A 144179-nucleotide genomic window follows, 5' to 3' on the forward strand; every position below is an offset into this window, starting at 1 on the left:
TGGATACTTTGATTATCAGTGATACTTCAGTTGCCAATAGAGAGCTCTTGTGTTCATATTTTTCTATGGATGTTTGCTCATGGAGATTTGATGCTTTTATGCATATTTGATGATTTTATGGATTATCTTTTGTGATTTTGAGATTTATGAGTCCATGAGCATTAGGGTAGGATATATGCGTGTAGTGACAGGAAGTGGCTTCCAATGGGGGTCGGGGCCCTAAGAGGCTACCAGGGTAACTCATTATAAGTTGGATTAATAAGTGATAAAATTCTAAAATGTCCCCTTTTCTGATTTGATATGGTATTTCACACCTCTAATCAAATTTTCAAAATCAAACAACTGATATCACAAAGATCCACCAATTTCTCAAGGAAACCCTAAATCGGGTATGCTGAAAATAGTGCTAAAAGCTTCACAACTTCACAAATTATTAATAAATCTGAAAATGGAAATTTTTACAGAACTTTCAGCAGCATAAAAGCCTACAAATTGACATTTCCAGATCCTTATAGCCTTTACACAACAGCTCAAAAATGTAGGACAAAAACTATGCTCATCGAGCTCCCGAAATTAACACAAAAATGCCCGAAAACACCACAAAAACACTAATAAACTATCTCAGAAGTTTAATCATGTCCCCATAAATATATTCAGCTCTATTTTAATAGCTTAAAGTCTGAAATAAAGTAGCAACCAAAACTGATATGAAATGCTCAACTGAAAACACCAAACTCATGCAAAAAACACACCCAAAAACCCCCAAATCTACACTGTTCAGCGCAAAGGCAAACTCTGTATGAGCATGCACATGGAATGGCTTCAAACTCCTGTCCTTAGCCTTCCTGAAAACCTGCAAACTCTCATTCTTGGGTCTCCCTAGAAACCTGCAAACTCCCGTTCTTGGGTCTCCTTCTCCACAGGTTTGGATGCCTTTGAAGAATAACAAAGAATGAGCGAAAATCAAGTTCTGGAATGTGCCCAAAATGCCTCCAAACCCCCTTAAAAGAGGGCATAAATGTAACTCACTTCCAAGAGAGGTTAATGAAATATATTTTAATAATAATTTTCATTTATTAGTCCAACGGTTTCCAAAGATTAACTCCCTTTTTCCGAAACTTCACTTTCTTGGGCCTAGCCTGCCTTAGCAAAGATTATTTTTTTTTTAATTATTTGAAAAGGGGACATGACAAGTCCTCCCCTCCCAAACATTTCTTGTCCTCAAACAATGGCTGAATAATAAACCAATCAATCCACCTAGATCCCAAATGTAGTCATGAACTATACTACTACCAATCAACACAAGCTCCTGCAATATCCTCTGCAACATGACCAAGAGGAATCCATAATCAAACTGACAATTATAGCTCAACCAAACTCCAAAATCACAACTTCCACAGTTAGAAACCCACGAGACACAAACTCTTAGAACATCAAAACCCAAGTAAAGTGTACTACCAATATAGTAAATACCATCAACACATTCCACTGGCCTATACGGAATGTACAATCCAACTCTGCAACAATGGTGAATGCTCTCAAATGAAACTATACCAAGTATGGAGAATCCACACACTGTACAACTCCTATAGTCAACACAACTCTGTAGATCATCAGCCACTATCTCATAACCATAACTCCCATGCACCCCTGATGGTGAAAAGCCATCACAAGATAAACAACAAGAAATGGAACCTAAACCAAATTTTCCCACCATCAACTCCTCAACACAAGGATCAATTGCTAACTGATGTACATACCCTGCAATATAATGTTGATTAAAAAAACCAACCTCATTCAACAGCTCACCATGAACAAGTGATATAACCCACTGTGACTGATCACTAGCTAAGTTAGGAGATGTCATAGCCAAAGGAGTAGAATCAATAACAACACCTGCTGAAGCATCACTCCAAAACTCCTGCTCTAAGTCATGTATTATCAAGCTATCAACTGCAGGACCTATCGCCATGTCATGAAAATCACAACTCTCATCCCGAGGCATCAAACTATTCCATGACTGATGATAAGCACTAGGAACCAAAGTACATCTCTGTATCATAATCTCATCAACATGGTCATCAAAGGTAAATTGATGAGCGTACCTCATGGTGTAATGCCGATAGAATGCACCAATCTCAGTCAGTGGCTCAGACTATAATCTAGATGAAACTAACTGCAATTGATCATTAACCATGTTGGAACTGACTACTACCTCCAAAGATATCACCAAGGGAGTAGTATTACTAGCAGGAACCATGCCAACTGTCGACTCACCAACATCACACATGATCTTTGATACATCTCTAGTCTCTGTGCCATCAGTACTAGAGGCCACCACCATGTCAGGCATACAACAATCTGCTACAACACCCAACTCAACTGAACCTGACTCTAGTGGGAATGAACCTGATATGCCAATGTTAGTATCAAGGATGGATGCATCCCCATCTCCACTATCTCTGACAATCTCGGCCATGGACATCCTTGGATCACCAAACACCACAGCTTGTGACTGTATAGAATTAGGTAAAGACTGTAGCCGCTCTAACTCCATAGTCACCTTAGCTAAATGAAACTGTGACTCCTTGAAAGCCAACTGTGTACTCTCAAAAATCTCAGAAGTCACCTCAAGCTGCTCAGTAAGCTCACTCACCTCATCTTCCTTGGCCAATAATGCATCATATGCTATACTGCCCCACTCCATAAGATAATCTCTGTCAGCTACCAACTGCATATAATTCTGTCTCAAAATCCGAATAGCCTCCCATAAAGAGTGGATCTCTATCAAGGAAAGATAACTACCTTCCTGCTCATCACTGGTAGGAGAAGCCCATCCATAAACTGCTAACAACTGACGAGCAACATCAAAATGTTGGCAAGTGATAGCAATGTCTTGGTCACTGACTCTTAACTGATTAGACACATGATGGCACTGGCTTGACTGTCTCCTACAAACCTCCTCTGATGCACTGTCTAAAGGAGTATCCTCAAAGTCACTAGTCTCTAGAGTATTACCATCCATATCCTGTGAATCAAATCTAAAACTCATATCAACATACAGAGTATCAAAAACATTAGCATTGCTGTCCAACTCCTCTATACCCAAGGAAACTAAGTCTTCAAAACTGCCCACTGCATCCTCCTAGATGTCATCAATCCCAATATGATCCTGGGACTCATCTATACACACTGCCAAATATGAAATATCATCAACACATTTCAGCAAGTATGGTCGACTAGATATATGAACAAAGCCCAACATCGGTGTATAAAAACTAATACCAACATCAGACAAGATACTGGCACAAGAAAAGACAACACCACATAATCTGCTAATCAAATCCATGATAGCACCCAAACAAACACTGCTACAAAAAAGTGTTAAAGATCTCCAGTCAACTGAATCTCAAATTCCAATATAACAATCTTGAGTCCATATCCGTAAACTAAAATCAACTGGTAACTCAAGAAAACTCCTCACCTGAGTAATATGACCAATACCAACTAACTCCACATACCTGTCATGATGAGATAATGAAGTCACAATACTATCTTTGTTCACCTTCAGCTGGCTGGACAAATCATGTGAAGTACTACCAGCCTCAACCTCATGTGATGAAGCATCTAACTGTGCCTGGTACTCTTTCTTAGCAAAGTCATGAATTCTCAATGTCTACTCATCTCTACCATATGTCTCACCATCCTACACAACAACATCCTCATAATCCTCATCTGAACCCACTACACTGTAGTCACTACCTTTTGTAACTATACCATCCTGAATACCTGTGGCATCACCCTTTGACGACCTGTAAACAATTGTCTCAATTTGAGTATCAAGTTGACCATTACTATCAATCTGTGTAATATCCTTTCCCACCACCTCTTGTGGTAGAGTAGAATCTGAGACCTCTACCTGGCTATCAGCTAGTTTCTCAAACTCCTCATGCAAGTTCTTGGGAATTGTGTCATTTGTCCTGTGAGAAAATCTGCGAAATAGAAATCCAGTCAACTTATCCACCTTAGCTGGGTTAGATAACATGTCCTTCATTATACGGTGGTGCTCAACCAACTGTTTAGACATGTCATGGCTTATTTTCATAAGTTTATCTCGAATGTCTAAATAACCATCCTTTCTACTGTTTTGACTCTGGCTATCAATTGTCCAAGATCATTTCCTCTGAGACTTTGTACTATACCTGTCCATTCTGGATAAAGTAGAGTGTAACACCAATAGGATATAACTTCTTCAAACACCAAGAACTAACATGCAAATGATTAGAAGTAGCATGCAACCATAGATTTGGACATGCAACTGATTAGAAGCAACATGCAACCACCAAATTATGACATGCAAGATCTGGGTAGTTGTCAAAACTGACATGCAAGATCTGGGTAGTTGTCAAAACTGACATGCAAACTTCTACAACCACCAAATTCACCAAGAACTAACATGCAAATGATTAGAAGTAGCATGAAACAATATATTTTGACATAAAACTAATTAGAAGCAACATGCAACCACCAAATTATGACATGCAAGATCTGGGTAGTTGTCAAAACTGACATGCAAGATCTGGGTACTTGTCAAAACTGAAATGCAAACTTCTACAACCACCAAATTCACCAAGAACTAACATGAAAATGATTAGAAGTAGCATGCAACCATAAATTTTGACATGCAGCTGATTAGAAGCAACATGCAATTATAAATTATGACATGCAAGATTTGGGTAGTTCTCAAAACTGAAATGCAAGATCTGGGTAGTTGTCAAAACTGACCTGCAAACTTCTACAAACCCTCAGGCTGGCAAGATCATGGCTTTGATACCACTGAAATGTCCCCTTTTCTTATTTGATATGGTATTTCACACCTCTAATCAAATTTTCAAAATCAAACAAGTGATATCACAAAGATCTACCAATTTCTCAAGGAAACCCCAAATAGGGTATGCTGAAAATAGTGCTAAAAGCTTCACAACTTCACAAATTATTAATAAATCTGAAAATGGAAATTTTTACAGAACTTTCAGAAGCATAGCAGCCTACAAATTGATATTTCCAGATCCGTATAGCCTTTACACAACAGCTCAAAAATGTAAGACAAAAACTATGCTCATCGAGCTCCCGAAATTAACACAAAAATGCCCGAAAACACCACAAAAACACTAATAAACTATCTCAGAAGTTTAATCACGTCCCCATACATATATTCAACTCTATTTTAACAGCTTAAAGTATGAAATACAGCAGCAACCAAAACTGATATGAAATGCTCAACTGAAAACACCAAACTCATGCAAAAAACACACCCAAAAACCCCCAAATCTACACTATTCAGCACAAAGGAAAACTCTGTATGAGCATGCACATGGAATGGCTTCAAACTCCCATCCTTAGCCTTCCTAGAAACCTACAAACTCCCATTCTTGGGTCTCCTTCTCCATAGGTTTGGCAGCCCCTGAAGAATAACAAAGAATGAGCGAAAATCAAGTTCTGGAATGTGCCCAAAATGCCTCCAAACCCCCTTAAAAGAGGGCATAAATGTAAATCACATCCAAGAGAGGTTAATGAAACATATTTTAATAATAATTTTCATTTATTAGTCAAATGGTTTCCAAAGATTAACTCCCTTTTTCCGAAACTTCACTTTCTTGGGCCTAGCCTGCCTTAGCAAAGATTATTTTTTTTTTTATTATTTGAAAAGGGGACATGAAAAGAGTTTAATCACATCCCAATACATATATTCAGCTCTATTTTAACAGCTTAAAGTCTGAAATACAGCAGCAACCAAAACTGATATGAAATGCTCAACTGAAAACACCAAACTCATGCAAAAAACACACCCAAAAACCCCCAAATCTACACTGTTCAGCACAAAGGCAAACTCTGTATGAGCATGCACATGGAATGGCTTCAAACTCCCATCCTTAGCCTTCTTGGAAACTTGCAAACTCCCATTCTTGGGTCTCCTTGGAAACCTGCAAACTCCCGTTCTTGGGTCTCCTTCTCCACAGGTTTGGCAGCCTCTGAAGAATAACAAAGAATGAGCGAAAATCAAGTTCTAGAATGTGCCCAAAATGCCTCCAAACCCCCTTAAAAGAGGGCATAAATGTAACTCATGTCCAAGAGAGGTTAATGAAACATATTTTAATAATAATTTTCATTTATTAGTCCAACGGTTTCCAAAGATTAACTCCCTTTTTCCGAAACTTCACTTTCTTGGGCCTAGCTTGCCTTAGCAAAGATTTTTTTTTTTTTATTATTTGAAAAGGGGACATGACACATTCACACCTAATACTAACAAAATGAACCTAAAAAGATAACTATTTTGTTCTTGCCCATTCCTTGAGTGCTTGTACAGGCTAGGATGGGAGTAGTGAGACACATGGTTACGACCTTGCATTCCATAGTATGCCTCGTCAGTATGAGAGGATACTAGTGTCAACATGAAATCAGTATGGACCCGTGGAGTTTAGCTAACTGCCAGGGTAACTTTTACGTGATAATTGCGATGACACTTTCCCGCTTGCATAGTAGGTTCCTACATGTCATTGTGTGCCTCTGGGAAGTAGATGTCAGTTTCGTGATTGGAACCTTTGAGTTAGTATGCTTTTAGGATTCCTGGACTATAGAGATTTTTGCTATGTGTTATGGATAGCTTGTTTGGGACTTGAGATTATCTCCTCAGCACAGAGGGAGTGGACCACTTAGGTACTGCGCAGTTAGGTGGTAGTGTATTTTCCACTTTTATCATTTGAGATTCATCGAGACATCGTGGCTGATCCATCCTTTGTGATGGTGGATATGTATCCTTTCATTGATGATAAGCATATGTTAGATGATGTTATCTTATGCTTATATTTACATGTTAGATTACTTTCTACATATGATATTGTATATGTTAGGAGTGACATTCCTACTATGTTAATACCGATGATCCCTTTGATGATTTGGGATGTTACGCACGGAGGGATGGCTAGGGCCCACGATGGTCTAATGATGCTATTAACAGTTGGGAGGAACTGTGCACTTAGTTTATTTTGTTTTATCTTTATGATGGATTTATATGTCTTCTATGATGATGTATCATGGATTAGAATAGGATGATGTACCTTATTTCACATATGTATATTCTTTTAAGCCTTCATACCCTGTGACATGTACAGTGGATGATTGAGCATTTGAAATGTAATATTTAAACATTGGACTTATCATTATTATTTAATGTGGTTGTTGTTCTGGATGGATTCATGTATGTAATTCAACGTTAAGGGATCTTAAAGAATGTAATATGTTATGTATGTTATGTTTACTTTTCAGATGGACATTGCTATTGCTTCCGTTATTGTGAATAAGTTATATATGGTATTTACTTTCATGTAAAAAAAAAATGTTAAAAAACTTAGTGAAATTCTAGGTTAATTCTTTGGATCCCTTGGCGGGGCATTACATTTGGTATCAGAGCCCGAGTTTCTACATTGGGAGCTCTGGATATTTTGGAACAACTAGAACTATGAACTATTAAGTGTATCTCTTCAACTTGAAACTAGGTGAACTGAAATAGAACCTGAACTGTTACTTGAATATTTTTCATACTTCAACACTTAGTTTTCAAAACTGGAGATTTTACTTAAACCTAAATATAGAATTGAACTTAGTCTATTGCAAATATGTGTCTTTTGATTGTAATAGTACCTTTTTCTGTTGTAAGATGGTGTTTGGGACCTGGTCTTCTATTAGAGGTTGTGGTAGAGGCCGAGGAAGAGGTCGTGGTTGTGGCAGAGCTGTCAGTGCCCACGAGTTTTCCCATGAGGCATCGGCTCATGTAGAGAGCAGTGAAGAGCACTCTCATAGGCAGCAGGAAGAGAGCCGTAAAGAGGAAAAAGATGAGTTTGAAGAGGTTGGTTTGAGACAGATGATGTAAACTATTTTAGAACGTCTACCTCCTGTTCAAGAATAGCCTAAAGTGCATCAGACAAAACAAGAGCATAGACCCAGATCTAGATGTCCTCGAAAGGATCGTCAAAGGTCCATTTTGTCCACTCAGATGAAGGATCTTCCAAGATCCAAGGTCAAGCCTTTCAATGGGCAAGGTTTTGGTTATGTTGCTGATTTCCCTCGACAAGATTTTTGTCATGCAGGATTTTGACAGCAATGTTAAAGCAAGATTTGCGATCACTAACTTTGAGAATTTTAGGGCCACTTGGTGGACAATTGAGGAGAAGAATCTAGGAATCGATATGAATAGTGTCACGTGGAAACTATTCTTAGAGAGTTTCCATGAACAATTCCTACCAGAGGAATGGAAAATACAAGGGTAGATGAGTTTCATAATCTCAAGCAGTACACTTTGTCAGTGACCGAGTATGAGCGTAAGTTTTATGAGTGCATGCCTTTTTCAGGGTTCAGTGAAAATTCAGCTCAGTTGACACAACACTTTATTAGGAGTTTGAATAATCGTATAATTGGGGGTGTCAAGGTATTTGAGCCAAAAACTCTCAAAGATGCGGTACATTGAGCAATCGTTGTTGAGAAAAGTTTCAACCTTGGTCAAGGTGGTTTTGTAGGAGCACCAATAGCATCAGGATCTAAAAGCAACTTCAATTTAGTTGGTAACAAGAAGCCTTTCTTTTCTAAGGAAAAACAGTATCAGCAGCAGTCTCAGCAGACGCAGCAGCAGAAGGGATCAAATTCTTAGGCTCAAGGTGGTGGCAAAGGTTCTAACTTTAAGAACAATTGCAATGCTCAATGCAATAAATAGAATCAGTCCAATCAGCCAACTCAGAGTAGCCAGTCTTTTGTAAGCAGGAATAGTCGCCAGGAATCTAATGTACCACCTATGGGAAGAGGATCTGGCAGGAATACATAATGTTTTTCATGTGGTTAGATTGGACATTATACACCTCAATGTCCACAGCGAGCACCTTAGTTTTCAGGACCTAGGCCTATAGCTTTAGAACCCACAGTTGGTGATGTAGGGAGAGCTCATAGAGTTTTTGCAGCAGTTGACCAGCGTTAGGCAGATCTTCAGGGAATAGTGGTTGAGACAACAGGTGCTATTTGAGGTATATCTCTTTCAGTATTGTTTGATTCAGGAGCTACAAATTCATTTATTTCACCATCTATAGTTTCTAAGTGTAAGTTGGATGTGGTGAAGCAAGATCATGGTTAGCAAGTGGAACTAGCCTCAGGGATTAAGGCCTCCATGGATTCTATAGTTCATAAGTGTGGGCTTAGCTTAGGGAGCTTTGATACAACAGTGGATCTTCGAGTCATACCCCTTGGTTCCTATGATGTGATTCTAGGCATGGACTAGCTTGGATCTCATAAAGCCAGTATAGATTGTAGGAAGAAGATTATTTTGTGCCAAGATGACCAAGGGAATGATGTGAAGATAGTTGGGATACCGAGGTCTATATCTTTGCAGATGATTTCTACTATGAAATTGAAGTGAAGTTTCCATAAGGGATGTTAGATATTTGCTATTATGGTAAATGATCTTGATGAGGAAGATCCTATGAGGAAGACTTTAGATCACCCAATTTTACAAGAGTACATAGATGTCTTTCCAAGTGAGATTCTAGGCATACCTCCAAAGAGGGACATTGATTTTAGCATTGATCTAATTCCTGGAGTGAAGCCTATCTCTAAAGCTCCTTATCATATGACTACTCAAGAACTGGGTGAACTACATCTTCAGCTAGAGGAACTTCAGGCCAAAGGGAGCATTTGACCTAGTGTATCACCATGGGGAGCTCCAGTGCTCTTTGTGAAGAAGAAAGATGGTTCTTTATGCCTTTGTATTGACTATAGACAGTTGAACAAGGTGACTATTAAGAATAGGTATCCTTTTCCTAGGATTGATGACTTATTTGATCAGATCAAGGGAGCTATAGTATTCTCCAAGATTGACCTTAAGTCAGGATACCACCAGCTTCATATTAAGGAAGTAGATATTCACAAAACCACTTTTCGAATGCGCTATGGGCATTATGAGTTCACAGTGGTACCTTTTGGGTTGACTAATGCTCCATCAGTGTTCATGAGTTTGATGAATGGTGTTTTTCGATCATATCTTGACAGGTTTGTTCTTGTGTTTCTTGATGACATATTGATATTTTCTAAGACTCAGAAGGAGCATGAGGAACACCTACGGTTGGTATTGCAGTGTTGCTAAGTTTGAATTCTTCAAATTGGAGATTCAATATTTAGGGCATGTTATCTCAGGTGATGGTATTTTAGTGGATCCTACAAATATTCAGGCGATAATAGATTGGCCTACCCTAGCTAATGTGTCAAAGATTCGTAGTTTAATGGGTTTAGCTAGTTATTATTGCAGATTTGTCTAGAACTTCTCTAGGATAGCACATCCTATCACTTTTCTTCAAAGGAAAGGTAAGAAGTTTGTGTGGACAGAGAAATGTGAGGAAAAATTTTAGAGGCTCAAGGAGCTTTTGATTAGTGCACCGATTTTAGCTGTACTTGATCCAAAAGGTGATTTCATGGTGTGTACAGATGCTTCTCCTAAAGGAATTGGACCAGTGTTGATGCAGAATGGATGGGTGATTGCGTATGAATCATGCAAGCTCAAGGATCATGAGTTAAATTACCCTACACATGATCTTGAGTTAGCAATAGTAGTTCATGCTTTGACAAGGTGGAGACATTTCTTGTTCAGGCATAGATTTGAGCTACATAGTGATCATCATAGTCTTCAGTACATTTTTACTCAACCTAATTTGAATGCTCGCTAGAGACGATGGATGGACTTTTTATGCGAGTATGATTTTGAGGTTAAGTACATTTAGGGTAAGGAGAATGTGGTGGCAGATGCTTTGAGTCGCAGGAGACACGTGGTAACATCGATGAATCTTAGTGTGGATTTGAGGAGTCAGATTCTTCAGGCACTTCCTATGGATTCCTGGTATTAGGAAGTGTCCAAAGAGATAGATTCAGGAAGATCTTTGGAAGGTAAGTTTGTAGGTTACGTTTGAGAATTAGATGGTCTTTTGAGACATTTGGCGAGAATTTATGTGCCATTATTGGATGAGCTTCATACCTTGATTCTGGCAGAAGCCCATTGTACATCTTACTTAGCACATCTAGGTGTCAAGAAGATGCATGCTGATTTGAGACATTTGTTCTTTTGGTCTGGGATGAAGCGAGATATTTCTGATTTTGTGGCTAGGTTTCTTGAGTGTCAAAGAGTCAAGGCAGAACACCAGCACCCGGCAGGACTATTGCAGCCTAATCTCATTCCTTCTTGGAAATGGGATATCATCTCCATGGATTTTATAGTAGGATTACCTATGACAGTTCGACGTCATGATGCTATCATGGTTACCATTGATTGGTTGACTAAGGTGGTGCATTTTTCACCGATCAGGTCTTCCTACATAGCAGCTTCTGTAGCAAATGTCTTCATGCGTGACATTGTGAGATTGCATGGTATTCCTAGAAAGATCATTTCTGACAAAGATCCTATATTCACATCTTCATTTTGGACATCTCTACAGCATGAGCTTGGAGCGCAGCTAAACTTTAGTTTGGCATATCATCTAGAGACTGATGGTCAGACAGAGAGGGTGAACTAGGTTTTGGAGGATATGTTATAGATGTATGTGATGGATAGGCAGACACATTGGGAGGACTATCTCTACCTAGTGGAGTTTGCTTACAACAATGGGTATCATAGTTCTATTGGCATGGCACCTTGTCAGGCATTATATGGACGTCCTTGTTGTACACCATTGAGTTGGGACAGCCTCAAGGATCGCATTCTATTGGGTCCTGAGATACTTTGTGATATGGAGCAATAGGTAGTGCATATCTGTGAGCATTTGATTATGGCACAAGATAGGTAGAAGAAGTATGTCGATGCTCATAGGATTGATAAGCAGTTTGTTGTGGGTGATAAGGTTTTCTTGAGAGTGCGATTGTGAAAGAGTCTAATTCGGTACGGAAAGGGTTCTAACCTAGCACCTCTCTTTGTGGGACCATTCGAGATTTTGGAGAGGATTGGACCGGTTGCTTACCATCTTGCTCTACCGCCTAGCCTAGCTCGCATTTATGATGTTTTTCATGTTTCAATGCTTAGGCAATATATTCCTGATATTTTCCATGTTTTTTATTGGAATGCGTTGCAGGTAGAGGATGGACAGCTAGCTTTGGAGCCGGTTCATATTTTGGAGCAGCGGGAGTTGACCCTCAGGGGTTGAACCATCGAGCAGGTAAGGGTCCAATGAGACCCTACTGATGATTCTTCAGCTACTTGGGAGGATGCAGCTAGATTGAGGGAGTTATATCCCTATTTGTTTGTAGGCTTCTAGGAGTAAGCCTAATTCAAGGGGGGGTGGATGTAGTGCCTACCCTCATTCACATCTTTTCTAGGCTTATTGTTGCTATTATTATCAGACTATGTAGACTAGTTTTATGTTGATGGTTTAGTGGTGTTGTTTTGACACTATCAAATATTATGATATGGATTTAGTTGATATATGATGAGATCATTTAGACTTTACATTTCATGTATGTATGATGATCATTACATCATTTACAGTTATTAATGATGATTAGTTAGATGGTTTATTATCTCATGTGTTTTATTATGATTACTTACTCCATACTTGCATGTATATGGTGTGCATGTTTTCTTATTGTATGGCATTTTTGATGTGGTTAAGGAAGGGAGTCGTAGTCACCTACTTAGTCAGGATCTACATGATGCACCACTTCCCGCCATTGTCTATTTAGCTTAGCATTATATATTGTATGTACATGCATGGTTTTTTTGCAAGTTGAAGGTACTGAGTATCGACTTCCCTAAATTGCTAAGATGAGCATACCTTATTATACTATCTCAATGATAAGAGAAGGGAGATAAATTCTCAAGTTCAAATCCCAAACCTAAAAACCATTTGTCCTAGTGAGTTAGGACAAGTATCAAAGTTGAATACCCACAGAATGTGTCAAATGACATATTTCGTGATTTTTAACCCTTTAGATTTATTTTGTATGATTTCTTTTATGATGGGTTTTCATATTTTATCTTGGAGGTCTATGGTGAATTTTCCATTAATTAAGTCTTAACAAATAGATTTAATTAATAAATTATTTATTTGAGAAAATTAATAAAATATCATGATCTTAGATATTTTGATTGTAATGTGAATTATTGAAGAAAAAGAATTAAATAAAAGAAAATTAAAAATTAAAAATAATAATAATTATAAAATAATAATAAAGTAATAAATAAAATAATAATAATAAAATTTATAAAAGATTAAAATGAAAGTTATAAAATTTAAATAGAAATTATTGAACTTATAATCTTGCATGGGAATTAACATGTGTCAACAACACGGGGGTTAGTGCATCAATTAGGCACAAGGTGTCTACAATTCTATGACTCATCAAAAAGAATTGGAAAAGACTCATGCTTAGTTGGTGACACCTTTCAGCGGTTTCAAAAAGCATTCCAAAGGTTTCTTGAGATCTCTTTGTATTCAAGCATTCATAGAAGCTTAGGGAGAGGGTGGAGAGCAATTGAAGCATTGGAGGACTCAAGAACTTTGAAAAAGGGAGCTTGCTTTGTGGGTTTTCTGAGGAAGAGTGAATTAGCATCAGAATCTGGATAGATTCTTGTGATTCTACTTATGCTATTTCCGCATCATGTATTCCTATCTTCATCGTGTCTGTTTTATGTGTCTGAAACTTCTCTATGATTGAATCTGTAATTTGAAACTGGAATCTAGATATGCTATTTGGTTGAGAAGAAAATAATAGAAAAACCCTAGATCCAATTAAGGAGAAATAATTAGATATGAATTAGATTTGGGTTTGAATTTATATTAAATTAGAAAGACAAGATTTGGAATTAAAATAGAAATTTTATGGTGAAAATTCGAATGATTAGATGTAATCTTTCTATCAATTATATTTTTGGATGCATATGAATAAACCCTTCTATGGTTAAATTTAGAAAACAATTATTTTTAAGAGAAATTTTTTAATTCATCACAAACTGCCCTATCGTTGCCCCTTGGATAGACTCGAACTCAATTATTCATAATTTTTTATTGCAATCAAATTTATTCGATCGCTCTGGTCAGAATTGGCACGACTTGGCCCTCTCCAACATATTTCAATTTCAGCCCAATCCAATGGTTCGTTAGAGAGATATGGCCATCATACTGAGACTGTTTTATTCAAAGACATATATTTCTCCATTTACCATAACCAAGAGTTCTTTATGCTAAAACTTCACAAGAAAAAAATAATATACCAAAGCATGGAATGGATTAAAGATATTATTGCAATCTTCCCTTATTAGAATCTTATTAATATGCATTAGTTTTATATGGTTTATTTTCTAATCTAATTAAATCAAATTTAATTAAGATTAGTTAATAGTAGAAGAAGTGTAATTAATTATTAGTCAATCTAAGTAAATGGATTTTTAAATGAGAGAAAATTAAAATAAAAGAGATTTTAATGTAGTGGAATTTTTATAATGTATAATGAATACTATTTAATATATATTAAAAAAATTTAGAGTTGTTTAATGAAGATGATAATGTTAAGAATTTGGAGATTATTCATGTTAAAATCTACAATGAGTCTTATTGGTTTGTGATAGGGGTCTTTTTCAAACGACATTTATATAGACAAAATATTATTATTATAATTAGCAAATGGAGTCTAATAGTTTTGAGGAGAAACTTTTATCTATCAAACAAATACATGGGTTAGAAAAAACGTAAAATTTCTCCACTTAATATAATTTGGAAATACGTAAACTGAGACTTCTAAATTCAAATTTGGAAACTTAGCAAAAACCAAAACATGTGTTTGCATCGTGTATTCTATATGCTTCTTGTTTTGGGTTTTGGGTTTTGGGTTAACTAGTGTTGACCAGTCCTAGGTTGTTACCAGAGGCTCGGGGGTTATGAGATGTTTTGGCATGTTGATCTTATTTGATCTCGATCTGTATAAGCCCAACCATGGTAATGTGATTGTATGCTCTATAAAAGGTTTGTATTTACTGTTTGTATTTGTTCATCAGTCTTCACGTGTGAAGCTGAGATGTATGTGTATGAGACACTTGAGCTAATCATGTTTGAGTTATCGATCAGTCATCCTTGATTATTTTCTAGTCACCATGATGGGACTGAGATATGGATTTACTCTTGTTGATGTCATGTTGTGACATGTTTGACTCAACCATTTCTGGAGTCTTTGATCAGTATGATTGAGATATATATTTTGGTTATTGAGAACCATTGGATACTTTGATTATCAGTGATACTTTAGTTGCCAATAGAGAGTTGTTGTGTTCATGTTTTTTTTTTGTCATAGAGATTTGATGCTTTTATGGATTATCTTTTGTGATTTTGAGATTTATGAGTCCATGAGCATTAAGGTAGGATATCTGCATGTAGTGACAGGAAGTGGCTTGCAATGGGGGCTGGGGCCCTAAGAGGCTGCCAGGGTAACTCTTTGTAAGTTGGATTAATAAGTGATAACATTCACACCTAATACTAACAAAATGAACCTAAAAAGATAAGTTTTTTGTTCTCACCCATGCCTTGAGTGCTTGTACAGGCTAGGATGGGAGTAGTGAGATGCATGGTTGCAACCTTACATTCCATAGTATGCTTCATCAGTATTAGAGGATACTAGTGGCCGCATGAAATTAGTATGGACTTGTGGAGTTTAGCTAACTGGCAGGGTAACTTGTACGTGATAATTGTGATGAAACTTTCCTGCTTGCATATTAGGTTCCTACAGGTCATTGTGTGCCTCTAGGAAGTAGATGTCTGTTTCGTGATTGGAACCTTTGAGTTAGTATACTTTTAGGATTCTTGGACTATAGATATTTGTGCTATGTGTTATGGATAGCCTATTTGGGACTTGAGATTATCTCCTCAGCATGGTGGGAGTGGACCACTTAGGTACCACACGGTCGGGTGGTAGTGTATTTTCCACTCTTATCATTTGAGATTCATCGAGACATCGTGGCTGATGCATCTTTCGTGATGGTGGATATGTATCCTTTAATTGATGATAAGCATATGTTAGATGATGTTATTTTATGCTTATATTTGCATGTTAGATCACTTTCTACATATGATGTTGTATATGTTAGGAGTGACATTCCTACTATGTTAATACCGATGATCCCTTCGGTGATTTGGGATGTTACGCATGGAGGGATGGATAGGGCCCACGATGGTCTAATGATGCTATTAACGGTTGGGAGGAACTGTGGACTTAGTTTATTTTTTTTGATCTTTATGATGGATGTATATGTCTTCTATGATGATGTATCATGTGATTGTTTTTGATGTATCATGGATTAGAATAGGATGATGTACCTTATTTCACATATGTATATTCTTTTAAGCCTTCATACCCTATGACATGTACAGTGGATTATTGAGCATTTGAAATGTAATATTTAAAAATTGGAATTATCATTATTATTTCATGTGGTTGTTTTACTAGATGGATTCATGTATGTAATTCAATGTTAAGGGATCTTAAAGAATGTAATCTGTTATGTATGTTATGTTTACTTTTCAGATGGACATTGCTATTGCTTCTGTTATTGTGAATAAGTTATGTATGGTATTTACTTTGATGTAAAAAATAAAAATGTTACCAAACTTAGTGAAATTCTAGGTTAATTCTTTGGATCCCTTGGCGGGGCATTACAATATATATATACATATGTACATATATACATATATATGTGTGTGTGTGTGTGTGTGTGTGTGTGTGTGTGTGTGTGTGTGTGTGTGTGTGTGTGTGTAATATACATATACACATATATACATACATATATACATATATATTACATACATACATGCATACATACATACATACATACATACATATATATATGTTTGTGTGTGTGTGTGTGTGTGTGGATATAATATATCTTCATAGTATTTTATTCAAATCAACATGTTAGATATCAACTTCATGAGGATGGGCCAATGTATTTTATTAGAGCATGAATATAGATATAATCTTACATGAATTGGGATCTTGTGGACAATTGGGATTAAAAAACTAATTCTTCTCATGACACAAATCTTTTCATTCCCAAGTAGTTAATGGCTTCACTCTTGAATTAATTTTACTATTAAAAGTACAAAGAATCATCCATTTATAATCATTAAGTAGGGTGACCTATTGACTACCATAATGAGTCTTTAAATCCAATATTTTTGGTAGGTCTTACATCTTTGATCCAAATAAATTAGATAATGCATATTAAAAAATTACAAATATAAACATTCAAGTTATAGTCATCAAATTAAATTATAGCCATCAAATTCAAAAAATAAGTGTCTCATTTAAAATGTGGTTATATAATTGTTTCTCAATGTTTGAAAACTATATGTATACATAGTGTGTGGGTGTGCATTAATGTTTGAAGAAATAATATTATAGTTCATTATATTAAATAATTTTATTTTATTATATAGTATAAATATCTATCAAATAACTTTTATTCTCATGTTATCATAAGATTTGGTCTCTGGTTTGAATGTAAAAGTGTATTTCTTTATTATTATATCTAGTTTGATGGTTAGTCTAGTTTAAATATCTTAATTTTTAATTGTGAGAACGTGTAAGTTCATTTAGATTTTCATTGTCATGTTTTGAAAATATAATATAAATATAAATATTATTTTTTATTAATTAAAATTTATTAAATTAAAACTAAAGGAATGTACTAAGACACTACTATGTGGCACTTGTTCAATTATGAAAAGGAACTGAATTAATTTTCATGTGTATGACCATTTTGAATTAAGTTCAAATTTAGGTATGATAATGTTTGGGGCTAGATTTCATATTTGTTTAATATCAGACCCAACTCTTAATGGATTTAGTCTAGCACTAATGGTAAGGCTAATAGTTTATTTTGATAGTTAGCCTTTAAAAGTTTATGTATACAATTAAACATTATTTTGTGTTGCAATTTAATTTTTTGGGGTTCTATTAGTATTTATGTTCAATGAAATTTAATATTTGATTATGTTTGATTTTTGGTTAAGTTTAGAGAAATATTCCATTTTAATAATTAAAAGGAATTGAATTTTTGCATAAGACTAAGTTGGGTTGAATTTATTTATTTACCTAATGGACTTTAGCTTTGGGTTATGTTCAATTTTTAGTTAGGTCAAGAGCAAAAATCTATTTTACTACTTGTTGGTAAACAAATTTGTCACTGTAGAAATGGTGCAATGGAGTGTATGTGGTAAATTATTTACAAAAGTTGGATAGGCCCTTGATACCCGACATTCCTCTATGTTTAGAGGGGCAACTCACCCATAAGATTTTTTTTTTTTTTTCAATAAAGGTGATTTAAAATTATAAAATAAAAAGGAAACTATTGATAGAAAATGCACTAAACAACTTCATTTTTTTTATAAAATCAATGTAAACAATTAATGAAAACAATGAAGAACTACACTTGAGAGCTATCATTCACAATATTGATACAATCATTCATGAATATTTTCATAGTACCACAAAAGCATCCATTACAAAGAAAGAATCAATATTCAACATTTCAGATATGTAGAAACAAAGAATGCAAAATTTACTTTCTTTATTTCTTAGCACCAGGAACATAAGAAATATCTGACTACAACAACAACAATTATACACAATTTCCAAAAATTTCCTTTTTATCAAAACATAAGTGTTCCCTATCTCCAAGTCCAAAATGTCCCTTATTATATTGGCTTTTAGTAATTTATAGCTATTCTAGAATAACTAATCTTTTGAGTTCATAACTACTCAAGAAGTTAGAGTTTGTAATACCCCAAAGATAGTTCTTAACCAACTCTAACTTTCAATGCTTTACTATAGTTAGAAAAAGTTAAGACATTGAACAAAACCAAAGTTAATTCTAAAGATGACCTTTTAGAAAAAATACATAAATAAAAACCTGAGAAAACTTTAGACATATGTACTTCTAACTCTTAACTATGATCACTAATATTTCCTAACCTTGCTCTTTGATTTTTGGGTGCTATGAGTAGTTGAGTCAAGTTTTCCTTCTACGCTCCAAATAATTTGATGATCTAAGCCAAAGTCTTGTTTTTAATGACTTTTAAGCTTTACATTTTCAACTTGTATAGATCATGTCTCTTTTTGACTTCAACCAACTTTATGACATAACTTGGTAAGTTTTGAATACAGGAGTCCAAAGCTACTGAGAGACTGCTCAATCTCATCATAATTCTAGCAATTGAATTTTGTTTACTACTAAGTTTGGTGTTTCTTTTTTCCTCAATACATTCCAAAACTAATTATGCACATTGAACTACAAGTCGGTGTCCTCTTGCATGGGTTAGACCACTTTCCAATGTTTTTTGTGCTAGGGGTGACTCATCTTCTCTTCTCATCATCTTCCAAATGTCTACAACTTCCATATGTCCCATCTTTGTATTTGATATTTTGGGAAGTGTGCTTGTTAATATCACAAAAGGCTCTTTTCCTTAGAATTTATACCTCATATTATTGTTTACCAAATTCTTTGATAAATGTTCCTTCAACTTCTTATTTTGAAATTATTGACTTCGAGGCATATAGATTCACTTAAAGTATCATACCAATCAACTCACTTTCCTTTCCCTCTCTAGCTCAAGTTCACTACTTGATTCGAAAAACCATTTCAGCTGAATTTTTCTTCTTTTCAAAGATCTTAGGTATAAGTAGGCCTTTTACCAATAAATATTTTGTGTTTCCTTATAAAGAATTCACATTATAATAGAAAAAATCTAGTGATGGCTTGTTGTTGAGGCATTTTATCAAATAAGTTAGTGGCTTTGTTAGATGAATGTGGGTACATCCATATTCAAAATTCTATCAAACAATTGATGTGCTTGGTTTATGTTTGACACTGTGTGCTTCATTAAGCTATACACATGGCTTGACACATTCAATTGAACAAAACACATGTCTTTAGACTTAACTCATTAAGATTTTACCATATCTAACATCATAGTTTTTTGGAGGTAGGGATGAATCCAACTTGAGCTGAAATGTAGATGTGCCCTTCAAAATTCTATGATAATGCTCCAAATTTTATTGAATGTTGCTTTTGTATAGAATGAAGTCATATTATTCGTAAAAACTTATTCAAATTCTCCATAACATTAGATTGTCTCCTTTACACTACATATTCATATATATAATAGAAGATTTGGTCTTTTATATGCCTTGTAAAGGTTGCATTAGATGTCATGACTTTCTCTCCAATACTTCGAGAAAATTAAGCATGAAACAATCTCTTTCCAAGACATTTAGTCAAATAGTTCACATCTACACTAAGCATCAGAGTTCCCTTCTTACTACGTGCATGATGGATGAAGACATTTTCTCAAACATTTGGAAACTTCCTATACTCCTAACATTCCTTGCCTCTGATTTTGTTGACTTGAAAATAATTCATTTAATAGCTCACATGCCTTGTCCATCATATCATGAAATCATGCAAGTTGTAATTACTCCTTTGAATATGCATACTTGGTGCAATGCCAACTAGCTATCATTGCTTGCTTATGGTATGTCAAACCTATGGATATATGAGGAGGGCCTTTAATAAAACATTTCACTTGCCTTGCTTTTTTTAGTCAACACCATATTCATACCAACATACTAAGAAAATTTCATGGTATTATGTTCTTCTATTAGCATGCCACATTAGGAGAGGTAAGTTATAGTTCCCAAACAAATTATATGCAATATTGTCTATGCTCCACACTTCATTTTCACATCCGAATATTTTGTCAAATGGTTCTCTTTAAATTGTTGCATATATTGATGAAGATGTCGCAACTCCAACCAAAATAAGCTAGAGAATCAATATGAGGGGCGACAGGTAAAACATGTGAATTAAAATGATCAAGAAGGTAGTCATGAGATGAAGCCAGGCTGTAGTGTAGCAAATAAGTCCTTAGTGTTTCCATAGATCCCTCTATCATTCATTTTCCAACTAGAATAAGAAAATAATAGAATTGATATTTGAATCCATTGCATGAGCATGCAGGATATTGGTTCTTAGATTGAAAGAGTGTGAGGCCTCACCTAGACCATCATGGCATAGATGACACCTTTGTATTGTGATACTCCTAGTTCAACATTTTGGTAGACTTTTGAGACTATAAGGTTTTATCATTCTAATATATGCATTTCGATGACCAACACATTAGGACCTAATTGATTAGATTAATGATTTCCATTTCATTTGAATTTTGAAGAAATGGTAAGACTACTTGCTTTGTAGATATTTGGGATTTGGATATTCACGACTTAGAAGGAAAATGTCTTATTTCAGTAGTGTTCGTAATTATAAAATGTACTAAGGACCTAATTCTATGTGTATGTAATGATCAAACATATTTTAAAAACTATATTCTCCACTTAGGTTTATGTGTGCCTTATGAAAATTTATCCTAATTGATTTACTTTGAATAAATGTTTTGGGAAATGGCAATTGAACCCATACTATGATGATGAGATGCCATAATTTAAATTAGATTTTAGGTACTCTATAGTCATTTATGGATACATATGAGTTCATGAGGGAGTTTTCTTAGAAAGTTGTTTATTTATACCATTATGGAAGCTATGGATTAATAATATAAAGATGGAAACCAAATGCTAAAATTTTCCTAGATAATGTTTACTTGGGCGAAAAAAAAAAAACATTACAAATTTTATATGGAAATTTCATTAGATGAAGAAGTGTTTGCAAGGTAAGAATATTGAATGGTAATAAAATTCTAGTGTTTATTATTCAAAGTATATTGGAAACGTAGGATGTAGTGCTATCACTTGATGATTGAATTTGAACATATGTTGACATCATTATGTTACATCCTAGCTAGTCAAGTGCTTCTATGAGTTATACTCCTAACTCTATTATGCTTACCTCTCTATGATGATTGACTATTTTAAGCAATTTTGTGAGGGATAATTGATCTAAAAGGATAAAATGTGGCACAAGGCCCCACTTTTATCCCATAATAGCACTTGACACACTTTTATATCAGGCTTGATTTGTTGACAAATCATATTGATGACTAATGAATTTGACTACTATGATAGGAATGGATATTGTAGGATGTAATATTTATACATGTTGATTTATGATTTAAATATAGATAAATGATAATTTTTTAATTGTGACTTAATGTAATATGAAGATAAATGTAAATCTGATCATGATGATTTAATGTGATATGTAGACAGATGTTGATTTGATTTTGATGATTTGTAATATGCAGATCCTGATATTCTTACATTTTCAATAATTTATTTGAATTTAATATTACATAACATTTGGAACTATATGCAATTATGATATTTATTTATGTAACCTTCTTGGACTACTAATGCTCGAGTTGAATGTTCAGGAAGTGGAACCATGGAAATTCTTAGCAGAAACTAGTTCCAAACCTGTGTGAACATAATTTAACCCAGGAGAATCTTTTGAAGATTCAAAAGCCTCGTTATGAAAGTATTTTTCTTTTTAAATGTGAATTTTCTTTCATGTGGGAATGTTTAACCGTAAAGATGCATTAGGGGGCATGTCATGGTGATGTAGAATGTATTTTTATGTGTCACTTGACACTTGTGAATTTTGTGTGCAAAAACATGTCATCTAGGGTTTTGATTATGATGAAGCTTTACCCTAAAATTAATTACCTTGTTAATGAATTAGCAAACCCACTTGACAAGGGGTAGGATGGATCACCATCATAAGAAACTCGAATTTGGACTTGACTAGGGTTTTGAGGGGTCGTTAGGTGGTCCCAAGGTGTCCTATATGTTAAAATAAGTTAGCCATATGATAGTATATCAAATCACAAACCTAATTTTAATCATGTGAGTGCCTAGATAGCCTAGGGAGCCCGTGTACCCATGCATTCTTCCATCAATTCGAATTTTGTGTTGTCATATTTGTCTTTCCCCATGTTTCCACTAAGTCAAAAATAGAAAAATTAGAGGAGACAAGTTTGTAAGAGGAATTGACTTAGTTTTTTTGCTAAAATAAGTTAGTGGGAAGGGCTTATTAGAGGGTATGGGTCAAACTAGTGGGGGTGTTCACCCACCCTCTAATTTTAGAGACAGCTAAGATTTGGAGGGAGATCAAGGGAGCTCTACACCAACTATCCTTACCCTAGCTTGGACCAAGGTTGGTGACTCAAACATGTTCTTTATTTCTTTTCTTTAGTATGGATAAGAAAATTGACAAGTGTGAAGTGTCATCTATGGAGTATGCATTGCATTGTGAATCTTGTGTTGTGAGCCTTGTCATTATGTTGTGGAGTAGTGAGTGAGTCTTGTGCTCTTGGAGGTTTTTCTTTGGTTTTGCTTGCTTGCTCTTCATTTGTTTTGTTGTTGATTCTTGTTGATTGTAAGTGATGATTGTGATTTTGGGTGTGAAGACTTCACTCACCCTTGGGAGGGAAGAGAAGCCTTGGTTGAAGGGCATAAGTTGGGCTTGACATTGCAGTTGAGAAATTACCTCATGAAGAGGTTTTGATAATATCATGGAGTATGGGCTCCATTATGGCCATGAATCTCATTATTTTGGGAGGTACAAGGAGGTTTTGGTGAATGAGGAGGAGATGATATGTTTTGAAGGCCTTGTGAGGAAAATGCAATGGAAATATGTTGTTATGTTATGATGGCCTTGAGAGGAAAAATGCATTGGCAATATGTTATATCTCCTCTTTGAAGAGCCCACCTTCACCCAATTTTTTATGATTCCAATGGTGAATCATTGTGCAAGCCATGGGAGGTAGTTGTTTTGTGTTTTGTGTAATGTCCATGCATTGGCAAGTAATTTATGTGTGTAACCCATTTGGTTCTAGTTTCCCCTGCTCGGTGGGTGGCTTCATAGAAGCCTAGGTTTGGAGGTGAGCCTCCATGGTTCCTATTTTGTGTGTTATGTGCAGGTTATGTGAAGATGCATGCCATGAAGTGTTAGAGTTTCACTTTTGTTTGAGTGGAGAAGATCCAAGTGTGTAAAGTAAACTCAATGTTCATATTTTCTCAAGTGGTTATGATTTTGAAAGTCTCTAGTATTGTCCAAATGTGATGTATGGAGATTGTTCCATTGTTACCATCTAAAAATGTAAAAGGAAGAATTTGAGAAGATGTACACATATGTTTATTTGTAAAGAAATGATCATTTTAAAGGTTATATGTGTTATGAAAGGAAATTTGAATGATTTTTATTCTCCTAGGATTACTTGTAAAATATTGGTAGACACATGTAAATTTCACCAATGATATGAGGAAGAACATTATGAGTAGAGATGGTTATTTTCATATAAAGATTTATATGTTGTATTGAAAAGGTGTAAACTATGCATTCATAAGTTGAAAGTAAATCACCATATTTGATAATCCATTACATAGGTATCATCATTAGTCATTCAAATTTCAAGTCCCATCTATTTGTATTTTGCTAGGAGACATTACTACTCTGTCAACAAATGTGTTCACTTGCAAATTCATGAATGGAATAAACAATCACAACAAACATTAGTGTGATAAATATAAACATTCAGAATCAGACTAAGAAAAAGCTTGCTATAGATGTACATTTCCTCTTTGGAAAATGTATGGGAAGGCAAATAAAACATCCCCTAGAATACAGAGTAATTGTTTTAATCAAATATAATATTCCAAGGATCTTGAAGTTGGAGGATAAATAAAATAACACATGTCCTATTAAGCATCTACTACCAAAAATTTCAAAAAATTAATTATATATATATATATATATATAAGGAGGGAACTCACATAAGACTTGTCACCCCTTGTAAACAAAAAACATACATGACAAGACATAGGGCAAGCACCAAGTACCGAGCGGCCTTTTCATGCAATGATAATCATAAAAGTGAATAATACCCAAGAAAAAAAAGATTCAATAATAACCAACTTAAAACAAGTCTAAAATCCCATAAAAGGAGGTGCCACATGTTAGAAAAGCTTAAGTATTTAAATACTTTGTAGAATGTCATAAAAAGGATAAAGTAAATACATCGCCTACCTTCCCAAGAAAAGTCAAGCTAGAAAAATTTTATACATTAAATGGCTATTAGACATGCCATCATGTGTTCCACCCATGTCATGTGAAAGAGACATCCTTGGGCTGGCCAATGTCAGACATGTAAGTCAGAACACTTCTAAATGGCACCCATCCCTTAGGGGAGAAGTAGAGTATTTAATAAATAAAATAATAAAACATTAAATATATCCTATGTTTTTATTTTTATTCATCGCCATCCTTGTCTTGGGATGAGTTAGGCGCTTGGATTTTGTTTTAAAAATAAGAAAGATAGCCCAACTTGGTGTAGGTGCCTTGATGTTGGAAGATGTGAATTAAGATAGGCATAGGGGAGGGTTAAAACATTAAATCCAAACAAGTAACCAAAACCCAAACTTAGGAGGTGGCCCCACCCTAGGTGCTCTTCACCTTGTTCCACACATGAGAGGGATGTGGATTGTTCGTAGGGTTGACTTTAGCCAATACTCCCTCCTAGGTGTTGCCCACAAATGGGGTAAATCTACACACCTTCCTAGGATGACTAGGTGCTTAGGGAGGAAAAGAATGTAGATTTAAATTGTCAGGGATAAATTTGAATGCTAGGAAGTTTAGTGCTAATGTTGGAAATAGTATAGTATTAGGGTGGAATTAGATATCATTGTTGCTAGGATTAAAGATATGTAGATATTAGTATAGTTATTATAATACATAAATGTATATGCTTTATTTTGGATGATATGCAAAGAAAAAAAAAAAAAGACATATATAAATATTAATTGTTATTTCCTACATAAAATAAGTAAATGTAAATATATAATAATAAATAAAAAAATAAAAAAATAATATTAATTAATTAAATAATTGAAAATAGATATATTAAGTAAAAATGTATATATATGTATATAATGATAAATTTAGTTAAATGACCCATCTCAGAGTATAAGGACATATGTAGGTGCAATTTAGAAAATGAAAGGTAAATCAGGTAAAATCTCCTAGGCAGAAAAGTAGCTCATAATTATATTGTTTAATAGAAATTCAAAATATAATTGTTAGTGACCACGCTAGTAAGTATGAAAAGTTTAGAAAAGGGTGAGTATTTAAAATTTGAAGTTGTTACGAACTAAGGATTCGTATAAGTTTTATCTTAAATATATGAAGTAAGAGTTGTGAACTAGTAAGGGTTGATAAGGATCCGATTTTTCTTAATAGATAATTAACTTATCATTACCTAGCTGAAGTTGGTGAAATTAGTAGAATGATTATCTAAGTATGAACTTGTCCTCTCTACGAATAGAATCAAAGAAAGAATTCAAGACTTACCCCATTGTCATGATTATATCATTCAGTGATGTATTGAAAAGTTCCTTGCACCTAGGGTGATACATATGATGATTGTGATTCTTGGAAGGCGGTCAATCAATGGCTAGTGAGTCTTTGAAAATTGTTATCTACATGTTTAGTTGTAATAATCAGACTTCTAAGTAAACCTTAGCCTAATGCCAGTATGAACTCCTTAACTGGTTATCATTATTATTGGTAAAATCTCTGATGTATAATTTAACATTTTCAAAAAAAAATTTATTGTGTTTTTGCCTTGTTATATTTAGGGCATGACATTTTGGTATCAGAGACAAGTTTTGCAAACAATGGGTGTTAATGGGTCCATGAACGAATGTGAAATGTGAATGTTACCCTAAGTAAAGTGAAACCTTTATGAACTCATCTTTCAAGACATTGGACTAAATGAGTAAGTTGATTTGGAACCCTAACAAATCAAGGCTAAGTGATCCTAAATAATGACCCAAAGATGTAATACTCTGGTATAGAAAGATAATATTTCATTGCAAGAAGTATGTTCTCCTAGGAATATTTAGTCATAATAAGGATATTTTCTTGTAGAGAAGAATAATTTGTAGAACTTAATAGGTTATGTTGTTCAGTCATACTAGTAATATTTTTTAAAAAACTTCAGAGGGTTAAGATATGATAAAAGTGGAGCAAGAGAGGACTTAGTGTCAGGTATGTCAAACTAGAATCCTTACATAACATGATGATTAGGGAATATGCATGATATACCCATAGCTATAAGATCTACATGAAAACTACGATCATGTCACGCATAAAGGAATTATCAAAAACATACCTAGATTAGAAAGGATCAAATGAATGTATGGTGTATGTTAATGATAGTATGTCCTTAAATAAAATTGGGAAATCTCCATGGAACTAGTTTTATTCCTAGATGGACAAAATAATCTTAATCCAATCAATAAGAATATACAAGAGAATTTTTCTTCACACATCATTGGATTCCAGTATAGCTATAAAACAACTTGCCTCTTCTTCCATTAGGAAACCTTGGTATGGCTGCATCACCCTTAAAATTTAAGTTGATGTGAATAATTTCATTGTTATTATTATTATTTTATTTTATTTTATTATGGTCTCAATCGCATCAGGGACATCCTTGTTTCATTTTGAAGATTTACCATTGTGGTGACACTTGTGTTTGTTATTTGATCTTGGATTTAAGTTATTTATGAGGCATTTTCTTGTCAATATTGTTGATAAGTGTGTTATATAGTGATTTGTGAAGTGGCCATACCAAGAGGTATTTCTGATAATCTATGTTGAACATTGGGACACCATAAGGTCATCTTGTTATATGATATGAAGCTCTTAGAAAGGGCCCCTGGAACACCCATTTCTTCTTATATCATAAATAAAATACTCTTCCAAACCTTAGATAACATAGGAGTAGATGATATGTTGACTTGTTATGGATGAATAGGCACCAAGTTAAGGACCTTAAGTGAGGGTGTTAAAAATCATAAAAAAAAGTGCATTAGAATAGTTAGGCCCAGACAAGATTGTGCAATCATTACAATAATAGAAAGACAAAATGATCAAAATAAGACTAAGGAACTAGGGTCAGAAACTATGTGATGCCCATATTGACCAAGCATAGGTGAAACTCATGTTCATCATTTTTTTATCTTGAAATAATACAAGAAAGTGCATTCTAAGTCTGAATGATCATATAAGGGGATTTCATTATGTGTAGGAATCAATAGGAAGGTTCATCTAAAAGATTCATTCTACCTAATAAAGGATTTATCTAATTGCTTCATAGTTTATCATGTACAAAGATAATGCAAAGATCCAATTATTGCCTTGCAAATGGTAATAGGAAGTCTCAAATGGATTCTAATAGTTTCAATAGCATATTCAATTGGAGGCATCAATTAGAATATTGATATTAACACTAAACACTATAATTGATTTCCATGTCACAAACCTTCAATGAGAAATAAATAAAGTACCAACCAAGTGTCTGCATTTTATTGGACATAAGGAAATCTTGATACAAGATAATAAAATTGAATTCTTATACTTTTGATGAAAGATAAATAACCCCCATCAAGGAAAGATATCCATTATCGATAAGTTGAATATTGAACTACTATCATAAAATTTAGATAGTGCCAAGTAGAGAAAATAACTTAGGCTAGTAAAGGAATAAAGTTAGCCGATGTTAACTAATGGAGAATATATATTTACCTTGGAAATGAAAAATTATCAAACTTAAGGCAGTGTATATAGAAAACATAATCCTCAAGAAAATGGACTTCAAACATAAGTGTAACTAAGCAGAAGAAATAATTCTGAGTAAATGGTACCATATGAAAAATATGTAGGTTGATAGTACTATTTATTGGTAAATGGAAATGACCTCAAGTAAACAAGAATTAGGAAGTTAGAAATAAGAATTCACAAACATGAATGATTTGACTAGACAAACTATGACTGCATTGTGTTAGATTGAGCTTCAAATACATCATTGTATTCTTAAATCCCAAGAAATTGTGCAAACATTTGCAAGCATTAATAACTCTAAGAAATTCTTGTCCCAAGTAAAGGATTATTTAAGGGATACTTACAAGAGACAGTTGAGGATTATGGTAGGTACACCAATGGTTGGATGATAACTAATCAACGAAATTGTGAAATAATCCACCTTATAAGGATTTATCCATACCGTGAGTTGTGGTCCAAAGTTTATAATTTTTAAATTAAAATTACGAATACACAGAAAAAAAAAAAAAAAACTTGTTATGAAACATTATGGAAAAGACCTCTAAAAATTTGACTATTTATGCTAGGGCTAGGTAAGCCCTATAAATGAAGACTATGTTCCTAATTTTGGGTGACAAAGCAGGGGGGGAGGATGTGAGGCCTCACCCGAACTGTCATGGCATAGATGACACCTTTGTATTGTGATACTTCTAGTTCATCATTTTGGTACACTTTTGAGACTATAAGGTTTTATCATTCTAATATATACATTTTGATGACTTGCACATTAGGACCTAATTGATTAGATTAATGATTCCATTTCATTTGAATTTTGAAGAAAGTGTAAGACTACTTGCTTTGTAGATATTTAGGGTTTGGATATTCACGACTTAGAAGGAAAATTTCTTATTTCAGTAGTGTTTATAATTATAAAATGTACTAAGGACCTAATTCTATGTGTATGTAATGATCAAACATATTTTAAAAACTATATTCTCCACTTAGGTTTATGTGTATCTTATGAACATTTATCCTAATTGATTTATCTCTGAATAAATGTTTTGGGAAATGGTAATTGAACCCATACTATGATGATGAGTTGCCATAATTTAAATTAGATTTTAGGTACTCTATAGTCATTTTTGGATACATATGAGTTCACGAGGGAGTTTCCTTAGAAAGGTGTTGATTTATACCATTATGGAAGCTATGAATTAATAATATAAAGATGGTAACCAAATGCTAAAATTTTCCTAGATAATGTTTACTTGTATGAATATGCATATGGTTACTTGGGCTCAAAGAATCATTTGGCACTTTCCTATAGATAAAACCAATCTTCAAGATTATATCTGTGAATTTGATTTCCAGTTGGTGGTTGTTTTAAGGGTGTTTAAGTTGGAAATTTTGAGTTGGGATTAGGTTAAAAAGTTAGGGTATGTAGTGAGAGAGAATTTTAGTACATGGAGAAGAAAATCTTGAGCAAGAAAAGGCAACCCAAACCTATACTTCTCTCTATAAGTTTGAGTGCATAGAGAGAGGTAGTACGAGGAGAGAGAGAATGTTGAAGGAGAGAAAGAAACCCAAACATCTCTCTAGAAGTTAAGATGCACAGAGAGAAAAAATATTGAAATAGTGAAAAAGTAATTTCTCTATTTTCCCTTCCATTAGTTAACTTAATTAATTCTCTCTCATAACATTATCTGGGCAACAACTAGCTCTATTTGAGGACAATAACTATGCAAACACTAAATGAACCTAGAGTTAAGAAAGAGTAGTGCTTTATTACAAGGGATATAGAGTCACCCAAAAAGGAGATAAATCCAGGAAGAATGGACTAAGCACAACAAAATTGGGAACATGACTAAACAGAAAAGGAAAGAAGGCACAAAAAAATATCTCTTAACTAGACTATATACAAGATAGATCTCCCTATCTATAGTGACTGAAGGTATAATCATTCAAATCCATTCACTAGCTAGGGAAAATAAATACCATGGCATGCTAACATGTAGGATCTTTCAAGTTCCTATGAACTCAAGTATAAGTTCACTCTTTGAATTCCATTTCTAAGATTCCTAACATGCTTTGCATCATTTGATAAATGAATGTATCCAAATGACCATGTCTCATCAAAAAATTTTGACTTTGGAATGAGCTCTACTTCACATTGTATGTTACTGATGAAATTCATTTTCAAAGAGTTGAAGTATAAGGCTCTAAATTTTTTGAATCATTTATGATATTTTTCTTGAGTTGACAAGCCCTCTACTTGAAATTCTAGTGATTGGTCATCATGAATTCCTAAACTCATTTCTGACATCAAACACTCTTTTTTCCATGGGGATGATTGAGTTTGTATTCTCTATGAAATTATTCCAATATGAATGCACATCCTTGTCACATTGGATATTCCCATGATGTATTTCTTCCTCTTCTCCCATCCAATAGCTTGAAGAAGAAACAATCATCTTTTCCATTTTGGTGCATACATCCTCTAATGAGTCTATCTAATTAAGAGAATTAATCATCAATTGATATTGATGTAAGGGAAAATCTTATACGCCTTAATCTTCACATTTTTCAATCAGTAGATCACAACACATTTCTTCAAGGCCAAGTGCTTCTCTAGTGCAAGATACCATCACAATGTTTTCTTCAATGTAGTCTCCCCTTCTCAATTTGAATGCTTCAATTTCAGGTTTCATGCATGAGGAAGAGGGAGAGTTTGATGTGTCATCATCATCTATGCCTTCATCTTCACATTTTTCAATCACTAGATCACAACATCATTTCTTCAAAGCCAAGTACTTATCTGGTGCGAGATACCATCACAATGTTTTCTTCAATGTAGTCTCCCCTTGTCAACTTGAATGCTTCAATTTTAGGTTTCATGCATGAGGAAGAGTGAGAGTTTAATGTGTCATATTCTCTTACTTGGAGCCTATCCTTAATTCCCATTTCCATCATACTTATTATTAAATTTTCATCAATGTTTTTAGAAACTTAGTTCATTGATTCTTCTTGATGACCATCTTCAGAAAATAGGAAAGCTTCATATTCCACTTGCATGTAACCTTGAAAGAGATTTCTTGACAACTCATCATCTTTCTCTTGAAAATAATCTTCTACTCTTGTGATGATCATACCACTTTCTGAAAACTCCTCAACATATTCAAAAGTAAAGACTTCAATCTCAAGAATTAAGAGAGATGTTTGAAACATTTTACTTGATATTATTTCTTCATCAGTGGTAATGGTAGAACAGTGTGCAAAATATTCTAAAGAATTGATTTTATCAATAGAATCCTTGTCAGTAATGATTGTGGATGAATGAATAGGAAGGTCTTCTCCATAGAGAAATTCATCATCTGAAGCATCAAGGCACCAAGTAGGAATAAAAGTAGTATGAAATTTAGCTTGATCCACATCTCTCTCATCTTTAATCATATCTTCTATAGTTCCTTGAGAAACATTTGATATTTTTTTTCTTTCTCATTAGGATTGAGATGATTGAATATGTTCTCCTAGGTTTTGAAATTTTCACAATGATGCCTTTATACATTACTAGACCCTTCTTCTTCTATAGACATCATCTCTTGACTATCTCCTTGATCAGACATAGAATCCCCATCTTCTTTTATGCATGAATATTTAGATGATTCCTTTCCAACATTTGGATCAAAAAATTATTTTTTACCAAGAAAATAATTCTTACATGTGTCTTCTTTCTCAAGCTCTCGTATTGTTTGAAGTAAAGATGGATGTACCTTGACAAGATCTAGGTGTGTATTTCCATAGAAGCTTTTTAAGAATTCAACCTAATTGGGATCAATGAAAGCATGAATTTTATGAGCAATAAGTGTAGGAATTGAGCTATTTTTATTACCACCATTATCCATCCTTGCTTCACATGAATCATTTTTATGATCAAGGTATTACTTATGATATCATGTGGAACTTCTTTCTGGAAATGATTTGGGATTGTGACAGAACAACTAATTATGTTTACCATCTTCTTCGTCTATCTTTTGCAAAGTCTAGAGCAAAGATGGATGGATCTTTTCTTGATCCAACTTTTTTCCACCATAGAAACTCTTCAACAAGCTACATTGCTTTGGATTGATGAAATCTAATTTTCCTAAGAGATAGGTGAATGAGAGACATTTCCATTATTCTTCATTGCTGATTTAGATGAAACACATTTTTTAGCAAGGCCTTCTTTATCTTTATATGCTGAATCTTTTTCCAAGAAGAATTCTTGATCATGAAAAAGAAAACCATAATCCTTTCCATCTTCTTTTGTGATCTTTTTAAATCTTGAAGTAGGTGGGGATGAACCATTTTAGGATCTAGCCTCCTTCTACCATAGAAATTCTTCAAGAATTCAACTTGCACAGGCTCATTAGGAATCTTTTTCTTGGGATATGAATACTATTCTTCATCACTATCACTATCAGTGTCACTTTCAACTTTTCCCTTATACAAAACTATGATTCTAAATTGACACATTCGAATAGAGTTTCCAATAATAAATCTTTAAAATAGAGTCACCAACAATTGTTATAGTGAAGGTACCTTTTATCAACCATGTTACTGAATATTGTTCACTTGGTCTTTGATGCGACCAAAATTTCAACATCGGATACTTTTGAAGATGAAGATGGTGGTATATCATTCTTTTGGCATCAAAGTGTGGGACACACTTTTCTATCTACCAAGGGAGTCTGATGCAGAAGCATCTTACATGGGAAAATTAAATTATTAGAAAAAAAAAAGAAAAAAAAGAAAGAAAAAAAAATTGTGGAGGAGAGAGAAAGTGACGAAAATAGAAAAAAAATAATAAAAATGGAAAAATAGGAAAAAAGGAGAAAGGAGGAAATTTTATTTTCAAGGTGCAAAGGTGGCATAAATAGAAAATTAGGAAAAATAGTTGTCATTCCATTAATCGAGGTGTGTAGGTGGCAACTTAGAAGTTTGTGGAAAGTTCCTTAAATCATGCATTTAATATTTGTTGTGATCCATAAAGCAAATTTAATTTTGTAATTGGGCCACATGGTGGTGCTTAGTTGTATTTAGGTGGAAATTCTAGAAGGTTGTGGATATTGTAGAAGGTTGTAGAAATTCTAGAATGTTGTGGATAAATCATGCCTTGGGTGGTAAGTGCCTATTTAAGAAAGGCCTATTATCATTTGTAATCAAGTTCAAGGAATGGAAGCTCTTCTAAAGGGAGTTCGAGAAATGGAAGCTCTTCTAATGGAAGTTGGAGAAATAGAAGTTCTTGAATTGTAAGCTCTTCAAATGTAATCTCTTCTAATGAATTTAAAGTATTAATGGATGCTTTATGAAGCAATTTTGTCATCTCTCTAACTCCATATTATTGCATTTTTGGTTGTGAGTTGGTACGGGTGGTGTGGCCCGTCATCAGTGGTATCAGAGTGGGAGTTCCTGAGTGTGCAGACAGATCGCCGAATGTGAGGCAGTTTGCACCAGGACCTTGAGTTGGGTGAAGTTTGTGAATAAGTTCTTGATTGTGTAGATAGAGCATCGACTATGAGGCAATTTGCACGAGGTTTTTGTGTTACACCAGATTTGTGTTCTAAAGACTTGATCATGGAGAAGAGAAAGAAGAAGATAACTTTTATGATTGGATGGATTCTAAGGATTCCTCAACTTGAGAAATTTAGAGCAAGAAATCAACAATCATTGCTAGTTGATTTGCAGAAGCAAGTGAATGAATTAGAAGCTGAGTTGCGAAAACGAAGAGCATGTCACCAGAAAAGAGATGTTGATAATTCCTTGGATGCGGAAAAGAAAGAGGATCCAGTGGAGTATGAGACATGTGGTACAAAAGAAGAGCAAGAGGATGTAGAGGATATAATTTGCGAACCTAAAGTTGAAGAAGATGAATGAGAAGAGGAAGAGCATAAATATGACAAGACTTACAAACTTGAAGTAGATCAAGATGATTTGAAGATTGCAGCAATGGAGGAGAAGTATAGTGCCTTAGTTGGAGATCAAGCAAGTGGAGTAGTTACGTGCATTGTTGATGACATAAAAGAGGCAAGAAAAGATGAAGATGTCAAACAGGTAAATTCTTACGAATCATGGGATGTTGTCTTTGATATGAGTTTAAAAGATATTGATGATGATTTGCATGAGGATCTTGTTAGTGATGTGTGGATGCAAAGAAAGATTGGTATGGTGTTTCTGGGTTTATTACAGGTGTGATTAATTCAACAAGATTGGATAAGGATGAGATTTATACTTGGATAGAGTTCATTGCGAAGAAGTATTTTCAGCAGTAAACACTTGTTCTAGCTAGGTGTTGGAAAAGAAGAAAGAAGGAAATATATCAGCACCGGATACTTGTTCCAGCTATGTGTTGGAGGAAGAGAAAAAAAAAAAATGTCAACAGTGGCTACTTCATTTTGTGAATCCATACTCACAAAATTTTTCCTACCATGGGAGTCGGATGCAGGAGCATCATGCATCAGTAAAAAAAAATGTGGAAGATTTGCATGTTGGTTTTTCTTGTCCCTATTGAGGTCGTAGCTTGTGGTGAAGATGAAGATGGTGGTATATCATTCTTTTGGCATCAAAGTGTGGGACACACTTTTCTATCTACCAAGGGAGTCTGATGCAGGAGCATCTTACATGGGAAAATTAAATTATTAGAAAAAAAAAAGAAAAAAAAAGAAAGTAAAAAAAAAAAAACAAAATTTGTGGAGGAGAGAGAAAGTGACGAAAATAGAAAGAAAATAATAAAATTGGAGAAATAGGAAAAAAGGAGAAAGAAGGAATTTTTATTTTCAAGGTGCAAAGGTGGCATAAATAGAAAATTAGGAAAAATAGTTGTCATTCCATTAATCGAGGTGTGTAGGTGGCAACTTAGAAGTTTGTGGAAAGTTCCTTAAATCATGCATTTAATATTTGTTGTGATCCATAAAGCAAATTTAATTTTGTAATTGGGCCACATGGTGGTGCTTAGTTGTATTTAGGTGGAAATTCTAGAAGGTTGTGGATATTGTAGAAGGTTGTGGAAATTCTAGAATGTTGTGGATAAATCATGCCTTGGGTGGTAAGTGCCTATTTAAGAAAGGCCTATTATCATTTGTAATCAAGTTCAAGGAATGGAAGCTCTTCTAAAGGGAGTTCGAGAAATGGAAGCTCTTCTAATGGAAGTTGGAGAAATAGAAGTTCTTGAATTGTAAGCTCTTCAAATGTAATCTCTTCTAATGAATTTCAAGTATTAATGGATGCTTTATGAAGCAATTTTTTCATCTCTCTAACTCCATATTGTTGCATTTTTGGTTGTGAGTTGGTACGGGTGGTGTGGCCCTTCATCATATTGATAAGCAGTTCATCTACACCTCTAGGCTAGAGTGTTCAAATCTAAAATAATATCTTCTTGTATGTCCTAAAAGCCAAGATTTAGATGTACAACTAGAAACACATTCTCATGTGACAATACCATCTTATTACATTGTAGGTAACTAATTAGCCTTTCTCATTTGATCTCCCTAGTAGAGTCACCAAAAATCTATTAGTAAATGTATTTCTCACTATAGAAATGGCCCAACAGAGTGTATGTGGAAAATTGTTCACAACACCTAGACAGGCCCTTGATATCTGGCCTTCCTCTACATTTGGAGGGCCAACTCCCTCATAAGATATTTTTTTTTATTTTTAAATAAAGGTGATTAGAAATTAGAAAATAAAAAGGAAACCATTGATAGAGAGTGCATCAAACAACTTCAATTTTTCCATAAAATCAATATAAATAGTTAACAAAAATAATCAAGAAATATGCTTGAAAGCTATCACTCACAATATTGATTCGATCATTCATGAAAATTTTCATAGTACCATAAAAACATCCATTGCAAAGAAAAAATCAATATTTAAATTTTTCAAATATGTAGAAATAGAGAATGAAAAATGTACTTGCTTTATTTCTTAGCACCAAGAAAATAAGAAATATCTTACTACAAGAACAACAATTGTACACACTTTTTGAAAATTGTCTTCTTATCAAAACATAAGTGTTCCCTATCTCTAAGTCCAAAAAGTCCCTTATTACATTGATTTTCAAGAATTTATAGCTATTCTAGAATACCTAACCTTTTAGGTTAATAACTACTCAAAAAGTTAGAGTTTTGACTACTTTGAAGATAGTTTGTAACCAACTCTACCTTTTGATGCTTAACTACAGGTAGAAAAAGTTAATACATTGACCAAAAACCAAACTTTATTCTTAAATTGACCTTTTTACAAAATACATAAATAAAAAGCCAAGAATACTTTAGACATATGCACTTCTAACTTTTAACTATGATCACTAATATTTCTTGAGCTTGATCTTTGATCTATAGGTTTTTTAAGTAGCTAAGTCAGGTTTTCCTTGTATGCTCTAAATGATTTGATGACCTGAGTAATTGTCTTGCTTTTAATGATGATTAAGCTTTGCATTTTCAGCTTGGATAGATCATGTCTCTTTCTAACTTCATCTAACTCTATGACATTCCTTGGTAAGTTTTGAATATAGGAGTCCAAAGCCATTGAGAGACTAGTAAATCTAGTCATAATGCTAGCATTTGAACTTTTTTTACTACCAAGTTTGGTGTTGATTTTGGCCTCTATGCATTCCAAATGTAATTTCACACATTGAACTACAAGTGGGTGTCGTCCTACATGCATTAGACCACTTTCTAATGTTCATTGTGCTAGGAGTGATTTATCTTCTCTACTCATCATCTTCCAAAAGTCTTCAACATCCATATGTCCCATCTTTGTATATGATATCTTAGGAAGTGTGCTTGTTAGTATCATAGGAGGCTCTTTGCCTTGGAATTTATACCTCATAGTATTGTTTACCAGATTCTTTGATAATGTTACTTAAACTTCATATCTTGAAATTATTGACTTTGAGGCATAGAGATTCACTTAAACCATCATGCCAATCAACTCACCTACCTTTCCCTCTTCGGCTCATGTTCACTACTTTATTCAGAAAACCATTTCAACTGATGTTTTGTTCTTTTCAAAGTTTTTAGGTATATATGCAAGCCTTTGACCAATTAATCTTCCTTATTTTCTTATTAAGCATTCACATTATAACAAAACAAATCTAGTGATGACATGTTGTTGAAGTGTTTTATCAAACAGGTTAGCAGCTCTACTAGATGAATGTGGGTATATTTAGATTTTCCATTCTATCAAACAATTAATGTGTTTGGTTTATGTTTGACACTTTGTGCTTCATTAAGCTGTATCCATGGCTTGAGGCATCTCGTTGAACAAATCACATGTCTTCAAACTTAACTTGTAGATGCAAGAACAGATTCAACTTGGACTATAATGTAGATTTCCCCTTCAAAATGTTGTGATAATGCTCTACATTTTATTGAATATTCCTTGTGTACAAAATGAAGTCACATTGTCTCTAAAAACTTATTCAAATTCACCATAACATTAATATCAAAGACATTGTCTCCTTTACTTTACATATTCATATATATACTAGCTGACTTGGAGTTTTATATGCCTGGTATAGGTTGTATAAGATGTTGTGGCTTGCTCTCTAATACTCCCAGAAAATCATGCATGAAACAATCTCTTTCCAAGACATTTAGTCAAATAGTTCACATCCATACTAAGCATTAGAGTTCCCTCCTTACTGCATGTAGGATGAATGAAGACATTTTTTCAAGCATTTGGAACTTTTGCTAATCCTAACTTTCCTTTCCTGTAACTTTGTTGACATGAAAACAATTTATTTAATAGCTCACATGCCTTGTCTATCATATCGTGAAATGATGTTAGTTGCAATTACTCTTTTGAATCTACACACTTGGTGCAACACCAAACAACTACCATGGCTTGCATATGGTATGTCAAACTTGTGGATATATGAGGATGGCCTTTAATAAAACATTTCACTTGTCTTGCTTTTTGTAGCCAACACCATATTAATGTCAACACAATAAGAAAAGTTCATGCTACTTCATGCTATCATTAGCATGTAATAACAAGAGAGGTAAGTTATAGTCCCCAAACAAATTATATGCCTTGTTTATGCCCTGCACTTCATTTTCACATCTAGATATTTTGTCAAATGGTTCTCCTCAAACTATATGCATATATTCATGAAGATGTTGTAACTAAAACCAAAATAAGATGGAGAATCAATATGAGAGGCTACAGGTAAAACATGTGAATTAAAATGACCAAGAAGGCAGCCATGAGATGAAGTTAGGATGTAGTGTAGCAAAACAATTTTTAGTGTTTCACTAGATCCCTTTGTTATTCATTTTCCCACAAGAATAAGAAAATAATTGAATAGATATTTGAATCCATTGACGAGTATGTATGATATTGGCACTTAGATTGAAGAGGTCAACTTTAAAATCTCCTTATTCACCATTGCTCAAAGAATCATTTTACACTTCCCTAAAAATAAAACCAGGCTTCAAGATTATATCTACAAATTTGATTTCCAGCCTGTGGTTGTTTTGAAGTTGGAGTTTGGGTTGGAAAGTTTGGGTTAGGATTAGGCTGAAAAGTTGCAGTACATAATGAGAGAGAATTTTATTATGTGGAGAGAGAATATCTTGAGTGAGAGAAGGCTAACTAAACCCACACTTCTGTCTAAAAGTTTGAGTACATAGAGAGAGGTAGTATGGGGAGAGAGAAAATATTGAAGGAGAGAAAGAATCCCAAACTTCTCTCTAGAAGTTAAAGTACAGGGAGAGAAAAAATATTGAAATAGTGAAAATCTCTCTCTCTCTCTCTCTCTCTATATATATATATATATATGTATATAAATTAACACAATTAATTCTCTCTCATAACATTATCCAGGCAACACTACTTAAGAGGAATTAGGTTTGTGCATAAAAGGGATGGGAACATTTTTATTTAATGATATGGCCAAGAATAATCCTTTGTTAGCCTACATATGTTTCCTATAAAGATTTGCATTATGTAAGAATTGAATGCATGAATTGAATAACCCCACCATTTTAGCTATCATAGTACCTCATAATATGTTTCCCTTTAATTAAGTTTTATGTTGGTACATTGTACTAGTTAAATTTAGAAATTTATAACCAAATAGAATTTATGAAATATATTTGAATATATTTTTTTGAAATCACATTAATTTATAGTAAAAATTATAAACATAATTTTTTAAAAAATAATTAAATAATAATATTTTTTTATTAAATATTGAAAAATAACTTCTATTATATAATAATATTTTATCTATTGCTCAATGATAAGCAATATTGGACTATTTAAAAAAAAAATTTAATTCAACATTTCAAATTAAATTTTTATGTCTACTTTTATTTAACAATATTTTATTTCAATGATTTATATATAAAAATAAAATTTCATCAATTTATATATGAAAATAATGTTTTTCTGACATATATATATATATATATATATATAACATTTAATTATAAATATGATTAAATATATATTATTATATTAATGTTAAAAGTAGTAGATTTTTGTTAAACATAATAAGATTGAAATAGTTCATAAATATATAAATAAAACTTAATTATAGATATGATTACGTTACCAAACAATCATATTTGCTTCAAAAAAGCAATTATAACTAGTAAAACACATGTTTTAAAGAAAAATATTAAAATTTTTAATTCAAAGAATAAGGGAAAACATATGTAATGCTATATTATGTGTTATGATATTAAAGGCTATAATACTTTATATAATTTAATAAAATTTCCATGCATCAATAACATCACATATTGTATTTATAATAGCTAATTTGACTAATGTAACGACCTTATAAAATAATCACTAATGAGATTAGTATTACATTTTTATTTTCTTCATGATCAACTTTGACCTCTCTCAAAACAACTAGAAAACATTTCTCATTCTCAAAATTTTATTATCCTCAATAAAATCAATTCCTGCTACTATGTTTTCAAAAATTAGAACCAATTTTAACAACACTCCAATGAAAATTTTTCAAATTTATTAATAGCTATTTTAGGTGATCCATGAAAGCTCATTGAAACAATTGGACTTGGCATAATGATTTCAGACTCATTATCAGAGTGATTCATAATTTTAATATTCTCTTCTACAAAAAAGATTAATATTTGAAATTTTAAAATTATTATATATAATTTACCATATATGGTGGCTTGGAAAAATATAGAGCATTTAAAAGGTAGAAAAAATTATTTACAACAAAAGAAAATGTCAAACCTATATTGAGGAACAAATATACCTATTTTGAAAAATCATACATGGAAATCATTATATTCATTTTTAATATGAATAAAAATATAATATTTTGCATTTGAAAATGTTTTATTTCACATTGAAATCATGAGCCAAATAATTTTAAATATTATATTTAAGTAAATTGATTGTAATACTAAAAAAATTAAATATTTAAATCTGAATCACTATATTTATTACACTAAATCATGTTTCATTGAAGTAGGTCATTAGCATCAGGATTCAATATATCAAACCAATATAGTTGCTCAAAGGTTTTTCCTCTTATATGAGAAGTACCACTATTTGAATGTATCAATATATAAAATTCACATATTAATTGCATCCATGTAGGTATATGTTTTGTTATAATTTTTATTATTCTTTCTTGAAATGAAAGATTCAAAAATAGCCCTTGAGGCCCCCATCTTTCAACTATGTGCTGATTCCAAGACACACCTACTAATCAAGAAAATTATGTATAAAAAAAATGATTTTGATATTGAAAATTCTCTAGACACTGAGTACTAACTTGTGGAGCTCGAAGTATGTATTCAACCATTGCAAACCATTTTTATATAAATCTTTGGGGTAAGAAGATTGTTCTAAATAGATCTCTGTAGGAACAAAGTATAATTTTGTGGGATCACATTCCTTACAATAAATAATTTCATCAAAAATAAGATCTCTATACAAATGGCTAAAATTTTGAAGATCTTGAGGATGAAACCTAAGTAAACCTTCTTGGAGAAGATTTATTTTTTTAGATAAATAGTTTTCTCTTTCTTTAGTATGAATTATTCTTTCTTCAATATGATCTTTTTTTTCTTTCTATAGATATCATTCATGCTCTCTCTATTGGTCCTATATCAATTGTTTCCTTTTAAAATGTTAAACCCTAGGATTTTTGTATTGTCAAAGTCCAATCCAATCACAATGGTACTTGACCTTTACAACCTCTTTGTGCAAGATAAATCAAAACTATTTTAGGATTGTCTTCATTGAATGAGTGTCCAAAGTAGGTGCTAAATTTTTGTTAGAGAAAAAGGGTTAATTTAATTAATTAATTAAATTAACTTTTCTCCCTTCTTAAGATTTCAATTTATGCACCTTTTTTATTCTCATTTAATAATTAACTAGCAATTATAAAATAGCATTTACCTTTTAGGTTACCCTTTTTGGGTTTCCATCTCCTTTTGTAAGAATACATCATTTCTAATTGTCTTATCTTCTTTTTTTGTTTATGAGAATGCAATTTGCATATTTTGATAGAAAACCCTTGTCCATTCTTGTCATTTTCTTCTCTGTGACAAGTTTTTACATGCAAGTATTTGTTAGGCTTTATGATTTTTTATTGTGTATTGCTCAAATCCTTCATGGTATTAGAGCTAGGTCAATTGTAGCTTGTTCAGTATTTGGACAAAAAGGAGATCAAGTGTTTGATAGAACATATCTAGAATTCATCAAGTATTTTTTTGTGAAAATAGGTGATTGTTTGATTTTAGGAGCACTTTGAACTAAACTAACCCCACAGATAGATTCAAAAGGTGTCAAAACCCAACTTTCATATAGAGTTTGTTTGTTTTGGACAACGTTGATCTAGGAGGACAATTTTTTTTGCATAGTAGGGACTTAAGACCTCCTATATGCATCTTGAGGAAATTTTTATAACTAAAATAAAATTATAGAAACCTTTTGTAGTGCCATTTTCTATCATTGTCACTATTCTTAATTGCTAAAAGTATTTTATGACACAACTCTAGGCATTGTGTAAAGTTTTTAGCACCATTCAAATTTTGCTAGTCCCTAAGAAGGCTTTTTCAGCACTATTTCTTTCACTCTAGCCACGTTGCTAGAAACTTGCCCTCACCATTTCTGACAGCTACTCCATCAGCCACTCTAGTCCTACACTAACATGACTCCACCACTAGTAGTGACACCACCCTCCATCTAATGGGCCACCACTAGTACTCTACTCAAGAAGTGATGATTTTTTATTCTAAAAAGGAAAAGTTAAAATTTTTTTAGATGCTCATTCAAGGGACCTATAATTTTTTGATATTTTGAGCATACAAAGGTATTTTTTCAATCCAAAACAAATTCTAGAAATTTGGTTTCAAGATAGAGATGATGTACTAAGTATTTTGGGATTTTTTTCAGTTTGGTACCTATTATTGCACTCGGAGTTTGTTGACAAATCGTATCTTTTCGAGTGCATAAATTCTTCATTATAGCTTCATTTTTCAATCCAAAAAAGGCATCAAAAATATCTTCTTGAGCACTTTCCAGATTCTTGGTCATTTTACCAATATTTTGTACTAGGTATTTGTGATTCATTTCTAAATATTTTTGACTCTTCTCTCCTTTATGCATTCCTTCTAGTAGCTAGGGTTCAATTTTTTGCATTGTTGGGGGTGTTTTGTCATATTGTTTCTATTATTTTCTTATGTAAACCATAACTACATTTTAAAAAAAAATCACCACCTTCTAAAATAATGGTTGAGACCTCTTCTTGTCTATAAATTTTGACACTTCATTACAATTACACATGGAAGACCTTAATAACACCACTTATCTAGTTAAAAGTGTTGTAGTCTTGTTTAGATATAGTGTAACCAGCTGTACAAAGGCTTTTTTAGGTCATGCAACACAAAAACAAGATGGATGAGGAAATATGATTGATTTCCTTATAGGTTGCTGATTGTTTATAGTTTCACCTTGATGGCTGCAATACTCCTCTAGTACATGGATCAAGCTTAAAGGCTTATTTTGCAAAGTAAATGACTTTAAGAGACTTTAGATTAAGGAAAATCTTACCTATCTTGTATCTAATTCTTTTCCTTCTATTGAGGACTTATTGATGAATTTTAATCAATAGAGATCCTTATTGCAAGGTTTTGGAAAGACAAGACTAACACTAAATGTATCTACCTGATTCTTTCTAGGCTTTGTTGAAAATTTTATAATTTTTCTTATACCTTCTATTCTAACAAATGTGATTTGGATAATAGATTTACCATGCTATACTTTAGAGAAAGTTATGTCTTTTGTGATGGTTTCACTTGAGAGAAAGTTATGCTCTCTTAGTTAGATTTCATCGCAAGCTCATAGACTCATGCATTGGTAGCTTGGACATCTCTAGGGACAAAGGAGAAGACTCAAAAATATAATTCTATAGAGTCTTAGATTGATTCTAGCACTCATAATTCATTAGGACCACCACCTCCTAAATGGTGTAAATAAAAGCCATAAAGACCAAAGTATACTTATTGTAATAAGCCTAATCATAATGAGTCACACTTCTATGATAAGAAGTTAGATGGCTATGCCAAATAGGTTTCATATTTGACAACTCTCCTTCAAAAGAGAAGCGTTGATATTCCTTCTTCTTTTCACATACCTTCTTCATCATCATCATTTTAGTTAGATTATAAAGATATAGGAAAGGTTCATGTACTATGTGCATCTACTATTCCTTATTCTTCTAGATGGGTACTGGATTCAATTGCATCACATCAAATGGCATATTCTCATGGTTTTCTCTCTTCTTTTGAGGCTTCTCCTACTCCACATATTTGGATGGGGAACAATAGTATTATAGCTATATGTGGGAAAGTTTCTATTGACATTGATGATGGTACATTTCATGATTTAATTTGTGTTTAATCTGTGTACTCTAACCTTCTCTCTATTTATAAAATTACACATAGTGGGATAGGGAAGACAATTGAGCTTGCACAAGATTAAGCACACTTCAAAGATAGTGAGACAGTCAATATTATTTCCGCATAGACTAATATTAATTCTCATATTTTGGTCAACCATCTCCATTATCAGGGACTCATTCCTTTTTTCCATGAGTGTCTACTGATGTGAAGTCCAGTTTCCTGAACTTATGTCGTGTTCCTAAGACTAGTATTGTGACTTCTATATAGGAACCTCTTTTTCAGATTCCATATCTTATATAAGATAACACTTCAACATTAACTATCATTGTAGCTCTAGTCATTGAACCTCCTACTATTGTTTTTGATGAAATATTAGAGGATACACATCTTCTCTCCAATAAAAAATTCAACACACATATTATTCCATCTCCATTGGAGACTCTATTTTAGGATTCTCATGCTTTTTCCTTTGAGCATCAATTAGGAATTCAAACTCCACCTTACATACATGGGTTTTATTATCCTTGTCCACTTCCTTTGTTTTCTTTGGATTGGAGTCACATTGGTATATTCATCAAAATAGGAGTTCTTACATTTTGGGGGGCTATGGAGTGTCAAGCTTTTATGGAAGCTTTTATTATACTAATGGTCTTGATATATTTTCTTGAGATGTTTCTTTTGTTCATCCTTTTTCGATCTCTTTTTGGAGAAAAAATTTTCCCATTGGGTTTTTCTCCATTTCTCTATTTCATAGATATCTGGTTCTGATTGGGTACCTCATCAGGCCTTGTTACGGGGACCCTAGTTTTCTTTCAACATTATAATTTACTTTCATTATTTGTAGCTACATCGTTCTTCATCTTAGGGGGATATTGGAGAAAAAGTTTAATTTAATTTAATTTATTAAATATATTTTTTTCCTTCTCAAGATTTCACTTTATGCATCTTTTTCATTCTCATTTAAAAATTAATTAATAATTATAAAATAGAATTTATCTTTTAGGTTATCCTTTTATGTTCTATGTTACATTTTATTTGGATTTTGATCTCCTCCTATAAGATAGATCATTTGTAATTATCTTATCATATTTTTTCATTTCTAAGAACACAATTTGTATATTTTCAAAGAAAACCTTGTCTCTTCCTACATTTTTCTTCTTTGTGACAAGTTTCACATGCAGGTATTTGTTAGGCTTTATGGATTTGTATTGGGTATTTCTCAAATCCTACAATTTCACTATTACATACAAGGGTAATTCTAGTGGCATGGTTCCTAGCTTGTACACAATGTCATGAACCAAACTTATAAAACCATTTATATGTTCTACTTCTATTGATAAATTTGATTCAACATTATGCTTGCATGCTTTAAGATAAAAAATTATATATCTAGTACATTAGTACAATTGTCATCCACTCCAAAAACATTAAAAGCTTTGGTTTCATTAATGCATGACACACATTGTCTAATATAATGTAACATAATTATATTAAGAGCTTGAACATTATCATTTATTTATGGGATAAGATTACTCCTTTTTCTCAATATAATTGAATTCCAATCCACAATTTCTCAATTTTCATCTTTAATATTACTAATTAGCTAGAAAAGTTCTTGGTGTTCTAGGCCTTCTCGATCTTTCCTAAAATTATTTTCTAATGTGACCAGCTTTTTGAATTCATCCAATAATAGATTTTCTCATCTAAAAATTGCATATTGGAATTTTTCTTTTATTAGAGGTAGTTGTCTAAGCTCTCCAACTAAAATAATTAAAATTGGACTAATGAGGAAATATCTGACAAAGCATTGAATCTGTATTCTCTAGTAGCTTCTCCCCAATAAAGCTCATTTCATCTACAATATGTATTTAATATCAAATTTACTCCTTATGCTTGCATAAAATCCTTAACTAGAATTTTGAAATTTGAATGTATTATTGATCCACCAATGTTAAATGATCCCACTCTTGTCTGCATGAGGAGAAAAAGAGAAGAATAATTTGGCATTGCAATTTGTTTTAAATGTTTACTGATTGCACCTATCAAATATGACTTTTATGTACCTATTTTTCCTTGGATAATTATTTGTAATGGCTCCAAACTTTTACCTTCTTGATAGTGTATCATAGTGATGTTAAATTCCTTTTGGTGTCTCTCACTAAAATTTTCTATATTGATATGTTGCTTTGTGATGGTATCTAAAACAAATCCATTTTATCTCATTCCACTAGTAAAAATTATTTCTTTATTATATTCTTCATTTGACCTATATATATTTCACCAATTATACTATCTATCTATATCCCTTCATCCCAACATAAAAAATTTAGAGGCTTGTATTACTTGTCCTTAATGCAATCATTAAATTATTTCACATTCATGTTCGATATTTATTGACCTAACCAATAACATTGTCTTTAGTTTATGAATCACTAACATTCTCACCATCTTTTGATTCCATTACTCATTTCACATGCCATGGAACATAATTAAATTGCTCAATATTTGAAATTATGGTGTTACTAAATTCATGAATATCAATTACAATTTCTCTAAATGGTTTCCACAAAAGAAACTTTGAGAAGTAAAATTCAATAAAAAATTTAGACTCACGTGTAGGAATAGTTACAAATCTTGGATACATCCTTACAATTGCATTTTTTAAATTTTTTTTGTCATTGTTACTATTAACCTCAAATAGAAATAATAGTTACATGCAAATATAACCAATATCAAAAATTAATAGATTGCATATAAGAGAACACAAGACACCAAGATTTAATGTGGTTCACCCAATCCTTGGGCTCAATCCAACAACAACAAGTCTAGTATTATTATGATCTAGTGACTACAACTTGATTACAATTTGTAATCCCTTATCATTCAATACTCCCACAAGAACCAATTTTTTCATCACACATTATGAAAATCCTTAACCCTAATCCTTTTTATACAAGTTTTTTGCTACTTGCAAAATTAGGGCCAGAACAATAATAAAAATTGTAGCCAATGCCTTTTACAATATAACATGATTTTTGGCTTTGAGGGTGTTTCCCTTGAAAACCTTAGTGGATTCATTTCCCCTCAACCCCACCCTATATTGTGACAAGGAGTGCACCTGGGGCACTACCCTAGGACCCCGCAAGGGCACTACCCCTATAGAAATAATCTACAAGAAAACTGCACTATATAAACCTCTAAATCTAATTAGGCTCCACACAAGAATAATCTCCCACTTGATGACTAATCAAACTCCAAAAAAATAATGTCCCACTTGGAGACTAAGCATAGCATTGTTAAGCTTGTACCTCCCACTGGAATATCAAACCACTCTGGACTTTTTTGTCCATATTTAACTTTTCATCATCCAAAATTGACTAAATGGAATGATAACACAACTGTATATTTTTTGTCTTTGAATATAAAGAAGAATTCTTCGTAAGATGAATGGCACTCTAACTATCTATCAAAAAATAATTATCCCTTTGAGGTTGTCCCAATTCTTCCAAAAAGAACTAAATCCATATCATCTCCTTAGTTGCCTCTGTACCAACAACATACTCTTCCTATATGAATAAAGCATTAACCTCTTGTAACCTAGAAACCCAGATCAATGTTGCCCCACTAATAGGAAATACATAACCTATAGTACTCCACTTGGTATCAATATCTCCTTCCAAATCCATGTTGACATATCCCTACAAATCAATAGTAGAAACCCAATGTTTAAACACATATTGAATGTTCCTCTCAAATATCTAAGAATCCATTCAATTGCATTTCAATGTCCAATTCCTAGATGACTCATATACCTATTAATGACTCCCACTGCATGTGCAATATCTAGCCTTGAATATACCATAGCATACGTCAAGCTTCCTAGAACTGAAGCATAAGGTACCTTATACATCTTATCCTTCTCTTCTTGCATCTTGGGACACATATCCTTAGTCAACTTCCAATGACCAGGTAAAGGTGTGCTGATAGCTTTAGCATTCTTCAAAGAGAAATGTTGCAACACCTTTCCAATATAATGAACCTAAGGTAAGGTCAATTTCCTATTCTTCCTATCTCTAGAAATATTCATACCAAGGATTTTTTTTTTTTTGTTCGCTTCATAGAAAATGCATGTGCTAACTAGCATTTCATCCCCTTAATGTGATTGATGTTAGACCTAGCTATAAGAATACCATCAACATATAAACATAAGATAATGTAGCTATCATAATTCAACCTCTAAAAATAAACACAATGATCTAAATGACACCTATTGTATCCATGCTTATGCATAAAGCTTCCAAATTTTAGATACCATATATGAGATGCTTGCTTTAAGCCATATAAACTTTTCTTCTAATTGTACACTAAGTTCTCATTCTCTTTGACCTCAAATCTTTTTATTACTAATGTAGCTTTAAATATTTTCTTACTTCCATCCCCTTCTTTTAACCTATGAACTCATTTATTCTGTAAAGCCTTTTTACCTGTAGGTAACTTGCATAAATCCCATATCTTATTTTTTAGCAAAGAGTCCATTTCTTCTTTCATTGTAGACTCCCACTAAATCTTAGTATCCACTTGCATAACTTCATCATAATATTTAGGTTCACTAGCATCAGTAAGTAAAATAGAATAGAAAGAGGGAGAAAATCTTTTTGGAGGTCTACTTAGCCTTTTTTTATTGTCTAACATTCATTGGGGTGTGTGATATTTGTTGTTGCAATTTTTGCAGATCATAAGGAACTACTAGAACATCATCTTTTGGAGTATCATCTAGTACTACATAATCATATTCTTTCTTCTCATATTTCTACAACAAATCTTTCTACAACACTTTCTCATTGAATATGACATACCTCCTTCTTCCAATTTTATGATTATCAAAATCCCAAAGCATATAACCAAATTGATTAATGTCATATCCAACAAATATACATTTCTTAGACTTAGCTTCTAGCTTGGTTCTATTTTTTGAATCTATATGAACAAATGCTTCACAAATGAAGGTTTTGAGAAAAGAATAACTCACCTTCTTACTAGTCCATGCTTCATCTATAATATGACAGCCCAAAAGAGTAGAGGGACCTCTATTATTCAAATATACATCAATATCGATACCCTCCACTCACATGTTTAAGGGGAAACCTGCATGCAACCTCATGCTTCTTGCACGCTCCATTATAATCTTGTTCATGTGCTTAGCCACTTGATTTTTCTATGGAGCCCTTGGAAAAATTTTCTATCTACAAATAGCATTACTAGAACAATAATTTTCAAATTCATGACTACAATGCTCACAACAATTATTAGATATAAGAAATTTTAATTTCTTTCTAGTCTCATTTTCAACCAAGCATTTCCATTTCTTAAAAGTTCAAAACACATCATTTTTTTTTTAAGGAAACAAACCCATACTTTGATAGTTGCATAATCAATAAATATAGCATAATAATGAAAGATACTAAGAGATGATACCTAAGCTGGTCCCCATATATCTGTATGCACAATCTCTAATTACTCACTTTTATTTTCCTTCCTAGTTTTCACAAAACTCACTCTTTTATTTTCCATACACATAACTTTCACAAAAAATCCATATTAACACATTTTAAACTAGGTAAAAATTTCTTTGAATGAAGTACTTTCATACCTTTCTCACTCATGTGCCCAATTATGTTGTGCCAAAATGATGTATCAGATTCTATAGTTGCTATTTGTTTTCCCTACTCAAGTACACCAATTGTCCCTAAAAATTAAATTTTCTCCAAAATAATCAATGTTGAAGGAACAATATAACCTATAGAAAGATATAAAGTACCTACTTTAACATCTTTTTCTACTACAATTGAATATTCTATAAACTTCTAATTTTTTTCATTAAAAGTAACTATGCAACCCTCATCACTGAGTTTCCCTGCTGAAATTAAATTGTTACTCATGCTTGGAACATGTCCTACCTCATCTAGTAGCCAATGATTCCCATTCTATAACTTATTCTTAACTTTTCCCTTCCCAACAATATGATAGGGTTCATTATCCCCCAAGTAAGCAAGTCCAAAATCTCCTTGGACATAATCAATGAAGTAATCTCTATGAGGTGTAGCATGAAATGAAGTAACATAATCTAAGACCCATGAATCATTACCACTTTCTAAAGACAAGAGAGAAGCATCCTCTTTGGATTTGTTACTTATGACATTTTCCTCCTCCTTCCCTTTTTTTTTATCTCCTTAATTAGTATTTTCACTTGAGAAATATTTCTTCTTATGCTTGGTTTTACCATAGTACTAACAATCTCTTGGTCCTCTAGACTGAGACCTCTTCTCCTTTGACTTTCCTCTTGATTTCCAACAATTTTTAGAATTATTTCCTTTCTCAATTATTCTGCATCTACTTTCTACATTCAAAGAACTTCCTAATGTAGATCCACCTATGGTTTTCTATGAGTTTCCTCACTCTAAATAACATCAATCACATCATCATATTTTAGGGTATTGGTTCCTGAAATAGAATTACTCACAACCATTACCAAACCATTCCAACTTTCAAGAAAAGAACATAAAATCAAGAGAGCCCAAAATTTCTTAATCAAAGTTAATACCCATAGAAGATAATTTACTAGTAATAGTACTAAACTTATTTAAATAATTTGCAATAGGTCCACCTTCTACCATTTTCATATTAAATAAACACTTCATGAGATATACCTTATTTGAAGTGGAGGGCTTTACATACAATTTCGCTAGGGTTTCCATCAACTCTCTATCATCTTTTCTTTTGTTTTGTTAAATGACATCGAATGTGTTAGGAATAACCAAATTCTTCCAAGTTCCTTTTTCTCTAAAAGATCCCAATCATCATTTGACATAGTTCCCTATTTTTTAGTTTTTCTTGCCAATAGCTTCCTCAAATCCTTCTGATAAAGACAACCCTCTTTGCATCTTCCATAACTAAAAGTTTTTCCTATTAAACTTGTGAACCCTCAGCTTACCCTCATCTACCCTTGCTCCCACAATGAGACCATCTTGTAGGGGATCATTAAAAAAATGACAATAGTCTGGCTAAAAACAAAAAAATTATGATCAATGTAGCTCTGATACAAGTTGTTAGGATAAACCTTAAATAGAAATAATAGTTAGATGCAAATATAACCAATATTAAAAAATAATATTTTACATATAAGAGAACACAAGACACCAATATTTAACATAGTTCACCCAATCTCTAGGTTATGTCCACCAACAATAGGTCCAATATTATTGCAATCTAGTGATTACAACCTAATTACAATATGTGATTCCCTTTTAGCTCAATACCATTGTAAGAACCAATTTTCACATCACACATTATGAAAATCCCTAACATCAAGCCTTTTTATACAATCATTTTTCTTCTTGCAAAATTAGGGACCCAGGATCCCACAGTGGTGCTACCCCTTGACCCTATCTTGAGGGTGCTGCCACCAAAACCCTATAGAAATAATCTAGAGGAAAACCCACCATATAAACCTCTGAGTCTAATTAGGCTCCACATCATAGTAGCCATTTATTTTCACTTTTCTTTTTCTTCTTATATATCCATTATCTCGATACATCAATCAATGACAAAGTTTCCATAGAGTTGGGTCTCTTTTTATATACATCAATAAAGGATTATGTTGGCTCCTCACTTTCACCTCCATTTATTTTTATTGTTAGTTTGAAAATTTTGGGTGAAACATTTTTATTGAAATTTTTATACTACATTAAACCAATAAAAATTATAATAGCATATGACATGTGTCCTAAGTTCCAACACCTATTTCAATAATGGTCTCTATATTGGCGAAATGCATTGGCATATTTTGATAAGTTTCCAAGTTTCTCTATATGTTTACCACATATTTTTCAATATATCTAATTACTGCATGCTCTGATAGAACTTGTTCCCAATTAGTATTGGCTCTCTAGAATTGGAGTATGTAATGATTGTGTGAGTTAAGTCTATCATCATTTCCAGCATGTTCAATTTGTTTTCACCAATTTCAATTTCCTCATATAAATTTAAACCATTTAGATATAGAGGACAAGTTCCATTATGCATACATGTTTTTAAAAATATATTACATTACACCAACTTGCCAATAATTTTCATTTCTATATACACCATTAAAATAAGTTTTACTTGTAAGCCATTTTTCCTTTCTTTTTCTCAGGAATGTACCCTCCATACACATTGTATGCCTTTCAAAAGCATTTAGAATTTTCTCATAATCTTTACCAACATCTATATAGACACAAGTTTTCTTGTGTCTCTTAAGCATTCATGATGGTGAAATCATAAAAAAAACTAAACATAGAAGTAAAAACCTCTATATTAAAACTATAAAAATATTGTAAACTTATTGTATATATACCTACATGTTATGTTGGTGCACATCTTTCCTTGGATTCCATGCATGAAAAATCTTGTAAAAATAATTTATAGCTTTTTTTACTTGCTCTTAATTATGCTAATCTATTGAATCCATGTTTGGAGCACCATGAAGCCATAAACAACCATGTATATGTGGAGTACTCCTATGTGTCAATTCGTATCTACACCCAAAGTCCTTAACATTCAAACCCTTCTCTAAAATATCCTTTTGAAATATTGTATGTCTAAGGTACATGTAGTAAGTGACAATGTGAGGGTACTCGATAACATTTTTCTTCTACAATTCTAGGCTTCTTTTGTGTTTGTTTGTAAAATTTCTAGCATTAGCATATGTAGATAAGGCCAATACATAGTAGTTACACTTAATGTGAAGAAAATTGTTTTCCTCCCTAACTACCTAAGCATGTCACATAGTTATCCTTGATCCTTAATCCAAAATAACCTTGTACCTCACAAAACTATCCCAAATCCCATCAATTTATTAGTAAGATGAGAATTGGAAACATGTTACATATGTTATGTTAATTCATCTATGCTAATTAATAATTCCTAGAGACATCTTTTTGCAAATATAGTACTAGAAAATTGGGCTCTGCGTCTAATTATCATGTTCATCATGTAATACCATCCAAAGAATGATCATCTATATTTTTACATTAGAATAAAATTTATCATTATTTATTTTGTACTTTAGTGCCTAATATAGTTGATCTATATCCACTATAAGTCATAAATTGTACCTCACTGATAATTTTTACAAACAATTATTATTGGCAACTCTTTAACTACACATGGAAGAGTTTTATATATTCTTTCTATAATTTTGGAAAAGATTATTGCATGTCATTTTTAATTATTTTTTCCCCTATTGAATGTGACACCTCCAAGATTGAACATACATGTGAAATCAACATCTCTTCTACTTGAGTTAAATTTGCAAGATCCTTTATTTGTGACTATGGATCTATATTGTTCAATATAGAGAATCTATTATTTCCTCTTTTCTTTTGACATCTTCAACATAGTGGACCTTCTCTAGTACATATTACTCTTATGCCAATATATTATTCTTGACATATATAACACATTTCTTGGCATACCTAACTATCTAGGTGATCTCAAAAATGTAATTGAAGGCTATGGAAAACATGCCTGAAAAAACTCATAATAATTCTCATGCATTTCTACATTGGAACTATGAGTTATTTCACTATTGTTTTGAACATGTAGTCCTTGTACTATATTATTATTTTTAGAGTAAATAATTAATTTATTAATTATTTATTATATTTACTTAAGCTTACTTAAGTTAATGCATTTATTTAATATTTAGTATTTAATAGTTGCAATGGTTAGTTGTTGACAACACGGGAGTTTGTTTCCTTTTAGCATGTTCCACTTTTTTGTGGAAGAGTGCTTAGTTGTCAACCTTATCTTCTACCTCCTTCCAACTTATTCTACAAGCTTCCTTGAGGCCTTTATAAGTGGTCTCTCTCTCATTATAAATTCATCAATTCACATAGCAATTTCATTTTTCCTATTGTGAAATATTTTCTCTTGCTTTATTTTCTTCAAGCTCTTGTTCTTTCGGTTTCTCTTCAGCAAGCTATTTGCATGTAGGTGATCTCGACAACTATGGAGTTGGATTTCATCAACTCCTACATGGTATCAGAGCCTCCCTACTGCTACTTGTTCGAAGGATTTTTTTGAAGCCATGATTCAAAGACACAAACCCTAGTTTGTTTGTGATTTTTTCTTCAATCGGGAGGAAGAGCATTTTTTTCAGTATTTGGAAAAAAAAGAGAAAGAGGGTTTGGCATAACAGATCTGATATTTTTTGGGCTTTTTTCTTTATTTTTTGGAGGTGCGATGGCAGCGATTCAGAAAAAATAACTACAACAGTGATTTTCAAACAACGATATCTCCCTCATACGGACTCATTTTTTCGAGCAATTTTTTTTGTTTTGGGGTAGGATTTCGTGATCTACACATTGGTGCAGGTGGTTTGAGATCTCTATTCCTATTTTTTTCTGCAACTTACAATTCTCAATTTTTGCCACTTCAAATGCTTAGTACGGGCTCATCTGGACACATAATCAAGTTCTATTTTTTTTGAAAGTGTATTTTCTTTTGTCTACTTTTCAGATCTGCAATTAGATTATAGGTTCTATGGACAAAAATATTACTTTCAGAAATAGGCCCTAAATTGGCTATTATAATTGCACTAAGTAAAGAGTGCCCAATTTATACATTGTGGGGGGGAGCATTTTCTTTTTTGTAATTTAATTTAGAATAAGACCCTTCTACTTCTATTTTCTTCTTTCTCTCAATGGCGGATCCATTTGTGACCTGTCTCACACCACACAACTATCACACCTGAAAGGCACAAATGACACGGCTTCTCATGTCAAGGGGTTTATGGTCATGTTTGGATGAGAATCAACCTATTCTTACACAAGCTTTTGAGGTTCTTCAACATAGGAACAAAATGGATGAAGCCATGGGGTTGATTGCATTGAACATTTCAGACAATCTACTATTTCACTTGGATGGTTTGACTACTCCACGAGCTTATTGGCTCAAATTTTAGACTTTGTTTGGCCAAGTGAATGAGTTCTGAGCACTTCAGCTAGATGTAGAGTTGACTTCTTTGACACCTGATAGCTTTCCAACCATTGAGGACTTCTTGATGAAGTTCAAATGTTTGCGTACACTTTTACAGGGATGTGGGAAAACCAAGACAGATGATGAGTGTATCTTTTTGATACTATCAAAGTTGAGGGGACAGTATCAAATTTTCTCTTCCACTTTCTACTCCACTATGGATGCCTTGGGTGATAGACATAGGATGCCTTCTGTTGAGACATTTTGTGATTAGTTAACCCGTGAACAGTCCAAGATTACTCAGATGGATTCAATTTCAGGTTCACAGTCAGAGGCATTTCTTACACAGGAGTAGAAGATGAAGCAGATATCAGATCCCTCTTCTACTAGTTCATCATCTTCTAAGAAGAAGGAGAAAAAGAAGATTGAGACTCCTACCTATTCCTATTGTGGGAAACAATCTCATGATGAGGCATGTTGTTTTCAGAAGAGATGTGATGGCTATGAGAAATAGATTGCTGATTTGCAAGCTCTCCTTTAGAAGAGCACTATTTCCTCTCCATCCTCTTCTACCTCACAGGGGTCTTCTTTTCAGGCTTCTTCCACCTCTTCAACATCTACATCAGATCTTGGAAAGGGTCATCCATTACAAGCTTCCATTGCATCTCCTTCACAGGTTCCTTGGATACAGGATTCAGGTGCTTCTCACCATATGACATCTTCTCAAGGTGTCTTCTCCACTCTTAAGCCTTCTCCTATTCCTCACATTCTCATGGGCAATAACACTGCATTACCAGTTTGTGGGAAAGGTTCAGTTCACATCCAAGATGGTATATTCAATAATGTATTGTATGTTCCATCTTTGTCTGCCAACCTTCTCTCGATTTCTCAAATTACATGCAGTGGATCAGGGAAGACAGTTGAGTTCACTACTGATTCAGTCTTCATTTGAGATTGTGCTATAGGAGATCTTATTGCTATAGGGGCAGTTGATCCTTCCACTCATCTCTACACCTTCTCTCACTTTGGTCCACCATCTCCATTGTTGGAGCATGGCTCTTCTCTTTCACAGGAGCATCATGTGGTGCAGTCTAGATACTTGAACCTTTGTATTGTTCCTGAGATCCCTATTTTGGTTGCTACACCACATCCAATTGAGGGCTTTTTTTCCCTCCAGGATTCTTCTTCTACTCTATCTAATCCTCTAGCTTCATTTATTGAGACTCCAGGTACACTTGTTGTGGATACTACAGTGGACATTCATGATAGTGTCATCTCACCTACCTTGGAGATTCCCTTTCCGATTCCTCATACATTCTCTTTTGGGCATCAGCTAGGCTTTCCAGTTGCTCCACTCACTCAGGAGTTTCCTTGTTACGTGCCTTTGTTCCTTCTGCATTGGAGTTTCATTGGTTTGATCATTTCTATAGGAGCTCCATCATTATGTGGGGGCCTTGGTGTCTATTCTCATGGGGGGGCTGGTTGTACTTATGGTTTTGAGAGAATCTCTTAAAACATTTTTGGTGGAAGTTGTCCTTGGGGGGTCTTGTTGAGGCCTTCCTTCCTTCCTTCTTTCCTTTATTTTTCAGCATGTTGTTTTTACCTCTTTTTGGGGGAGGGTTTTTCCCACGTGGTTTTCTCTCTTTCCCCATTTTCAAAGGTTGCATTTTGTTGCATTGTACATGGGTACCTAACATGGCCTCATTGTCAGGACCCATTCTACATTCATCTTAGTTTTATGAGCTTAAGGCATTTCCCTAAGTTGCACTTAAGGGGGGGTGTTAGAGTAAATAATTAATTTATTAATTATTTATTCTATTTACTTAAGCTTACTTAGGTTAATGCATTTATTTAATATTTAGTATTTAATAGTTGTAGTGGTTAGTTGTTGACAACACAGGAGTTTGTTCCCTTCTAGCATGTTCCACTTTTTTGTGGAAGAGTGCTTAGTTGTCAACCTTATCTTCTACCTCCTTCCAAATTATTCTACAAGCTTCCTTGAGGCCTTTATTAGTGGTCTCTCTCTCATTGTAAATTCATCAATTCACATAGAAATTTCATTTTTCCTATTGTGAAATATTTTCTCTTTATTTATTTTCTTAAATCTCTTGTTCCTTCGATTTCTCTTTAGCAAGTTATTTGCATGTAGGTGATCTTGGCAACTGTGGAGTTGGATTTCATCAACTCCTACAATTTTCTCTTCTTCTAACACATTTGTGTCTTTCTCATTGGTTTCAATTCACCCTTTGACTCTCCATCCATATTATTCATTTGTTCTTGTCATGTTTTTCTATACGCACTTTGATAATGGCTTCTATATTCACTTTCCTCTATGATAGATTGGGTATTAATATTTACAATAGAGCTATTTTTCTCAATTTCTATAAATGAGATCTTGTTTTCTACCATGCAATTATTCTTGGGTCTCATTTTCTCTCATTTACATCTACCAAATTATCATTATTTATTTCCACCAATTGGTTTCTTCTTGTATTATCTTGTCGAACCTTGTTCTTTTTTTTCTTTGTCTTTTTCATAGGTTTTTCCTATGATTTTCCCTTTCTATATCATTTACTTGTTCATTTAATTTATTTCTATATGTGCTTTGATAATCATTTATATATTTTCTTTCCTCTAAGGTAGATTGGATATTTATATTTGCAATACAATTATGTTGGCTAATTTATATTTAAGACACTATGTGTTGTTCTAAAATTGTTAAATGTTTTATTCCACTCACATTTTCATCTACTTGATTATCATTATTCATCCCTACACTATTATTTCTCCTTTCTCTTTGTCAATTCTTTGTATAGGGTATAGAATTTGAATTTCTCTTTTCAATTTAATTCTTTTTCTCTTGTTCTTCTCTTTTATAATACACTCCTTCATACTCCCTTATAAATTCAATTCAATGTCCAAGAGAATGACAGTTATAAACTATTATTTGTATATGATTTTCATTTTATTTCTCACTGGAAATTAATTATTGTGGACAAATATTATCAGGAAAAGCATCTATATTTCTTTGAACTATGTTTTAATCATATATTTGTTCTTGTGGTTTAGTTCTTCTTCTTCTAGAATATATTTCCATTTCTTGTTAATTACAAATGAGATGTTGATTTTCCATTTCCATAGCACTTATTTGTTCTTGATTTCTTTGTCTATACTCTCTTTGGTACTCCCATCTATGTTGTCTTCATTCTTCATCACATTGAATTTTGAAAGTTTTCTATGCAACTACTATGAATAACAAACAATTAAATGAGAATATTTCTACTATAAGATTTAAAAAAATTATACTTAATATAGATTATTTTAAAATTTAATTTTTTAAAATGTGATTTTTCAATTATAGCCTAATTTGGAAATTAGATATTGTAAACAACATAGCAACATAAACTCAAAGTTTATATATAACATATATTCTATGAAAATGTACTTTAAAAGATATGACTAATTTTTATAACCCTTGTATCTTATAAATCACTTTTTATGTTAATAATCCATCACTCATACAATTAACAAGTAAAATAATGATATTTTTAACACCAAATTTTTGTAATTGAACAAAAAAGATTAGCTTATAAGATTTCATATACAAAACTTGTTTCATTTATTTATGTGATTTACAAATTTGACATATAAACATATATATAATGGACAAAAGAAAAAATAATCCTTTTAAAAAAAAAAGAAAATCATTACATTCTAGAAGACACGTTTTAAATGAATTCTATTGCATAAAAATATCTTTCCAAGATAGTGTCTATGAACAATTATCTTCCATGAAGGCCATCTAAAAATTATCTACAAATAAATAAAAAATGATTTAACACTATTATGTGCATTTAATTTTTAGCAAAATTTCTATACAAGAACAAGATTCTATGAATTTTGTGTAATTTCAGCCTCATATGTCTTAATGACTTTCATTATTTCATCATCTTTGAGTCCTAGTTGATACTTGCTCTTCACCTATATGAATTCAATAGCTCCATTTTAATTTTTTGGTCATTTTTTTTGTTTGTGCACAATATCTTAAAAATTAATAGATAATAAACTTATTCTCCATCAAATTGTCAATGTCCTCTTTGCATGACAAATATTTAACCAAATTTGAAAATAGCTCAAGAATATGTTCTTTGGACTAGATGTCTACTAGAAATTCCTAGAAACAACATCGGAGATCTTATCCAAACTTACAAATCAATGACAAACTATTTCTTGATTTATCCATAAATGCAACTGTTTTCTTGTTATTGTTGGAAATGTAGATGGAGTAACTGAGAGAGGGGTGGGGGTGAATTAGTTATTACAAATAAAAAACCATAGATCCCTTAGATGTCATATAAATTACTTACTATTGTCACCTGATAAACATTCATAGAATGATGTAACTCAGTAAGAGTAATGAATGTTAGCTTTTAATCAGAACTTTAACATGCATGAAATAACTTGCAATCATAAAAGCAATAACATGAACATAGGAGACACCATATTTAATGTGGAAACCCAATATGGGAAAAACCACCAATGTAACTAGCTACTAATTTTCACTATTCTGAAGTGAGCCCTGTTAGGAGCCAACCCTCTTAAAGATTACAAAATACACTATTAGGTGTGACCTTGTTAGAGGATTTATTCACCCTATTAGGAGTGGTCTTGTTAGAGGTCTTTAGAATAATTCAATGGAACTATCACCTTGTTAGGATTTGCAAAATGTTTGTTAAACTAACTCTATTAAGAGATTTAGGTCCACGTCACTCATGCGTTTAGAGAGGAAAACCCAGTTGCTGACTGGTTCGCTAAAAAAGGGGTGGGAGTAGACAAAGAAATGACCTGGCATTTCGAAAAAGTTTTTTTGATGGAGGCTAAGTCACTAATCGAGCTAGAGAAAATCCACGGAAGTATGGATCAATCTAACTGTTATCATGTTTAATAAAGAAAGATTGGATGTTGGCATGAGCCATAATAAGTTTCTTGGTTTTTGTAATCTCAAGGGATTTTTTCTATCATTTCAACACGTTTGGAGGATCGTTATCATTTTCACTTGCTATTGTATCAGAGAGGCGAATGATTACGAACCCAATAATAGAAACAGAGCCAAAATCTTGGCTGGAAAAAAATTGTAGAGATTCGAGCTCATGAGAATAGTTGAAGAAAAAATGGATGTCATGACTGGAGAACGGAGCAGAAAGGAGCTGGTGGGTGAAGTGGAGAAGTGGAAGAATATGGGCAAAGTCTGGAAAAAATTGGAAAAGGGTGGGGTTGCGAATTTTTTTGAGAAACTCCATGGTGTTGACCCTGAGGTCACCAACAGCATGGTGAACTTGTGGAACAATGGCAAGGTCAAGGTGAATGGGGTTTCTTTCCAAATCATAGAGGAGGTGATTGCAGAGATCACTGGTATCCCTATGGAGGGTTTCAAATTCTACAGGGACAAGAAACTTTTGTCCAATGCAGTCAAGGAGTTCGTGAAAAATTCTATAGAGATGAACAAGCTGTAAAAGAAAGAGTCTTTCTATGTGACAGAGACTATAAAGAAGTTCTGGAGGTATTTTTTATATGCCCTCATTGATTATGTTACCCTGGACCCTAGGTTTGATCGAGTCAAAACTCACCATTTTGTGATATTAAATCATTTTTGCCATAAGAGTAAAATTTTCATTCCCTTTTACCTTCTTACTTCTATGAACAAGGTAATCTCTAGTTTCAAAAAGAAAGCCACTGTTAACCCTGCTTTGCATGAGGGATTATTGCTCCTCATCCATGAGCATTTCAGAGATCAATCTATATGCAATAACCTTCCTCAAGTTGAGGATGTAGACAAAGGTAGCTCCAAATTTTCTTCAGACTCTGATGACATTAAGAGCATTGGCTCAGAGGAGGAGAATGTTACCTTAGGAAAGAAGAAAAAAGGTCAAGACAGGAAATAGTCCACAGCTAGAACTCCCAACAAGAAAAGCCCTAGGGATCACGACAAAGCTCAAGCAAAAGAGAGCTATGCTGAGGAGGAGGAGGAGGAAATGGATATGAAAGATTCTAACAAAGTGTCGAAGGAGGAGTTGGAAGACGAGAAACCTGGGAAAAAATGGAAGAGGGAGGTAGTGAAAGTTGAGGAGACTAGAAATCAAAGGATGGATGCTATTCCTCTTCCCCTCTCCCCTGTCCAGTCTCAGCCTCCTTCGGAGGAAAAAGTGAATGTCATCACTGGTGAGAATGAGGGGGAAGTGCAAGTCAATAATAGATGAAAGGCCTGGAAAAATTTCAATGTGAGGACTGCTATTATGGGGATTTTTAGAGAAGTTATGAACCCTCAAATCCTGGTGGACAACCTAGAGGAGCCTAGGCTCAATGAGCTCATAGACCCAGCTATCTTGGCCATTTCAGACAATGCAAGGGAGACTGGAATGAACCTTCTAAATAATGCTCATAGTAGTATGATTGACAACTTCAAATCAATCAAATGGCTCTTCCATGAGCTGGAGGAAGTTAGAGAAAGGGTATCCCAGATGGAAAGTACTAAGAATAAGATAGGTATTGACAGCCAGGAGGACCTGGATAACAGAGAAAGCTTAAATGAAAGAAGATTTAGAAATCTTGAAAACTACAACCACAACCTGGCAAGTTAGATGATTTCTCTCCTGAGTTCGATGGATGACAACATCCAATCCCTTATTGGTAAACTTAAGGATAGGGGCTTCCTGGTGGAGGAGGGAGGACAAAATAGGGATAAGGCCAAGTCAGATGATGACAAGGCCACTATCAGTACATTCACCAGTATGGATCAGGGCATGGAGAAGGTCCAGGATCAAATGGAAAAGGAGCAACAAAAGATAGTCGAGGTAGCTCAGACTATGCAGGAAATGGAGAAGATAACTGAAGACTAGTTTTCTTGTCTTTTGCATTTTCGTCTTTCTAGCTTTTGGGTTTTGTATAGGCTTTTTGTAGTCTATTTTAGTTTGTTTGTTTTCTGGCCTTTCTGTGGGCCTTTGTTTTGGGCTAGGTCTTCGAGCTTTTTTCAGCTGTTGGACCTCTTTTTTGGCTGGGATTCTTTTTCTTATTATCAGCCTTATTTTTTGTAAAACTTATGGGTTTCAAGATCCCTTAAAACTTGTTTATCTTATCAAAAACACTATTAAGAGATTTTGGAATTACTACTACAATGGTTAGGAAGTAACAATGAAATGACTTGAATGAGATGCAACAAAAATTGCTAATTATAGATCTATGTTGGACACCATTAGGTCCTCCTTAATCAAATATAGCTCTATTTTTCCTCAAGAATATCTGACCATCCTTCAAAATTAGCTCTCACAATAATCAGTTCACATTCACATTCATATCATATTAATTCAACTTGCCACACTCAAAATTCACAACTTGATCTACCATTTAGATTATCAAGTTGGCTCAATTACTAGCTACTATTATCTATAATCATTACCATAGTCGGCTGGAAATAATACTTAAAAAAATTAAGCTTTAAACCATAAATTAATAAATTCCTTCACTGGCTAACCCTGCTTGGTAAACACTATTCTAGAAATGATTTCCTAAGTTAACCATTTGAAGTTTGGTTAACATTGTGAATCCTAAAAAATCCTTTGTTTTTTGAGTGAACTCAGTAAGCACTGATTTTCCTCTACTAACCTTGAGAGCTCGGTAACAATTGTCTTTTGCCAGATTTTCCTTTGACGATTGAGTGAGCTTGGTAGACACTATCTACACAAGGTAAATCACTTGATAAACACTATAAATGTTCTTACAAACCAACTAAACTCAGTAAAGGCTAACACATAAATGGTATGACATTTTTGTAAGATCAAAGACAACACATAATTGGATAATTGTATCCAACAATCTCCCTCTTTGGTATTGATGGCAACACAACATGTTATAGCATGCTAAAATTTGAGAAAAAGAATTTGTCTGATAGAAAGTTTTCTCCCTCTTATATTTTATACCTCAAACTTTAGTTATCTATAGGAATCTCCCTCTATGCAAACTTTCCCTCTTTCATAGTAATTTATTTTTGACTGATTCTAGTAAGATATAATAGTAAACTCTCCTTTTGCAAATTTTAGACTTACAAAATTCAGAAAGGTATGACAGTAAACTCTCTCTTTGACAACACATGCCAAAGACAACTCATAACAAATGAGTTCCAATGTACCTTAAATACTAATTGATATGCAATATTTTCTTCACTCTACTACGTCAACTTGAAGATTTTCAACTCAGTTTTTGTTGACACATCACTAAAACTTTATTTTAGTGAGCTTTAAATAGGGGAATGACCCCTAACTTACCTCTTAGATAAAATAATGCATCCTTAAGTAGTGGCTTAGTGAATATTTTAGTAATCTATTCCTTTATATGGACATATTCCAATCTAATCTCCTTATCATGCACCAATTCTCTGACAAAGTGATACTTTATAGCAATATGCTTGGTTTTGGAATGTATTACTAGATTCTTTGAAATATTAATTACACTTGCATTATCACAAAACATAACTAGTTCTTTGATTTCTACCTTCATGCCTTTGAATAATTAGTTAAGCAAAAAAATGTTAGAACATGTCACTACTGGTACAACATATTCTACCTCTGTTGTTGATTGGGATGTATAATTAAGCTTTTTAGCTATCCAAGATACTTGTCTTTTACCAACAAAGAATGCACCTCCACTTGTACTTTTTCTATCATCAATGTTTCCTACCCAATTAGCATCAGTAATCACTTTTGAATCTAGATTTCCTCCAAACTTATACCACAATCCATAATCTTCAGTTCCTTTCAAGTATCCCAAGATCCTTTTTACTACCATCATATGATTTTCTCTTGGTTTAGTTGAGAATCTTGCTACTATATAGATTGCTAAAGCAATATCAGGCCTTGTATGAACACCATATTGTAATTTCCCAATCGTTTATCTATATAAGGTCTAATCTACCTCTTTTGAATCATCATGCCTTGTAAGCTTTACTCTAGTACACATAGGAGTTGCAACTAGTTTAGATTCTTTTGTACCAAACTTTTTGAGTATCTCCTTGATATACTTTGATTGAGTGATGCATATACCATTCTTGATTTGCTGAATTTGAAGACCAACAAAGAATTTAATCTCTCCAAACATGGACATTTCAAATTCTTTGTTCATTTTCTCTTAGAATTCTTTACATTGATCATCATTTACTGTAAATAAAGCATCATCCACAAAGATTTCTCGCAAAATAAGCTTGTTATCTGGTCCTTGCTTGATGTACAAACTACTGTTATCATTAGTCCTTTGAAAGCCAATCTGAATTAGATAATTATGTAACCTTTCATACCATGCTCTAGGAGTTTTTTTTAGAGCATATATGCTTTGTGTAACTTACAAACCATGTCCTTCTTCTTTGGATCAATGAAGCCTTCAAGTTGCTCATTGTAGACTTATTCATCAAGAATACCATTGAGAAATGTAGACTTGACATCCATTTGATATACTTGGAATCCTATATATGTTGCATCTGCATGTAGTTTTCTAACACCTTCAAAACTTGCAATAGAAGAAAAAGTCTCTCCATAATCTACACCTTCTTGAGAATATCCTTTGCATAGAAATCTAATTTTTTTTCTTGATACCTATCCATCTTGATTTAATTTATTTCTAAATACCCATTTAGTTCCAATCACATTCTTGTCCTTGGGCCTAGGTACAAGAGTCCAAGTTTTTTTCTTCTCTATTTTCTCTATCTCTTCATTCATGGCTTCAATCCAACTTTCATTTTCCAATGCATCTTTGACATTTTTATGTTTCAAATCAGTAAGTAAACATGTAATTTTTAACTTACTTCTTGTCATGGTTTGTTCAGATTTGTCTCCAATGATCTAATCTGGTGTGTGATGCCTCCTAACATATTTAGCTAACATGGGTTCCTTTTCTTTTGAATGAATTACATTGTTATCTTCTTATGGTTCAACTATAGGTTCTAGTTGCTCGAGCTTGGTAGCTATTGAATCGGTAGCTTTAGTCTATGACTTGGGTCCTTACAACTTGGTTTGAACTATTTTAAGCTCAGTAGTTGTGTTGGGCTTGGTAGAAACGGTCCTTTTGTTGATAGATGTATCTAGTAATGTATCAATAAAAATGAATCTTTTGTAATCTTCAGTTTCTTTCTTTCTATTTTCTACAATCTCATCAACTTTCACACATGCATTTTCTATAACCTTGTGAGTAGACAAATTCAAACATCTATATGCCTTGCTTTTAGAATAATATCCTAAGAATATTCCTTCATCACCTTTAGCATCAAATTTCCCTTTTCTAGATTCTTTTAGAATACAACATTTGCTTCCAAATACTTTAAAATAGCTCACATTAGGTTTTCAGCCATACCATATTTCATAAGGAGTTTTGAACTGCAATGCTGATTACTTCCTTCTAGTATTTGATTGTAATGTTCTTTTCAATCATCAAAGTCCTAGCACAATACATGATGGATCTATTCCTCCTTTCAGCTATTCCATTTTGCTCAGGAGTTCTAGGAGTTAATACTTGTCTTTTGATTCCTCTTTCAATATAAAAGTTATTGAATTCATTAGAAATGAATTCACCACCTCTGTCTAATCTTAAGCATTTCAATCTTTTCCCTATTTCCTTTTAACTTTTGCTAGATACCATTTGAACTTTTCAAATGCTTCTAACTTCTCTCTTAAGTATGTAACAATCATCATTCTAGAGTAGTCATCAACAAAATCATTAAAGGATTTCTCACCAGTATAGCTTTCTACTCCAATGGGTCCACATAAATCAGTATGCACAATTTCCAAAATGTCTTCAGACTGATAGTTTTTACTTTTAAAGCTAGACTCTCCCATCTTACCGATTTGACAATTCTTACATAGACCAACATCAGGTTTTTTCAAATTAGGAATGCCTCTAACTTTCCTAAATTTGATAATTTTCACCATGTTGTCAAAGTTTACATGACACAACCTTTTATGCCATAACCAACTTTCTTTAAGTTGAGCAATAAAGCCTGAGTATTCACCAAGTTCAAGACAAATTAAGTTACCTTTTGTCTATTTGCCTGATCCAATCATATTTCCTTTGTCATTTAGTAGTCTTGCTTTGCCATGCATGAATTCCACGTTGAATCCAACGTTGATCAATTGTGCTACACTCAATAGATTGTGTTTCAGTCCTTTAGCCAAATATGCATTATTGCTTACAAGCTATTTGGTTAAAGAAATTCTTCCTCATCCTTTTATACAATAATGTTCATTATTACCAAACCTTACACTACCACCATCATAGTCTTCAAAGTTTTCAAATGTTTCTTTATCACCAATCATATGATGTGAACATCCATTGTCTATAATCCATGTATCATTCTTGCTCACATGAGAGATAAGTTCCATCTCTTCATCTTCTTCATCATCATCAAATTCATCTTTTATAGCAATGTAAACAATTTCATCTTCACTACTATTTGAATCTTTAGAATTTTTAGCCATAAAACATGTCTTCTTACCATTATCCTTGAAAGATTTGTGAGTTTTGAAGTTCTTCTTATCATTGCACTTGTGTCCTTTCTTGTCATCCTTGTTCTACTTGTTTAGACAAATTGTTGCAATATGACCTATTTCTTCACATGAAAAATAAATTAAAGGAACTTTACCTTTGTAATTACCTTAGCTTCTTGAATGTTTCTTTGCAAAAAATGCTTCAACCACTTCAAGATCACTATCAGAACTTTCTTTTGATTCTTCTTCACTATCTGATTGAATGTCTTTAATTTTCTTTCCTTTCTCCTTGAGTGAAACCTTGGAGTCAAATGTATAATCAATGTTCTTTGAGGCTAGAACATAATTATCAAAATTATCCAATTCAAATGTTGTTAGTCTTCCAACTATGGTATCTAGATTTATCTTGTGATTTTCTTCACATCCCCTTTCTTGAATTATAGATATTCTTATTGCATAAACAAGAAGTAATGTTCTGAGAACTTTACTTATAACTATCTCTTCTTTTATTTGTCTTCTAGAGGATCTAATTTCACTCACACTTGCTTTGATCCTTTCAACATATTTTTAATGTTCTCATCCTCTCTCATTCTCATTTCATCAAACTGTCCTCTTAGGCTTTCAAATTTAGCTCTCTTGACATTGTCATAACCTCCATAGATTTCCATTAACTTTTTCCACATTGCATTATAAAATTTGGAGTCCTTGATTTCATCAAATTCTTCATAGCTTAGGGCAGATGGAATATCTATCATCATGTTGTTGTGAGTCTTATTTTCAGCAATATCATTGATAGATAATGTGTCGGTAGGTTCCACATATTTTGCATCAAGGTACTTTAGTCTTGTATCACCAATGAAAGCCAGATGGAGTCTCATCAGACCTTGCCTTGCTAAGAAGTTATCCCTATTAAGTCTTAGAATTTTCTTCTTGTAAGATATCCTAATCTTTAGCTTAGATCCTTAAAACCTTTTCCTGCAAGCACCAAAAGCTCTAATGCCAATTGTTGGAAATGTAGATGGAGTAACTGAGAGGGGGGGTAAATTAGTTAAAAAAAAAAAAAAACCATACATCCCTTAGATGTCATATAAATTACTTACTACTATCACTCGATAAACATTCACAAAATGTTATAACTCGATAAGAGTAATAAATGTTAACTTTTAATTAGAACTTTAACATGCATGAAATAACTTGCAATCATAAAAGCAAAAGAATGAACATAGGAGACACCAGATTTAACATGGAAACCCAATATAAGAAAAACCACCAATGTAACTAGCTACTGATTTTCACTCTTTTGAGGTGAGCCTTGTTAGGAGCCACCACTCTTAAAGGTTACAAAGCACATTGTTAGGTGTAACCTTGTTAGAGGATTTATTCACCCTGTTATGAGTGGCCTTATTAGAGGTCTTTAGAATAATTCAATGAAACTGTCATCTTGTTAAATGATTTACAAAATGGTTGCTAAACCAACTCTATTAAGAGATTTTGGAATCACTACTACAATGGTTAGAAAGTAACAATGAAATGACTTGAATAAGATGCAAGTGAAATTGTTGATTACAGATCTCTATTTAGTACCATTAGATCCTCCTTAATCAAATATAGCTCTGTTGTTCCTCGAGGATATATGACCATCCTTTAAAATTCACTCTCACAATAATCAGTTCACCTTCACATTCAAATCATATTAATTCAACTTGTCAAACTCAAAATTTGCAACTTTATCTACCATTTAGATTATCAAATTGGCTCAATTAGTATTTACTATTACCTATAATCATTACCATAGTTGGCTAGAAATAATACTTCAAACAATTAAGCTTTAAATAATAAATTAACAAACTCCTTCACTAGTTGAGCCTGCTTGGTAAACATTGTTCCAAAAATGATTTCTTGAGTTGACCATCTGAAACTCGATCAGCACTGTGAATCCTATGAAATCCTTTGATTGTTGAGTGAACTTGATAATAATTGATTTTCCTTCACTAACTTTGAGAGCTCGGTAACAACTACCTTTTGCCACATTTCCCTTCGATGACTGAGTGGGCTCGATAGAAATTGTCTGCACAAGGTAAAGTTTGCGAATGCTCTGTAGAAATTCTAAATCTTGTTGCAAACCAACTAAGCTTGATTAAGGATGAAAAATAATTGGTATGACATTTATGTAACAACAAAGACAACACACGATTGGATAATTGTATCCAACAGTTACAAGTTAAAAGTATCCTTTTTCTCATGTTAATTTCTATAAGCCACCGTGAAATAATATTTTTTTTTGAAACATACCAAATTCTTCTAGTTGAACATGGGAGGAGTTTTTCATTTCTCTTAAAATTTCAATACTTGATGTAAAAATTAATAACTCTTTTCTAATCTTTCATGAACATCCACCAAAAATTTTCTAATTCCATAATATTTTCATAATAATTTAGCCCCTTATTTATGGACTGACTTACCAAAGATTGAATTTTATATTTCCATTCTCTAAATGAAGAACATATCACTTCTATATTTAGATTATGAGACATCAAAAAGGAATGTGAAGATGAAGAGATAATGCATCAGACTATGTCAACTAAATTGCAACTTGGAGATGTTCAAGTAAAATTTTGGGATGAGAATTAGAATTTTAATGTTTAAAGGGTAATCCATAGGAGATGGTTTCTATTAATATTTTCTATTAAATGCAATCTTTTCCTAATATTTCTATTTTCAATAGAGCTGGACCATCACTATCATTTTCGACTATATCATGTAGATAAGTATCTTCTACTCAAATTGAATCAACCTCTTTTACTGTTCCTAGACTGATACATTTATCACCATTAGTCATAACTACATTAACTAGATTAGATGCCTTTGTAATATGCAATCCAATTTGATAACTTATTATGGATGTTGGATTTAAAGGATGCAATCTTTGTAACCATGCCAAGGACAAAAGAATGACTCCCATAGTCCTATTTTATATTGATGTATCATGATAATGTAGGTCAATTAACTCTTGGGAGATCTTTATATGAATTTTTTTCTATAGGAAATAGTGGATTCAATTAGTCTCATCTTCTTCCATGTCTTCATCTACATTGTTAAATTTACATGATCTCATCATATGAGTGTCTGATCTACAATTTTCTTGAATCCAAATTTATAAATCATTCTAATAGTTTGGCTTGTCATCTTACAAACATGGAAAATATTTTTAATTCTCCTAATGCTAAAAACTATTGGAACACTAGAATAAATAAGAGGTGGGGTGACTTTGTTATTAAAGGTCCAAACTCCCAATAAAACTTATAATTCATTAAAAAAATCATCCATGTATCTCCTTATCATGTATCTTGCATGCATACATTATATAATTTAAAACTTAAACATGTAGGTTACTATCCTAGGTTCAAATCACTTTGCAAAAATGTAAACATCAAACATAAAAAAATCATTCACACATATGATGCAATGATTTTATGTGGAAACCCAATTTGGAAATAACCACCAATAGCATGCTAGTAATTCTTAATCTTCTAAAGTGATGCCCTATATAAGGTCAACCTTGTTAAAGGATTTCAATCACCTTGTTAGGAGTGAGCCTTGTTAGAGGACTTTAGAACATTTCATTAGAATTTCACTTGATTAAACGATTTACAAATGACTTTTAGGCCAACCTTTACCCAAAGGATTTACACTAGATCGATACAATGATTAGAAATTAATAGTAAGGTAGGATATAGTAATAAATCACAACTCACTTGTAGATTACAAATCTATGTTTCAGTCCTCCATTCTACTTGGCTTCATTCACTTCATCTCTAATAACTTGTTCACGCTTCTAGCATTCATCTTCTTAAGTCTTCTTACTTTGCATGCCAATTGTGAACTCTATAGTTTGGACACCATATGAAGCAACACAGTAGACTTGTTGTCTTCCTTGGGTTCTTACAAATGTCAACTATTGCTTCAAGCCTAATATCCCCTTATAAAACTTGAATTTAGGTATTTCTCTGCTCAGACACAATCCTCCATTCTAGGGTTAGGTTAGATTCATTAAATCTTCCCTCTTTTCCAATTTTCTCCCACTAGAAACTTCCTTCTTGATCCTTCTTAAATTATCCTCAAAATAATTTTCCTTGAATTTTGTACCTCCAACTCATCAAGCTCATCTTTTACATGATTCACACAATCCTAGAAATCAACTTTTTAGCTTAGATTTGGTGAATCTTTGATCTTCTTATTGTTGTCACTCATCAATAACTAACCTCTGATGCTTGTTACACATTGTACAACTCGACATCCACTAAAAGTTCACTCCATAGATATGGTATTTTACTATCTCTTGACACTCATTAGAATTTACTCTATACATACTAAAATTCACCCAATATACGCTGAATTTTCATTTTACTTGGCAGCAATTGATTTTTTGCTCAACTTGCACTAACATTGCCTGGCACCAACTATTCACTTGCTCAAGCTTACCATAGACAATTCTTCTTCCTTGTTCTTCTAGACTTAGTTTATCAATCATTTGTAACCTTAAGTAGATAAAAAATACGCTATATCATCACTATCTTAACTAATTTTGATACTACTTTTACATACAATATAACTAAAAATTTTCTCTAGGTGTTCTTGTTATCTCATTTAATCAAATCCTCTCTATGAATCAAAAATATTATAGGAATCAAATCAAATAAAAAATTATCTTACCAGCAAGTATTAGGTTTGACATTAATGACAAAATAATGATTGCAATACATTCTCATACTTGCACTAATCTTTTCTCAACACCAACAGGATCAAAACCACATCTTCCATTTCCAAATTTATAGTTACAAAAAGGGGAAAAATCTCTTTACCATGTTTTAGCAATATATCTATCGATATACTAATAACCATAGATTGTAATTGGAAATTCAAACAAAAATGGTTTCCTTTTTACCATAAATTTTTATGACATCTGGAATCTATCTACACAATTCAAGAAACAATATTCTATTTGAAGGACATATCTATAATTTTAATGGACTATCATGATAACTAGAAACTCTTAGGTAAGAAAAAATTTAAAATTTAATCTATTGATTTCCAAACTTTATTATTTAATTGCATGCTTTAATTGATATCCTTTATCTTGCATCATTTTAAGGTCTTCTTACTATGCAAATTAGGAATGCGTTATTGACTCTACATAAATGTCATTCACTTTTTATGAGTTCTATTTGTGGAAAACAGTTATATACCCTTGTCTTCATACCTCTAATATGTCCAACCCTTGTGAGACCTAGATGTTTCCCTGGTGAAGAATACATGTACACAAAATAGGATGTTATGTAGAATTTCTTAGTTAGTGAAACAATGGTGAACAAATTTTTTAGGTTATCACTAATTATTATAGCCCAATCCATATTTTTAAATCATTTTCACTATAAATCAACACATCCATAGTTGAAAATATTTGTCCTCTTTATGTCCATTCACCCTATGTAAGAACTTCATGTAATCTTTTGCATCATCTCTAAAAACTTATACTTATCTTGTCATATCACCATCTTCTTAACATTGACATTTAGTTGACCTTATAATGTTTCATTAACAAAGAAAAAAATATTTTTTATTTTTAATATAATACTTGTCATCTACATGAAAATATATGGTCTAATATTTAAAGTGTTCTTCAATGGAAAATATTTTTCCTTATCATAACAATGCTAATTGTTGGAATAATTATGAATAACTGAGAGGAGTGAATCATTTATCCAAGGTCCAAAACTCCCAATTAAAAAATTTAGTGCATAACAAAAATCATACATATATTTCATTATCATGTATCTTGCATGCATTCATCATATCATTCAAAAATTAAAATTACAGATTATTCTCCTAGGTAAAAATCACTTTATCGATATGTAAACATGAAACATAATAGAATCATCCACACATATGGCACAAGGATTTTCTGTGGAAACTCAATTTGGGAAAAACCACTAGTAGCATGCTACTAATTCTCACTCTTATGAAGTGATGCCCTATGAAAAGACAACTTAGTTAAAGGTTACAATACACATTGTTAAATGTGGCATGTTTAAAGGATCTCAATCACCCTATTAAGATTGAGCCTTATTATAGGTCTTTAGGTTGATCCATTAGAATTACACTCAATAAAAGGATTTACAAATGATTTATTAGGTCAACCTTAATCCAAAGGATTTTACCCTAAATTGATACAATGATTAGAGAGTAACACTATGGGTTAACCTGATAATAAATTATGACTCACTTAGAAATTATAGATCACTATTCTAGTCCTCCATTCTTCTTGGATTCATTTACTTCAGCTATGATAGTTTCTTCACCCTTCAAGAATTCATCACCTTCAACCTTCTTTCTTTGCATGCCAATTGCAGACTCTATAGTTTTGCCTCCATGTGATGGAATACCGTAGACTCCTTATCTACCTTAGATTTTCACACATGCTAACACTATATAACTATTACTTCATGCCTTTTAACCCCTTATAAAGATAATTTAGATCTTTTGTTTCTTAATCACAACCATCCATTCTAGGGTTAAGTCAAATTCATTGAATCTTCCCACATTTCCATTTTTTATCATTCTAGAATATTCCTTCTAAATCCTCCTTGAGTTCATCGCAAAATAGTATACCTTAAATTATATGCCATTAGCTCATCAAGGTTATGTTCTACATGGTTCACACAATTCAATAAATTAGCCTTGTTAGATTAGATGCATTGAATTCATGATCTAACTCATAATGTTGTTAGTTGGCATTTACTAACCTCTGGTGCCTAGTAAACACTATGTTGCTCTACATAGTAGTTCAATTGTTACACACTAAATTTTACTAGTGCTTAACACCAATTAAAATTTAGCCATCTTACACTATGTTCACTTGACATACACTAAATCTTCACTTTTTTCAATCCCAACTAATTTTATGCTTGTCTTGAACTAACGTTTCTCAACTCCTCCTATACACTTAGTCAAGCTTAGTAGACATAATTTATCTTACTTTTTATTCTTGACTTAATCAGTCTATCGAACCTATGTAGCCTTAATTATTTAAAGAAAATACTATATCATCACTATCTTGACTTATCTTTGTACTCCTTTTACATACCATAACAAAACCTTTCCTCCAGGTGCTATTACTATCTTAGTTGATCAAATCCTCTTCAAAAATCAAACAAATGATAGTACTCAAATCAAATAAGTAGTTACATCTGACCAGTAGGAATTAGGTTTGACATCAATGACAAAAAAATGATTGAAAGAAATTCTTATACTTGTATCAATCATTTATCAACAATCTTCCTCTTTGCCATTGATGGAAAACCAATACCAACAACAATACCAAAAAAACAAAAAAAAAAACCTTGCATTGAAATCCCTCCTTCTATTAGTATCTTCCATCTTCTCTGTAGGATACACAAATTTGGTTCAAATCAATAGAAATAAATTCACTCATGCTTATGGCTCCCTTCATCTGTACAATTTTCTTTGATCACTCTCACTTTATCATATTCTAGTATCTATCCCTTTGTCTATAATTATTTCTCCCTGAAGACTATATCTCCCTCTAAGTATATATTTCATATTTCTTTCTTGAAGTATTTCTCCCTCTTTGTCAATTTATTTGGTATTCTTTATTTCTCCCTCTTTTACAACAATGTAAATGACTTGTCATATCAACATGCAGATGTTAACAATTTTAGATTCTCCCTATGTCACCTAATTTGTGACTAATCTTCTATTCTATATCTTTTATTACATTAGGTAGCTCCTAAATTAAATTCCACTGCATCAACATGTAACATATGGCATTCATCATAGCTGATGCAAGGTTCTTCTCATGCTTCTTAAATATATTGGATAGGGGTATCACCCATATTTTACATCTTAGATACTCATGACCATCCTTAGATAAAGCTTTTGTGAATACATCAACTATCTATTCTTTTATATTCACATATTCCATCTTTACTTCTTTGTCTTAAACCATAAGTCTTAAGTAATAATACTTAATAGCAATATGTTTAGTCTTTATGTGCATTACAGGGTTCTTGGATATATTTAATGCATTGGTGTTATCATAGTAAAGTGTAACAGGTTGAGTTATTTGATCATTCATTACTTTGAGTAGTTGTTAGATGCATACAATATATTTGCAATTCACTATAGTAGCAACATATTCAAGTTTCGTTTCTTACAAGTCCATCTAACTACTCTATTCACCAATAAAAATGCTCCACTAATTTTACTTTTTCATTCACCTACATTTCCAGCCCAATAAACATCTATATAGCTTCATAATTCAAATTTATCATTTCTATTGTAATATAGACCAAAGTTCTTTGTTCGTTTTAGATATCTCTTAATTCTCTTAACAACCATCAAATGATTCTCCTTATGATTTATGGAGAATCTTACAACAATCCCAATAGAAAATGTAATGTCAAGTCCTCTATGAACTACATATTGTGATTTTCCAATCATAGAACTACAAAGTTTGGTTCACATTAGCAGAATCATCATTCTTTAATCATTTATTTCTTGTCACCATAGGTTTGCTAACAAGATCTGAATCTTCTAATCCAAAACTTTTCGATATTTCCTTCACATACTTATACTGAGTAATCTAAATACCATTTTTGGATTTGATACACTAGTAAGCCAACAAAGAATTTAATTTTTTTGAACTTGGTCATCTCAAATTCTCTAATCATTTGGTCAAAAAAAATCTTGCAAAGTACATTTTGTCCTCCAAATATGATATCATCAACAAAAATTTCAGCTAGTAGAATACCTTTACCACCTTTGGTCTTCAAGCATAGATTGTTCTTTTCATTAGTTCTCTAAAAATTAATCTTCATAAGATAACTATGAAGTCTTTCATACCATGCTTTAGTTACTTGATTTAAACCATATAAAGCTTTGTGTAGTCTATATATCATGTTGTTTTTGTTAGCATTAACAAATCCTTCAAGTTGTACACTGTAAACATCTTCCTATAATATACCATTCAGAAATACATATCTCACATCCACTTAGTAAGCTTTGAAACCTTTTTATGTAGACTAAGAAAGAAGATTTCTCACTCCTTCTAGTCCTGCAACAAGAAAAAATGTTTTTCCATAGTCTATTCCTTCTTATTAAGCATACCCTTTGTAGGCTGGTCTAGCTTTATTTCTTATGACTTCAACATTTTCATCTAACTTGTTTCCAAGCACCCACTTGGAACCAATATCATTCTTGTTCTCTAGTCTAGGTACAATTGACCAAGTTTTTTTCTTCTCTATTTGTTCAATCTCTTCTCCTAGTGATTTTCTCATGTCATCATTTTCAATTGCATCCTTAACTAATTTAGGCTCACTGATGCTCAATAGACATGTATCACTTTTCAACTTGTTTCTTATCATAGGTTTGGCCCCTTTATATCCAATAATCTATGTAGTAGGGTGATGTCTCTTGACATACTTTGAGAATTTTGGTTTTTCTTTTTTTTTCTTCCATTGTTCTTTCAACTTCAGAATCACTATGTGTTTCTCTATCAGGTAATTCAACATCTCTTTCATGTGTGCTACTCTCATTATTAGAATGTACCTTAGATTCATTTTGTAACTTGGCTCCTAATTGTAACTTGGTTCTTGAATGTAGCTCGACATTCACTGTATGTCACTCAATAGTCACTGAAACTTGCTATTGCTTATTTATAACTTGATTCACAACATCAATATCAATCATGTGAGCATAGAAATACAAAAATTATTTATAATCTCCAGGTTCTTGTGCAGGTTCAACTTCTTGTATTTATGTATATTCATCAAATTTCACATTTATATTTTCTACAACTCTTTCATTGTTAGTATTTAAACACTTATAAGTTTTGCTCAATGTGAAATAGCCTAGGAAAATATCTTCTTCAATTTTAGCATCAAAATTTACATTTGTATTGTCCTTAATAATATAGCACTTGATTTCAAATACCTTAAAATATTTTACATTTGGTGAGTATCCATGCCATAATTCAAAAGGTGTTGAATGAGTACATTTCTTAACTTGTATATGGTTCAGGGTATAGACAACTATACTTATAGCTTCTCTTCAATGTTTCAAAGCAACATTCTTCTCCATCATTAGTGTTCTCACACAATCCATCACATATATGTTTCTCCTTTTATCATTCCCATATTGTAGAGGGGTTCTAGGTGTAGACATCTATCTTTTGATTTCTCTATTGTTACAGATTATCTTAAACTCATTTAATATAAATTCTCCAACTCTGTCTAATCTTAGACATTTCAAGCTTTTGCTAGTTTCCTTTACCACTCAAGCCAAGTATCACTTAAAAATTTAAAATGCATTATATTTTTTTCTTCAAATAGCTAATTATCATCACCTAGAATAATAATCAAAAAATAGGATAATGTACTTCTCTCCTTTATAGCTTTGCACATTTATTGATCCACATAAATTAGTATGAACTAACTCAAGAATTCCTTTTGAAGTGTGTGTCTTTCTTTTAAAACTTGGTTTAGTCATTTTTCCTAACAAACATTGTTTAAATATTACATTTTTAGTTTCTTTGGTTTTTGAAAACCTCTGACTCTCCTCATCTTAGTCATACGAATCAAATTATCAAAATTAACATGACATAGCCTTTTGTTCCATAGTGACACATCATCAAATTTTACAACTAGACAAGTAGCATCATTCATGTCAAGATAGAAAAGATTACTTGTACTCTTATCACTATTTCCAATTGGCTATCCATTAGCATCATAAATTATGGATTTTCTATTTCCAAATGGGTGATCCCACAATAGTGAGTACCACTTTTTGACAAATTTTGACACTAAAATAACCCCACATTTGATTGACTATAGCTATGCAACTATGAATAATTTGAAGATGACATAATATAGTGATTTCTAGTACCTTGTTCCTACTTTATAACCATACTTTTAATTTAAAAAATAAATTATTTAAGTCAATTTTTTTCTGCCCAAAAAGTGGTACATATGAAAAATCAAAAAAATTCAAAATTCATTGATCTCTTGAAAAATATATCTTTTTTCTACAAATGATGATGAGGAAATTCTTTCAATGTTGGATTTGCAACATCAATAATTAGTGAATCCATTTGGTTTGATTCAACTTGGTTAAATATTATATAGTTTATGAAGTATTGAAGTGACATCAATTGTACTTTAGACACGCATTCATTTTGACAAGGATAACTTGAACTTAATATTTCATAAATCAAATTTTATTTTTTTGATAGAATCTCAATAACCTATTTCCTAAAGATTTAAAAAAAAAAACAATTGGCTTGACTTACAATTTTTTTTCAAAGTGTCAAAGTTAGTTAATGTTGAATCATCAACTAACAAATAATGAGTTAAACTCATTTTTGAAATTCTTAATTAATATAATATGTATTAAAATTATAGTCATTAGAACAATTTATCCAAGCACAATTTGACATTTATTGATTTACATTAGAAGATCATTTGATCCCTATTTTGACGATCAAAATAACTTTTTTTCTTTTTCATTTCTTTCTAAGAAAGTAGATTTTTTTAAAAATATATATGTTTACGTGAACATAGTGTTCACATAAATATATTTTATATTTTCTAAGATATTATATGAAAGAAACTTTAATAGAATAGATGGGCATAAGTTTCCTCAATAGTTTGATCAATATAGTATCATCATAAATGTTACTAGTAGATCCTCTTATATAAGTAATAACAAATTTTATTCTAGAGAGCAATATTGAACAATATTCCCACCTTCTTCCATTCTCATATCATCAAACTTACCTCTAAGACTTTTAAATTTGGATCTCAATTTTTTTTTTGTCTCCTCTATAGATGGTTTAAAGAGAATCTCACATCTATATTGTAATGTCATAGCTCTTTATTTAATTTAACTCTAAGTAACATAGGGTAGATGAAATCTCCAACATTCCAAAACTCAGAATTAATATTTTTAGTGCTTTAAAAAACTTGTGTACATATATTTCCCTATCATGTATCTCGCATGCATCCATCATATGATTCAAAATTTAACCTACAAATTATTTTTCTAGGATAAAATCACTTTGTAGAAATGTAAAAATGAAACATAACAAAATCATTCACACATATGACACAATGATTTTAAATGGAAACCCAATTTGGGAAAAACCTCTAGTAACATGTTAATAATTCTAACTCTTCTAAATTGATGCCCTATAAAAGGCCAACCATGTTAAAGGTTATAATATAGATTATTAAATGTGACTTGGGTAAGGAATTCCAATCACCTTATTAGGAGTAAGCCTTGTTATAGGACTTTAGGTCATTCCATTAGAATGCCACCTAGTTAAAGGATCTACAAAAAACTATTAAGTCAACCTTAACCCAAAGGATTTTATCCTAAATTGATACAATTATTAGAGAGCAATAGTGATGTTTAATGTAATAATGAGTTACATCTCACTTTATATTAAAGATCACAATTTTAGTCCTCCATTCTTCTTGTATTAATTCACTTCATCTCTAATAGCTTTTTCACCCTTCAAGGATGCATCCCATTAAACCTTCCTTCTTTGCATGCCAATTGCAAACTCTATAGTCTGGCCTCCATATGAAGAAATACCGTAGACTCCTTGTCTACCATGATTTTTTCACATGTTAACACTAGCCAACTATTCCTTCATGCCTTGTATCCCTTTATAAAGACAATTTTAAAATTTTCCTACTTAATCACAATTGTCCATTCTAGTCCTAGGTTTGATTGATTGAATCTTCACACATTTCCATTTCTCTCACTCTACAAACTTTCTTCTCAATCCTCCTTAAATTTTCCTCAAAATGGTTTACCTTGAATTTTGTGCCACTAGTACATCATGCTTATCTTTGACACAGTTCATAAAATGTAGGAAATCAAACTTGTTAGCTCATATTAATAAAATTCATGATCTAATAGATAATGTTGTCACTTAGTATTAACTAATTTTTGATGCCTAGTACACACTATGTTTAATGGCATCAACTAGTAGTTTGCTAGAAATATATTAGAGTTTAAAAATACTTGGCACTGACTAAAATTTACTTGTCTTACACTATGTTCACTTTACATACACTGTTTCATGACTTTTCTTAGCTCCTACTATTTTTTTGCTCAGCTTGCACTAACTTTACTCTATGCCTACTGTACACTTGGTCAAGCTTGGAGACACATTTTTTCTTACTTGTTCTTCTAGACTTAATCAATGTATGAAAACTTTGCAGCATTAATTAGATAAATAATAAACTATATCATCTATGTCTTAATTGATCTTTGTACTCCTTCTACATACCATAACTCAACATTTCCTCTAGGTGCTCTTTTTATCTCATTGATTAAATCCTCTTCATCATTCAAAAAATGATAGTAATCAAATAAATTAAATAGTTGTTTTGCCAATAGGTAGAAGGTTTTACATTAGTGAAAAAGAATGATTGATACACATTCTCATACTTGTATCAATCTTTTCTCAATTCTAACATCTAAAATGGTTTATCCTTGTGGACTAGATATATTTCTTTGCACTTCATCGTAACATCATGCATTTTGTAGAACTAAATTGACTAAGTACACAAAAATAGAGGATGTTACTACTTCAACCAAACCACAATCTTCCATGCTTCTCTCTCCATTGCTTATTACTTCAAGGAATTATAATATATCAATATGGCCTAAGATAGTGTCCCATGTCTCCTCAACCTCAAAAGGAAATAAAGATTGAGGAATACTTTTTTTAATATTTTAACTTCATTATGGATGATATTACTTTTCTATAGATAAAAGATAAAATATTGGATTCTATAGAACCAATAATTACTAAAATGGAAACTTAGAGTAAAATTTGAAAATAAAAATATAATTGTGCTACATTATAACTTTTAATTTTCCCAAATCTACTTTTCAAAATCTGAACTTTTCTTTGGAATGGAATCTTTTGGTATGTCAAGAATGCAATCATGGAATGGGCTATGAAATGATGGGAGGTGATGGAGATTGTTAGGGGAATATAGAGAACAATGATGGTACTGAAGATCGAGGTTGTAAGGATTCAGGTAAACCTCCCTCGATCTCTAAGATGAGAGCTTCTAGGCTGTAGAATACCAAATGGTCCTTTGTTTTTGAAGTTAAACCTTTGAGTAAGTCTTCTTTTCCAATAGTGTAGCTATTCCCTAGATCTAAAAAATTATTCTTTGCAATTAAAATCCTAGATGAACTTGTACACAACAACATAGCTACTATGGAATCTACCTCATGGGAAAATTCATTGAGAAGATCCTTCATGAAGAAGAAATAGAATATGAAAGGTCAAGTTGTTGTTACTACAATGGCCAAAGGGTTTTTATGTTTTAAATTTTCATGTAGCAAGGATTTCTAAAATATCCTTTATGAGGAACCCTAGGTTATTAATTACTTGACATTGGCTCTCCAGAAGTGGTCTTCCATGCTAGATTTGAATGATTCTTTTTTCATTCAAGCCCTAGTTTGGGTGAGACTCCTAGATCTCTATTTGTAATTATGGAATGAGGATGTCTTTTAGAGAGTGGCTAGATCCTTAAGAAAGCTTCTCTTAATTAATTTGGAAACAACATCAAGAAGAAGATTAACCTATGCCCATATTTGTATTGGAGTAGTAGAGAGGGTGGACATGCTAGAGGAAGTTAGCTTCCATTCCAAATTTAGAATTCATGTGCAAAAGATGATTTATGAGAGCATGCCTTTTTCTTGCTTTCATTTTTTGGAAGGGAGCCATAAGGCCAAGAAATGCCCAAAGGCTAAGAAGGAAAAAAATAGGAAAAATGTTACAACCAAGCCTCAAATTTAGAAAGAAGGGAACAAGATTTGGAAACAAAATAATAAAAACGGTCCTCAGTTTAGTTGTTCAAAACATCAAGAGGTGGTTGTGGATATTCATGCAAAATAAGTGAATGATCTGGCTCTGAATAAACTACAAATAGAAGTTGTGAAGGGAGATCCTATTTTTGGATCAAAAAAACCCAACAATCATTGTAAGATGCCATCCCAAGAAGGGGTGAAATAACCCAATAATGAGAGTATACTACAATCCCCTAAAGGGATGGGTGATGGTCATCACCTTACTTATCTTGTAGGAAAATGTAGGGACTTTTCTTTGAAGGGACTAGGAGAGTAGCTAAGAAAGAATACTAAAGAGAAGGAGATTTTGGTTGTGTTGGAAACTCAGGAGTCCCAAGGTCCAAAGGAGTTTCTTTCGTCACCCTCTAGGGATCCTCTAGCTTCCCCTGGCTTGGGATCTAGGGTTTTGAAATTGTTCATAAATTAATTCCCTCAATAGATTTCTAGAATGGAGGCTTTGCTAGATGTTGATGAAAAAAAGAGTAATTGGATCATGGTGTGAAGGAATAAAACTAGAGACCCTTCTTCTGCCTCACCAGTAGCCATTGGGACTCACTTAAAAAGAAATGAAGATAATATCCTAGAATATAATGGGACTAAATGGAGCTTGTACACATGAGGTAATTAGGAACATGATTAGAGATCAAAGATCTAATTTTATGTTGATACAAGAAAGAAAAATAAAGGAATATATGGTGGGTAAGATTTCTTTTTTTACTTATATGGAAGGATAGGCTACTAATGCTAATGGTGAGTGATATCTCTTGAATCTATATGCCTGAAACACCATGTGAGAGAGGTAGGCTTACTAGGCTAGGCCTAATTTTCTCATTCTTAACTATAACATAGATAAAGGGGTTATTATGGGAGATTTTAACACTCCCCTCTGTGATGAGGAAAAATTTGTGGGCCTAGCCCCAAATTTGGACAATAGAATGGATCCTTCATTCTTCATTAAGAATTTGGCTCTACTACATGTTGATCTTTTAGGTGGGATCTTCACTTGGTCTAATAGATGCTTAGGGAATGATTAAATCTAGGTTCATCTTGATCAAGGCCTTATTTCCCTGGGATGGTTGATTTTTTTCTCTAGAATATTGTCCATTCTTCTTAGAATTGGGTTAGATTATTCCCCATCTCCCTAGTTTTAACCCATCTCTCACTAAAGAAAAACCTCCCCTTTTGTTTTTAGAAGATGTGGACCTCACATTTGGACCTATTTTCTAGAATTTCCTCTTGGTGGAATATTGATGTGGAAGGGATAGCTATTTACAAGGTTGCAAAGAAATTGAAAAATGTAAAAGGAAATATTAAAGTTTGGAACAAGTCTGGTTTTTGGCATATCTTCCAAGAAAAAGATATAGTGTTTGACCAACTTCTCTCCATATAGGAAACCATTCCAAAGTAAGGTTACAATGACCACCTTAGACTTACTAATATGTCTCCCCTCTCTAATCTTCACAACATCATAAGTAGAGAAGAGAGATTCTAGAAACAAAGATCTAGAATTGATTGGTTCAAAGAGGGAGATCAAAATACCAAGTTCTTCCACCTCTCCACTCTAAAGCATAGAGTGACCAATAGGATTGTTGAAAAAAAGAAATGAAAATCCATTTTAACTAATGAAAAGGACATTTATGTAGAGGCTTTTGATTTCTTCTCTTTGCATCTTTCTTGGGACTCCTCTTTATCTATGGAAGACCCAAAGGAAATTTATTCCTCTCTTCCATAGTTGATTCAACCTCTTCACAATATAATGTTGTAGGCTATACCCAATTCTTTGGAAGTGAAGAAAGCTCTAATTTCTCTCCCTATAGATAAGCCCCTGGGCTAGATGTCTTTTCAACTTTCTTTTTCCATATTTATTGGGAGATGGTAAATATGGATATTGTCAAGGCAGTGCAAGAATTCTTTAGGGCTAGGAATCTACTAAAAGAGCTCAACTCTACTTTTATGGTTCTTATTCCTAAAACTCCTAGGGTAGATTTGATGGATCAGTCTAGGCCCATTAGCCTTTGCAATTCATTCTACAAGATCATCTTGAAAGTTTTGACCTCCAAAATTCTCAAGGTTCTCCCACTAATTAGTTCCCCATAGCAGACAGGTTTTGTTCCTAGCAGACAGATCCTAGACTCTATTTTTTTGGTGCATCAAGTAATTCATTCTTTAAAAGTGGGGCATAGGAAGGGTCTTCTCTTAAATTTGGACCTTTCCAAAGCCTATGATTGGGTGGAATGGTCATTTCTTGGAAAAAAATTTCAAGCCTTTGGATTCGACCTATATGTATGCAACCTTATTTATGAACTTGTCTCAACTTCCTCGCTTGCTTTCATCATAAATGGAACTAATTCTCACTTTTTCTTTCATTCGGGAGGATTATGGCATGGGGATCCTCTTTTTGGCATTCTCTTTATCATTCTAGTTGAGTACAACAGAAGATTGATTCAAAGAGAGTGACAAGATGGATCCATGAGAGGAATCAAACCTTCTTTAGGGAAGTTCTCATTTGCTAACCAACAATTTGTGGATGATATTATTATGGGGGGAGAAGCTTCAATTTTGGAAGCCAAATTGACCAAGAGTCTTCTAGATAGGTACACTAGGGGAACTAGCCAACTTATAAAATCAAGGAAAAGTTTTCTTAATCAATACACCTATAGATAGGCAAAGGAAGATTGTAGATATTGTTGGATGTCAAATTGGAAGATTTTCTACTACTTTTCTTGGTCTTCCAATGGGGAAAAATTTACCAAATTATTTGTGGAAAGGGATTATTGACATATTTAATAAGAAATTGGTAGGATGCAAAGGAACAACTCTTAGCCAAGCTAGTAAATTCCTTCTAGTGAAGACTACCCTGTAGAACCTTCCCATGTATGCCTTGAGTCTATTTGGGATTCTGGTCAGATATGCTGAGATAATAAAAAAGATCCAAAGAGATTTCCTCTAGTCTAGTATGGAAGAACATAACAGATATCCTCTTGTGGCCTGGGATAATGTTTGCCTCCCCAATTCTTATAAAGGACTAGGAATGAGAAAACTAGAGCATCTCAATAGCACCCTCCAAGCTAAGCAAGTTTGGAAAAAATTTAGAAGCACTAGAGAATGGATAGATATTTTGGTGGGTAAATATTTAAGAAGACCATCTCTTAGGCATCTTCTTTATGAATTTGATATCTCAAAAGGCTCAACTATAGGAAATGGGATTTTAAAGGAAAGAAACCTAGCGAAAGCCAAGGCCAAACAGAAAGTGGGAAATGGAGAGAACATCTTCTTCTAGCAAGATAATTGGGTCATTCAAGGTCCTCTCACCAATAATCCCAGCTATGATAATTGGGCCAAAACTTGTATAAGGATTTTCGGATCAAAAGTAAGTGACTATAAAATAAACCTAGGATGGAGAGACGAGACCTTGATATTGAATGAATTAAATCCAATAATAGTGTCCCTAAACTCTCTAATTTTGAACAGTAATAAGGGTCAATTAATTTGGTAGGGTAATACTAGTGGGTCCTACTCGGTAGATTTAGGGTACGGATTCATTTGGCACCTCAAAGAAAAACCTCCTTGGGCAAAGGCATGGATGCCTACCTTACCCCTAAAATCAACATTTTCTTCTAGCTAATACTTTAAGATATAATTGTCATCTTGGATAATTTGGCTAAAAGAGGTGAGTACATTCCTAACAAATGTATTCTTTGCAAGCATCAATTGGAGATGGTCAACCAAATCTTCATTCATTCTTCTTATTTAATGGAGGTTTGGGACAATATCACAAAGAAATATAGTGTTAGTTGGTACAAGCTAGGGAATATCATGGATTTCTTCTACCAGTGGAAAAACATATTGAAAGAGATGAATTCACAAACCATTACTATGTCGAGTTTGGCCCATTTCTGTTAGGGAGTACAGAATTAGAGAAATAATCATACCTTTAGAGATAGAGAGATTCCTACTAATGTGCTTTCAAATGGAATAAATGGATACCTAAGAGAAAATTTTCTTATAAGGAAGGGTGGAATTCTTGATGAAGAGTGTATACATAAGGATAAAGAAAAGGACAAGACAATGAAAAGATAGGGGTACAAGTGGAAACTTCCTCCTGAAGAATGACATAAAGCCAACTTTGATGGAGTAGCAAAAGATAACCCTAGACCTACTAGAGGTAGGGGACTAATCAAAAATATCCATGGGGTTAGAATTGTGACTTTTTCCCATCCTTTGGGTAACTAGATGAATCACTATGCTAATACTCTCCACATTACCAAGATGGGATTGGAAGTGGGAGTCAAGAATCTATGGTTGGAGGGGGGATTCAAATAATATAATTAGATGCATAAAGGGTTTCCTCCCTCTAGCTTGGACCATTGCTAATATAGTGGAAGATATTCACACTACCCTTGAGAAATTTGAAAATGTATATGCTAGCCATGAGTATAGGGAATGCAACTTTGTGGTTGACTATTTTTCCAACAAGGAATTCAAGTATGATGCGACTAGAATATGGGACACTAGTGGGAATATTTTGAAAGGATTGAAAGAGCTAATTTCCCAAGAAAGGATCTAGGGAGTTTTTGTGTTCAAAGAAAATGTGACCTAAAATAGAGTAGAAGGAGAACTGGTTTTATGTGATGAGAAACTATTCAGTGAAAGATGGTTGGAGAATATAGTAGAAGGGAATGATTTGGAGAGGTGGAGAAATGGAAACAAAGAACCAAGGTTTGCAATAAACTTAGCAAGGGAGACACTAACTAACTTCATTGTAGAGCTTCATGGGTATGATTCAACGATTACTAATCTAATGGTTAATTCTTGGAAGGATGGTAGGGTTAAGATTGATGGGGTTTCATGTTGATGTGGGGATTATTGCCATTGAAAGTAAAATTTTGGCCAAGCGTTTGGAATTTTACAAAGATAAGAAAATTTCATTGTAGTGAAGGACTTTGCCAAAAAAACTATAGAGAAGAAGGAGTTGATGAAAGTTGAAACCTATTATGGAGTGGACTCAATCAAGAAGCTCTGGAGGTATGTGTTGTGAGCCATCATTGGGTTTATTCCCTAGATAAAAGGTTTCATAGTTTTAGAACTCATTAGTTTCTGTTGCTTCATAATTTTCATTATGGTGTTCTAGTTTCTTTTACTTTTCACCTTTTTTCTTCTATGAACAAAAATATTTCAGGATAGAATAAGAAACCCAGTGCTAACCCTACCCTACACAAGGGTCTTCCTCTTCTATTTTCTGAATACTCCAAAGCCCAATCTAAGAGAAACCCCTTACATCTTATTGTGGTTTCTTCTGAGGAGATTGGGAGCTCAAATTTCTCTTCAAATACAAAAGAAAATGTCAATGTTAGTTCAAAGGAGGAGGAAGCTCATCAATCTTCTAGGAAGAAGATAGATAGGAAAGCTAAGGGTGTTCCATCTCCTAGAAAATCTCCTTGCAGGAAAAGCCATAGGGGACATATATCCAAAATATCTAGCCAAGTGGATGATGAGTATAATAAGGATGGAGATGACATGGACACGAATGAGGAGACTAAGGGTGTGGATGTTGAGACTAACATGAAACTAGATGCAACACCCAAGAATAAAAAAAGCAAGTGCAAGGAGGAGGACACACCACTAGAAGGGAAAAATATTAGTGGGCTTGAACCGGTCCTTCCTACTTCCCCTTTCAAAACATCTTAGGAGGAAGATGTGAACATGGAAGAGGTCAACACAAGTAGTGTGGTGGAAATCAAAGACAAATGAATGGCTTGGAAGAACTTAAATGCCAAAACATCCAAAATGGGGATTGTTCTTGAAGTGATGAATCCTCAAATCCTTCAAGAGAAAGATTTAAAAATCCAACTTGATGAACTCATTGTTTTGACATTGGTGGCTATTTTTGATAATGTGAGGGAAGGGGGTTTGAGCTTTCTTGCCAAAACCAAAAATAGCATGGTTGATAATCTCTGATCCATAAAATGGCTTTTTCATGAGTTGGACGAAGTTAAAGATAGGTTGGGGCAAATGGAAAGCCAGGTCATGAAGACTAAACAATGGAACTATACCAATTTAGGGGATTATATAAAGTTGAATCAAGATAGGATGAAAAATATAGAGAATTTCAACTTTACTATGGAAAACCATATGCTCACTATCCTTAAATCTCTTAATGATAACATTGCTAGCCATCGTGGGAAGTTGAAAACAAGGGGACTTATTGTGGAAGAGGAGGATAAGGACAATGATGAAGATTGGATGGAAAAAGGCTCCATAATTGACATAACTCAGAGCCACATGGACCAGAGCTATGAGAAGGACAAGGTACACCTAGAGGAAGAACTTTAGCAAATCAAGGATGTAGCGAAGACCATCTAGGATCTTGAGAGAAGGATCGAGGAGAAATCATAGAATACATAAGTTTTGTTTCTAGTTGTTATAGTTTTTGCTGGTTTTTTCTTGTTAGCTTTAAGCCTATCTTTTAGCCTATTTTCTTTTTTTAAAGTCTTTACCTATATTGCATTTATGTTGTTGAGCCTCTTTGCTGCCCTATGTTATTTAAGAACTATTGGGTTTCGGGATCCCTATACAACCTATTTTACTTAATCAAAGAATTTTAAGTTTCCCACAAACTACATTTTGATATAAGTTGTAGCTAGGTATCATTGACAAAGTTTTAAAAAAAAGTGGCATAAATATCAATGAATGTATCAATGGGCTATAGATTTTCCCCTAAAATATTTCTCATTAAATTAGATAAAATTTTGTGTAGAATAAAATATATAATTTATTCACATAAATAAATTTATAATTTATTCTTAAAATAATGCAATTTAAATAATAAACTCCTTGACATTAAATAAAATCTAATTGTTTGTTTTTTAATAGTACATAATACTTGAAAGTTCAAGTAGTAATAATAATATATGAAGCAATCTAAGAAGGAATGATTGTACCTAATTGAGGACACACTGAAGTACTAAAATTTAGTGACAGAAAAATATTTTATATTTGAACTATAAGATATTATTTTTATCTTTATTATTCATTCAATATTATATGTCAAATTGATTTACAAAGAGGAAGTGTTTTCAATTTAAAAATATTATAATATGTCTAAATAGAAATAATAAATTAGCAATGAATTTTAATAATAAATCAATAATAAGAATAATAATATCTCATATATTTGTGAAGTTGAAATATCATTTTTTCATTGTATGCAAAAAGAAATCCACCAAAATGGAATAAACCAAATATTCACATTAATTAGATACTAATTTTTTTTTCAAAAAGAAATAATCTACAAGGGTATGTGCAGGATCATGGTGTGCCAAAAAGTGGCGATTTGAAAAATATGTAGTTCTGAAATGCCTCAAAGAATTTCAAAATCTATTCCAACTTTTTTCCCACCCATCCTAATACTAAATGAAAACAATTAATACCTTTATAATTTCTGCTATATCTTTCGATACCAACCTTATATGGTCATCTTTAAAACATCCCGAAAATGTGTTTTTGGCATGTTCTTATGTGTTTTTTACTTCAAGCATGTAGCTGATGACTTTTTTTAAACCAAAATTTGATGTAATGAAAAGGGTTTGTTAAGAATGTTCTTAGCTTTTCATAAATGTAAGCTTTGTCAAATTACGAGTTCACTAAGTAATTATTACTTATTTTCTAGTGGAGTTAGCTACAAAGTGTTGAATAACATACTAGTTGAAAAATAGCTATAACTTTCAAACCGTATAAGATTTGTGAAATCCAAAAGATGCGTCACATTCTATGCTTTGACTAGTATAAGAAAAAAAAAAAAAAAACTTAGTTTTGATTTTTATTGAACTAGTTAAGGTGGTTAGACACGGGATTTTTTAAATTCTGAAAATAGTGTACTAGAAAATTCATAATTAATTATTTATTTGGAATAAAAATTCCCAAAAATATGCATCACATCCAGGCATGAGTCTAAATTTTATATCTAAAATTATATTTAAAAATATTATCATTTGATTATGATTAAGGTGGTCAAACATGCATCAACTTTTTATTTTCGCCCTGAAATTTTTGTAGTACTGCATTAAAATCCAAACTTTTGACAAACCAAATATTTTTTTCTCCAATTAAGGCTTTGTATTTTAGAAAATAGATTCAATTTCCTACAGATTATTTTCTTACAACTTTTTGATATAAAGTCTAGAACCACTTTAAAATTATGTGTCAAGTTGAGATAACCCTGATTTGCTTGTTTTTCACTGCTACTTAAGGCGATAGTTTGGGACACCATGATCCTGCACATATCCACAAGATATTGAAAAACAAATGATTTAAAAGATATTTTATCACAAAATATGTCAATACTTGATCTTTCATTTTTCAAAACAAAATAGTGATAACTTGAAGTTGGGCAGTCCACTTTAGGAGATAATCACTACCAATTTCTAATACATTAGACTAAACATATTTAATTTTTTTATTTTATTATCCATCTTCCATTAACCCAATCCTGAGGTGGAGGTAAATGGGCATGAGTATATGCTTGAAGATTTTGAGTTTGAGGAAAGTGTGTTTGAAAAAATTATTTTTGACTTAGAGGAGATTTGAAACCATCAACAAAAATACTCATCCACCAATAGTCATTATTGAATACATCCACAACCAAATCTGATGGAATTTATTGAGGTAGACAAATAATTGGAGGTGTAGGTCTAATATATCTAGATTATAACTCCTTTATAAGTGGTTCTCAAGTCCATTAATGTTCTATAAAAATCTCATATTTAATAATGAACTTAGGCCCCTCTACAAAGAAAGCATATTTTCTTATGGCTCTAGGGAACCATGCTCCATGGAAACCTTCTTCATCACAAAATACATCAACTTTCATCCCATAATAAAAATCCATTTTTTATACCTTTAACCTTTAAAATATGCCGAACAAAAATTTCAATTGTCTTTTTTTAAACATGTAAATCGATTCTTATTATAAATATAATAATTATTCAATGTTAATAAATATAATCCTCGTAAAATAAGTTGAAATATTAAATCAAATAATGATTTCATTATATGTGTAAAATTATTTAAACATATTTAATGGATCTAACATATTATTATTTAACTTGATTTTCTAAATAAAATCAAATTGAGCTGTAACTGTAAGCCATGGTTAAAAAATCATGGGTGAAATGATAATATTTTCCAATTCAATTTTTTCAAATTTTAAATATTTAAAAAAACAAGAACTAAAAGTATTCAAATAATAGAAACATTATTTCACATACAAATTGTACTGAAAAAAACAAGTGCCACATAGTGGCTTAGTACATGCCTTGAGTTTTATATAAATCTAATTTTAATTTAATGAATTTATTATAGTATATTTTAAAAAGATATTTATAAATGTAATTATTGATATATTATAAATAAATTATAAGATGAAAATAGTAATATTTTCATTATAATAATATAAAATAATATTTCTTAAACAATTATAATATAAATAATATTATTTTGGTAGTATTATTGAATGACAAAAATTACATTATAAGAAAATATAATATTAAAATGTAAAAATATAAATTTGATGGAAATGATTGGAAAGATCATTTGATAGAAGAATGATGGAATTGGTAAAGAATGTTTTCAATAATTCTTTTGTCATTGATGTCAAACTCGCTATTTGTAGGAATGATAATTGCTTAAAAGATCTAAGTACTATCACTTATTTGTTTAATAAGGAGGAGTTAATCAATAAGAGGTAACTAGAGCACCTAGAGAAAAGGTTGAAGTTGTGTAGTTGTAATGAAGTATAAGGATCAGCTAAGACATTGATAAAATAGTTTACTGATGACATATTGTAAGACATAGTGGATAAACATACTTTGATACATTAGAATTGCAAGATATAACTAAGTCAATTTGCTAAACTTAACTAAGTTCATCTATGAGTGCTGAGCAAGCTAGTTTAAGCTAAGAAAACTCTTAGTTAAAATCGAGCAGATACATAATTTGGTGTGTATCAAGTAACCATTGAGTGCTGAGTAGCAAGTCTATAGGTGTCGAGTTAAAATATTTTCAAGTGCCAAGCATTAGAAAAATATAGTAGATGCCAATCAAAATTGTTCAAGTGCCAAGCATCAGTAAAAAAATGGTTGATGTCGAATAACATAGTATGTGCCAAGCACCAATATTTCAATAGTGTGGACTTGCTACATTATTTGAAAAATCAAAGAATTTCCAAATTAGAAATGATACGTTAGTAACATTGAATTTTGTGAACCAGCCGGGTGATAAGGATGATGAGCTAGTATCATAGAGTTTTATGTAGACCAATTTTAAGAAAGTATAGATGGATTTATCTTAATGTTTTTAGAAGAAAAAATTTGGATGGAAAACAATATCATTTTCTCTCAAAGCCAATTCAAGTTAAGAGTGGGAAGGAATGAGTAGGAAATAAAGAACAGAACTTCTTTATTAGGAGTTTCAGGTTAGAGATCAAGAGTAGTAGAGAAAGTGGAAGAGTGTAGTTAATAGAGAAAGCCACAAGAAGGCTAGTGAAAAGTGTTAAAGAAAAGACATAGAACATAGTACAGAGAATATGATTTGATCAAGTAACCACATGGAATTTAATGCATTGGCATAATGAGTAGATGACTCAAGGAGATGGATCTTGAAGGGTGAACAAGCTATCAGAACTGCAAGGAAGGAAAGCCAAGCCAAATTGAAGAATTGAAGTGTGATCTAAGATCTAAAAGGTTTGAGTTGCAAGTAGTATTAGGTCAAGACTTTCTTATAATTTCTTATTATTGTATTAGATATTGAAATCCTATATTGATAAGTTAGCTTAATAGCTAGGTGGTGAAGCGTTTGAGAAGGTGATTGAAAGTCCTATGGAATTAGGTGAGCCTAATAGCCTTTGTGAATCCTTTAATAGGGTGAAAATCAATGTTGAATTTTCTTAAGTCCTCTAACAAGGCACACTCCTAATAAGGTGTTGAAATCCTTTTATATGGTCACACCTAACAGTGTGTTGTAGCCTTTAATAGGCTAGGCCTTTAATAGGGCATCACTTTAGAAGGGTGAAAATAAGGTAGCATGTTACTAGTGGTTTTTCCAAATTGGATTTCCACATAAATATTTGCATTATTTTTTGATTCTATATGTTTCATTATTGCATATTGATTAATAGTACCTTGATAAGGTAAAGGTAAAGGCTTGGATGAATAGTAGCATGTATGGGCTTACTATAGAATTGTTAAAAGTTTGAATTGGACATATTGGACCTTGAATAACTAATTCACCCCCCTCTCAGTTATTCTATAGAGTTCTAAAAATTTGAATCAAAGCCTATTACTAATTTATTTCAAGGTACTAGCAACAAGAAGATGAAGATGTCCAAGAGAGAAGTTCCCAACCTGAATAGAGACAACTTTGCTACATGGAAAAGTCTGATGAAATTGTACCTCGGATCAATAGTTGACTATGCCCAGACCTCAATCATAGTTGATCATTTAGACCTTAGAAGACCCCTCACTATAGATGATTTAAGCAATAAGAAGGGGCACAATCAAACAATGTTGGATATTGCTTCAGCACTCAGCTATGTTTAATATGATGACATCAAAGGATGTGATACTGCACACAAAATTTGGAAAAACCTATCAACTATCTATGAAGGAGATGATAACATCCAGAAAGCCAAAAGAGAAAGCCTAAGAGGAAAATTTGATGATATGAAGATGGAAGAAGAAGAAAATGCTACTTAGTATGGTGCAAGAATGAAAGAAGTAGTAAGTGCAATAAGAATTTTGGAGGTCAACTACAAGAAGAAATAGTTAGTAGAAAATCCTTGAGAACTCTACTCCCTATCTATGCTATAAGAGTTTCAGCCATCCAAGAGCTAAGGTGTGTACAAGGAAACACATTGATATTTGAAGGAATAATTGGAAGACACACTGCATTCGAGCTATCCAACTTTGACAACTACAAACCAGAGAATTTTGACTCTACTTTCAAGGCTAACATGATAGTAAAAGATACTGAGGTGGTGCAAATAAAGAAGAAGAATGCAAAAGGTAAATATGTATCTAATGATAGAAGCATTGATGAAGATGATGTAGACCAATTGGAGGCATTGCTAGCAAGAAGGTTTCATAGAGGAAAAGACAAATTCAGAGATAAGTTGCCTATCATTTGTTTCAATTGCAATGAAGTTATTCATATTGCAGCAAGATGCACACAAAAGAAGAATTACAAAGAAGGAAGTAAGTATAAGAACAAAAGAGAATATAATAACAAAGATTATAAAGAGAAAGGCAAGAGATGGTACATTGTTGAAGAAGACTTTGATGAAAATGATGATGTAGTCTATGTGGCTATGAAGGATGAATCAGATGAAGATGACACAACTACCCTAGTAACCTACATGAAAAAAAAGGACAAGTGGATCATAGACAGTAGATGCTCTCATCACATGATTGGAGACAAAAGTAAGTTCATTACCTTCACTCAATATGATGGTAATAGTGTTAGATTTGGTAATAATGCACCATGTCTAATCAAAGGGAAATGTAGCATTAAGCTTATTGAAAAGATAACATGTGATCATGCATACTATGTTGAAGGCCTAAATTATAATCTTCTAAGTGTCTCACAGTTAGGAAACATAGGATGCAAGGTAGAATTTGAAAATAGAATTGCCAAGATCTATGATTCTCATGGAAGCTTAATAGGGAAAGGTGTCCAAACTAGGATTATTCTATTTTACCTAGATATAGAAGATGCTTCTTGTCTTATAGTACAAAATGATGATGTATGATTATGAAATAAGAGGCTATGTCATGTAAACTTTCACAATCTGATCAACATTAGCAAAATGAAGAAAGTCAGAGGATTATGAAAGTTGAAGAAGCTTGACAACACAATGTGCAAATAATGTCAACTAGGGAAAATGAAAAAGTCAAGTTTCAAAAGCAAGGGCTATACTTCCAATGAAGTATTAGAGCTAGTTCATACTAACTTGTGTGGTCCTATTGAAGTACAAAGCTAAAAAGGTGATAGATACATAATGCTATTTGTAGATGACTATTTAAGAATGATGATAGTGATGTTCTTGAAACAAAAATCTGATACATTCCAAATGTTCAAATGATATTTTCCTAGAGTTGAGAAGGAGATAGGAAAGAGCCTAAAATGTCTAAGATCTGATAGATGAGGTGAATTCATATCAAGATAATTTGAAGAATTTTGCAATGAAAAAGGAATCAAAAGGCATACATCAACACCTAGAACTCCACCATAGAATGGTATAGCAAAAAGAAGAAATAGATTTGTAATTGACTATGCTAGAATCTTGATTATGGAGAAGAATGTCACACTCAAATACTACAGAGAAGCTATAAGTATTACAGTTTATACACTCAATAGAGTTCAAATCAAGAAAGGTACACATGCAACACCTTTGAAGCTATGGTATGGTCATTCACCTAATGTTAAACATTTCAAAGTATTTGGATGTAAGTGCTATATACTTAAAGAGTCTAGGAATGGAAAGTTCAATGCTAAAAGTGATGAAGGCATATTTCTTGGTTATTCCACTAGAAGCAAAGCTTATAAGTGCTTAGATGTTAACATTAACAAAGTTTTAGAAATCACACATGTAAAATTTGATGAGCTTGCAAAACTCTAAAATGTTGAATATACCAAGAAAATAGAGGAATACAAGTCCTTTGAATACTTCTATGAAGGTATACCTAATGAAGTTGAAGTTGCAAATCAAAATGGAAATCAGAAACAAACTTTAGTATTTGCTGAGTCATAGATAATGAATGTTGAGTTACATTTAGATGTTGAGTTGTAGAATATAGAAAATGCACATTTAGATTCTGAGAATAACACACATGAAGGAGATGAAGAATTATGTTATGGAGATATGCATGGTGATTAAGATGCTAAAAGGACTAACATGGAAACAAGGAAAGAACCAAGATTAGAAAAAAATGTGAGAAGACACTATCCAATAGAATAGATCATTACAAACAAAGAGGCCAGACCAATGACAAGGAATAGACTTAGAAGAGAGACATGTTTGTTCAGAAAAGTGGAACCCAAAACAGTAAGTAAAGCTCTACAAGATGATGACTAGTACAATGCAATGAATGAAGAGATAAAACAAATTGAGAAGAACAAGACATGGACCTTAGTTCCCAGTAGATAAGAATGTGATTGGAACCAAATGGGTGTTCAAAAACAAGTTAGATGAAAATGATGAAATCACAAGGAACAAGGCAAGATTAGTCTACAAAAGATATGCACAAGGAGAAGGATTGGATTATAGGGAATCTTTTTCCCTTGTTGCAAGAATTGAAGGAGTAAGGACATTACTTGCATATGCAACTTATAAAGGTTTCAAAGCCTACCAAATGGATGTCAAGTCTGCATTTGTAAATGGTATACTAGAAGAGAAAGTCCACATAGAGTAACCAAAAGGGTTTGTTGATGAGAACAACAAAAACAAAGATTGCCAATTACATAAAGCTCTATATGGGTTTAAGCAAGCCCATAGAGCTTGGTATGAGAGACTTCATAAGTATCTAGTGCAAATAGGCTTTGAAAGAATAGATGACAATAGTAATGTGTATATCAAATCAAAAGAAGGTAAAGACATCCTTATATCAGAAATCTTTGTGGATGTCATAATATTTGGAGGAAAGGAAGTACTTAGTAAAGATTTTGCTGATAAGATGAGACATGAATTTGAGATGCCAATGTTTGGAGAAATAAAATTCTTTGTTGAATTACAAGTACATCAACTGAAACATGGTATATTTGTGACCCAATCAAAGTATATCAAAGAGACACTCAAGGCATTTGGTCTAGAGGATTCCAAACCTATCAACACACCAATGGAAATTGGACACAAGCTATCCAAAAATTATGAATCGGCTAAAGTCAAAGAGAAAAAGTATAGATCCATGATTCGAAAGTTGCAATATGTTGTACATAGTAGACCAGACATAGCATTAGGAGTTGGAATAGTGGCAAGATTTTTTGCTAACCCTAGAGAAAATCATCTCATGTCAATAAAAAAGATAATGAGATATCTCAAAGAGATAGATGGTTTTGGTTTATACTACAAGAGGATTGACAAGTTTGAGTTGAATGCCTACATTGATGTAGATTGGGGAGGAAACATTGATGATAGAAAAAGCACTAGTGGAGAAGAACTCTTCCTAGGAAAGAGGCTAGTTACTTGGACTAGTAAGAAAAAAACATGCACATTATAGTCGAGGGAAAAAGTAGAATATGTAGCAATAGAAATTAACTACACAAACATTGTATGGCTCAAGCATTTATTGAAGGGAATGAAGGAAGAGATAACCAAGCCAATAATACTATATTGTGATAACACAAGCTCTATAAACATATCCAAGAATCAAGTAATGCATGCAAAAACCAAGCACATTGCAATCAAGTACCACTATGTTAGAGATTTGGTAGAAGACAAGCAACTGAAGATGGAATACATTCACACAAAGGAACAAATTACATATATCTTCACTAAACAATTTCCTAGGGATGCTTATGAGTATTTATGAAGTAAGTTAGGGGTAAAACCCCTAACCCAAGTTGTTTGAGCAACATAAAATTTTACCTGCATTAGAAGGAATCTAATCATGGAAATATTAAAAGTTGATGTAGAGGGTGATAATAGGTACATCAATTCTAGATCAGTCAAAAACATGGTGACAGAGGGAGAATATTGGAGATCCAACACTTATACCAAGCATATTCAAGATGCTACTTCTTTGGAATTAATGTCAAAGAGGGAGATTTATGAGAAATTGATCAATAATAGATTAGATGGAGAAATGAGGAACTGATCAGCATGAATCTATAAAGGATCATACATGTAGAGAAAGGATACATATAGAAAGGATATAGTAGAAAAGAGGAAGAAGCAAAATAGAGGATTTAGTTAGCGAATGAGGGAGATATGATACAAAGAAGGAGATATGGAATGAATATGTAAAGACATCAGGTTTTCTATTTCTCATATAAATCTAATGCTAACTAAGTTGATCACCATAACTAATTGATCAGTTTGGTTTGCCATCAATGTTAAAGAGGGAGATTGTTGGAAATGATTGAAAAGATCACTGATAGAAGAATGATGGAATTGGTAAAGAATTTTTTCAATCATTTTTTTTTCATTGATGTCAAAGTTTCTATTTTTAGGAATGACAATTGCTTAAAAGATCCAAGTACTATCACTTAGTTCATTAATAACAAGGAGATAATGAATAAGAGGTAACTAGAGCACCTAGAGAAAAGGTTGAAGTTGTGTTGTTGTAATGAAGTATAAGGATCAACTAAGACATTGATGAAAAAGTGTATTGATGATATACTCTAAGACATAGAGGATAGACACACTTAGATACATTAGAAGTGCAAGATATAACTAAGTCAATTTGTTAACCTTAACTAAGTTCATCTATGAGTGTCAAGCAAGCTGGTTCAAGCCAAGCAAACTCTTAGTTGAAATCGAGAAAATATCAGATTCAATGTGTACTAAGTAACCTTTGGGTGCAGAGTAGCAAGTCTTCAGCTATTGAGTAAGAAGATCTTCAAGTGCTGAGCATCATAAAAATATAGTGGATGCCAAGAAAATTTGTTTAGGTGCCAAGCATCAGTAAAAACATACTTGATGTTGAGTAACACAATATGTGTCGAGCATTAGTATTTCAATAGTGTTGAGTTGCTACATTATTTGAAAAGTCAAAGAATTACTAGATAAAAAATGATAAGGTGGTTACATTGAGTTTTGTGAACCAGTTCGGTGATAAGGATGATAAACTAGTATCACATAGTTTTATGCAAACCAATTTTAAGTGAATACAGATTGATTTATCTTAATTCTTCTAGAGGAAACAATTTGGAGGGAGAATAATATAATTTTTGAGCTCAAAGCCAATTCAAGTTAAGAGTGGGAAATAAAAAATAGAACTACTTTATTAGGAGTTACAAGTCAGAGATCAAGACTAGTAGAGAAAGTGGAAGAATGTGGTTAATAGACAAAGCCACAAGAAGGATAGTCAAAAGTTTCAAAGCAAAGACATAGAATAGAGTACGAAGACTCTGATTTGTTTAAGTGACCGCATGGAGTTGAATGCATTGGCATAGTAAGTAGACGACTCAAGGAGATAGATCTTGAAGGGTAAACAAGTTGTCAAAACTGCAAGGAAGGAAAGCCAAGACAAATTGAAGAACTGAAGTGTGATCTATGATTTGCAAGGTTTGAGTTGCAAGTACTATCAAGTCAAATATTTCTAATACTTTCTTACCATTGTATTAGATATTGAAATCCTATATTGATAAGTTAGCTTAACAACTAGGTCGTGAAGCCTTTGAGAAGGTGATTGGAAGTCCTATGGAATTAGGTGGGCCTAATAACCTTTTGTAAATCCTTTAACAAGGTGACATTCCAAGTTGAATATTCTTAAGTCCTCTAATGAGGCACACTCCTAATAGGGTGTTGAAATCCTTTTATAAGGTCACATTTAATAGTGTATTGTAGACTTTAAAAGGGCAAGCCTTTAAAAGGGCATCACTTTAGAAGGGTGAAAAGAAAGTAGCATGTTACTAGTGGTTTTCTCAAATTGGGTTTCTACATAAATCTTTGTGTTATCCATTGATTCTATGTGTTTCATTATTGCATATTGATTTATAGTAGCTTGCTAGGGTAAAGGTAAAGGCTTGGATGAATAGTAGCATTTATGGGCCTACTATAGAATTGATAAAATTTTGAATTGGATATATTGGACCTTGAATAATTGATTCACCCTGCTCTCAGTTATTCTAAAGAATTCTAACAAAATCAATCCTTTTACATTCAAAAAACTATTGAACATTAATAATCGTATTAGCTTAATAACAAACCAATATTGAAAAGTATTAGTTTTAAAATCCATCATATCGGGCCAATATAGAGTAAATGAGTTCAGTGAATCAAATTGTGGAAAACTGTTTTCTAAAAATTGTAAAGTTAAATTTTTTCTAAAAATTGTAAAATAAAAATTATTGTAGGTAGGAAAGCAAATTTTTAATCACTTCTTAAAGTATAAAATTCAAATAGTATCACAATATTACTTAGCCTACCGAAAAATGCTAATAATACCCAATAATATTTGCAAGATTGTTTACTAAATAAGATTAATTTACTAGATAACCTAGTGAATTACACTTATTTATAATAATTTTATTAAATTATAAATTGGGGAAGGAGCATATTATTGAGAGGAGGAATTCATGCACTCTTTATAAACTGGGTTATTCTAATTTCAATTCATATTCCATATGCTATTTGAAATATAAAACTAGCCTAAACATGTGTGTTTACAAGATTCAAATCTTAAATATAATTGTTGATCGATCTAAAGAATAAATTTGTGAGGGTAATGAAGCTTGGTCTAAAAAAACATTAAAATATATAGATAAAAATATCCGAATCTAGGCTATAATGTTAGCACAAAATTCATTTTATGTAACAATAAAAAATCCCATTCTCATCTGATATTTATATTGAATGACAAATCAAAATCTATTGATAAACCATGACATAATCATAGGGAAAAGGTTGTGAGCACCCAGTTGAATAAGTTGGAGAATAGATCCATTAAACTTCAAATTTTATGTTGTTTATAAAGAGGGAACCTAAATTGGAGAGTGGATTTATAGATGTGGCTGACTCATGGTGAAGTAAAATGATGGATACTAATAATGATAGTTAGATAGTATTCAGTAAGGATTATCTTCTAATGACAAACAAGGGTGATGAAAAACATAAAATACAACTTGATATTTTGGTTTTGCATACTAGTAACAAATTTGAAAATGATAGATTATAACTGACAAATCTAATCATCTCTTAATTTCAAGGGTTGCCTTCAAATGACAAGAATGGTTATGGAAATTATTCTTTAGGAAAAGGAGGGGTAAAAAATTTATTAAGACAAAAAGATTTACAACAAGGAGAGCTCAAGAAGGAGCTCTGTCCTAAGAAAAAAATTCATCAAGTTCTTGCGGCAGATCAAAGAAAAGCAACCCCCTATTAATAATATTCTAGCTTGAAGCATGACTAGAAGCCCATTTGGATAAAAAATTAACAACTCTGTTCCATTCATGAGGAATGTAAGTAAACCTAATAAATTCAAGAGAGGTACAATAGAGAAAAGTTTGATTAACACTAGTGGCCAATTGCTAACTAACATCCTCAACCTCCTATAAGTAAAATATGTTCACCATCACTTGGTAGTTAGACTCATAGATAATATTACACCATCCCTAAAAAAAACACTATTACATAGCATATAAAATGGCCTAAGGCTCAGTGAGATTATTAGTGTAGTCACCCTTATGCACTAAGAAAAATAATTTGACTTTAACAAAACTACAACAACCCACTCCCCCAATACCAACAAGGCTTGGATTCCCCTAGGGAGAATGATTTATGTTTATTTTTAGAACCCCATGGGCAGGAGTCCAAAATCCCTCTTGATTCACCCATCCTTTACTCTATTTTTGAGGATTCCTAGGCACTCTTTGATCCATTGAGCTACAACCCCATCCTAAAGATGAAAATTTAGGTAATTACATATAGCAAGATTAGTTGGATCCATAACCCCATCTAATGTACACTTCACTTGAATGAAAAATGTAGCTATCCCATATTCTTGCATATTGTTGAGATATCATTTTGCATGGTTCTTAATGGTAGGAAAGCTTTCAAACTCCTCTCTTGAAAATCCAATTTGGGATTAACTCCAAGGTTTTGTGCAATCTTGTGACCTACTAGAATCTCTTTAGTTGAAGATAAATAAAATTGTTCATAAGAAGGCCTTTTTTGGTTCAAATAATTTGGATAAGATCTAGAATCTTATTGTTATCTCAAAAAAATAAAACACACAAAAAGAAATATATTTTTGTATTTTTGTATTTTTTTTAATGAATTCAATTTAACAATATAACTATATGAATTACTTCTATTCAAGACAATATTCTGAAGGAAGGATACAATGAGTTAAACAGGGAGGCTAAGCTATTTATTCTTTTAGACTTGCATAAAATCATTAGTAAGGAGGAAAAATTATGGAGGTACAGATCAAGGATAAATTGGCTCAAGGATGGAGATCAAAATATGAAGTTTTTTCACCTCCCCACTCTTAAACATAGAGAAAATAATAAAATTTCTAGAATCAAGAAGGGGCAAGATTTTCTAACTAAAGATAATAACATCTTAGCAAACATGGTATCCTTCTTCTCCTGTCTTCTATCTTGGGATCCCTTGTTATTAAAGATGGACCAGGATGATATTATTTCTTGTATTCCTATGATTATCCAACCTCACCATAATAAAATGCTTTTGGCTATTCCTAATGCTTAGGAAGTTAGAGAAGCTCTTTTTTCATTGCTTGCTAATAAATCCCCAGGCTGCGATGGGTTTCCTACTTTCTTTTTCCAACTGTATTTGTAGGTGGTAATTGAAGATGTGGTGAAGGCAGTTCAAGAGTTCTCTGGAGCAAGAAGTATTCTTAAGGAGATAAATTCCACTTTTTTGGTCCTTATACCTAAATCTCCAAGTGAAAATTCCTTGGATAAATTTAGACCAATTAGTTTATGCAATTCCTTTTATAAGATCATTTTGAAGTTGCTATTTCAAAGATGCTAAAAATTCTACCTTTTATTATATATCAGTGGCAAACTAGTCTTGTCCTTGGTAGATAGATTTTAGACTCGATAATAATGGTGCATGAAGTTATTCATTATATGGAAGCTAGGAAACAAGAAGGAATGCTACTAAAACTGGATCTATTAAAAGCCTATGATTGGGTTGATTGATCTTTTCTTGGTTTGGTTCTCCAGGCTTTTGGTTTTGATCAGAAAGTCTATAAGTTAATCTCTCAGCTTGTTTCTACCTCTTCTCTTGCTATTTTGGTAAATGGTGCTCCGTTTGATTTCTTTAAACCTACGAGAGGCCTTAGAAAAGGTGATCCCCTCTCGCCTATTCTTTTCATTATCTTGGATAAATGTATAGGAAGGCTAATTGAAAATAATAAGAGGGATGGAAGACTAAAAGGGATTAAACCTTCCTCTAAATGTGATATATTCACTCATCAGCAATTTTTGGATGATACTATTATGGAGGAGGCAACGTCTATGAAGGAGATCCTTGATATGTACACTAGAGGGTTAGGACAACTTATTAATTGTGATAATAGCTAGATCTTTTTTGTTAACACCCCAGAGGATAGATAGAGAAAAATTGTAAGGATCCTTGGTTTTAAAGTGGAAAAGCTACCTCCCACTTATCTTGGGCTTCCTTTCAATTCTACTCCTAATTCCTTCCAGAATGGGATTATGGATAGGTTTAGTAAAAATATGGTTGGTTGGAAAGGACCTTCTCTCAGCCAATTAGGTAAATATCAATTGGTCAAATCTACTTTACAAAAGAAGCCTATGTATTCTTTGAGTTTGTTTGGGATTCCAATAAAATTTGCTAAGAAAATGGAAAAAATTTATAGGGAATTTTTATGGACTAGCCTTGAAGGGAGAAAAATATATCCTCTTGTTGCTTGGGAAAATGTTTGTCTTCCAAAGAGATATGAAGTCTTAGGAATAAGGAAATTAACTCATCTTAATAAGGCTCTCCTGGCTAAGAAAATTTGGCATATTTTTAATAGCATTGGATAATGGAGAGATAAATTGGTTAATAAATACATTAGAATGCCTTCTCTTCAATTTTTTCTTAATAATGAGGACATTCATAAAGGGCCAGTCATATGGAATGGTATTCTGAAGGTCAAGGATCTAGCTAAGGCCAATGTATGATGGAAGTTGGGTAATGGGGATGAAATCTAGTTCTAGTTGGATAATAGGTTATTTCAAGGCCCCCTCATCAAAAATCCTATTTATGAAGTTTGGGATAATGTTTGTATAAGACAATTTGGGTTGAAAGTAAGTAATTAAAGGAATGGCTAGGGATGGAGAGATTTTTCCCTCATACCTAAGGATCTCAAACCGATTATGATATTGTTAAACTCTATGGTCTTGAGTAATAGGAAAGACTAAGTGATTTGGGGGGATAATACCAATGGGAGTTATTTTGTAGCTTCTACCTATAATTTTCTTTGGTGCTTAAGAGAGAAACCCCCTTGGGCGAAAGCTTGGCTACTTGGTCTTATACCTAAGATCAATATCTTTCATTAGTTGGCCCTTCGAAATAAAATTCTCACCTAGGATAACCTTATAAAAAGAGGGCATATCATGCCTAATAGATGCATTTTATGTAAAAATCAGCTAGAATGGAGTAACCACTTTTTCATTCATTGTTATTACTCTAGGGAGGTTTGGGATTTATTAATCTAGGATTTAGGGATTAGCTAGTGAATGCCAAATAATCTTTTGGACTTTTTCAGTTAATGGAAAAGTATGCTCAAATCTTCTATTTTGTAGGAATTAAGCACCTGGATTCCACCTCATTTTTGCTGGAGTATCTAGAAGGAAAGGAACAACAAAATTTTTAGGGAAAGAGAGGACCTAGTTGTTCTTCTTGGGAAGAAGGTTTATAAAAACATCAAGGAAAATTACCATGTAAGGAGGGGCGAGATATTGAAGTTGGTGGCAAAAAGATGGAGAAGGAAAAGGATAGGAGGATAAAAAGATATGAAGTTAAATGGCTTCTTTCCCCTAAGGGATGGCATAAAGCCAACTTCAATGGTGCCTCTAAAGAAAATACAGGCCCTTTAGGATGTGGTGGAATCATAAGAAATAAATTTGGTGAAGGAGTGGTAACTTTTTCTCTTCCATTAGGAATCCAAATCAATCATTTTTTTGAAGCCAATGTTGCATGCAAAGTGGTAAAATTGGCTTTCTATTTGGGAATAACTAAACTTTGCTTAGAAGGGGACTCTAATAATATCATAAATTGTATAAATCATAAAATTCAACCCTCTTGGTCAATTTCCAATTTAGTTGAAGAGACCCATGCCACTCTTGCTAAATTTGAAAGTGTCCACATCTCACATGTGTTTAGGGAAGCTAATCCTATGGAAGATTGGTTTTCCAACAAAGGTGTGAGATCAGATACATTGATGACATGGAAATTGGGAAATATTCTAGTAGAAGCCAAGAGTATCATTGACCTGGAAAAAATTGAGGGGTGTACAATGGAGATCTAATTGTAATCATGACTATTTATTGAATTTGGTGAATGAGTACAAGTCATAAAGTCTTTTTTGGAAATCGTGAGTAGCTGATGTTATCATTGTCTATTTGACACATTTTATGGGTCAAAATTTTCATACGTTGCTTGTGTTTTTGTAAGGAAAATCAAATTGGTACGCTTGAAAGGAACAAAGCCCTTTTTTTTCTATTCCTTTAAGAAGGGGTTGCAAAGCTCTTAGTATATGAGAATTGTTGGCATAGAGAGTGTAGAGATGGTGGGTGAACATAGCAGAAAGGAGCTAGTGGGGAAAGTAGAGAAATGGAGAAAGAGGGGGCAGTCTAGGATAAACTGGAAAATGAAGGGATTGCAAAGCTTCATGGATTTGATCTATAGGTCACCAATAGCATGGTTAATTAGTGGAAGAAAGGCAAGGTCAAGGTGAATGGTGTTTCTTTTCTAATCACTGACGAGGTCATCACTACTATTACCAAGATTTTGATGGAGGGTTTCAAAAATTTTAGGGATACGAAAATTTTAACTAAAGGTGTGAAGGATTTTGTGAAGAGTTTAGAAGAGATGAATGACCTAGTTAAATGCAAGACATTTTATGAAATGGACTCCATCAAGAAAATCTAAAGGTATGTCCTACATGCGGTCATAGAATATATTACTCTAGATTCTAGGTTTGAACAAGTAAGAACCCATAATTTTTTTTTTCTAAATCATTTTTGTCATGGAAGAAAATATCTTTCCCTTACTATTTATTAATCTCTATTAGTAAGGCAATCTCTAGATTTAAGAAGAAACCTATTGTTAATCCTACTCTTCACAAAGGATCATTACTGCTAATTCATGAGCATTTCAAAGCTCAGACAATTAGCAACAATCCCTTGCAAGATGCAAATGCTAAAAATGGTAGCACTAGCTACTCTTTTGATTATGATGACATTTAGAGTATAAGCTCTGAGGGGGAGGGGAATACTTCATTTGGAAAGAATATTAAATGTCAAGATAAAAAGTCTCCCTCCCCTATAACCCCAAGCAGAAAGAGTCCAAGGGGCCATGGACAAATTTTTTTTGGTCAAGATGAAAATGACTATAATGAGGATGAGGAGGACATGGCTTGAGATGAAGAGGGTAAGGAGAAAAAGGAATAAAGAATGGATGATCAAGCGGGGAAGAAGTAGAAGAGGGATATTGGTACAAATGATGAGAGGGGTTGGAATTAGGGGCCAAAAGTGATGACTCTCCCTCTTTCCCCTATTCATCCTCAAATCCAACCCAAGGAGTAGGAAAAGGAGAATGTTGGTGGTAATGGGGGTGAGGAAAGGAGAAAATTTTGGGAGAAATTCAACATCAGGATGACAAAGATGGGAATTGTAAGAGAGACCATGAATCCCTAGATTTTGGTTGCTAACTAGGAACGACCCCCATTTGAAGACCTCATTAACCCAGCTATTGTGGCTATTATTGATAATGCAAGGGAGATGGGTATGAATTTATTGAATAATTCTTGTAATAGCATGATTGATAATTTTAGATCAATCAAGTGGCTCTATCATGAGTCAGAAGAAGTCAAGGAGAAGATTGGTCAGATGGAGGGTAACAAGAAAGATAAAGGTCATGATAACCAAAAGGACTAGGATGAAAGATTCATCCTTTCTAAAAGGAGAATTCAAAATCTAGAAAGTTACAACCATAACTTGGTGAACCAGGTGATATCTCTCCTCAATTCAATCAATGACAACATTCTATCCTTGATAGGTGTGTTAAAAGTTAGAGGCCTACTAGATGAGGAGGCTGATAAGGACAAAGGTAAAGACAAGATCGATGAGCATGTGTCTACTAATATCACCTACACCAATATAGATTAGGATTTGTAGAAGTCCCATGAGAAAATAGTAGAGGAGACCCACAAGACGTATGAAGTGGCGTAAACTATGTAGGAACTTGAGCGAAAGAATGAAGAGTAGTTTTCTTGTTCTATCTTTTTGTTTTTTTACTACTTGTTCTTTTTTGGCTTTTGGATTTTTCTAGCACTGGTTATCAAACTGGTTGTTTTGTTGGCCTTTTTGTTGGCCTTTTTTCTTGGCTAGGCCTTGTGCATATTATCAACCATTAGATATGTATTTATGTAGCTGGGCTTTTATTCCTTATTATCAACCATGTTATTGTAGTTACATTTGGGTTTTAAGGTCCTTGTAAAACTTGTTTATCTTATAAAAAACTCTATAAATTCTTAATTTAACCATAGGTTAGTAAATCAAATAACAAAGATAAAATAACAAGAAGTTTAAGAAAATAACTTGAAAAGTAAATCCCTAAAGGACATAAGCTACAGAAACAAAATGTCTACAAGTTAATCCTTTGAAGATTTTAGTAGGGAACCAATAAAAATAGGAGTAGCACTTACTTAATTCTACTAATGCAATCATCAATAGGAATTCAATAATTGTAAGATGTTTCATTTTTCATCAGATTGCAAGGCTAGGGAAAGTGAAAGGCTGGGGAAAGTGCACTCATGCAAGATAGGAAGATATGTGGGAACAATATAGGTGTTCTCTTCTCAAACTAAGTATGTTAGCAAAATTTGTAAACCCCTAGAAAACACCAAAATTTAATGACTATACAATCAAAACAATGCAATAATACTATTAGCTCATTACATTTAATGAACATACATTCACAAAATATAAAATACTTAGGAAAGAATCACTACACTCAAAATGCAAGCACCAAAAGAAATATTATTGCATCAAAATAATGACATGGAATACATATTAAATTATTAAATTTATAAGAAATCTTCTCCTCAATTTGTGTTGAGAGTAAGAGATATATTTATGCAAACACATGCTTTTAAACTAATAAAACAAATCTATTTATGTACAAATTGACTCTCTAACAAGTGCTTTGTAGGGCTCCTTCCATATTTATATCTTGAAAAGAATGCATGAGCCTTTACATATCTTTAAAAAAAAAAAGCATGAGAAAATAAGAACAAGAAATCTCTTAGATAATGTAGGAGCATCTGGAAGTGCCAAAATAAAAGCTCCATCTTTGCTAGGTGTCAGTGGGGGTTAAACTTGTAGAAGCTGATGAAATCCAACATCATATTGTGCCAAGATCACCTATATGCAAATAACTTGCTAAAGAGAAACAAAAGAAGGAAAGAACAAGAGCTTGAAGAAACTTAACAAAGAGAGAAAATATATTGCAACAATGAGAGAATGAAATTGACGTGTAAGAATACAATGGGAGAGTCTAAATATAAAGGCTTCTAGAAAAAGCTAAAAAGCACTAGAACATAAGCATGACAACTAAACATACATCCACAAAAAGTGGATTACCCTCCAAGTAGGTGAAAGAATAAGTATGAAAAGGTGTTGACAACATGTACACAAACTTTTTTTTTGTCAACAAGTCAACATGTAAAGGTATGCTAACTCCTAGGTGGCTAATGCATTTAACCTAAGTAAACTTAAGTAAAAGCATGAATAATAAATAATAATTATTTACTTTAATATCCCCCTTAAGTGAAACTTAGGGGAATGTAGTTAAGCTCATAACAGCTAAGATGAAATGCAAAATGGGTCTTGGAAACAAGGCCATGTTAGCTACCCATGGACGATTGTAAAGAAATGTAATGAAATCTCTATAAACTAGAGATAAAGGAGAAAACCCAATGGGAAAAACCCCTCTCCAAAAAGAGATAGTTAAAAATCTAGTGAAGAACTGAAGAAGCCTTCAACTAGAGGAATGTCCCAAAAACTAGGAAAAAAGATCATGAAGAGAATCACTAAAGCATGAAGAAGTCACAAACTCTATTAGAAAAAAACTATTGATCTGATGATCCTTGATGAAAATAGAAGGCATGAACCAAGAGTGTCTATATGGTAGATGATCCATCTAAATGAAATACATAGATAGCTAGCCACTACAATCACCTAGTATATAGGATCAAATAATAAATACATAGTTTACTCTATCAAGACATTGAACCAAGGAAGCATTAGAAACAATAGAATAACCCCCCCTTAATGTAGACAGGGTGAGGTGATAGACAACTCAAAAGGTGGGCCAAAATCCTCTATAGCAAGAACCAAGAATAGCAAGAGATTAAGAGGTACAAACACCTATAAAGGCACATTTCACTCACACATCATGGGTAAAAAAGGAAGAGGGCACAAAAGTGGCATACAACTATCCCTCCTTGGAACATTATAAAATAGTGTGAGTACAACTATCTTAAAACAACATTCATGATCTTGAAATGCAAGAGTGGAACTTTATCTCAAGGTATTTGCATAAAGGTATTTTTATTCCCATGTTATGAAAATGATACTTAGACCTAGAACATTGAAGATATCTACAATAGAGAAAAAATGCTAAAAATATGATAGAAAGATCATGCAATAGAATCTAAAGGAAATGATAGCATTTCTAAAATTTAGATAAAACCAGCTTTCCAAAAATATAACTTTTTCAAAAAATGGAGATGCAACACACAAGATATGCTCACTAGAGTGAAAAATAGAACATCTAACTTTGACTATGAAAATAGGCAACTAAACTGCATCAAAACCACAAAATACCTAAACCTTGATGTCTCCTCTTAGAACTAGCTTCAAAATGGATTCAATTCTATCAAGATCAATGGATATTCTATCTTCATAGATGATATGCCCAAGGATCTTTCCTTTAGTAACCCAAATGAAAATTTCTTGGGATTGAGGGATATGTCATATTTATGACATTTGTTGAATATCTATCTTAAATTAGAAATGTGAGTGATTTTATCCTTTAAAAAGATAGTTTATTCATCCATGTAGATGGCTATACACTTTTTTATTAATCCCTTAAAAGCTTTGTCCATGGCTCATCAAAATGTAGCCCCTACATTAATCAACCCAAAAGGAATTCTTCTGTAAGAAAAAGTTCCCCATTTAGTCATGAAGGCCATCTCTAGCCTATCCTCTTCATCAACAATTAATTGATTATATCTCCAATATCCATTTGAAAAATACATTATCTTTGAACCATTAATAATTTTTAGAACTTCATCCAATGAGGGTTAAGGGTAATTGTCCTTTAGAGATGTGAGGTTTGAATTATGGAAGTCCACACAAAGATGAATCTCTCAAGTCCTTTTCCACATAGGAACCAAGTGAGCCACCCACATAGAATGGTGAATGGGGAAGATGACCTTGGCATTAAGAAACTTCATAACTTCCCTCATTATCAATAGTTCAATAATAGGATTAATAGGTCTTTTCCTTTGATAGAAAGGTTCGGCATCTAGTTTTAAAGGAATATCATGTGTAATAATCTCAAGATCATATGTTCTTAGCTCTTCATATCTCCAAGAAATGACATCCTTATACTCTATAAGTAATTTGATCATATCTTCCCTTTATTATGCATTGCATGCCTTTCCAATCCTTACCATTCTATGATCTTCATTAGTACTCAAATTGTATGAATCATATTCTTCAATCCCTTTCTCTTTGATTTTTCTTCTATTAAGTGATGATTCATTATGATAAAAAATGCATTCCAACTCAGCCATTCACTTAGGAATAGTGCTAGTTTTTAAGCTCAGAATTCCATCTTCATCTTTAGGTTCATCATCCTTAGGTTTATCATCTAGAGTGTCACCACTCTCTTGCACTTTAAAGTGGCCATTGTACATGATAAATTCTAGTATATGTTGATCATCCTGAAAGACTTGAAATTTTGTAATATTTTCCAAGATAGACAATTAGTAAACAATTCTACTAAAAATATTTTCAACTTTGTTCTCTTGATTGGTTGTAATGCACTAGCTAAAATAGTGAGAGCATCTGCTACCATGTTTTCCCTCCTTGGAATGGATTTTACATTCAAAGCTTCAAAATCATCCATTAGATCCCATACTCTTTTCTTGTAAGCAAGAAACCTATTGCCATTGTAAGAATATACCAATTTTACTTGTCTTATAACTAACTAAGAAGCTCAACTAACTATGAGACTTATGGTTTTTTTCTCCAATGGAAAAAGAAGTCCTTGGATCAATGATTCATACTCTACAACATTATTAGTACATCTAAGTTGTAATTGATATGGTACAGAAAAAGCCTTACCTTTTGGTTTGATCAACTCAATACCTATGTTAGCTCCTAATTTGCATTTGGAAATGTTGAAGCAAAGTTTCCATATTAGATTTTCTTTGGGCTTTATAACCTTTTTCTTATTTTTCTTTAGTTTTCTTTCACTTGGGCTTGAAAGGACTATTTTTATAGAAGCCATTGTAATCTTTCATAGGTTGGACCTTATGATTTTTCATTGTTATCTTGTTTTTCTTGAATTCCCCTAATTAATTATGTAATTTCATCAGCTTTGGGTTGAGAATGAATGACTAGTAAAGTCCATCCTTGAAATTTTATGTAACGTCTCCTTCTTTGGACTAGGATCATTCTGGGTGGAGAAGAAGACAAACCTCCACCATTGGAAGAGGTATCACTATATGATACATTTACATCTTCAATTTTCCCTTCAACCTTTTCCATAGATTTGGATATTTTTATAGGACTTTGATTTTTTGTGAGTTGATCATTTGAAAAGTTCCCACTCTTTATTTCCATCATTTGTGTTAATACCTTAGTGACTGCTTCTTGGAAAAATGAACATTCAAGCTCTAAATAGATAAATTTATGCAATTGGAAAAATCCTAGAAGAATTAGGATGTTGGGGTTAGATTCTTTTTCTAAACATTGTAAGTTAGCCACCATATTGGCTATTAATTGTGTTACCATCTTGAGTCCCACATTTTTCATTTTGATCATCTAATATTTTGGTTGAAGTTGTATCAAAAGTCATCACTTTGTAATATCCCAAATTTGATTATAAGAATGAAACCTCATTAGCTACATTATATTTTATAATCATTGTTTAACTTTGGCTCTACATCTATGTTGATTTGATTACTATACCCTTTCCATTGTAACCGTAATTAAGTAAAATCCATAGAAAAACATCCTCTTAGGCATTTTGTCCATTCTCTACTTAGTAGTAGTCTATATGTTTTAGGAATATCAACCACATGTATATCGATAATGTCCTCAATCTAGGGGTCAATTATTAATTGTATCTGAACACATTTCAACATGCCAATGACTTCCAAATATATTTTATCCAACCGTATCACTATCTAATTAGAAGGTTGAGGAGTGACTCCCAACCTTTATGCTATCGATAGTGGAATAACAATGCAAGAGGCTCCTAAATTAATTAGGAAATTATGGAGATTCTTCCCATATATCTTGATGCCAAGAAGAAATGGGGGCACCCCAAACTTGTCTTTAGACATAGTTGGCATCATCTCCAATGCATTGAATTCTTGAAATGTCTTGCCTACTAAATATTGCACTCTTTCAATGTTATCAAAATAAGGATGAAGAGAGTTATATTCATCCAAGGGATATTCATCCCACTTAGACTTAAAAGATGAAATATCTTATCTTTGGACCACACTAAATGGTCCTATAGTAATGGGCCACACACAGGTTCTCTTATGCTGCTTCCTTTCTCTATCATATGTAGACAAGAGTTATTGAGAAATCTCCAGCAATATAATTATGTCACTTGGATAGCTAGGGAGCTTCTTGGAATTGATAGTGATACCAACTACCCTCAAATAAGTGAATGTCTTCAATTTGATGTCATAAGTGCAAACTTCTAAAATATTGGATGCTTCCTTATGTGAAATCCTCTTTGCATAATCCCCTTCAATGAATTACATGATTGTGAAAATAAAAACATCATTCACTATCCTATATACCTTTTTTGTTCTCTAGAAGATTTTTCTTCACCAACTAGAGATGTATTATATATGGCCATGCATTTGCATTTTGCATACTTCCTTTTTTGAACAACCTTGGATAGTTTGTGGCTCTTGTTGCTAGTAGGTACACCAAATAAGATGTCATGTATAACTTACAATTATTCTTAACCATCACTAGCTACCCATACAATTTCTCACTAAGAATAAAAAACCCAACCAATCGGCTTCTTTTCTATCCTTATGGTCTTAATGAAATACACCATCCATATGTCCAGGTGTCCTAATCTTGGTAATCTCATTACTCTACTCAAAAGTATTATTGAAGGTCTTATATCCTCCTTTATGTAACCTCTTCTCATGTCCACTTTACTTGCTTTGCACCATAGAGGAGTCTTATCAATGAGGTATGAATACTAGATGATTTCATATGCTTCCTCTAGATGTTATGTTTACCATCTTTCCACTTGGTGATAGATTAATTTGATAAACTAATATTCCCTTGGAAAATAGAACACCTTCTCTATATTTGTAGGTGAAAGGTCTACTCTGATCTCTTTAGTTATAAACTTGATGACCATTTCCTCATAGACATAATTTTTTGCCAGTGTCATGATCAATTATGAGGATTATATTGATACTCAGCATGATCCAGTGCTGACTTGTCCTTATTGAATAAGAGTAGATATCAATGGGGACCTTTCTATGGTTTTTTTGCACAAGACTAGGAACACATTCTAGTCTATATGACCAAATTTGGTGACTTGGATCTCTGAATAGTCAAATTGGAAGTGTGACTTTATAGGAACACCTTGAATCTTGAAAACCACTAGTTTCAGTACCATCTTTTTAGTGAGGGAGGATGATGAAGAAGCCATTGAATCTACATGAAATCAACATCTATTAGTCTAGAGTCAATGAAAAGATTAATTAATGCAAACCCTAATGATGACATGAAAAATCATAAAAGACCCTATTTGAATAAAAGATATCAAAAAAAGAAAATTTAAACTCTAAAAATATAGAAAAAGGTAGGACCTAGTGTACTACACCTTGTATGTGCACTAGGTGCACTCTATCCCTATCAGAAATTTAATATATGAGAGTGTACACCTAGTGAACCTCATGGGGTGTGCTGGTTGCACACCCTTATATCATTTAAGTGCATAAGAAATGGTGTGCATTTAGCACAGCTCATGGGGTGCACTAAATGCGCAACATTTAATTCCCTTAGTGATTCTTAGCTATGTAAAGGTGCATGGCTGTGCACCTAGATAGCTGCACAACTATGCATCTTTTTCTAATTTAGCTTGTTTTTAATTTTTTTTTAGGTTTTTATTAATTTTAAAAATTGATGTAAAATAGGTGCACAATTTATGTACCTCAAGAGGTGTGCAAGGTGCACACCTTTGTATAGGTTTTTCTTAATAATTTTTGTGTGCTTTGTGTGTAGGTGAAGGCATAGGTGAGTTAGAGTTGTGCACCACAAGAGTGGTGGAGGGGCAACAACATAGAGTTAGAAAGAAGGGGTGGGGGGTCCCCAATTTTAGAGACCTAAGACTCAATGCAACCCTTGGAGGTGCATAGATGTGCAACTACACTACTGCGCATTTCCAAGAGGTGAATTCTTTACTTCTCTTTACTTCTTTTTATCGTACTAGCTCACCTAGAGAAGTGTGGTAGGTGCTCAGGGTTCTTTGCAAGAAAATTACTTTCTACCTAAGAATTTTGTTTTTGGAATCTTAGTTTTCAAGCAGAGACCCATATCAACCAAAGACACTAGTGAAAACTCTAAAAAAATCTCATACCCCACACTAGGGATCCAAAAAGCTAAAAAATAAAATAGGCGTCCCCATTTCTATGTGAAATGGAGCATGCATTGTAAAAAAGACATATACACATAGTGTTTTTAAATGAAACCACAAATATGTAAAGGTTCTTAAATCCCTTTCAATATAAACATTTCAAATATAATACATATAAAAAATTTCATTATATTTCATGTTAAATTTAACTTGGTACAAAAATTGTTAGTGTAAATAATTATTATTTACACTTTACTTAAGTTTACTAAGGATAAATGCATTATTTTATTATTTATTAGGTTAGACACCTAGGAGTTTTCATACTCGTATGATTTTTTATGTTGACAACACATGAGTAAGCAACTCTAATTCAACACCTGGTGTGTACAACATAGGAGTTAGCATCTAATTTAAGTACATGGTGTTTAGAATATCTCTACATGAGATAAAAATTGTCATACTTATCCTATCATTGATGCATATATATTCATGCACAATAGAGGATAATCCACTTTTCTGTGGATGTGTGCTTAGTTGTCATGCTTATCTCCTAGTTCATTCTAGAGACATTCTAGATGCATCTCAAAGGCCTTTATATACAGGCACCTCTAATGTATGTACACATCAATTGAATATCATTCATTTTTCATATTGATATTTTGATCATTTTCTATTGGTCTATTTTGTGATAGTTGTTGAGCTTCTTGGTCTTGGGTAATTTTTCCCTAAGGAAAAGTCTTGCATGGTATCAAAGCTATAGGAGCATCATTTCATAGCCATTAGTAAACGTTCTTGCTTCACCTCACTAAGGATGCCCTTATTTAGATCTAGAATATCCACATCTATTGGGAGCATGTAGAGCCAAAACGAACCTCACCATTGTTTCCAAAGAGTCAATTTGGTATATTTGACTATAAATTTTCCTACCCTAGGCCATAATCAAGTTTGAGGCAAATTTTTTTCGCAAACCAAAACCCAATGGCCTGATTTTCAGAATTGCTATGATCATTTTAGATCTTTGAATTTAATTTTTAGATCTGCATATTTTATTATTTCACTCTCTATATTTTTTTTGGATTTGCATTATTTTCTAGAAATAATTTGGCCCCAGTAGGAGAGATTTTTTGTAAGTGAAGATTGGAGCTTGCTAGTGCAAATCAAATATTTGCATCACATTCAAAAGGTGAGAGGAACCCAAAATTGACTTATGTTTCACTAAAATTGGATAATTGAGGTGAAATCTAAAGTTGTCTAATTTTTGGAGGCATGATGGCAACAATTCTAGAAACATAATGATAGAGGATCTTTGAGATCTGTGTTCTTGAATTTTCTAAAAATCACAAATCCTAATTTTTGCCACTTCAAAAGGTTAGTATGGGCCCAACTGGACACATAACTATGATCTAATTTTTTTGAATGTGTATGTTTTTTCTTTACTTTCCAGATCTGCAATTAGATTATAGACTTATGTGGACAAAAATACTACTTTCAAAAATAGGCCCTAAATTGGCAAGTGGCCTATTGTAAATACACTACCTATAAAGTTCCAAATCATACATTGGGGGGGTTGATTGATTATTTTTTTTATTTTGGGGGGTTTATTTATTGATCTCATGGAGTCTTGTCACATATGTTAGTTTTGTTTAAGACCAAAGTTGACAATGAGGAACTATCACAAATGGATTGCTTTGATGCTTGATCATCTAAGAGAACATCAAGAAGTGTTTCCTTATCTCTACTTAAAGCTTTTTCCACTTAATCCTACTTGGAAATGTCTTTCTAAACTTCTTCATTTTTTGTATAACAATATGAGTGAGGAAACTTTTGCTCCTCTTGTTATGGCATGTTTTCCTTATGACATTTCGATGGCTCTTTAGGAAGCATATGAAGATCCCATAGTTCCTCCATTTCTAGAACACATTATATCTTCATCACTCTAGTTATAGTACCTTCAACTCTATATGAGATCACACATCTTGATACTCGTGTTGATTCTACTGATCCAATTCCAACCACATATGCTCCTAATTTAGTGCTGTAGGATAGACCATGTCTTTCTACTTTAGGTTCATGGGATGACTTGCTTCCAGACATTGTAGGGTTGTTCATGGAGTCTCACATTGAAGATATGGGAGATGTCATTGATGACATCCATCTTCTCTTTGTTGAGGATAATTCTTCACTAGTTATGAGGGAAAACTCTAAACCTAAACCACTTGAGCTTTCTTTTGAGGTTGACTTGATTGTGGACATTTCTTTACAATAGATGGAGAAGGAATCTTTCACTTATGAGGAGCCATATCAGTCTTTGGAGATTGTATTCCAATTTCCTTAGACATCATATTCTCTCACGATTCTTCCTATTGGTTGGGGAGTGTTCTCTACTGTACCTATGGCACCATTTCTTCCTATAATGAGGAATATCATTCAACTTTCATGGTGCAACTTCTTTAGTCATCAAGGAGCTTTTATCATGGGTGTGCATCCATTATTAAGGGCAGGTGACATTACTTCTCTTCCCACATCTTCCTATCAGGAATCTTCATCATCTTTGGATGTTTATTCAGGTTAATGCATGGACATGGTACCTTGTTTTCCACCTTCTTGTGAGCATTCACCAGATTAGTTCATGGCATCTTCCTTCATCAAGGACTTCTCAACATCTGAGTAGAATTCAAAGGTAGCATCCACTACATACTACATTTGGATCATCTTCCATCTTCCTATCCACAATGGGAAGCATACTTGCACCTATACTAGGTGTTTCTTTTTCCTAAAGGGAGAAATTGTAATGTCCCCACTCCTTAGGACAGCTTTATCTATAGAATTTATTAGCAATATTGTATATTAAATTAAATTATAATGATTGATACTCAATAAATTCCATTATTTCTACACACCCTCAAGGATCTTTTAATCAAGCTTTCTAACCATCTGGGAGGATCCTCTGTGTCCCAAGGAACAATCTTTGATTGATTAGCCTTCCTCCCCAAAACTACTTTCAAGTCAAGCTTCATTATCCTCAGTGAGGACCCTATATGATTTGTAGGATGACCCTTGATTAGTTATCCATCTTCTTAAAGGTTAATTTTAAGGTCTACAATATTTTTCTATCCACTCTTCTACATTTATGTGTGAGGATGGATTGCAACCCTTCATTATATCTATAATGTTTACTCAAGACAATTTCCCTTAACATATTATTATATTAGTGGCTTACTTATTATCTTTATTTATTGGTTAAGTGGTAAATTTATTTTATATTTCATAATTCATATGTAATATAATTGATTTTATTAAATAATTTTGTACATTTAGAAATTTGGATATTCAACTTTTGTGTGTGTGTGTGTGTGTGTGTGTGTGTGTGTGTGTGTGTGTCTGTGTAATGTAGTATAATTGGTACATTTAACAATAATATCTTTTGACTAGATATAATTATTGTTTGATTTATCATTATCTATAAAATATCTATGACATAATTGATTAAAAATATTTTTTTGAAATTGGTCTCATGACAAAAAAAAATTTTGTAGGCATTGTATATTCCTTTATCTTCAAGCACTTATCATTTGGAGATCCTTCACTGAGGAGGAAATTTCATCAAGGGATTCTCTATTTTATATGCATGATGTATGTCATAATGGGGGAAACGATCTTGATTACTCCATCGATTCATGCATCTTTTCTTATTGTACATATGTCTCTTTTTGGAGGAGAGTTTTTCCCATGAGGTTTTCTCTCTTTTTGCATTTGTAGAGAGATTTCCTTCCATTTCAGCATTGCATTGTACATGGGTACCTAAAGTGACCTCATAATCGGGACCCATTATGCATTTCATCATAGCTTTTATAAGTTTAGGTGCATTGCCCTAAGTTGCACTTGGGAGGGAGGGGGTTAGTATAAATAATTACTATTTACACATTACTTAAGTTTACTTAGGATAAATGCATTATTTTATTATTTATTAGGATAGACACCTAGGATTTAGCATACTCATATGAGTTGTCATGTTGGCAACACAAGAGAAAGCAACTCTAATTTAGCACATGGTGTCTACAACATCTCTACATGAGATATACCTTGTCATACTTATCCCCTCATTGATGCATGTACATTCATGAACAATGAAGGATAATCCACTTCTTGTGGACATGTGCTTAGTTGTCATGCTTATCTCCTTGTTCATTCTAGAGACATTCTAGATGCATCTTAGGGGCTTTTATATACAGGCACCTCTAGTATATGTACATATCAATTGAATATCTTTCATTTTTCATATCAATATTCTGATCATACCCTATTGGTCTATTTTGTGCTAGTTGTTGAGCTTCTTGGTCTTGGGTGATTTTTCCCTAAGGCAAATTCTTAGATAAATATGTTTTAAAAATTATCCTTCTCATTGTATTAGTATCAATATCAATAAAATTAAGCTATATTGTCAATGTCATACACTTAAAAATACCTGATATTTAATAAACTTATTAAGAGTGATTCAACATCAACAATGGTTTATTGACATTTAATTCATTATATTTGATAAATAATAATTTATAAGAATTTATCATTAATTGTTATCATTTTAAACATGATTCTTCATCTAATAATTGTTATAGTCTTTAAAGAGCTTATCTAAATCAATATTACCATATTTTAAGTTCATATCCTCAATCCAATTTACTTTTTATAATTATAAAGTATTTAATCATATGTTCCTTACAATCAAACCCACTCATATATCAAAATATATTTTACTATAAAAAATTCTTATAGACTATCTCAACTAATTTATATTCTTATTTTTTTTTGCTAAAATAACAAAATATAGATTATAATGATCAAGGCTTTTAATTATTATAAAAATTGCAATTATAAGCTAAATTGAAATTTATTATTATTAAGAAATAAATTGTAATACACCTAATCCCAAGCTTAATTATTATTTTTCATTGCATTGTAGAGTCTTGTCTAATATAATATAATTTTTTATTTAATAGCTTTTCTTACTTGTACATTCTGCATTTTTTAATGTTGGGCAAAAATGAAAAATCTTATCAAAAACCCTATAAAAGTTAGAATAATTAAAATCATCATAGTTAGTGAAAAGAGTCCAAGAATTTATTTACACATATTTTGATCATGTTTAAATCTAATGAAATGATTACTCTCTTAAATCTCACTTATTGAAGGATACTACATCCCTATTATTAAATATAATATAATCATTTACTAACTGAAGGCATCAAGTTTGTAAAGTGTTGGTTTGATTTTTTGCAAATTAATTTTCCTTAAAAGCATGGTATAAAATCAGATTTGATTCTTTTTTATTGAGGTTTAGTGTTTAAGGTTTTGGTTTTTATATTTTTGAATATCGTTCAAGAAACACATGAGAAACCTTATGACTTCCCTTTTAAATTTTTTTCTGGCATGAAACCTTTGAAAAAGATTGAATATTCCTTTCTTGCCAATTTTTAAAAGCTTTTGTCGTATGCATTAGTTAGGAGGTCTCTCCATCGTTTGATCTGGGATGATCAAACAGTTGTCACTATCTCGCATTGGAAAGTTGTGAGATTGTTTGATTATGTTGACATAGCGACTATCGAGTCTTTGTGGTACTATGATATCAAATGGATGTAGGCATCAGAAAAGATTTTTATTAGCCAAAAGATGAACCAACGATCCCCAAAAATGTTTCAATCACTAGAGATCACCTTCTCGCTGTTAGGAAATGTATGGTTCTTGTCAACAGTGACATAACAATTCAACTGAAGATTATAAGGCAACAACATCTTTAAAAAATGGCTTCCCAACACGTGCTTCATCAAATGCAAGTTGAAGGACAAGTGGCATCTTTTGGGTTACAGGGATGCAATAGAAAATTCTCAGTTTCTTGCAATTGTGTTGTTGCCATCAGAAAAGTTTTGTTCTTTGTCATTAACAATGTAGTGATCTACTAGAAAATTTCAAAGTACAAAGGGGCCCAAGCTACATGGAAACACAACCCAAACATGCATTAAGTATTTAGACCATCTGATTAGGTAAGATTAATGGATGTCACATATTCGCCAAGGAAAGTATTAGCTGGTTTACTCCATGCGATATGATGACTGTGGGACCCATCATGCTCCAACAAAATCAATGTAATTTCTCAACTCTATAGGATCAAGATTTGATCAATGGCTATCGTTACTTCATGATGGTGAGATGCTTTTTTTTATGTGTAGCGAGGTAACGACACATCTACATGTGTCCTCAGTCACCACTGGAGCCCAACGGGTGTGCCAACATGAAAAGCTTTGTACACAAAGCCACAAACAATTGGGCCTATGAGCCAAATTTTCAAGTGGACTATTAGTCATCATTCCATGTCCTTTGATCATAAAGATCAACAACGCTGATTTGAAAAATGAAAGGTGGTGTCACCCTATGTATTAATGGGACATGAAGGCTTTGCATGTGAGAAGAAAAAATAGAGTATAACACAAAAGATTGTCTCAGTTTTGCATCATGTCAGTAAAGATTATGAGTCATTTCTAAAGTGATTGCTGTGAGGATTGAAATAAATTTTACACAAGTGTTGAGCAGTTTGTTCAAAGATAAATTGCAAAATTGTAGAGATAGATGTAAAGGAATTTTAAAGTAATTTTATCTACTGTAGTTTCTATAGTGTCTCAAATCCTAAAAAGAATAGAAGAAATGGTTCCAAAGAGTTCATTAAGTCCTTGGTTGTGGATACCAGGGGGACTACTAGATAAGAATACTTGGGTCTAGAATTGTAATGTCTCATGAACTGGTTTAAATTAGTTTGTGGAGAGGAAGTTGTTTGTCCCATGTAGCACTATATGGAATTTTGACAGAGGGAAACTAATAATCCCAAATGTGTCCATAGAATATAATCCCCTTAAGACTATAATGAAAAGTCAGAGTCAAGTAACTCATGTGGTAAGAAAGACAAGGAATGAACTTGGCAAAACTAGAATCCAACCAGCCATACCATCATCCTTTAAGAAAAATTTCAAGATATCATACTTCAATGCCAGGGTAGTAGAAATGTGTAGGACCCTGTGCAAAGTTTTTGGAGAGGGTGAAGAAGATTTTATACCCATGGGTTTCATGTCTATAGTCACTCTTACTTTTTGTTGAAGAAAATATTTTTGTGTCAATGGATGAAAAATTTTGGTAGAAAAATGGTTGTGAATACAGATGTGGTCAGGGAATTAGAAACTACCCATTTTTAAATATTTGACAGCCACATTGTCTCCCTACTCAAGTGTTGTATATTAAGAGATAATCCCATGATAACAAGATGTTGTTACAATTAGTGAAGACTAGGAAGTAAAGATGATTCTCACAATGTAGTTATCTTGACAAAACCCATAGGTCGAGGTTGGTGTACAATCATCAGAATAGATTTCATCTTTGAATGATAGCAAGTGTACTCATGAAGGAATCAGTATATCAGCCAAATCAGCAAAAAATATGTAATAGAAAGGGAGCCTTAAAAAAGATTTCATTTTAAAGTCTTTATGTTATTTATAATTTTGTTTTCCCTCATAGGTGTTCGTAAGTATTCTATTGTAAAGAAACACCTGTCAATCACGTCTATCCTTTTCTTGTTGCAACTCATCTATATAAATGAGTTTTCAAGGCAATGTGATAGTCCAATTTCTAATACTTTAGTGGTATACTTAGTCTATTTTTGGTCTAGTAGTTTGAGAAAGTCTTATGATGTATATTCTCTACAAATTTTCTAAGAATACATGAAGGTAGAATGATTTTTGTGCTTCATTCTAAAGGTCATATTAAGTTTTAGTGCAAATGTATACAATTTTCAAAGAAAGTGAATACAAGTTATTAGCAATTTCCATATCATTTCTTTCAAGATTTTGTCTCCTTTTTAGTACTCAATTATCTTGATATTGCATGAGTACAGCTTGTGTAATTGAATGTATTCCATTTAGGTTGTATATCAATTCATTGTTTCTATTAGCTCAAGGAATTAATTAAAAGAGTCAATGGATTTGATAAGATTGTTGTTGTAATAAGAAGGATTTTTTGATAACATCTATTGTAAGGCAACAAATCAGATCCCTAGAATTGCAATAGACTCTATAGCCCATTTGGATAGGCATTCATCAAATTAATCCTGATTAAAGAAGAGATAGATCATAGATGAGTATCAAATGGAAAGCTATAATCAATTCCATTTTATTTTCCTAAATATCTTCAAAGTTATTCAAATACTTATTCGCATGGAATAATCTAGCCTTAGTTAGCCACTATCATATAGAGTACTTGTGAATCTATAGAAGAATTAATGACCATATCTATTATTTGGGATGTATTTGGTTAAAGATCTTGCAATTGACATTGTCTTTGAGGATTGAGGATGAGAATCACAATGAAACTAAGATAATCCTCATGCAACAATAAGTGAATTAAATCATCTCGTAGGTATACCCACATTGGTTTTGCAAAGTCTAAAGAGAAGAAAACCATCCTTGGTTTTTTTGATGTTGGATCCAAATGTTTCATGTATGTAATTGAGAATAGGAAATGGCTAACTCTTAGATTGCATAAGTGTTATCATTTGGTATTGATTTTGCTCAGAAGTTTTAAAACTCCAACAAATTGGTGACTCCACTGGGGAGTTGTCTAACCAATCAGTGAAGAATACTACAGTGCTTGTGGTTATGCTATATACATGCTTGTCAGATCTTGCTCAATATTATGTTTGGGAAGGGTGAATTTGTTTTATTGGTTAAATTTTACCAAAGAGAAAGCTATTTCCTAGCTATATCTTATTGACATATATAACCTTTTTGACATGTCTTATCTTGTAAGCTAGAGTTGCAGCCCTATGATTTTGTGATTGGTTACATGGTGTGTTTGCACATGATACATCAGCTTTTTTCTTTTCCTCAAAAGGCCAGGAGATATTTTGTTGATATTTTTCCCTAAAATTAGGGTGATGACTTAGTCATGGTTTTGAAGTTGGTGCTTGTTTTATAAATAGTATAGTGAGTACAGCTGATAGGAGGAAAAACACAAGAGCATACACAAGAGCCAATCCTGACATACCTATGTATACTAATTTACCTCAAGGTGGTAGGAAAAAATGAATAAGAAAAAAGAAAACCCAAACCCTACATGGACGACAAAAGGTAGTATCTTAGTGAATTCTCAATACCAGCCAGTTGCAAGGAGAGAGTCTTCACTTAGTTTTGAATTAGAGAATACACAATTCTTAGGAGGGATTTTCAGTACCCCTTTTCTAGATGAAGGAACATACTAGGATAAGGATGTTTCACTAGTAGGAGTTAGATCTCCTAGACCAAAGCCCATAGCTGAAATTAATCAAAGATTAAGCCCTAAGAACCCATCCCAAAATCATTTTATTTCCAAAGATATTTCATATACACAACCTAACTTGATAGATTTGGATGACCCTATTGATTCTAAAGCTACCTCTGTAGATCCTGAAGAGTTGCAATCAGAGATAGGATTTCTGAAAAAGTGGGTCACTGAAGAAGAAGCTAAATGAATCTATTCAAGAAAGAAAAAAGGAACAAGTTATCTTAGATGCCACTATTGAAAGAGATAGTCTACTTAGGAGGATGGCTGCTTTGAAAGAACAAAACAAGAAGTTATCAGAGAAACCTTCACCCCTTCACAGTGATGTCTGTGAAGATTTAAATTCTCTAAAATCTAAGGTTATAGAACTAGAAAAACTTCTAAGCCAAATAAAAGAACCAGTTATTACTCAAGTCCAAGCTTATAAGCCCATTTAGGCAAATCCTATAGAGCCTATTGTGAAAGTTACTAATAAGGGTAAGGGCAAAGCAAAAGAAATTTAGATAAATGAACCCCAAGTTTTACCTAGCAATCCCACAAAACTTTTCATGTCAAAATTGGATCTAGAATTCAAGAAATCTAGGAAGGAGAAAGAAGACCTTGCAAAAGAACTTAAGAAGGCTGAAAATAAAGCCCAAGCTATAGAGACTAGGAGGAAAATAAAGTTCATAAAGTCCAATTCTTCTTTGGCCTCTTGGCTTAATTTATCACTCCCTGCTTCAACTCCTATGCCAATTTCTATTCCATTAGTTTCAATGCAAGAAGCACCCTAGATAGCTCCTGCTATGCCAACCACTATTACCACTTAGGTTCCTTTTGCTTAGTCCAAACAACCTCAAAAAGTTTTCCTTAATCAAGCCAATGTAGCAAGTAGTTCAAATGTTGCCAATTTCCAAAAGAAGCCTATCTATAAGGAAATATACAAAAAAAAATCATTTGTAGGTATTCATGGTGCCCCACATCCTATATCTTTTTATTTAAGAGACAAAGTAGTCAAGTTTTCTAGGAATAATGCTATTACTGGCGAAGAACACTTAAGGGTTTTCATTGATATGCTAAATGATTATGTGGTTGAACGCGAGGATGTAGTTATGAAATTATTTGTTCATTCTTTGGTTGAAGATGTAAGGGATTAGTTCAAGAGATCACCTAATGACAACATTTATTCATGGAGTGATTTGGAAAGCTTATTCAAGGAACAATATGGAGATGACACTAGTGCTGGATTTATGCTGAATGATTTCAACAACATCAAGAAAATCTGAATGAATGTACCTTTAACTTCAATGCAAGATTTCAAAAGGGTATGTACCAACTATTCTAAGTTATGAGGTTAAATGAAGATGTATATCTTACAACTTATTTCAATGCTTTTGATAGCAAGATGGCTTACAAACTAAGAGATAAGGCTCCTAGAACTTTAAGAGATGCTTACAAAGTTGTAATGAACAACCAAAATAATAGAAAAGAATCTAGTAAGCTAGGTAGGTTAGAGGACCCAAAAAAAATTAATTCCAAGAATAATAATAGGATGGATGTTGATAGAATCCCTATTGGAAATAAAACTAATGAACTAAAAATTGCTATGGTGTTAGACTTTTTGAAGAAGATGAACCCAACTACCTATAATATACATAAGCCAAACACTAGTGAGAAATCCACAGTGCATAACAACAACTTCAATAGGCAGCCTAGAATGTAGAATTATCCTTATACAACTCAGCGAAAGGATGGTAAGCCAGTTAATCAGCCCCAGAGTACAAAAGATAAGAATACACCATATCCATTGCAAAGAAGTTCCATTAATATGAATGATGATGTACCCTAGTGTATTATTTGTCAATCACCCCATTCTTTAGAATATTGTGTTGTTTCTTAGTCATTTGTTCCTAACCATAATGCACAAAGTGAAGAGGAGGACTAAAAAAAAATCCATGATGATATTAGTTGCAATATGGTGAGTATGTACAGTAACTCTTTGGATTCAGATCTTGAAGAAATAGAAAATGATCTTGAAGAAAAGAGAGTTTCTTATTAGTTGCATCATCAGTAAGTATTTTTAGTTAACGAAGGATATGAAGATTAGATATGTGTTACATCTTTTAAAGTTGGTCATGTAAGCGTAAGAATGCCTTCTAAAGAGGAAATTGATAGGATCATGATAGAGATGATTTCCCAAGTGCATAGTAATTATAATCTAAGAAATAAAACAATAAAAAATGATGTTGGGAAACCCTCTGGTATCTTCATAAAGGATATTACCCATAAGATTAATGATGAAGATAAGAAGGCTAAGGTGGAGATGTTCAGGGGTAATGAAGCAAGAACAAAGAAGTAGGAACCAAGGAAGAAAGTTTAGTTCCAAACAAATGAGGTAGCAAAAGAAATTGTGCAAGAAAAGGGATTAGGTTCTGATGTGACTAAGCAATTAGTAGTCCCTATTTCTCCAAAGGTTCTTCTTCTAGGTATGATCATGAAACCCACTGCTACTAGTTCTCTTGACATGTTATCCATGTTATCATAGATTACTATTAAAGTACCCCTATCCGAGTTATTAAGAATTGAGGAACAGAAGATTAGAGCCTTGACCTAGTTGGAAGGGATAGGGAGTAATAATAGTACATAAAAAGATGTTGTTTAACACACCCCTTTGGTAGTAGAGGATAGTGGTATTATGTCTCAAATTCCCCATATGTTTTTAGATGACTCATCAGTAGCATATATATAAAAGACATTCACCCATTCTTTCTTAGCCTGATTATAAAAGGAAAGACCCTAAAAAATTGCATGATAGATTTAGGAGCTTCTAATATAGTCATGCCATTTAAGGTAATGGAAGCCCTAGGTCTAAAGGTAGATACTAAGCAAGGAAGATTTAGGGGCATGGATGCTAGAGAAGTTCCAGTTATAGGGACTATAAATGCTTTGCCATTTAGGTTAGCTGGATATCCTGAGGTAGAATTGACCATGTTAGTTTTTGTAGTTGATATCCCTCCACACTATGGAATGTTGCTATCTAGAAAATGGAGTGCTGTTATGGGGTGTAGTCTGCAATGTGACTTAACTTATGCTACTTTTCACATTGGGGATAAAGTTGTTAACATAAATAGAGAGCCAAGGGTCAATCACATGAATTAGAAGAATTTCTATTAGAAGAGGTAAATTTAGGTAAAAATGAGGCCCCAAAGAAAGTTTATATTGTTCAAAATTCGTCAACCAAAATCAGAAAACCTTTGATTGATTTTTTGAGAAAATACAGACATGTTTTTGCCTAGTTATATAATGACTTGAAAGCTTATGAAGAAGATATCTTTCAACATGTTATACCATTGAAAGATAATGTGAAACCCTTTAGGAAAAAAATAGAGACCAATCAATCCAATCCTAGCCCCCAAAATGCAAGAGGAATTGATGAAACTAAGAGATGGGGAAATAATCAAACCTATTAGTCATTCCACCTGGGTCTCAAACTTTGTTCCTATAAGGAAAAAGAATGGAGATATTAAACTATGTAGATTTCAAAAATTTTAATGTTGCTTCATTGAAGGACAATTATGGATTACCAAACATGGAAGCCATGTTATAATAGGTAATTGGATCTGAACTCATGTTTATGATGGACAGATTCTTAGGATATAACCAAGTACTGGTGAAAGAAGAATAACAATTTAAAATAGTATTAACTAATCCTTGGGGAACTTATGTATATGTAAGAATGCCATTTGGATTGTTTAATGCAGGTGCTACATTCCAAAGAGAAATGGATGTGGATTTTGATGAATTCATAGATAAGTTTATGGTAACATACCAAGATGACCTCACAGCTTATTCGAAGAAAGTTGAAGACCATTATGGGCATTTGGAAAAGAATTCCATTAAAGCATTGGAGTATGGGATGTCTTTGAATCTTAAGAAATGTACTTTTGGAGTAACTAAGGGTAAGTTATTGGGGCATATAGTATCAAAAGATGGAGTAAAGATAGACCTTAAAAGGGTAGTAGCTATTGATCAGATCCCTAAGCCAAAGAATGTAAGAGGAATTCAATCTTTCTTTTGGCAAGTTAATTTTTTGAGAAGGTTTGTTACTGACTTTGTTGGAATTAGTAGACCTATTTCAAGGATGCTCAAGAAAGGAGCTATTGTAGATTAGAATGGTGAGCCTTTAGAAGCATTCCAAGATATTAAAAATGTAATAAAAAATGCTTTAGTACTGAGGATTCTTGATTATACAAAGCCCATGCATATTTTTTCTTTTGCATCTTTTCACACTATAGATGCAGTTTTATTGCAGAAAAATGATGAAGGATATGAGTAACCAATTGCATTCTTCAGTAAGTCATTGTAGCTGGCTGAGTTGAAATATGAAATTAATGAAAAGCAAGCATAGGCTTTGGTAAAAGTTGTAAAGGCTTTTAGATGTTACTTGGTAGATGGTATTGTTATTGCATTTGTGTCGAGTGCTATTGTAAAAGATATATTTTCTCAACAAGAACTATTAGGAAGAAGATGTAGATGGATCAATAGGATCCAAGAATTTGACATTGAGATACAGATAACAAAGTTGGTAAGAGGTCAAGGTCTAGCCAAACTCATGGCTCAATCAAATTTGGATGCTAACTAGATAAATATGGTAACAGATGACCTTAAATTTGATTCATGTGATATGAGCCATTATGAGTGGTATACCAAAGTTATCTACTATTTACAACACATGAAATCTCCACCACACCTAACTAAAAATGAAAATAGGAGTACGAAACTGTAAGCCATTAGATATATAATTGTCAAAGGTGATTTGTGGTGGAGAAATTTTGAAGGGATATTATTCAAATGTGTTGAGCAAGGAAAATCCCAAGAAATTTTGAATGAGATGCATATTGGAGTATGTGGAGGACACTATATGGCTAAGACTACTGCTCACAAAGTAATGAGAGTTGGATTCTAGTGGCCATCCCTTTTTAAAGATGCTCAAGTTTTGGTCAGAAAGTGTGACTCTTATTAGAGGTTTGCTAGAAAATTAAATTTTTTATGTAATACTCCCTTAAACCTAGTTGAGGTACAAGAACCATTTCAGCAATGGGTTATGGATTTCATAGGTGAGATTTCTCCCAAATCTAGTACTAGCTATTCATGGATTCTAGTCACTACTGACTACTTTACAAAATGGGTAGAAGCTATCCCCATGAGGAATTCAACAAGTAAAGTTGTCAACAATTTCTTGCTAAGTAATGTTATTTCCAGATTTGGTTGCCCCCAAAAAATTGTCACAGATAATGCTATGTGCTTCAGGTTTGAGGAATTTATAAAGTTTTGTGAAAAATATGGAATAACAAGGTCAACATCCTCCCCATATCATCCATAGGGAAATGAGCAGGTTGAATCTAAAAATAAGATTTTGTTAGAAGTCATTAAGAGGACTTTTGATGATAACAAAAAGGTATGGGACTCTAAGTTACAATTTGCAATCTGGGCTGATAGAGTGACTATCAAGAAAGCCATTGGAGTAGCTCCTTTTGATTTGGTGTATGGGATTTAAGAAAAGATGCCTCAGAATAACTTCTTGGGACTCTACAATCATATTCAGTTATATGATGAAGATATTATAGATGGTATGCAAGAAAGGCTTGATGAGCATGTAAGGTTCACAAAAATAAGAAAGGAAGCATTGATCAGAAACCAAAAGTTGTAGTTACAAGTCAAAACAATGTATGATAGGAGAACAATTAGCAAAAAATTTCAAAATGGAGATTTAGTCCTAATGTGGAATGCCATAATTGAAGATAAGGGAAAACATGGTAAGTTTGACCCAATCTGCCTTGGTCCCTACTTAATTGAAAGTACATGGGGAGAAGATTCTTATATCATTAAAGACTTGTTAGATGATATTCTTGAATTGCCAGTTCATGGAAAATTCTTGAAGAGGTACTTTTCTTAAGGTATCTACTTTTCCATAAACAATAGTTTTAGGTTGCTCCTTATTTCTATACATTTTTTATATTTTGTAAATATCCTTGTGTAGTGCTTTTCTTGGTGTTTTCCCTATTCTTGTGTTTTTTCCCTGTGCTCTCTAAAGAAGTTGTCTTTTGGAAGTCATGTATGTGGTTTTCTCTACCAAAGATTCTAAATTCTTGCATAGACTCGAGTAGTCTATCATCCCCAGAAAAAGCCACTATTGGTCTAATTTTTTGCAAATTAATTTTCTTTAAAAGCATGGTATAAAATTACATTTGAGTCTTTTTGACTGAGGTTTAGGGTTTAAGGTTTTGGTTTTTATATCTTTGAAAATCCTTCAAAAAACCCATGAGAAACCTTATGACTTACCTTTTAAATTTTGTTCTAGTGCAAAACCTTTGAAAAAGACTAAATATTCCTTTCCCACCCATTTTAAAAGATTTTTTCATATGCATTAGTTAGGAGGTCTCTCCATCATTTGATCTAGGATGATCAAACGGTTGTCGCTATCTTGCATTGGAAAGTTGCAAGGTCATTTAATTATGGTGACATAGTGACTACCTGGTCTTTGTGGTACTATGTCATCAAATGGATGTGGGCAAAAAAAGAGATTTTTATTATCTGAAAGATGAACCAACGATCCCTAGAAATGTTTCAGTCACTAGAGGTTAACTTCTTGTTGTTGACAAATTCATGATTCCCATCAACAACAACATAACAATTCAACTTAAGATTATAAGGTAGCAACATCTTTAAAAAGTGGGTTCCCAACATGTGCTTCATCGGATGTGAGTTGAAGGACAAGTGGTATCTCATGGGTTATAGGTATGCAACAAAAAATTCTTAGTCACTAGGAGTCATGTTGTCACCATCGAAAATGTTTTGTTCTTTGTTATTAATGATATAGTGATCAATCAAAAAACCTCAAAGTATAGAGGGGCCCAAGCTATGTGGCAGCACAACCAAGACCTGAATGAAGTATTTAGACCATCCAATTACGTAAGATTGATGGATGTCACATATTTTCAAAGGAAAGTATTAGCCAGTTTACTCCATGCAATATGATGACTGTGGGACCCATCATGCTCCAACAAACTCAATAAAATTTCTCAACTCTATAGGATCAAGATCAAATCAATGGCTATCATTACTTCATGATGGTGAGATGCTTGTTTTTTATGTGTAGTGAGGTAGTGACACATTGACATGTGTCCTCAGTCACCAGTGGAGCCTAACAGGTGTGCCAACATGAAAATGTTTATACACACAGCTACAAACAACTAGGTCTATAAACCAAATTTTCAAGTGGATTATTAGTCATCATTCCACATGCTTTGATCATAATGATTGACAATTTTGATTTGAAAAATGAAAGGTGGTGTCACCCTATGTATTAATGAGACATGAAGTCTTCGCATGTGAGAAGAAAAAATAGAGTATAACACAGAAGATTGTCTCAGTTCTACATGAGCAAGTAAATATTTTGAGTCATTTCTAAAGTTATTACTGTGAGGATTGAAATAAATTTCGCATGAGTGTTGAGTAGTTTGTTCTAAGATAAATTGCAAAATTGTAGAGATAGATGTAAAGGAATTTTAAAGTAAATTTATCTATTGTAGCTTCAATAGTGTCTCAAATCCTGAAAAGAGTAGAAGAAATGGTTCCAAAGAGTTCATTAAGTCCTTGGTTGTGGATAGTAGCAGTATTGTTGGATAAGAATACTTGGGTCTAGAATTGTAATGTCTCACGAATTAGTTTGAATTGGTTTGCAGAGGGGAAGATGTTTGTCCCATGTAGCACTATATGGAATTTTGATAGAGGGAAACTGATAATCCCAAATGTGTCCATAGAATATAATCCCCTTGAGACTATAATGAAAAGTCAAAGTCAAGTAACTTAAGTGGTAAGAAGAACAAGGAATGAACCTGGCAAAATTAGAATCCAACCAGCCATAATATCATCCTTTAAGAAAAATTTCAAGATATCATACTTCAATGCCACGGTAGCAAAAATGTGTAGGACCCTGTGTAGAGTTTTTGGAGAGGGTGAAGAAGATTTTATACCCATGGGTTTCATGTGCATAGTCACTCTTACTTTTTGTTAGAAAACATCTTTTTGTGTCAATGGATGATAAATTTTGGTAGAAAAATGTTTGTGAATAAAAATGTGGTCGGGGAATTAGAAACTACCCATTTTTTAATATTTGACAGCCACATTGCCTCCCTACTCAAGTGTTGCATATTAAGAGATAATCACATGATAACAGGATGCTATTACAATTAGTGAAGAGTGGGAAGTAAAGATGATTCTCACAATGCAGTTATCTTGACAAAATGCATGGATTGAGGTTGGCATGCAATCATCAGAATAGATTTCATCTTTGAATGATAGTCAGTGTCTTCATGAAGGAATTAGAATATTAGCCAAATCAGCAAAAAAGATGTAATAGAAAGGGATGCTCAAAAAAGATTTCAGTTTAAAGTCTTTCTGTTATTTATAAAAAAATATTTCCCTTGTAGGTGCTCATAAGTATTATGTTGTAAAGTGACACCTATCAATCACATCTACCCTTTTCTTGTTGCAACTCATCTATATAAATGAGTTTTCAAGGCAATGTGATGGTCTAATTTCTGATGCTTTAGTGATATAATTAGTCTATTTTTAGTCTAGTAGTTTGAGAAAGTCTTATGATGTATGTTCTCTACAAATTTTCTGAGAATACATGAATGTAGGATGATTTTTGTGCTTCTTTCTAAAGGTCATATTGAGTTTTAGTGAAAATGTATACAATTTTCAAAGAAAATGAATACAAGTTATAAGCAATTTCCATATCATTACTTTCAAGAATTTGTCTCCTTTTCAGTACTTAGTTATCCTGATATTGCAAGAGCTTGTGTAATTGAATGAATTCCATTTAGGTTGTATATCAATTCATTTTTGCTATTAGTTCAAGGAGTTAATTAAAAGCTTCAATGGATTTGATAAGGTTGCTATGGTAATAAGAAGGATGTTTTGAATGATGAATTCTAGTAAGAATTGTTGATAACATCTATTGTAAGGCAATAGATTAGATCCATAGAATTGAAATAGACTCTATAGCCTAATGGGATAGGCACTAGTCAAATTAATCCAGATTAATAAAGAGATAGATCATAGATGAGTATCAAATGCAAAGCTATAACCAATTCCATTTTATTTTCCTAAGGATCTTCAAAGTTTGTCAAATACTTATTTGCATGGAATACCCTAGCCTTAGTTAGCCACTATCATAGAGAATTCTTGTGAATCTGTAGAAGAATTAATGACTAGATTGATTGTTTGGGATGTATTTGGTTAAAGATATTGCGATTGACATTGTGTTTGAGGATTGAGGATGAGAATCAGAATGAAACTAAGATCATCCTCATGCAACATTAAGTGAATTAAATCATCTCACATGTATACCCACCTTGGTTTTGGAGAGCCTAAAGAGAAGAAAACAATCCTTGGTTTTGTTGATATTGGATCCAAATGTTTCATGTATATAATTGAGAATAGGAAATGGCTAACCCTTAGATTGCATAAGTGTTATTATTTTGGTATTGATTTTTCTTGGTAGTTTTAAACTCCAACACAAAGCATGGACAATTGTGAAAAATATCAAAACTTAAAAAAATTTCTCAACAACGAAAGATGTCGAGTGATAGTTTTCCTCAACACAAGAATGTGTTGAGTGACAAAGAGATGGTATTGAGTGAGTCAACACATGAAGAAGTTGAGTAACTTTTCTAGAAAACTGATAACTCATCACAAGAGAATGTTGAGTGAGTAGAAGCTGAGCATAGTTAACATGAGAACTGAGTGAGTCTACAATAAACTTCCTATTTAAACTTTTCCACCATTAAAAATACACCAAAGGTAACAACTAAATTTTCAATTATAAACTTATCAAATACTAAAAATCATGCAAAAATGAATAGAAAGGAGACAAAAATGAGAAAACAGAACTTGATCGATTAGTATGCCTACTTTCTTTCTGTCTATTCAACTAAGTTAAACTATTACAAAATTTGGGAGCATTCAGCTTCAACCAAAAGCTACAAAGTACTTCAACTAATAAATATTAATATTACATCACTAAAGAATGGATATAATAATGCCTAGAACAATCACTTCTTCTATGGACATATTAAAATACTATCTCATAGAATCACAAAGAGATTCAACACATGTTACAAACACTAAAACTGAACCTTCCTTCTATCTTCTAAACTTTCTTGATCTACTAATCCTCTTTCTTTTTTCCTCTCTTATCTTCTTCTTCTCATCTTCCCTAATCTACTGACTAATTGAATGAATGAGTGTTTCATCACTTTTTTCATGGTTCAAAAAATTTCCCTCTTAATTCAGATTTCAAACCCATCTACCTGCATTTAATTTTATATTTTTTCACCTACAAACTATTAGAATAGTTCGTGGACATAGGGCTCTATGGATAATTTTTCATACTCCATTATTTCAATGGTCACACTTTCTCCTAGGTGAGACAAAAAAGGATCACTCCTAATCCAAGTCAACTATGCGAAGACTTCTTCTTAGGTGTACAAAACTTGCTATACCCAAAGGCTTAGTGAAATCTTTCCTAGTTTTTTGTTAGACTTACAAAATTCTAGTTTTATTTCTCCATTCTCCAAAAACTCTTTGATGAAGTGATATCTAATTTCTATGCACTTTCTTCTCCAATGGTAGACTAGATTCTTAGACAATACAACTGAGGAAATGTTATCACAAAATATTGTGGTCCCATCCTCTTACCTTTCATTCAAATCTCTCAAGATCCTCCTTAACCAAATAGCTTGATATATTGTTCCATTCACTACTATGTATTCAATTTCTACTATAGATTTAGAAATAATAGGTTTCTTCTTGGATGCCCATGAAATTGCACCCAATCCCATATGGATCATGTATCCAAAAGTTCTCTTCTTATAAGCTTTTGGAGTACCTAAGGCCGATTGTTATACTCAGCTACCCAAACCACCATGCAAGAGTTAATACAATGGAAGAAAACACAAAAGAGAACAACACCATAGAGAGAGAGATAGAGATAACAATATTATTTTATTGATTCATGAAATAATCAGCATTCATGCCTAGCTATAAGGCCTTTTGGGTTATAGCTAGATACAAAATGCATTCATGATGTAAGATCTACTTTCAAATTCAAACTTTCTAGTTCTACTTTACCAATCATCTCTAAAAATTCTCCTAGCTCTAAGTCTAAGCACTCTTTTTATAATATCCAAACTAGCTTATAGATAATTCTAAAACATAAAGAAGCCAAAATTTAGCTCTCAATAGATATTAAATACCCAACATGAAAATAAACCTAACATTAAATACTTGGAGAGCCAAAAGTCATCTTGCAACAACAATTAAATATCTAAAAATTGATATCTGATAAAAATCCAAATATCTCATAGTTCCAATTGAATAAAAACTTTTTATTTGAAACATAGGTTGTACCTTAGGTACTCTTTTACCCCTTAAAGGAGGAAATTCTGATTTAGAAAGGATTACTATGTACCCATCCCTAAAGTCATGCACAAAAACTTGTCACACAAACTACTAGAAATCGATACTCGAGGAGAATTTTCATATCTCCTAACTTATGAAAAATTAGGACTTGTTCCTTTGATATATGGAATTAATCTAGGTCCTCTTAATTCCTTGAAATGTTAATCCTCTCATTAATTTAGGATAATTAGTTACATATCTTGTAACAGGTACCCAAAAACTAGAAAAATACAATTCCAATAGCAAGGTAAAAATGGCTCTAACTTCAACTCGATCCATCCAATCGCTATGGAATAATGAGGGAGAGGTTCTCCAATTTATCTCTAATGCTTAGAAACTACTAAAATATTTTAAATTCAAGAAATTTCAACTCAAAAGAACTAAGAAAAAATCTTAGAACATGCAAGATAGCTATGCAACCCAAGATGCTCCTGCATCATACAACCAAGGTTGGAAGAAATGGTTCTCTTGAATCATTGAGATGTTTGAACTAGAGTTGAATCCAACTCAGATTGAGAAATCCATGAAGTGTCTTCCATAGTTATATTCTTCCATTTTACTAGATATTCATAATAATCTTTTCTCATTGTTCTCTTACCAACTCTTTGATCCAATATATGTTCAACTTCTTCAATATACTTCTTAGAATAATCCTTTGATAAAATAACTTCATCATTTGACTCGTAATACTTGTATAAATTAGAAACATTGAATATATGAGATATATCCATGTCATCTGGTAATTCAATTTCATAAGCTTTTCCACCGTCAAACTTATTCAAGATTTTACAAGGTCCAAAATTCTTCATCTTCAGCTTATTATATGTTCCAATAGGAAATCTTCGTTTCTTTGGACGAACCATCACCTCATCACCAACTTAAAAATCATGATATCTTCTATACTAATAATAATTCTCCTTATACTTTTGATTACTTTTTTCTAACCTTAAGGTTCACTTCCTTATGTAAAGATTTCATAAAATCAGCAATTTCATCTCCTGAAGCACTTATCTTTTCTTCACTAGCAATATCTCTCAAATCTGATATACCTCTAGGCTACATTCTAGTAACAATCTCAAAAGGTGTCTTCCCTATAATCCTTTTAACTAAATTATTATATGAAAATTCAAGTTTTTCCAATACCAGCTCTCAATTACTTAGCTTATTCCCAACTAAACATCTCAAAAAAAATTCCAAGCTTCTATTCATAACATCTTGTTAGCACAAATGTTGATGCTATGGGGGAGAAGTGCAAAATATTGATATGTTGTATTTATAATTGGTTTTTTTATTGATGAAAACATAGAAATGAGTTTGTAAAAATACTGACAGAGAAACTGACTATGTTTCTTATATTAAGGTAAATTTATCATTTATCTTCTTATGCATAGTTACCAGCACATACTACAATGTGTATTTGTTACATAGGAAAGTGTGCAAAACCTGAATGGATAGTGTACTAAAGATATAATTTATCTATAGAAAATTGCACGAAAATAGAGTACTAGAAAAGAAATTCCTATTGTGTGATTACTATAGCTCATTAAATTTTTAATGAAGGGTTGTGCAATTAATTGGGGATAGTATATTAACTTCTGATGACATTATAAAGTGTGCATGTATGGAAGTCACACATGTGAAAGTTTATGTATAACTCTAAGCTAACAACATTAATTAAATGTGTATTGCAATTATTAACATATGATAATAAAATGTGAAGCCTACTCAAGGATTTATTTATTGAGTATGTTATAAAGGAAAGATTTATTTTTTCCATGTTTTAGATAGGAAGTGAAAAATAAACTTGTGAATTACTAAAAAGTGAAAGTAGAGTGACTTACTAATGCATGCAAGTGACCTTAAGGGTTACTGTTACTGATTATAGTGTTCTAGACCTGATTGCATGATCTGAAGGCAAAGGATTCTGGCATACTGGCTAGAGGATGAAGAAAAATCTTGTTACACATCTATTATTCTAAAAGGAATAGTACCAAGGTCAATTGGATAGTGGGTTCTTTGATCTGATCTTGAAGCTATTTGGTCAGTGGGTTCAGATGCCTTCCACAACTCCTAACAAGGTTGGAATCTCCTAATAGGGATTAATAGTCTCCTAACAAGGACTCTTTGTACTAAGTGTTGTAATAAGACTCCTAAAAGTGTCCATCCTCTAACAATGAATATTACATCATTTTGTGGACATCATTCCCACCAAGTTTTCCCTTTGATCAAGGGTTTCCCTAGTCAAAATTTCTAGTGTAATTATGTATGTGCATCTCTTTATGATTATTGTTTACTTTAGTTGAATGATCAAAATTGTTTAAGAGGATAAATGTTTCAAATTGTCATATAACTTATTCACACCCTCCTCCCCCCCCCACTCAATTATATTGGTGGGCTATTATTTCTAACAATTGGAATTAGAGCATCAAGTCCTTGAAGGAAATGTTTAGCAAATTTGGGAGATCAATGGTGAGTTTTCTTAGAAATGAAAGTCAAAAATTTGATGCCACAAATTATGATAACTAGAAGGATAAAATGAAGACTCATCTTTTGTGCACGGGTCCAAGATATTGACTTGTAACCAAGGCATCTAAAAACATTGTGGAATAACACAATCTTGAAACCTATACTGAGGATTAGATAGAAGTATTTATGTTCAACATAAGGGTAAGAGAAGAAATATTGTCAACTCTATGAGAAAGTGATCATAGTCAGGTAAAACATGTAAAAACATCATATGAAATTTGGAAAACTTTAGAAGCTAATTATGAGTGTGATACACATACAAAAAGGGTTAGATTATAAAATTTTCATTACACATTCCAAGATGCTAGAATGATGGAAGATGAATTTGTAAGAAACTATATTGGCAGAATATCAAAAATTGCTACAGGAATCACATCTCTTGATGGAATAAAATCTAATGATGAAGTGATATGAAATTTCTTGAAAAGTATGACACCACCTTTCAAGATAGTAGCATAGATGATTTAGTTGATGATACCTTGTACTACTAATTTTAACAGAGAAACATTTCTTGGTAGATTGGAAGCTATAGAATTCGATCTGAAATTGTTTGGAAAATTAAAAAAGTTAAGACAACATTTTGTGCATTGAATATTAAACTTGGTCTAGCATGGAACACAAAAGAAGGAGGACTACATTACTAATAGCAAGACTATTGAGGAAAAGATCTAGGAAGGACTGGCTCTTCTTGTGGAAAGAGAAAAAGATGGTAAGAATATCTTTAAATGTTGGACATGTAATGAATATTGTCATTATGTATCTAAGTGTCCTAAAAGAGAAAGGAAGTATAAGGGAAGATCCAAATCTATAAGACCTAGAAATTATTTATATTTTAATGAAGAAGAAGAAGAACTTATCAAAAAAAAAGTGAAGATGAATTAGGATTCATAGCTATAAAGGAGGATGATCATGATAGAGAGATCATATAAGAAACTGTCTTGATCTCAAAAGTCGAAAAGAAAAAGTGGATCATTGATAGTGGTTGTTCACATCAAATGACTGGTGATATGAAAAAAATTTCCAAATCAAAAGCCATGATTGGGGAATTGTCAGATTAGGAAATAATGTAGCCTATCACATTATAGGAATTTGATCAATCACACTAGATGGTAAAACAAACATTGATGAAGTTTATTTTGTTGATGGACTAAAACATAACTTGTTAAGTGTTGGATAACTTATGGAAAAAGGTCACCAATTATAGTTTGGTAGTGACACATACACCATCAAGGATAAGGAAGGAAAACTACTTGGTACTGACACAACAACCTAGGGTAACTTATTTTAGTTAAAATCCACTAAAATAATGTGTTTAGTAGCTAAAGATGACAATAGTTGGTTATGGCATAGAAGATTTTGTCACATTAACCTCTATAACATTGCGAAAGCTAGTAATATACTTGTTATGAGAGATTTACCCAAGATCATTAAGCCCACTGACACTATTTCTAAGAAATGTATATTGGCTAAGCAAAATAAAGTTTAATTTCATAGCAAGCAATTTGGTACTATGAAAAATCTATATATGATCCATACAGATTTGAGTGCTCCAAAAAGAACAAGAGGATTCTATGGAGAAAGGTATTATATGATATTTGTTTATGATTTTATCATAATGATGTGGGTAACTTTTCTTAAGGAAAAATCAGAGGCATTTGAGAAAATTAGGATATTCAAAAAAAAATTAGAGAATGAATCTAAATTTAAAATCAAGAGCTTAGGATCTAATAGAGGAGGATGATTCACTTCTAAAGAATTTAATATCTAATATGAAGAACATGAAACCAAGAGATACCTATCTTCACCTCATTCACCTGAGAAGAATGAGGTTGTTGAAAGAAGGAATAGATCAATTGTTGAAGCAGTAAAAGATATGTTATTCAAGAATGATGTACCAAAGACTTTATGGAGATAAGTAGTCAATATAGCAGCATACGCACTAAACAAAGTACAGATTAGGAAAGATATGGACAAACACCCTATGAGTTAATGTTTGGTTACTCACCATCAATAAAATATTTTTGAATATTTGGAAGAAAATTCTACATCAAAAGAGATGATGATATTAGTAAGTTTAATCCAAGGAGCAATGAAGGTATGTATCTTGGCTATTCATTAAAAAGTAAAGCTTGCAATATTTTCAACTATAGAACAAAACTATAGTAGAGTGTGCAACTGTGGGAATAGATGAAAAGTTTGGCACCTAAGAGAAGATGATGGATTATAAATCTGATGAAGTTAATCATTCTAGGATGACCAATAGATGTAATGAATTATTTTTGAAGACTAACAATGACTTGCAAAATAATGTGCAAAATGAAGAAGTCAGAGTAGACTAGAGAACATTGTCTAAAATAAGAATTAAAGCAACAACTCCTACCCCAAATAAGAATATGATACAAAATCATCTTGTTGATCTTGAATCAATGAAGAATTATGCCTAATATCTCAAGTAGAACCAAAGAGTACAAATGAAGGAATCAAGGAAAATCATTGGATATAAGAAATGGAGGAAGAACTTCAAAAAATAATAAAAAATGACACATGGGAATTAGTTTCTAGACCCAAGGACAAAAATGTGATTGGCATAAAGTGATAATTCATAATTAAAATGAATGAACAAGGAGAAGTAATAAGAAACAATGAAATAATAGTATGGAAAGGCTACTATTAGCAGGAAAGAATTGACTATGAGGAAACATATGCACCTATGGAAAGAATGGAAGCACACAGAATATTTCTTGCATATACAACAAATAAATTGTTTAAGGTATATCAGATGGATGTTAAGTCAGAATTCTTGAATAAAGAACTTGAAGAAGAAGTTAATATCACGAAACCAGAAGGTTTTCCTTCAATAGAAGAGAAGGATATGGTTTGCAGATTAAAGAAATCATTGCATGGATTAAAGCAATCACCTAGAACTTCATATGCAAGATTGGATAAATACACAATAAAACTTGGATTTTCTAAAGAAATAGCAGATAACAACTTGTACATGAAAGAAATAGAAAATGGTTTGTTAATAATCATTGTATTTTTTGATGATATCATTTTTGGAGGAAATGATGAAGCTGGTAACAAATTCTCAGAAGCCATGAAGAGTGAATTCTAGATAAGCATGATAGGAGAAATGAATTTTTTCTTACGATTGTAAATTATTCAAAACAAATAAGGTATCTTTATTTCTTAGACCAAGTATTTTAATGATTTTGTGAAAGTATTTGGATTAGAAAATTGTAAATTGGTTGCTACTTCTATGGTAACTAGTCACAAGTTATCAAGAAAGAATGAGACATCTACTATTGAACAAAAGAGGTACAGATCTATGAATGGAGGATTGTACTATCTCACTCATAGTAAACTAGATGCAGCTATGTAGTTGGAACTGAGGAAAGGTTTTAGGTTGATGTCAAAGAATATCACTATGCAACTTTCAAAAGGACATTCAGATACCTAAAAGGGATGTCTAATTATGGTATTTGGCATGATAGAAGTAATGATTTCACTCTTTGCACTTATACTAATGTTGATTGAGCTAGAATATGGATGATATAAAAAAAACCAATGTAGGAGCATTCTTTCTTGGAGGAAGACTAGTTTCTTAGCTTAGCAAGAAGCAAGATTGCACCTCACAAAGCACTGCAAAGGCATAATATGTTCCAATAGTAAACAACTATAATCAAGTCATATGGATGAAGTAGATGATGAATGATATTGGGATTACATTCAAAGAACCTTTTATCATTTATTATGGTAACACAAGTATGGTTAACATGTCTAAGGGTCCTATTTTACATTCTAAGACTAAGCACATCACTATAAAGTATCATGTATTGAGAGAGAAAGTTTTAGAAAAAATAAATTAGACTAGAATATATTAACACTAAAGAACAAATTGCAAACATTTTCACAAAGGCCCTACCAAAGGATACATTTGAGTACCTAAGAGGTATGCTTGGTGTTGTGCCCCTACCTAGTTCATAATAGAAGATGTAGAAGTGCATCAATCAAAAGTATGTAGCACCATTATTAGACAAGATTGAATGTTGATGATTCCTCAATGGGGGAGTATCTGTGATGAATAGAGTAAGAAAATAACTCTTAGTAATTGGTATAAAAATGTGTCCCTAGATACTTCACTTGTTTATAGATTAATATTTAAAAAAATTTAAAGCAAAAACTGACTTGTGGTCATTTTGATAACTTACTGCATGTTCAAGCAATTGAACCTTTTGTGTATTATCTTTGACATTGATGTCAATGGGGGAGAGAGTGATATGAAAAATATTCAAGTGAGAAGAAAAAAGAACATGATTTGGTATTCTTGGAACTTGGATTTTTTTCATCTATTTTGAAATTAATGCCAAAGGGGGAGATTGTTAACATGAATGTTGATGCTAGGAGGAGCATTGCAAAATATTGATATGTTGTATTTATAATTGTGTTTGTCATTGATGACAACATAGAAATGAGCCTATAAAAAAACTAATAGAGTAGCAGATTATGTTTCTTGTATTAAGGGAAATTTATCACTTATATTCTTATGGGAAGTTGGTAGCACATACTATAGCATGTATTTGTTACATGGGAAACTGTACAAAACCCAAATTGATAGTGTATGGAAGATATAGTTGATCTATAGAGGATTGCATAGAAATAGAGTATTAGAAAAGTAGTTTGTATTGTCTGATTGCTACATCTCATTACATTTGTAATGAATGGTTTCACACTTAATTGGAGATAGTATATTGACCACTAATGATATCAGAGTGTGTACATGTATGGAAGTCTCATGTGTGAAAGTTTTTGTATAATTGTGAGCCAACAACATTAACTAAATGTGTATTGCATTTAATTAATGTAGGATAATGAAGTTTGAATCTACCTAAAGGATTTATTTATTGAATATGGTATTAAGGAAAGATGTTTTCTATATTTTAGATAGGATGTGAAGAATAAACTTGTGAGTTAGTAAGAAGCAAAAGAGAAGTGACTTACTAATGCATGTAAGTGACCTTAAGGGTTACTTTTATTGATTATAGAGTTCCAGATCTGATTGCATGATGAAGGAGTTTGATGTCCTAGATAGAGGATGAAGAAAAAGATTGTTACATATCTATTATTCTAAAAGGAATAGTACCAAATTCAATTGGACGATGGATTCACTGATCTGATCCTAAATTTGTTTGGACAGTGGCATCAATTGTCTTCCACAACTCCTAATAGGGTTGAAATCTCCTAACAGGGATTCAATGTCTCCTAACATGAACTATTTTTACTAAGGGTTGTAATAAGACTCACAATAGGGTCCATCCTCTAACAATGAATATTAATATTAGTATTTCATTTTGTGGGCATCATTCCCACCGAGGTTTTCCCTCTGATCAAGGGTTTCCCTAGTCAAGATATTTGGTGTAATCATGCATGTACATCTCTTTATGATTTTTGTTTACTTTGGTTGAATAATCAAGATTTTTTAAGAAGATAAATGTTACAAATTGTCATATAAGTGATTTACACATCCATCCCACAAGTTATATTGGTGAAATATTATGTCTAACACCTCTGTCTATCCATTTGTCTATGAATGGAATCTAGAACTAAACTTCAATTCAGTACCCATCTTTTTCCACAAAGTCTTCCAAAATAAACCATTAAACATACTATCTCTGTTAGAAATAATACTTCTTGGTAATCCATGCAATCAAAAAACCTCTTTAAAGAAAGGTTCAACAACATGTTTAGCATATGATGTTTTCTTACATGGTATAAAATGAGCCATCTTAGAGAGTCTACCCACTACAAAAAATATGGAATCATACCCCTTAGCTATCTTAGGTAAT

This window comes from Cupressus sempervirens, chromosome 8 (assembly GCF_028749045.1).
Source record: "Cupressus sempervirens isolate cs-2001-9-10 chromosome 8, ASM2874904v1, whole genome shotgun sequence".
Classification (NCBI taxonomy): Eukaryota; Viridiplantae; Streptophyta; class Pinopsida; order Cupressales; family Cupressaceae; genus Cupressus; species Cupressus sempervirens.